The following is a 144179-nucleotide window of genomic DNA, read 5'->3' as shown; positions in this document are numbered from 1 at the left end:
TTATACACAAATAATGAATTATGGAACATTAGATCAAAAACTACGGATCTAGGGATGTACTGTATGGTGACTAACATAACAATAAAAAATTATTATAAAAAATCACTCAAAGGAATCTAAAACATAAAAGCTTCTAGGGCTAATAAGTGGATTTACAAGGTCGTAAGATAGAAGAGCAATATATGGAAATACTTTTTTTTCTATACTAACAACGAATAGTTAGAAAATAAAAATTTTTTAAAGAAAATGACTTACAATATGTGTAAAACATTTACATTGCTAACTGCAGCACATTGCTGAGAGAAATTGAAGTAGATATAAATAAATGAAGAGATATAGAACATGTTTATAGTTTGAAAGTCTAGGGGGTGCCTGGGTGGCTCAGTCGTTAGGCATCTGCTTTGGGCTCAGGGCGTGATCCCGGAGTCCTGGGATCGAGCCCCACATCAGGCTCCTCCGCTAGGAGCCTGCTTCTTCCTCTCCCGCTCCCCCTGCTTGTGTTCCCTCTCTCGCTGGCTGTCTCTCTCTCTGTCAAATAAATAAAATCTTAAAAAAAAAAAAAAGTCTAAATAATTCTAAAATGTCAATTCCCTTCAAATTGATCTACTGATGCGAGGTAATTCCAATCAAAATTCCAGATTTTTTCTTTTGCAGCAATTGTCAACCTGATTCTGTAACTTGTATAAAACCATAAAGAACCTAGAATAAGCCAAAATAATTCTGAAGAAGAAAAAGTTAGAAGACTTAATACCTGATTTTAGTACTTACTATAAAGCTATGGTAATCAAGACTGCATAAGACCAACAGAAACATAGACAAACAAATGAATGATGAAATAGAGTCCAGAAATAGACCCACATGTATATAGTTTTGACTAAGACACAAAAATACTTTATTGAGAAAAAGATAGCTTTAAGAAATAAGAATACGTATGAACAATGGAATATTACTCAGCCATCGGAAAGGATGAATACCCACCATTCGCATTGACAGGGATGGAACTGGAGGGGATTATGCTGAGCGAAATAAGTCAAACAGACAAAGACAATTATCATATGGTTTCACTCTTATGCAGAACGTAAGGAATAGTGCGGAGGCCACAGGGAAGGGAGGGAAAACTGAATGGGAAGAAATCAGAGAGGGAGACAAACCATGAGAGACTCTGGATAATATAACAGAAAGCTTGATGTTTTGCATTGTTAAGTTTTGGGGGATAACCTGTTATTTAGCAAGATGTAACTAGTACAGGTGGGCATAGAGGACCTTTCAGAGGTAAAGGAAATGTTCCATATCTTGATCGAGGTGTCAGTTATGTACATGTTAAAAAAACTCATAGTGCCGTACTCTTAACTTCTGTGAATTTATGTAAATTGTAACTCAAGACAATATATTCTGTATATAAAAACATTTAGGTGTAGGAAGTTTCTTCCAGTGAAAGAGTACATGAAGAGGTGAAATTGGCTTCCTAGAGATAAATTTGTAAAAAGTCTGGCATATTTCAGAAATCTTCCAGAATATGGTGTGAAAGTTTCTCAAAATATATAATTGAGGGACGTTTATGTAAATATCCAACAGTCGGGCACAATCCTGGGAGGATGTGGACCTGTTGGCAGACACCGGAGACTCCTGCATAGTAGATACTGTTGCTTCTCGTGGCTTCCACCAGACTCTGTGATATCTGAGCAGACTCTTCAGTTCTCCCTTTACGGCTGGAAGTTGGGTGGTGCGAATGTCTCTGAAAAGAGGTGCCCAATATGAGAGTATAATTCTCCAATTGTTAAAATCATTATTCTCCTAGGAGTAGGTAGCATCTGTCAAAATTTAATTAATGGGGGAAACAACAGAACATCAGACTAATTCCGTCAGGTTATGAGAAACTGGAATGTTGATAATATTGCTGAATTGGATACAAAAGTGCTTAAACCCTGTCTGTTGTGTTATCTTATGTGCCGGACAGGAACCAAAAACTTGTCCAGCTTATCAGTTTTCTGCAAAGTAATCTCTAACTTTACAGAGTTGCAAAATAGCTGAGCTCTAACCAATTTTGAATCAAAATTACATTTTTTTGAGAGAATATGATGATTTCCAGACTGGCTTGTTAGAAAATGTTCTAGACTGGTGATGGGTAGTAAGGAGGGCACGTATTGCATGGTGCACTGGGTGTTATACGCAACTAATGAATCATCAAACTTTACATCAGAAACCGGGGATGTACTGTATGGTGACTAACATAATATAATAAAAAAACATTAAAAAAAAAAAGAAAGAAAATGTTCTACTCTTTATTTTTTTACATTATTTTCAATATACCTTAAACACCAGTAAACCTTATGTTGATTTCAGATTGAGGATCTCCAACTCATTTTTGTCTTTTATCTTCAGTGTTCCTTGGAATGAATGTGTTGGGGAACCAGTCAGTTGAGCAGAGGGTGTGCAGGAAAAAGAAGAGGCCCTGGAGATGGTCCAGGTTATGGGCTATGAGTGCCTGAGTAGATGTTGGTGACGGAAAGTAAGAGGACACGTGAGAAAGATACTGTGTTGTTAGAATCAGTGAGATCTGGCACCTGGTTGAACATGGAGGGCAAGGGAGAGAGCTCCAACGTGTTGAGCCAGGGGACCAGGGGCCCATTAATAAACACAGAAACCTGCACTTGGGGGCCGAAGGAGAGGGAGTGAGAGCTGGAAGGAGGGGTCAGTGAGGCAGGAGAAGAGCCAGGCAAAGTAGCAACTTGACTTGGGGCGCCCTTATCTGATGGTTCGGAGCATGGCGCTAGACTCTCCTGCAGATAAGGGTTTACATTTTAGCTCACGGCCTACGCTTAGACAAGTTCGTCATCTCTCCAAGCCTGTTTCCTCTTTTATAAAATGGGGAAATACTAGCTCCTTCCCTGGCTCGTCACGAAGATTAAAGTACAAGAGAGTGTCACTGTTCAGTGCAGTGCCTGCCACGTGATAGCAGTGCAGGAATAACGCCACTGCTGGCACTGTTCTCATGGAGTCCGGCTGCCTAGCTTGGAAGGGGTGTGCCAAAGACGAATTTTGGAGCCAGGAGACTGAGAAGAGCCCACTGGATTTGGTACTTAGGGCACTGCAAACTTCAGTGAGAACAGTTTTAAGAGACAAGCAGGTGGGGGTAACCGGATTCCAGGGTTAAGCAGCGAGTGGGGTCTTGAAAAGTTGGACACAGTGAATGTAGGGGTTATTTATTTTTTTTTGGTGGAGTTGAGCACGCAAGCCTAGGGTGTAGATCAGGGAGTGGCAAGGCTGTGAGGAATGTTGTTCGTTCTAGCTCTTCTGAGATCAGGAAAGACCGGGATATGGTTGCAGACTGAGAGGAAGAGCCTTGTGGAGACCACAGGGAATAACAGCTGGCATAAGATTTTGGGGAGATGATTCTCAGAGTCCATAGTCTCTCATGCTTCATTCTCCCTTTTGAGAAATAAACTGAGGGCTTCAGAGGGGAGGGGGTGGGGGAATGGGGTAGGCTGGTGAGGGCACGTATTGCATGGTGCACTGGGTGTTATACGCAACTAATGAATCATCGAACTTTACATCAAAAAACCAGGGATGTACTGTACGGTGACTAACATAATATAATAAAAAATATTATTATAAAAAATTTTAAAAAAAAGCAAATCAAATGATGAAATCAGAAATAAAGGACCACTAGAAGTCTAAAAAAAAAAGATTTTGGGGAGATGAAAACAGAGTGGGTTGAGAGAAATTTTTTCCCTCAGCACAAGGAGGGAAGCAGGAAAAAATGGAAGAAGATAAAGGGAGCTTGAGTTGAAGAAAAGTGCGGTGAAGTATATATCCGTGTTTTCATCATAGCGGGGTGACAGGCAGGTCTGGGGAGACTGTGGAAGTAGGGTGCGCACTTGAGGGAGCTGGGAGCTGCATGGTGTGGGCACACAAGGGGGAGAATCTGATAGGGAGACCATGCACGAATTGAGAAGCTGGCGTGGGGGCTGGGTAGGAAGGAAGGAGGGGTGACATGGCCTATGTGAACAGGGATGACTGAGGACGAGCATGGCTAAGGTCAGGACAAAAAGCAGCTTTAGGAAGAGCGAGTAAGGCATGTGGCAGGCTGGAAGGAGGCAGAGAAACTTCTAAGATCAAGTTTTAAGTCCAAGGATGATTGATTACAGATTGGTTGCAAGGTATGTCTCTGCCTAAGCGTGGCTGAGGACAGTGGAGGTGAACCTTGTTCAAGTGTAGGAACTTGCAGGTGGGAAATAAAGCCAGAGAAACAGAAGCAAGAGAAGTGGGGCAGCCAGCCCAGGGGCTCAGCACTCACCGTTAGTGGGGGCGTCCAGACCGGAATCACCTTGTGAGAGTCCTGTCAAGCGGTCAAGGTGGGACCAGTTCCTGAAACCCAGTCTGTCCCCTGGCCTGTACGCAGAACAGCTTCGGAAGGCCTGTTGGGTACAGGGAACTTTTGGCTTGAGTCAGGGAAGGAGGCTCCGTTCTCTTGTGATTTAGCTTTGCTCGGTGAGAACTCTCTTGAAGGGTCTGGGATACCAAGTTATTCTGCCAGCTGATGCTCCCCAGAAATAGAAGTCTTTTGTGTCTATAGTACCCAGAAAGCCCAAACCCCGTGTAACCACCGTTGCAGTGGGGGCTGGGGGGGGGGGCAAATGACTGTGCTTTCCAATGAAACAGTGTGGGTAGGAAGGCTGGGAATTTCTGAAGAGAGGAAGTTGGTTTGGCCTCAGAGTTCCTTTCCTTTTGTTTGTTCAAATTAACATTTCAGTTTGAAAGTCTTAAACCTCCTAGCATTATGATTTCTATTTGTTTCTGACAGGACTGTTTTCACCCTGGAAACAGAAGTATGGGACAGGCTTGAGTCAAGGTTGCCAAGCAGAAGACTGCCAGGAATCTCTTTTTTACTGATAGTCCCAGGAGATTCTAGTTAATTACATATGGGAATCACAATTGAGAAATACTGCTCTAGGTGCATATTCCAGCTAAAACTCCTCTCACCTATGTGATAGGCCAGGAAAGAAATCTGTACTGATTCATACTAGAATGTGAGTGACTAATAGGAAATTATTGCATTCAGCCTCCCGTACCTCAGGATACAGTTACATCTCAGCAGGGACACACACAACTCAAAGGAATGACAGTGGTGGTGGAGTGTCTTCCCAGGTTCTGTGAAGTCACATCACATGGCAGAAGACTATAAAGAAACACGTCCTCATAAAGAATGGAATGTGTTCTATAAATGATGAATGAGTCAGTGTTCTCTTGACTGCGAAGAGTTTATGTGGGTAAAGACTTTTCTACCACACACATTCTTCCAAAAAAAAAAAAAAAAAGCACATTCTTTGTGGATTTACAAGTCTTATAATGAGTTCCGGGCCAGATAATAGATCAATGAGATGGGAGCCACACCTCACGACTGTATAACTGTCATTTTTTAAAGTGCTCTTCTTACTAAATCCCCCAACAATTCTATTAGGACCATGATTATCTTTATTTCCTAGGTTAGGTTCAGAAAGCCTGCTTTGCTCTAAGTGGTAGAGCTAGAACCCAAACCATGTCTTCTCACTTTAGCACCAAATCTTTCTGGTGCTTCCCAGTGGCCCCTGACATCATAGCTGACCCCACAGAACCTTCTTCAGACCTGTCCTCCATCAGCGTGGTGCACCTGTCCGATATCTTCTGCTCCCCAGGAGATCATCGTGTCCCCAGTGTTTGTAAATATCCAGCCAGATTTGTAGCAGATATCCGGTTTCATGTTGAGAAAGAACAATTTTTTTTTCTGTTAGGAAAATAGATCTCGATGGAGAGCAGTAACCGCAGTGTTCCTCAGTAAAGAGCATGAGGCTTGAACTTGAATAGGAGAAGCCAAGCAGCACGGCTGGCAGGTCTAGGAGTGGAGGAAAGGGGTGCTAAAATGTCGGAGAGAGGAAAAGATGCACAGAGAATGGCGTGTGGGAAGTAGGTGAAAGAGAAAGGAAGGGAGCTAGGAAAGAGGAGTGATTTCTTTCAGGAAGGGGTGAGGAAGTATAACCTGCTGGATGGCAGCTGGATGACTCCAAGGGCTTTAACTACTTCTTGGGGGACGTAGTGACCTGGGGAGCGTGATGTGGGAAATGGGAGGTGCTACACCTTTGCGGCTGGGATAGAAGCCATCAGCCGGAGGCACTTCTTGGCAAAAAAGCTTTCAGAACCCTCTTCGTAGTGCCCCTTGGAGCTATGTCACCAAAGCAGATGCTTGCAGTCTGAACATAAATAGTATCCACTCAGAAATACAGTGCGCGTGAACTTCCCCCGGAGTCAACAAGGAAAGATTCATCACTGAGACTAGTAGCAATGCTTTATTTCTATTTTTTTTAAGTTTTTATTTAAATTCCATTAGTTATCATACAGTGTGATATTAGTGTCAGGTGTACAATTTGGTGATTCAACACTTCCATACATCACAAGGGCTTCCTTAATCCCCATCCCCCGTCTCACCCTTCCCCCCACTCCCCTCCCCTCTGGCAACCACCAGTTTGTTCTCTATAGTTAAGAAGGAACCAAGGGGCACTGTTGAGCTGTCAGGACTGGTGGAGCAATCCCACCGGTAAATACTGGGTAAATACTGGTGACTTAGGTTTATCTTCGTATTCTTAGTGATAGGAAGCGCGTCCTTTACAATTTTGTCACATGAGTTTTTAAACTGCCTTCGAGGGCAATGTTTTCATGGGCAGAAAAAACGATTCAGAAGTGGTTTTTGGTTTTAAAACTAATATTCAATTTGTCAAAGCTAGAAATTTTTAAAAATTGACTTTATTATGGGTGGAGTTCACTTAAAAATCATATCATGACTGTATGGTGACTAACATAATATAATAAAAAATCATTAAAAAAAAAAATCATATCATGCCACTTGTGAGTCTAGCACATTTTAACAACCTTTAACACCAAACTTTTATTCCCTTTACAAATTTAGAAACCAAATATCTTCAAATATTTTCACACTGCATTTATAAATTTAATGTATTTGATTTTTTTGCTTTCTTTTCTTTGGCTAAAACCTTTCTAAGTATTGAATTCTTCATTACTTCTCATATGTTTAAGTTCTCTCAGGGTTTCCAAAGCTACATATAAACTTAAATTGTTATGTATAAATAAGATTAGTAAGGATTCTATTTAAAATTGCAAGTCTAGGGGCGCCTGGGTGGCACAGCGGTTAAGCGTCTGCCTTCGGCTCAGGGAGTGATCCCGGTGTTCTGGGATCGAGCCCCACATCAGGCTCCTCTGCTATGAGCCTGTTTCTTCCTCTCCCACTCCCCCTGCTTGTGTTCCCTCTCTCGCTGGCTGTCTCTATCTCTGTCAAATAAATAAATAAAATCTTTAAAAAATAATAAAATAAAATAAAATTGCAAGTCTAACTCAATTGCTCAATTACACTTCTTCTTTTTTTTTTTTTAAGTAAGCTCTATGCCCAATGTGAAACTCAGGACCCAGAGATCAAGAGGTGTGTGCTCCACCAACTGAGCCAGCCAAGTGCTTCTTAATTATATCTTCTAAAATAGATTTATAAGACTGTCATTCTAACAGGTTGATCTCTTAGCATTCAAAGTACACGATTGCAAACATGCTGATTCCTTAACACACAAAAATCATGCTATGGTCATGATTCTCATTACACTGATGTGTGCATCTTCCTCCCCAGGTCTAAATACCAATAGCCCAGCATGGGTCCTGCATTTCTAGTGTCTCAAAACTTTTAATGATTATTAAAAAGCGACCCAGTTATTTATGGATACACTTTATGAATGTACCCTGATAGGTGGTCTCAAATCCAAGGTCATTCTATTGACAAATTGTATAAAAAATATGTAAAATAAATTGCATAGACTTCTCATTTCAGGATGTATGTTCAGATTTTGTTAACGAATCCATTTGAATTGTACATAACGTCCTGACTTAGAGAAGCCAGGATGGCTACATAGTGATACTTAGTACTGCCAAAACGGTATTCACATCTTAGGGTCACCATGCTCATGCCCAGAGCAAGCAAAATGAGGCAAGCAGCCTCCCTTGCAGACTGATGTCTGGAGTGTTACAAGCCAATAAAAACATTTGAGGTTTTACAGTGAGGATTAAATGAAATGATCTATAAAACCACCGAGCCGAGATTCTGGTAAGTAACAGGTGTTCAAAAAGCTAGCTGTAAAAAGAAGGGACTGGACAGAAATTGAAATAGAAAATTAGGGATTTTAAAGTTGTTTTAGTTCCCTGTTATGATCATCTCCTTTATCTCAGTCCTTACCTTTACTCTTTGGGAAGAGATTGTAAACATTCCCAGGCAAGCTGTGTTTCAAAGCATGAGTCATGATCAACATGGCTTAGTCACTCTGCGTACATGATGCCTTTCGCAATAGTCAGGATGGAAAAAACGAGCTCAAAAATAGAGTGACTCAAACAAGACACGTATTTATTCCTCTCTCATGTAACAGCGAATGGGTAGCCAGGTGCTCTGGGGCTCACAGATGGATCCACTTCAGGAAGTCATTCAGAATCCTGAATTCCATCCCACCGGCATCCCGGTCATTCCTGGTCTAGTTCTCATCCCCGCGGAGGGAACTGATTTGCCATTCTTTCTACACTGTAGCCCATCGAGAGGAGAATGTAGACTGTTTCTGTTCGACTTGTGATATGGATACCAGATGCTTGTCATACAGAACTTAGCCAAGAATTTTGGTATTTATTTTATAGATAATACAGCACGTCTTTCTATAGAAATATTTAGTTTAAAATTTTACTCTGTTACTGTTTAAGCATCAGGGTGAAGGGTTAGTTTGTAGAAACAGGAATTATCCTATGTTTAGGCAAATCATGCCATCTGTGTGTTATAATTGGAGAGGACACCAAGAAGTGATTTCTTCCCTAAAATAGCCCCTCTATATGAATTCCCACCATTAACTGTGTGTTCAATTCTCCCCATTTTTCTTATTGCTCCAATGGAGGCAGTACATGTAATTACCAAGTTACCCTGTATAATCTGTGCTGCAAAGTGGTTAGTCTTCAGTTGTTTGGGAATAATGTTGTTAGGGTTGGGAAGGAAACTAACAGTTAAGTTTCTACTATTGCCAGACATCGTGTTAGCTTTTTTCACATTATCTTATCTATACCATCCAACAACTTGGTACTATCCCCTTTTCACAGGTGAGCATCTGTGACTTATATTAGAATTTAAGTGACTTCCTCCAGATTAGACAGTTAGAAGGTTCCTAGGGGGAGCAGTGGTCCTAGAGAGAAAAGGAAGGTCAAAGACATGTGTCAACTCCTTTGAGTAAAGAGCTCTGCTCAATGGCTTCATTGGGTCTGCCTTTGAATTGGTCACAAATTAGTTGTATATGGCCTAGGACACATCCTATCACATCATCAGGCTTCACTAGAAATGAGAGCTGGGTGTAGATATTCTTTAAATTATCTTTTGTTCAAGATTTCTGCTTCATTTTCTCAACTTTGACTTCTACTGAGTGTTTTAGGCACATGTTAAACTGATATAATCCATTTTACTAAGAAAGTTATCTGATGACACTTTAGCTGAGTTTCTAAAAGTGCAGTGTTGTCTTTTTGGCAGCCTTTTTGAAACAGTGTTCAAAATCTCCTGTTTCATTTTTACAGTTGGACTTTCAAGGTTGTTGAGAAGCTCAGAAGCTCTCTTATCTAATGTCACTCAGTCGATGGAAGATTTGGTGAAGGAGACACTAGGCTTCCTCTCTGAGCTGACCCTCTACCCAACTATGGAACCTGGAGAGTTAACCCCTTCACTCTTAAGCTGAATGTTAAAAAAATTTCTGATCTTTACCAATTCAGTAGTAAAATGTTCTGGTACTGATCAGGATTCTGCACCCAATTCCAATGGGTGTGTGGGTGGGTGGCGTAGGAGGGGGTGCGGTTCCCATACCAACAAACAATTCTCACATAGCATCAGATCCCACAGGTTAAGGGCTCAGTCCCACCCACCACCACTTCAAACACCAGTTGCAAATCCAGGTGTGTCCCATGCTTCTGACCAACTGGCTGTAGATCAGAGGTTCTAATGATCCCCTCCTTGGGTTTGATTAATTTGCTAGAGTGGCTCACAGAACTCAGAGAAGCATTTTACTTACTAGATTACAGGTTGATCACAAAAGGCTATAACACAGGGACATTGTGTGTGTGGGGGGGGTAATGGGAACAGGGCTAGGAGCTTCCATGCTCTCTGAGTGTGCCACTGTCCCTGAATCTTCGTGTTTGCCAACCTGGAAGCTCTCTAAACCACCTATTATTGGGATTTCATGGAGGCTCCATTTCCAGCCCCTCTCCCTTCTCTGAAGCCTTGGGAGAGGGTGGGACTGAAGATTCCAATTTTCTGATCCTGGCTTGATCTTTCTGGTGACCGGTCCCCATCCTGGAGCCCACCCAAAGCCACCCTCAATAGAACAAGAGATGCTCCTACTTTTCCTTTCACATAGGAAATTACAGGGGTTTTAGGAGCTCTGTGCCCGACACCAGGGGCAAAGACCAAAATATGTATTTTCTCTTATCTCACAGATAGATAAAAAATGCAGTAATTCCTCGAATTGCATTTTTCATAGGATGGCTCAAAACCTTTATATGCACTTGTCGGTCATTGGCATTTTTCCTTTGTAAATTGTGGAGTTGATTTTTAAAAAATCACTTTTCTTACTGACTGGTAAGGTCTCTTAATGAATTAAGGGTGGTAAAGACTGACATAGAAACTTAATCTTTTTTCCCCAGTTTTCATTTGCCTTTTAATTTGTTTAAAGATTTATGTATTTATTTAAATTATAGATGAGAAACAGTTAACATTTTCACCATGGAAAGCCTCAAATTTTGGGAGCCATCACTATCCATAAGGTTTTATTGACATATAAAATTTAAAAATTTTATGTGATTATAGCTATCTTTTCCTTGATGCTTTCTTGTGCATTTTATCATGGTTACCAATCTAGATATGTCTCCATGAAGATAGGATATGCCTATTATTCCAGCTTATTCTTTTAATATCTAATAGTGACCTGGAATATAGAACATGCATAATAAAGTTTCTCTAATAAATAAATAGAAGGCGTATGGGAAACAATTGTCCTAGTTGTTTCCCATACAATTCCATACAATTGAATAGTTAGGGTCTGTGTTCATCCTTGTCTTGGCCAAAGTGGGCTTGGACAACCTGGAATGGAGGTGGTTGACCACTGGTAGTCAGGTTTAAATTCCATGTGGAGACTGGAGAACAGAGGTTGTAAACTGGTTTTAAATGATTACAGAAGGTTACAGGAGGAGGAATTTCCCAGCAAGAGACAATAAACCCCTTATGCCATTACTGAGGCATGCATACGCCATGACTTCCTTTTTTTGAGTCTTTAAAATAAGGGGATTTGTTGTCTAAATTTAGGCTAGGTGTCATTTTGCCTGGACTTAGAGGGAGGATGGAAGAGCCTCTTCTGTTTATTTGGGACATGCCCTTCTGCGGACCTTCCACATCGCAGAGCCAAACTTCAGAAATTTGCCAATGCCCCGTCATTGAGAAATTGAGAACATCATAAAAGTGTGTGTGTGTGTGTGTGTGTGTAGGAAACGAACCCTCCTGATGTAAACAGGAGTATCTAGGGTTCTCTTTTGCTTTAGGGTATGTGGTCTTGCATCACCTTTTATTTCATGTGATATCCTTGGCCCACAGCTATATCCTTGACTTTTGAACAGCACAAACTTTTGGATTGGTGTATATTCTGGGGTCTGCTTTTGCAGGAATAGAGTCGTATTTTCCCAGAGTGGAGACCAAAGTTGTTCATCATTACCCTTACATAGACATAATATATAGAATGTAATTTAAAAATTCACAAGTTAAAGCTAGAAACACATTTGCTATAATACAGTCCACAAATAATACATTTCACTGTAGGAAAGTCGAAATGCAGAGGGGAGAGAGGAAAACAAAAATCATTTATATTCCTACTCACGCAGATAATCATTGCCGAGAGCTACTGTCTCATTAGAGCTTTTTTCTGTGTGTGTGTGTGTGTGTGTGTGTGTGTGTGTGCACATATGTCCTTGCTGCAAGTGTGCCTGTTATTACAAATTGAGGTCATAACTTATATTCCATTTGAAACCTTTTTTAGAGCTTTATTAAGATATAATCAACATATATGAATTACACATACTGAAATTGTACAATCTGATAAGTTTTGACGTAGGGATAAACCTTTGAAACCATCATCACAATCAGAATAATTAACATATTCTCTACCCCCAGAAGTTTCCACACGTCCTTGGAAGTCTCCGCCTGCCGCCTATCCCACCCCATCCCCAGGTATCCACCGATCTTTCCGTCCCTGTAAATTAGCTGGCATTTTCTAGAAATTTATATGAATGGAATCATATAGCATGTGCTCTTTTTCATCCAGCTTCTTCCATTCAGCACGATGATTCTGAAATTCATCCATGTTGTTGCATGTATCAATATGTCATTTCTTATTATTCATTTAAAAATTATTTTATTAAAATTATTTTATTTTCATTGTTCATAGTGGTGTCAACACTCTCAATGATCCTGCTATGAGAAATTTGTGTGTTCTTTCATTTTTTTTCCTCCCAATTGGTGTGGCTAGAAATTTTTAGAAAAATTTTTAAAAGATTTTATTTATTTATTTGAGAAGGAGAGGGAGAGTGAGCATGGGAAAAAGAGAGAGAGAACCAGTGGGAGGAGAGGCAGAGGGAGAGGGAGAAGCAGACTCCCCACTGAGCAGGGAGCTGGTGTGGACGTCGATCCCAGGACCCTGAGATCATGACCTGAGCCAAAGGCAGACGCTTAACCAACTGAGCCACCCAGGTACACCCTGGTGTGGCTAGAAATTTATCAATTTTATTCATTTTCTCAATGAACCAGCTTTTGGTTTCATTGGTTTTTCTTTCTTGTTCTTCTGTGGTCTACGTCCTTGGTTTTTGCATTGATTTATATTATTTCCTTCCTTCTGCTTACTTTGTGTTTCCTTTGCTCTTCTTTTTTCTAGTGTCTTTGGGTGATAGCCAAGACTATTGATTGGTGGACTTTATTCTTTTCTAATTTAGTGCTGTAAAATTTCCTCTAAGTACCACTGAGCTCCATCTCCCCAATTTTGATATATTGTGTTTTTGCTTCCACTCAGTCAAAATACTTTTGAGTTTTCCTTTTGATTTCTTTGACCTGTGGGTTATTTAGAAATGTATTACTTAGTTTCCAAATATTTGAGGATTTTCTAGATACCTCCGTGTTGTTGATTTCTGATTCAATTCTATTATTGTCAGATAACATACTTTTCTTGTATGCCTTGAAGCTTTTCAGATTTATTGAGTCTTGTTTTAGAGACAGAATATGGACTCTCATGGTAAAGTACCCATGTAACTTTGAGAAGAATAAATATTTTGCTATTGTTGGATGGAGAGTTCTACAGATGTCAATTTGTTGACAACATTTTTCGAGTTTCCTATATGCTCACTGATGTTCTATCTATTTATTCTGTCAGTTACTGAAATAAGGATATTGAAATCTCTGACTCTAATTCAATTTCTGTATTTCTCCTTGTAGTTTTTATCAGTTTTTCTTCCATGTATTTTGAAGCCCTATCATTAAAAGCATAAATATCTAGGGTTATTGCTCTATTTTCTTGATAAATTGACTCTTACATCCTTATGAAGTAAACTTCTTTATTCCTGGTAATATTTTTTGCTCTGAAATCTACTTTGTCTGATATTAAGATTGCCACCCCAACTTCGTTTTCATTGGCATTTTTATGGTACATTATTGTATATCTTTTTTTCTTCCTTTTACTTTTAGCCAATTTGTATTGCATTTAAAGCTAGATTTGTACAGGTAGGTTTTTTTTTTTTTTTTACCAGGCTTTCCTTTTTTTAATCCAATCTGATAGTTTAATCCAGTCTGATTCACATTTAAGGTGGACATTGAGTTGGTTAGATTTAAAACTCTCATCTGGGGATACCTGGGTGGCCAGTCGGTTGAGTGTCCGACTCTTGGTTTTGGCTCAGGTCATGATCTCGGGGTCATGAGATCGAGCCCCACATTGAGCCCCCCATTGGGCTAAGTCTGCTTGAGATTCTTTCCCCTTCTCTCTCCCCCTCTGCTCCTTCCCCTGCTCACACATGTCCTCTCTCTCTCTCTCAAATAAATAAATAAATATATAAATATCTTAAAAAATAAAGCTCTCACCTTGCTCTTTGTTTTCTATTTGAGCCAATTGTTTTTTGTTCTTTTCTCTTTTTTCTGACTTTTTTGGATGAATTGCATGCTTTTTATGACAGCAATTTTCCTCATTTTTAAGCTCTTCACTGTTACTCTGTTGTTCTTTTAGTGTTTTTTTGAGCGTTTGTAGTATACATCTTTATTTTATTTTATTTATTTTTTTGAGAGAGTGCGCGTGTGTGCACAAGCAGGTGGAGAGGGTGGGCAGATGCAGAGGGAGAAAGAGATTTTTTTTAAAAAGATTTTATTTATTTATTCGACAGAGATAGAGACAGCCAGCGAGAGAGGGAACACAAGCAGGGGGAGTGGGAGAAGAAGAAGCAGGCTCATAGCGGAGGAGCCTGATGTGGGGCTCGATCCCAGAACAGTGGGATCACGCCCTGAGCCGAAGGCAGAGGCTTAACCGCTGTGCCACCCAGGCGCCCCGAGAAAGATATTCTTAAGCAGGCTCTAACCTAGCACAGAGCCCAACGTGGGGCTCAATCTCACAACCCTCGGATCATGACCTGAGCCAAAATCAAGAGTCGGATGCTTAACTGACTGAGCCCCCAGGCTCCCCGTGTATTATATATCTTTAAATAGCTGTCTACCTTCAGGCGGTATTTTACCAGTTCGCTTACAGTATGAGGAATTACAGCAGCACACTTCCACTTCTCCTCTCCTGGTTCTTGTGCTATTGTTTTTGTATATTTCACTTCTGCATGTATTATAAACCCCACATTACATTGTAATTTCTTTTTATTTAAATGATACATACCTTTAAGTGATCCCAGTAGTAAGAAATAAAAATCTTTGTATTTACCCACGTAGTTAGATTTTCTGATCGGCATTCCTGTGTGTAGATTCAGATTTCTATCTGGTATCATTTCTTTCTGTGGGAAGGCCTTTCCACTGAAATATCTCACAGTACTGTTCTGTTATTGATGCATTTTTTTCAGTTGTTATGTGTCTGGAAAAAATCTTTATTTCACATTCATTTTTGAACGATGTTTTTATTGGGTAAAGGTTTCTAAGGTGACTTTTTCTTACAGTACTTTAAAGACTTTGTTCTAGTGTCTTCTTTCTTGCAGGAAATCTGATATAATCTTTATCTTGGTTGCTCTGCAGTAATATGTTTTTTTCCCCTCTGACTTCTAAGAGTTTCTCTTTATCACTGGTTTTGAGTGATTTGATTCTGATGTGCCCTGGGGTAGTTTCATTTGTTTTTAATGTTTGAGTTTCACTGAGATTCTTAGACTTAGGGTTTTTATAACTTTCATCAAAGTTGGAACATTTGGGGCCATTATTTCTTCAAATTGCTTTTTCCACCCCCCGTCCTCTTTCTAGCTCCTTTCCTTCAGACTCAAATTATACTTACAATATGTGAGTTGGAATTTTCCCACAACTCACGGATGCTCTATTTTTTCTGGTCTTTTTTCTTTCTGTGTTTCATTTTGTATAGTCTGTATTCCCACATGATGTATTTTTTTCTGAAATATTTCATTTTTATCTGCAGGAGTTCTTTTCGTTGTTGTTGTTGTTGTTTTGATATCTACCATGTCTCTGCTCAACACAGTCTTTCATGTGGTTTTTGAAAACATATGGAATTCAGATAGAATAGCTGTTTTCATGTCTTTTTCTACCGATTCTACCGTCTGTGTGAGTTCTGGGTCAGGTGTTGTTTTTTTTTTTTTTTTTTTAAGATTTTATTTGTTTATTTGACAGAGAGAGAGAGCACAAGTAGGCAGAGAGGCAGGCAGAGGCAGAAGGAGAAGCAGACTCCCTGCTGAGCAGGGAGCCCGATGTGGGGCTCGATCCCAGGACCCTGGGATCATGACCTGAGCCAAAGGCAGATGCTTAACCAACTGAGCCACCCAGGAGGCCCTGCTCTAGGTCAGTTTTAATGGACTCTCTTTTCTTTTCATCAGGGGGAGTATTTTCCAGCTCCTTCAGGTCTTGATACTTTTTGATTGGATGTCAGGCTGCATTAGTTTTACCTTGCCGGGTACTAGATATTTTTGTGTTCCTATAGCTGCCCTGGAGTTATGCTCCGGACCACTGTTAAATTGCACAGAAACAATCTGATCCTTTTGGGTCTTCAAGTTTTCTCCTGTGTAACCAGGGAAGTATTTAATCTAAGGTAAATTCGCATGACTGCTGCGACAAAGCCTTTCTGGTAGGCTGTCTGATGTCTCATGAATTATATCATTTTCCATTCTGGATAGTGGGAAGGGGTACTATGCCTGCTTCTGCATGAGCCATAATGATTATTTTCTGTAATCTTCTGGGTGTTTGTTTCCTCGGCTTCAGATCATTTCCCCAGAAGTGTGAGCTGTTCTGTACCCTCTCGAGTAACTGAGGGGCCTTTCTGCAGATGTCTCTATGCAGTGCTCCCTGAACTCCTTCCCTTGGCCTTCCCAGACCCACAGCTCCGACACTTCCACTCAGAGTGACAGCTGGGCCGCGTCTCTTTCCCAGTCGCATGCCACAGCCCAGAAACTGTCCAGGCGATCTGCCAGGGTGACCGTGGCCTTGCCTTGTGTGCCTCCCATCTCTCAGGGTTCATCGCCGTTCATTGCCTGAGAGCTGTTGGCTCATCATTTTGTCCAATTCTTAGTTGTTTTAGGAAAGAGGATAAGTCTAGTCCCTGTTACTCCATCTTGGCTGAAAGTAGGAATCACAAGACCTGTTCTTTACACACTTAAAATATGTCACAAACATTTCCTGTTTCTTTAAATATCATTAGTTTACATAAGTTTTTGATGACTACAAAGTACTTTATTAGTTAGAAGTAGCATAGATTCTTCAATCAATTAACATGCCTGGTTATTTCTCCAGTCTTACCCACAACATTGCCTGTGAGAAGCTTAATATTTTTGAATATCCATTTCCTCGAATGTATTAATAGAAAACAAGTTACCAAGTTAAAGAGGATTTTGATTTAAGAGTCCATACTACCCTCTGAAAGGTTGTACCCATTTGTACATCCACCATACCCCTGCACTTTTTACCAGTATCAGATATTGTTAATTTCGTACAGCTTTTTATAAATTTGGTAAGTAAAAATGGTACTTTTATTGATTTTAATTTGTATTTCTTGCTTACTTTTGAAGCATATTTATAATTAGCTAATTGAAAAGTTCTAGAACTTCTTTTTTATTGTCTATTCTTATCTTTTGTCAATGAAAAAATTTAAGTTATGCTTTGTTATGGATTTATAAAATATATTTCTATAGAAAGTATATGTGTGTGTGTAAACCATATAAGCCATATATAAATATCAAATATTTCCCCAGGCTTTTGCTTGCTATTTATACTATACTCAGATATAATGAAGTTGATTTGACCTTTGCCATTATGGTTTCTGTCTTTGTCATTTTCTTTAGAATATAGCTAATATAACTCCTACCAAATATAACTCCGACCTCATAGCCAAGTTAATATTTTACCTTATTTGTTCACAGCCTAAATTTCTTTTTTTTCTTTCTTTTTTTCTTTTTAAAACTTTAATTCATTTGAAACTTAATTTTTTTCATCGACTGAACTTTATTTTTCTACTGATTACATTTCATAATGTTTATATTAAAACATTTACATTGCTGTGTTAAATGCCTTTAACACTGTTTATTTAAAACCTGTTCTCGGGGCGCCTGGGTGGCTCATTCGTTAAGCGTCTGCCTTTGGCTCAGGTCATGATCCCAGGGTCCTGGGATCGAGCCCCACATAGGGCTCCTCCACTGGGAGCCTGCTTTTTCCTCTCCTACTCCCCCTGCTTGTGTTCCCTCTCTCGCTGGCTGTCTCTCTCTCCATCAAATTATAAAAAAAAAAAAAAGATAAAATAAATAAATAAAAGAAAACCTGTTCTTGCCCCCAGAGTTGTTATGCTGTTTCTTATCATCTTGTGATAAATTCTTCTGAATGTTTAAATTTGTTTCTAGATTTTCTATTCGTTCCATTAAACAATTTGTCTCCTCCTGTGGCTGTTCCATATTATTTCAATTATTGAAACTTTATTGGACAGTGATAGGCCCATGAGAAAATATTTGGAAGGATACATCACCCATTCCCTCAACCTCTTACTATTATTTTATTTTTTTAACATTTTATTTTATTTATTATTATTTTATTATTTATTTTCTTTTATTATTTTTAACATTTTCCTGGAAACTGCTATTCAGTTTTTTCAAGTATTCCTGGAAAGTTGAGAAGCAGTACAGTGTAGGCTTCACTTTTCTGGTAACTGCGTTCAAATCCTAGGTCCCCAGCTGACCCAGCAAATTAATTCACTTCTTCATGGCCCAGTTTCCTTATCTAGAAAGTGGGGGTACTAATAGTCGCTACTTTATTATGACAATGATTGCTTGCGTGGTGGCTGGGACCAATGCCTAGAACACATGAGAACTTAGTAATGCTAGCTTTGCTGTTTTTATGTATTCTCTAATTTAATTTTAGAATTATTTTGCCAAAGTCTAAAAATATTCGTTGTGCTTTTTATTCTGTTTTACATTGTTATGTTATTATGATTTATTATTATCTCTTCAAAAACATAACATGACTCTTGTTTTCCTTGTTTTTTGTCTCTTCTGTGTCTGTGTCTGTGTGTGTGTATATACATATCATGTTTATATGTAATTATATATATCTTACACAATTATATCCATACACACACTCTGAGAAGTAGGGCTTAGAAATATATGAACATGTTAGAAATTATCTGTGAGTACTAGAGATAACACTCAGAAATACTCAAAATGTCTTCTCTAAATATCACTTACGTAGTCAGAAACACATGATTTTAAGACGACTCTGGTGCCCTAGTGTTCTGTTGTTTTGTGCTTCAGACATAAGGGCAGTACCTATTAGACATTGTGGGCTAGGTATTACACAAATACATTGGAAAATAAATTGTTGTGTGGTTTTTTTCTAATATGTTATTGATGCAGGAAGTTGATTTTGGGAGCATTGGATAGGATCCTGCAGAGAAACAATTCTGAGTGGATGAGTAAAGTGCCTTCCTAAAAACACATGGGGATGGTCTCTGTTGAAATCCTCTTCTTTCCTTTCTTAATCGTCCTTTCTTTCTAAAAATAAATTCTCTTGGAATGCTCCAAAGTATCTGGACTTGATCTCAGAAGGTGACCTGTCATGAATATTTATAGGAGTGAAGAATTTCAGCAAATAAAGGCTACGTTTAAGCTTTTACCAACCCCAGATGGAAGCTTGCTTCGGCATTTCTAGGTTTAGGAGACGTAGGGTCATGAAGGAAAATAGTGACATTTATTTAAATAGGCGGAAAAAATGAGGAGATGACTACAGGTTGGCCTTCCTCTTACGCTCTTACAACATGAGACGGTAGGAGAAGTAACTGACACACCAGAGAACATGGGCCTCCACACAGGGGAAATATGAAGGACATGACCTACAGATTGGATTTTCCTCTTACACACTCACTGTGTTAGAAGCCATAGCATTTGCTCGAGAGTCCAGGGAGCAAAGGCCACAACAAGAGGAGGCATCACAACACAGTAGAACATTTCTGATCATGACAAAAATGGTTTGCCCAAAGTCACAGACCCCCTGCCCAAGGCTGGGCTATGGCTCCCACCCACAGCTCTCATTAAACCCCTCCCTTTCCTATTGCAACTTGTGCTGCCCCTGGCTGTGCTCCTGGTAGCCATGCATGGGTCATCTCACTGTCTTTAGAAACCTGTTCCCATGAGGCCTCTCAGATGCCATTGCTGACCAGTAAGACATGGTACAGACCCTAGATTTCGAGGAAACCACCACACAATATTGCTTTATATGATAAAACAAATTTGTTTCCTTCACAGGGCACCTGGGTGGATCAGTGGGTTGTTTGACTCTTGGTTTTGACTCAGGTCCTGATCTCAGGGTTGTAAGATCAAGCCCTGTGTCGGTCCCCATGCTCAGCATGGAATCTGCTTACGATTCTCTCTCCCTCTTCCTCTGCCCCTCCCCCACTCGTGAGCACACTCTCTCCCCAAAATAAATACATAAATTTTAAAAAATGAATTTGTTTCCTTCTGATAAGTGGGCAGAGATCTGTCTAATACATAGATTGTGCATGTAGATACTTGATCTGATGAGACTAGCAGAGGAGTGCTTTCAAGAACTGTGGAGATATCTCTCAGATAGGAAGTCCTGACAACACAGAGAGCAAAAGGCCTATTAAGTAGGAATAGAAGATGAATTTTTGATACTTTGTAAGGGAAATAATAATGCAAAAACCCATGGAGGTCAAGTGATTTTATAATAGCAAGGACCCCAACTTCTATCTCCTCGTTGATAGAACCATAAGGAAAATAGTTGTTGACATGTTATTATCAACTAGTAGTTATCTACTGCTGTATAAAAAATTACACTGAAATTTGGTAGCTTACACAATAAACCTTTCTTATCTCACGCATTTTCTGAGGGTCTGAGATCTGAGAGTGCCTTAGCTGGGTGGGTCTACTTCAGAGTCTTTCATGAAGTTGCAGTCAACCTGTTGGCCAAAAGTTGTCCTCTCACCCAAGACCTGACTGTGCCTGGAAGATTTCCCTCAAGCTCATTCATGTGACTTGTTGGCAGGAGGCTTTGTTACCGCTCCACACGTATCACTCCATGAGCTATTCACCGCATGGCTTTTCTTAGAGTGAGTGGTTCAACAGCGAGCCCTAACCTAATCTTGGAAGTGGCAAGTGCTCACTTGTTCCACATTTTACTGGCCACATAGACCTGCTTGGTACAGTGTGGGCAAGGAATGCACAAGAGAGGCAGAGATCATTGGGGGCCATCTTGGAGGCTGGCTGCCACACCTACTGAGGGTGCTTTTTCTTGGGATCTCGAAATTTCTAGCAACTCAATTGCTTATTCTTTTGTTTAAACTACTCAAGTCTGATAGGGAACACATGAACCTGGTTAAAATGTGGAGCAGTCTAAATGTATTTTATAGAAGTCATTGTAGATTATATTATGATAAGTGGGAGCCAATTATTAAGGGTAATTGCTTCAATAAAATCATGAACAGCCAATTAAAGCCCTGAAGATAGAAAAATGTTTACCTATATATTCAATCATAAAAGATCTGAAAGAACTTTCTACAGTGTGACTATGAAGTAAGGTTGAATTTTTATCTCCTTTTAAATATGATGAGGAGAATGGGTGAGATAGAGACACATAAGGCTAGTTTAACGAGGAAGTAAAGTTTCCCGTTATATATTCATTTGATCTGAGTTTTCTGAGTTAAAACACTAATCCTACAGTTTTCTGGGTTTTTTCCCCATAGGTGCTGAGATTATTTTATAAATTATTCAGATTTTGTATTTATAAGGCTTTCCTACTTTTCAAGTAATTCTCTACTCCTTGGGAGAATCAAGCAGCAAGCCTCACCAGTCAACATATTCAATGGGTTGTAGCAATAAGGTAAGAGGTGAGAAGGTGCTAGAAGGGGGAAAAGGGTGCTCATGAGCAGGGAAAGGTGAAACAAAGGTGGATGTGACAGAGAGAAGTGAATTGGCAAGCTATAGCTTCAGCTTCTTTCTAAAAGGGGGTGCGGCCTTTTAGCTGCCAAGCACCTGGGTGGATTTGGAGTGTGCTCATGTGAGGACAGGCACCGGGAAGAAGTGAAAGCCTCCGGAGCCCCTCTGGGACAGAAGGGGTGGTGAAGAGCAGACGTGAGAGGGGATGAAGGCGAGAGCGCCTGCAGATGGGAGGAGGCCATGAAATGGGCCACGACGCACAGATCTTTGCTTGGTGCCCCACAGTTTAGAACTGTTTGATGTAAACGGATTTCTTGTGTACGTGCTGGAAAAGGAACCGAATTCTAGGCTGCTGCCGAGCAGAACAGAGATGGGACTTCTGGGGACAACTGTTGGGGACGGGGGGACTCTGACATAAGGAGCTCAGGAATTAGTGGACATCATAGGGAGGATCTGGGTTGTCATTTGATTGTGAAATTGGCAGTGGGGACGAGCCAATGATTCCTAGCTCTCCAAGTGCAAGGAAGGCCAGCTAACCTCTTGGTTTGGGCAGTTTGGTGAGATTTTTGACATCTGAAAACTCATTTTGGTTTGGGTGCAGAGCTAAGATGTTCCCTCCACGTGGACAAAACCCCCATGCAAACACACAAACAAGCACCTGCACACGTGTGTGCACATGCCCACGTGCGTGCACGCACACCCCCCCCCCCCAAACACATTACTCCTCTTCCGGCAGTGCCAATCCGTTGTTCTCATTTCAGATGAATGAGTTTGGCCAATCTGGATTTTTCCTTTCATGTCACCGAATGGCGAGTTACCACAGATGTTGCTCTGCTCTCTCATAGAAAAGCCTCGCCTTCTGTGGGTTCCGGGGTGCTTTCGTTTAGGACAGTCTCCTCTCAGGAGTCCGGTCATTTTCAGTGGCTGTGGCCGGAGGGAAGGCATACTTGGAGTGCACCATCTTCAGGCCTGGGGAGAGACTCTCGAGGGGGTGGGCTCTCATCTCTCCCACGCTCTCCTAGTCTTTCCCTGCCAGTGGGGTGCATCAGCCGCCATTTCTGATTCCATAGTTTTCCAAGCCCTTGCAGATAAAGGAATGGTTCAAGAGAAATTTCCTGGGGCGCCTGGGTAGCGCAGTCGTTAAAGCGTCTGCCTTCGGCTCAGGGCGTGATCCCGGCGTACCGGGATCGAGTCCCACATCAGGCTCCTCTGCTATGAGCCTGCTTCTTCCTCTCCCACTCCCCTGCTGTGTTCCCTCTCTCGCTGGCTGTCTCTCTGTCACATAAATAATAAAATCTTTAAAAAAAAAAAAAAAAGAGAAATTTCCTGAAGCTGCCATGGCTGTGAGGCCCCTCTATCTTCCTTCAAATACCCCTGATGGACCTCGAGAGGCACTGGGCTCCCTGAACTTCAGATTGCTTAAACTGCTGAGGGAAACGTTTGAAAATGCCGTTACTCATCCTCATGACATTAGAGTATGTAAGTACCGATGCCAAGAGACTCTTTGAAAGATAAATTCCAGCAGAGTTGGCCCAAGTTTCTAAACACTGCTGTCTCAACACTCATGTAATGGTAAAGGATATCAAGAGATCTAGAGTTAGGGGAGACCAGTAGCTCCACCAAGCCAGAAAGATTTTTAGAATTCCACTCTTGAACAAAGACGACTTGATAGTCTCTCCATAACCTACCCTACTTTTTTTTTTTTTTAAGATTTTATTTACTTATTCGACAGAGATGGAGACAGCCAGTGAGAGAGGGAACACAAGCAGGGGGAGTGGGAGAGGAAGAAGCAGGCTCCTAGTGGAGGAGCCTGATGTGGGGCTCGATCCCATAACGCCGGGATCACGCCCTGAGCCGAAGGCAGACGCTTAACCGCTGTGCCACCCAGGCGCCCCAACCTACCCTACTTTTAAAATATATCCAGATTGTCGCAAATGTCTAATTTAAACTCAAATTTTTCAGATTTGTAAAATGCTATCTCCCCCCCCCCCCCACATACACATCTTATTTTTCCTTCATTAAGTTTAAGTTCCTTGAAGCCCGGAATGAGTCTCACATCTTTCACAGGGCCTGTTACCATGTTGGGTGTTTCAATAAGTATTCTTTAGTTTCGTGTTTAAGCATATTTTCCCCAGGTCTCTAGCAACGAACAAGAAATGATAGATGACCTCATGTAAAAGCATGTTCCATATAAAGATTATGTAATGTGTAATTAGATTCTGCTGTCAATTTTCATCTTTTATGTATAGTGGCTAGAGGTAAGGAGAAGAGGTAATTGGACTCTTTCATTGAGACTGGGTTCTTAAAGCAACTACGAAAAAGTATTTTTTGGAGTGTGTGTGTGTGTGTGTGCATACGTGCGCACACGCATGTGTTTACTATAATTGTGGGCGGAATAGGTGGAGTACATGAGAGGGCAGAAGGCCATCGGGTTCCATTAATATGGGCCCTTATATGATTATTCATTTAATATTGATAACAATACCCTTCGCACGAAAGATGTAGAGAGATTAAGGAATTTGTCCAAAGTCAGACGGCTGGTGAGAGGAAAACCAGGACGCATCTAAAGCTCACAGTGGAGAATTCCTTAGCAGATGGTACGTCCTGATTGTTTGAAAGTCACCAACATTTTGGAACACAAATCCTGTAAGTGATTAATGCTGGTTCATCGAGAGCCCTAGTAACGTAATAGGTGTTCCCAGATCTGTGTTACAGCCATCTGACACCGGCTCTCTGGTGGCACGTGGAAAAAACTCAGTTTGCGGGGGCTTTGGGGTCTGGCTTTTCCTTGTACTGCCTGTTGCCTTGGGTAAGGGGATCGTCAGCCTCTTGGAGCCTCCGATAAGGTTTTGAGGAGTGAGTGCCTGGGATTGCATGTGCCAAAGCCCTGCACACAGAGCCTGGCTCCCGCTTACATGCCCGACACGTGTTAGAATTCTCCAGCCATTCACAGCGAGGCTCCAGCAGTAAAACTTGCTGGAGGAACGTGCACACCTGCTTTAGGACCTGCAGCTTTCAGGAAGTCACAGCTGCCAACTCACTCTCAAGGCACTGAATGACCTGCCACCTACATGGAGTGGGGGAGGTTTTGCTGAGAAAGTCACCCACAAGGGAAGAAAATTCTACTTAAGGTGAAATGTAACCATCTGGGGAGATAAGGTGAACATCGGGACGGGAGCGTCATCAGAGATCTTTGAAATAGACAATGCGGTGACAACTGTAGTCGGCGTTTGTTAACAGCACCGTTCATGAGTTTATCTTATCAGGAACCTGGTTCCTGTGTCTTCACTGATAAAGAAAATGGGAGGTTTTTAAAGAAAAAGTTGCTATTGTATCTCGCAGAGTTCTGTTAGACAAATTGGTGTTCAGAGTTAAACTCCGTTGGTACAAAGTGGGGCAAGAAAGAGCTCAAGTATGACTCGCTGATGGTAAGTGCCCTTGGGTTGTTTTTTTAAATGCTTTTTATCTCAAAGGGAATGAAATTTTAAAGCAGAAATTTAGGTTAAAAAGAATCCTTGCTATTCATCTTTTATTTGTTGTTGTTCATGAAAAAATAGTTCCATTGATGGGAGAATCAAGTCAGAGATTGATGGAGTCCTTTGTAGTGCTGTTTGTATGCTATGGAACTTTGGCCTCATGTGTTGGAAAGTTCTGGCGGAGGATGGGGAAGCGAGGGGGCCTCGCCGTGTACACACAGAGTGCGCGTTTTCCAGCTCCTCTTTCTGGAGTCCCTGAAAATCCCTATGTGGAATCTTCTCAGATGGTGGCGGGGGAAAGAACTCAGGAAGAAAGGAGCTTCTGGGCAGTGGGGGTGAGGGAGAAGCACGTGGTGTGGGAGGGGAAGCCAGCCACGAGGGAGAAGGAAACACAGGATGGAAAGCAAGTGGAGGGTGTAGGAGGAGGGCAGGGGTGAATAACGGATTTCAGTTCACACTTGTCATGGTGCCCGCTCGGAGGCTCTGCTCGATGGCTCCATTCTCTTTCTCACTGAAGGCTGCCCAACCAAGTGTGTCCATCGAAATACGGCAGCGCTGGGCCCCCAAAGCCTTACCCACTGAGTGTCCGCCTTTCCTAATAATTTCCTCCAGGAGCAGAGACATGGGAGGTGTGTCTCCCCGTGGCTGCGACGGTTCTTTTACCAGCGCCTCGGGCCAAACTGTCCGCGGGTCATTGTCCCCCCAATATCAGCATGAACACTGCTATCCCATTCCTGCTGTTCTATGTAGAGTATATGAGTCAGAAAGCTCTGAGGTTGTGCAGAATTACAACTAATCCCCGCTCTTGCGCTTCTGTGATGCACGACTTGACGCAACTCATTGAAGTGCTTTCATTTTTGTATTCCTTACCCACAAAACCAACACGTTAGTACTAACGCCAAACTCCGAGAATGGTTTCTGAAGATGAAATGGATGCACAGTACTTAGTTCAGTACCTTGCTGACAGTAAATGCTGAGTAATGTCAGCCCTCATCGTCCTCATTATGTTTTTGCTTTCTTGCTCTGGTAGCTCTTAGGTCTGTGCTCTGCAGACCGGCTGTCGAGATGCTGATTTGGACTTTACGAGTCCCCAGCAAGTCATCAGGTTCTCTCTGTTCTCGAACGGGTTGTTTCGATGAGGCGATTGGTTCCAAAGTATCTTCCTAACTGACGCCTCTACTTTTGGAGACATGGGCCAATAGCTCAAGACATGGGCCAATAGCTCAAGACAAGGTGTCTGGCTTTCAGACATCTGCTTCTCGAAGGGAGCTCTTCATCTGCGTCCTTCAAAATACTCATCCTGTAATTGGGGGGGAGTCTGTCTTTCTCTGCTCACCCCTCCACACTTTCCAGTTTTCTCTGAATGCAGAGACGGACAAGAGTCTGCAAGGTTTTGGAAGACATTGGGATCCCAGCGTGCACGCCTTGCCATGGGTAGGCACAAGGCAGGAGGCTCCCAGCAGGGGGAGGCTGAAACGGTGTGAGTGTAGCACGCGTGTGTGCACGTGTGTGCCTGTAGTAGGGTCCTCATTTAGGGTGAAGGGAAAGGTCCCTCTGGCCTGGAACAAAACTCTGACAAGTCCAGTTTCCAGAAAGAAGAAGGGAAAAGGGCCAACCAGGCTCTTTGGATTCTAAACAGGGGCCTTTAATTTTTTTTGAAAAAATTGTATTGTGGTAAAAATCCTTTATATGAGACCTACCGTTTTAATAAATTTTTAAATGTGCAGTCCGGCGTTGTTAACTAAAAGCACAGTATTTGTACAGTAGATCTCTAGAAATTATTCATCCTGCTTAACTGAAACCTTATGCTTGTTGGTTACCAACCCCCCTTCCCCTGAGCTCCGGGAAGCCGCCATTCCACTCTTTGATTCTATGTATTTGACTTTACATCAATGGAATCACGTAATACTTGTTCTTCTGTGACTGGTTTATTTCACTCAGCATAACATCCTCAAGGTTCAGGCTGAATATTATCCTATTGTGTGTATGTACTCCACTTCTTTACCCATCCTCTCTTCATGGTCTTACATTGTTTCCATACCCTGGCGATTGTGAAGAGTGCTGTAATAAACATGGGAGGGCTGATATCTCTTTGAGATCCTGATAAATACGCAGGAGTGGGATTGCTGGATCACTCGTTCTATTTTCCATTTTTAACTTGTTCAGGGACCTTTCATGTTATCCTTAGCAACTGTCCCATTTTGCATTCCCACCAGCGGCGTGCAAGGGTTCCAGTTTCTCCACGCGCTTGCTTATCGTTTGTTTCTTTGATCATAGCCATCCTGGCAGGTGGGAGGTGCTGTCTCATTGCGGTTTGGGTTTACACTTTGCGGATGGTCAGCGATGTGGAGCATGTTTTCCGGTACCTCTTAGCCATCTGTAGGTCTTCTTGGGATAAATGTCTATTCAAGTCATTAGGCTGTGTTTTAATTGGGTTATTCTTTCTTTGCTATTGAATTGTAAAGCTCCTTATATATTTTGGAAATCAATTCCTCAGGAGACATGTAGAAGGCAAATGTTTTCCATGACCCCATAGATTGCCATTTTGCTCTGTTGATCGTTTCCTTTGCTATGCAAATATTTTTAGTTCGATGAAGTTCTCCTATTTCTTTCTTGATTTTTGTCTATTTTACTATGCTTTTGGTGTCTTATTCATAAAATCATTGCCAGGACCAATGTCATGAAGCTTTTCCCCTATGTTTTCCTTTAGGAGTTTTACTGAGAACTGGGAGGAGACTCAGGAAAGACAGCAAATGTGGGGTGATGAAGGGGAGCTGGGTCATGGCCGGGGAGGCTCCAGCCTGTGTGGGACCCAATTGTCTTTAGCGCACTTGTAATAACGTAGCAGACACAGCAACAATAATTATAGATTGAGGGTCGGCTCTGGGCCACCTACCATATCCTGTTGTCCTTATGGTAATTCTGTGAAGTAGGGGTGAACCCCAGCTCTGGCTGATTCAGATCCTGTGCATTCAAGTCCTCTGCCACCCCAGTGCTGGTGAGAGCTCGGGCTCACTGTAGCAAGACTGACTATGAGCACATGAAGGGTTGGATTGAGTCTGTGGGATTGGCTTTGGTGCCATGTGTGGCTGAGCCCCAGGTGAAAGGGGAGAGGGCCCTGATGGAGAAACAGAATAAAGATGGTGTCCACTACAGTGTAATTGAGATTTAAACGAGACCTTATAACTTATTCCCTGGGTGGATGGATAACTTTGAATTTCAATAACCACAGACACTATCCAAGACCACTTCTGACAACTTCCTTCAACGTGACTGAAGTGTGGATGTTAGGTGCCCATTTGAGCCCACTTTAAGCTGGCAATGGAGACTTCCTCCATGTTCCTCCCAGAAGCCTTGTGGTCAAGGTGCTGAAGGGACTGGGGTGAGTCACTGGTCACTAGAGCCTCCCCACTCTTGGCCCCACTTGCCCAACTGAGGATCCCAGGACGGAGGCTTATCCCTGAGGAAAGGGAATGGAATGATGTGAATGGATCTGAGGTTGCCGGTCCCTCTCCCTTCTCCTCACACTCTCGGCCCACTCCCAGGATCAACCAGCACTTTCTAAAGTCCTCTTCGCCCTGAGTCCTTAGGTAGCCAGAAAACATCAGCCGCTCTCTGCCGGAACCTTGGTTTACCATACACTGGTATCTAAAGGCTTCAATTCACCATCTGAGCAGTAACCTTACATGCTCAAAAACATCAGTCTCTTGACTCCCATGTTCAGGAGGGACAAGTTTCCTTGGGTTTCCTACTCCGTAGGAATGATAAGCAGAGAAGTAGAGACAAAGCATTCAGTTATGAATTCCCTTATCTTTTTTTTTTAAAAGATTTTATTTACCTATTTGAGAGAGAGAGTGTGAGCAAGAGAGAGCACGAGTGGGGTGAGGATTGGAGGGGAAGCAGACTTCCTACCAAGCAGGGAGTCCGACGCGGGGCTCAATCCCGGGACTCTAGGATCATGACCCAAGCCAGAAGCAGATGCCCAACCAATTGAGCCACCCAGGTGCTACTCCCTCATCTTTTTTCTCTCCTTGTGCAGGGTTCTGATAGATTCTGGTCTGGAATATTCAAAAGTGCCTTATCTTCATTTTGATTTTTGGGGTGGGGGGCATTGTTTCCGGGAAATTTAAGCATGTCACACCAACAAGTCTGTTAGATCACTGCTGACATAAATACCAACTTTTAAAAGACATCAGGGAAATTACTTTTCAAAAGATCAAACAAAAAGTTAAGGTTTTCAAAAAATGAGCAACCTTAAGCTTTATAAAATGAAGGCATTTTAAAATAAATCATGGCAACCAAGCAAATGACCTTAGAATGACTTTGCCTCCTCTGTTGTTAAGGCGTATTTTGAGCAGATCAGAGATCGAATTCAAACATGACTCCTTTTGGCTCTTCTTTTTCCTCTCTCCTTTGGTATATGTGTGTTCCCACTTTAATTCTCCCTTTCTTCAATCTGTTAGTGACGGTTTGTGCCCCTGGCCTCTGAGCCAAATGCAGAGCTAATCCACCCACCTCCTATTTCTCCTCCCACCGTTATAATGAAAACACCCTTAAATATGACATCCTTATAAACAAAAGGATTCAATTCAGTAACAATCTATTTGGAGAGGAAATCATGCTTACCTAACAATGTTTGTTCATTTGTTCATTCAAAAGCTATTTCATGGGGACCTACTCTGGGATACCTAAGGGAACAAAACAGAAAAAATATATATGTGATGCGCAAGTCAAGGATTTTGTGTGTTAGAAGGTTATAAAAGTCGCGGAAAAAATGGAGCAGCATAGAGAGACCGGGAGTACAGAGTTAGTTGAGGCTGAGGGTGGATTTCATGAAGGAGAAAGTGAGGGAATGAGCTGAACTGATGCCTGGGGGGAGGGAATCTACGACAGAGGAGCCAACTGGTGCAAATGCTCAGAGGTGGTGGCAGGTGTGGGGTGTTCAAGGACGAGGGAGGAGAAAGGTGTGCACGGCGTAGAACGAGGGTAGAGAGCACTGAAGAACCCGACCCAGAGAGGTGTGAAGGGTGGCAGACCACGGAGGGCCTTTTTGTCCATTTCAAAGACTTCGGGTTTCATTGAATAAAAGGGAACGTGTGAGAAGAGGAGTGATGGACAGGGTCATGATGGTTTCTGCTTTGAGAATAGATTATAAGAGGCAAGGAAAGGACCAAAGAGGCAAATTTGGAGGCCACTGCAATAATCCAGGCAAGAGACGGAGGTGGCCTGGGCCACCGGTGAGGGCCATGACAAGGGGTCATGTGCTTGGGCCTTGAATATACCTAGAAAGTAGACTCAGCGGGACTTGCTGATGGATTAGAGGGAAGGTATTGGAGGAAACGAATCAGGGACTCTTATCTCTGCAGCTGTAAAGGTGGAGTTACCATCAACCAGGATGTTAAAGGCTATTGGAAAAGCAGGTTTTGGGGGGAAGAGCGGGAATTCAGTCCTGCCGAATTAATTTTGAGAGACCTAAGCCGTGGTGAGGTGTCAAGTCTGCAGGTGAATACTCGAGTCTGAAGTTCAGGGGCAAAGTCTGCCCAGCAGGTTTACCCGTTGTAATCAGAGAACAGGTGATGTTTAAAACCAGGGAACTGTTGGGGGAGGTCATCGAGAAGATGTGACTGTTGGTTGCCCCTCAAGCTGGAAGTCACAGGCGCCTCCCCTCCTCCCCTATCTTGGGAATGTGGGTCCTGCTTGCTTTTTCCACGCCCAGAGGCTGCTCCAGGGACACACACTTGAGAGAGCAATGCGGTGCTGAGACCACTACTGAACCCAGTTAAGGCCTCTACACAAACTGTTAAGATTTGGTGGGCAGGTGCACGGATCTATTCGTCATGCTGTTACCTCTCACATAAGTTCCCTTGCTCATTAGGATGGCCACCTACCTATCCGGGGTGGCCTGCCTCTTTCTTCAGCCTCTCCCTGCCCCCCACATATGGGGGTCAGTTTCAGATGATGCCTGGAAAGCACCCGAGGAGGTTGGGAACCAACAGAAACTGGATGACATCACATGAGGGATGAGTGCAGATAGAGAAGAAAAGAGGCCCAAGGACTAAACCATGAAGTAGAGGGGGGAAGGGAGGGAAGGCATGAAGGGACAGCCAGTGAGGGTCCTGCAAGAAGATGGAGAAGTCGCTCACCTGTGACCGGGACACCTTCAAGGGAAGGGGAAGGCGGGGGACTGACCCTGGCTTTAGCAAGGACGTGGGGGTAATCAGTGATGATGACAGTAGCATAATGCCATTACGATCGTACCTATTTATTAACAAATTGAAATTTGAAGAAACAAGTAACACAGCGTTCCCAAAGTGGGTTCAGAGTCTATCAAGTTATTTAGAAAACAACCAAGAAAACAAACCAAACAAGAAAAAGAGGGAGAGAAAGGATTCTAAGTTACCTTATTTTAACTTATGCTGAATTCTTAACACTTCTCCAGTATTTTACACAAAGAGATCTAATTTTATCTCTTAGGGAAAGCTGAATACTTCTCTGCAGGGAAGTTTTGCAGTGGAAATAAGAAATTGTTCTTCTGCGCCCTCATGGCCTGTTTCCTTCCACTCTTGAAGATCTCATTTAGTCTCCTGGGCTTAATTTCATCTACATACACAGACATCTCCCAAGTTTGTTTCCTTAGCCTGACGCCCCTGTCGACTTGCCATCTCCAGCTGTATGTCTAATAGATACATCAAGCTGAATGTGCCCCCCCCCCCCGAGGCAATCTTACTGGCCATCTCAGGGACTTAGTAACCCCTTTGGCCAGTTGTTCGGGTCAAACCTTGGAGTCACCTTGGGCCACTCTCTTTCGCTCACATCCCAGATCCTATCCATCCAGAAATCCTGTCAGCAGTCTGTCAACGTATATCCAAACTCCTGCCTTCTCTCACCACCTACACTACCATCTCCCTCTCGCCTGGATGACCACAGAGCCTTCTGACTTGTTCTTCTCCTTCATCCTTCGTCCTAGTTAAGGCCGTTTTCAGCTCCCATGCCATTCCTTGGCTTGAAATCCTCCAACGGTTTCCTTCTCACTGAGTAGGAGTCCACGTGCTCAAGGTGACTCGTGGAGCTTTACAGGCTTGTCGCCAGACCTTTCCAACCTGCTCTTACTTTTTTGCCATTTCTAACTCCGCTCAAGCACGTGGCGCCCTGCTGTTCCTCCCACCCACCACGCCCGCTCCCCTTTGGGGCGTCCACACTGGCTGCCCCTTCTGCCCGGGCTCCGCTTGGGCTGTGTATCCAATGTCCCTTTCCTGGTTGGCCTTCCCAGGCCCCCCTACTTAAAATTCCATTTCTCCATCTCTCTTTCCCTCCCGCCTGTTTGCTTTTTCTAATTTAACACTATCTAAAATAGGTTATAAATATTTTTTACTTCTTTATATTGTGTGTTGCCTTTCTTCTCTGCCAGGAGGTAAGTTCCACGTGGGCTGGTATTTTCGTCTGTCTTTCTTTGGTGCACTGCTGCACCCCCAGGATCCGACGCAGTGATAGACATCCAAGAGAGGCCCTCACTGGGGCATCTGGGCTCAGCGTTTGGCGTTTCCAAGTCCTATGGATGCAGAACTGGTGTGCAGGACCACGCTAATTATTAAAACACTGAAATACTTCCTGACCCATGAGTCAGCATCCCTCCGCCCACCACAATACCCTCCACTGTACTCCCCTGGGACCTCCCCATAATCCAGAAAACGCAGGGTTAAGCCCGGCTCCTTTGCAGTGGCCGGTGTCCTTGTCATGGGTCAGTGCCCACACAACGTTGCTTCTGTCAGGTATTTCAAGCATCGCCTTTGCTCTCACCCGAGAAATGACCAGTAAGCCTCGCTGGTTGCTCCTAACCCAGAAAGGAAATTTACCTAAAAGGTTTTTTTGGGGAAAAGGACAGACCACAGGATTTGTTCTGGACAACTTGTTCCCGGAATCGTCCCCCCTGCCAAAAAAAATAAGTTTTCTCTACATATCATTTATTTTGGGAAGTTTGGTGACAAAACACTGGCATGACCTCCTGTGGAGACTTCTCATGGTATCCCAGAAATGAAGCCGGGTCTCTTGACTTCAGTACGGTTGCTGCTCCTATTACATACGTGGGAAAAGAGGACTTTATTTTATTTTACTGTTTTACTGGGAAATAACTAACACTCGGTTGAAACCGCAGATCTTAAATGTTGAATGAGATTTAATGATTATAGTCACTCACGTAATCACCATACACCCAAACACCATAGAAAACATTTCTCCTTCCCAGAAAGTTCCTACCCACCCTTTTCCCACTAAATCTCCACAATTTCAAACACATGCTTTCTGATTTCCAGCAAAAGTTAATTAGCCTGCCATTGAGCTTCATAGAAGTGTAATATGTAATATATTCTCTTCTGTGTTTGGAGTAATTTGGGGGCGGATGGGCAGTTCTTTGTTATTTTTATTTTGCAACAAACTGGATGTGATCTTTTCAAGACTCATCACGGTGTTATATCAGTAGTTCGTTTCTTTAAATGCCTTTTCTTTATTCATTCTTCTGCTGATAGACATTTGAATTGCTTTCTGTTTCTGGTGTATGAATATGGCATTCATAAACATTCTTTGGAGATGTTTTGTGGACATGTGCTTTTAATTCTCTTGGGGAAATAGTAAAAGTGGAATTGTGAAGTCACGGAGTAGATGTTCCTTAACTCTTGGTTTTGTTTATCGACTCACCAAGATATACATGCGATAAAATGCACTCATTTTAGGTGTAAAGTTCAGTAAGCTGCGACAAATGCATACCTTGTGAAACCATCATCTCAAATTCAGATATCATCCCATCAATGTCTCTTACTCTCCTTTACAGTTAATTGACTCCCCCAAGCCCCTTCCCATGCCCTTTGCAGTTTTAGAACATTATAGAAATGGAATCATACAGTGTGTACTCTTGCACACCTGGCTTTGTTCACGCAGCCCAATGTTTCCGAAACCCATTCATATTGTGTTCTTTCTTTGTTTACTGCTGAACAGTGTCCCATCATGAGTGTAAAATAGCTTATTCATTCGCATGTTGTCGGTCCCCAAGATTCTGTGAATGTTAGGGTACGAGTCTTTTCGAGGGCATAAGTTTTGATTTCCTTTGGGTTAATTCTTAGGAGAAGACTTCCTGGGTCACATGGTGAGCAGTTACCAGAAGCTTCCAAACTGTGTTCCAAGGTCACTTATCATTTTACACTCCCACCAGGGATGCATGGGGGTCCTAGTCACACTACAAGCCTTGTGCCAACACTTGGTATTGTCAGTCTTTGTGATGTCATCAAATAGGATCTCATCATAGTTTTAAGTATTTACATTTCTCCAATGACTAGTAATTTTGAGCCTCTTTTTTTATGTGTGTGTTGGCCATCAGTATATTTTGTGAAACTGTAGTTTGAGTCTTTTTCTCATTTTTAAAAATCAGGCTGTTTTGTTTTCTTCACATTAAATTATAGATATAGGTCTCCCATCAGATGTATAAATTGTATCTTGTCTGCCTGCAGCTTGGCCTATTCAAATGTTAGTGATGTCCTTTGAAGAACAGAAGTTCATTTTGATACAAAGTTACTTAGTTTTCTTTCATGATTACTGATGTTCATATCTAGTCTAAGAAATATTTGTCCTTGGGGCGCCTGGGTGGCACAGTGGTTAGGCGTCTGCCTTCGGCTCAGGGCGTGATCCCGGAGTTATGGGATCGAGCCCCACACCAGGCTCCTCCGCTATGAGCCTGCTTCTTCCTCTCCCACTCCCCCTGCTTGTGTTCCCTCTCTTGCTGGCTGTCTCTCTCTCTGTCGAATAAATAAATAAAATCTTAAAAAAAAAACCAAGAAATATTTGTCCTTGCCTGGCAGGAAAACTATGAAGATTTTCCACTATTTTATTTTTTTACAAATATGATCCGTTTTGATTTTTATTTCGTGTATATTGTGAGATAACGATATGTCTTCCATCCATACAAATAGCCCATTTATCCATCATCACTCGTTGAAAACTATGCTTTCCCCATAGACTTACGTTGGTGCTTTTATCAAAAATCAATTTTCTGTATGTTTGAGTCTATTTCTAGACTCTTTTTTCTGATCCTTTGATCTACATGTCCATCTTTATGCCGATACCACACTACTGCCATTATTAGAGCTTTATATTAAGTCTTAAAGTCAGGTTATGTAAGTCCTCCAACTTTGTTCTTATTTTCAAACAATCTTTTGGCTATTCTATGCACTTGAACTTCCAGGTACATTTTAGAATTCTCACAGAAATTATAGATGCTGATTCTAATGTTGGGAAAATAAAGGCCAGACGGAGCCCCAGAGAAAGGAAGAGATACATGAAGTAAATGGAGAATGACAGAGGAGGGCTGCAGGTTATAAAATCTACGTAAAGTATTAGTCCGAAGGGGATCTTGGTTATAACTTAGTCATTGCACATATGCAAACACTTAAGACTGCTGGCTGGTTTTCAAATGGCCAACACCTCTGTTTCTCCCTTTTCTCTGCCTTCAGTCCACAGAGTTTCTTCTGGCTTGCACGACACTCTCTTCTTGGCCTCAGGAGTTCCCATGGGATGTTCCAAGAGTGACTTAGGCCTCACCTTACCATAAGATAGAACATAAAGCCAGAGTTTCAAGGAAGAGCTGTAGGAGCACAGCCCCAAGTACATTGCTCCTGCTCAGATTCGTGTACAAACCAAACATTTTAACCCCGAGTTGGTTGTACCAGTTCATGCAACAAACATTTCCAAGCACCTACTTTGTCCTGGGCACCCTTCCAGGCACGTGAGCTGTATCCGTGGACAGAACTCACAAAAATGACCTCCCCTTCTGGAGCTCAGAATCTAATGGTAGAAAACAGAATACACACAAGAAACACAATTCATAAGTAGAAAATAAAAGCTGATGGGTGCCCCAGTAAAAGGCCAGAGCTAGGTAAGAAAATAGGGAATGGGGGAGGAAACATCGCCATTTAAAGTCAATTGATCAGAGACCCGAATGAATGCTTTGACCCCAATGTCCGTGACTGCACTATTCACACTAGTCGAAGGTAGAAGCGACCCAAATGTCCATGAATGAATGGGTGGATAAACAAATTGGACTATATTCATACAATGGAATATTATTCAACCGCTAAAAGGAATGAAGTACTGATACATTCTCCAACATAGACGCACTTGAATGTTCTGTGCTAAATGAAAGGAGCCAGACATGAAAGGTACTTACCAGATGAATCCATTCAGGTGGACTATTCAGAAGAGGCTAATCCATAGAGGCAGAAAGCAGACTGGTGGGGGGCTGGGGAATGACCGGAAGGGGGAGAAATTACTAATGGGAATGGGATTTTATTTGGAGTGATGAAAATGTTTGGGAACTAGATAGAGGTGATGGGTCCACAGCACTGTGAGTCTACTAAATGCTGCTGAATGGTCGCTTTCAACTGATTCATTTTATGTTATGTGAATTTAAGCTCAGTAAGAAAAAAGCTACTCAGAGGCGGAAGGAAGGAAGGAAGGAAGGAAGGAAGGAAGGAAGGAAGGAAGGAAGGAAGGAAGGAAGGGAAAGAAAATGATGTAGCCAGGGTAAGTCTTTTTGAGAAAGTGCCTCAGAAGCACTGACTTTCGGGAGGTGAGAGTTAGCCTGGTGGGTAACTGGAAGAAGCCGTCCAGACAGCAGGAAGAGCAAGCTTACAGTAGAAACTGCTTCGGTGTGTTCGGGGTTGGAAAGGAGGAATCAGGAGAGTGACGGGCAGCCTCAGATTGCATGGGCCTTCAGAGCCACTGTCAGGGGTTGGCTCTTCTAGGTGAGGTGGGAAGACATTGGAGGCCTATATGATCTGACAGGTTTTAATAGAATTTCTGGAGCCTCTTTATTGGGAAGAGTCTGAAGAGGGGGACTGGTGGAAGCAGGGATAACTATTATAAGCTCTTTTGCAGTCGAGGCGAGAGGCGATGGTGGCTAGGGAGACGAAGCTGGCAGTGGAGGTGGGGAGAAGTGGTTTCAGGTAGGATGTGTTCGAAGGTGAAACCTAGAGGATGTCCTGATGAATTGCGGGTCAGATGTGTGAGGAAAAGAAGAGGTAATCACACATGGCGAGTTTAGGCTTGAGCAACTGGAGGGATGGAGTTGCCATCACTGAGATTGAAGAAGACTATAGGAGAAGTTGCTTTTCTTAGAGGGGAGGCAGGGAAGGAGCGTTAAGAACTCCTGGAGTTTGAAGTGAGGCAAAGAAGAACCGAAAGATAAGTGCTCTGCCCAAGGTGACATAGTGGATGGTGTTGCCCCCGGAGCCTTCTCCCAAGACCACCCACCACCACACGGGATCTGCCCCCCGTCCACTGCAGGCTCTACAAACACCACATCAGGAGAAATGGGAGGAAAGTGACACCCAAAATGCTCCCTAATGAAATGGGGAAAGATTTCCCCTTCGCTTATTCTTGTGAGAATTATTGAGTGAGAACCTGACCCACTTGGATTCATGTATGTCTAACATGACAAAAATGTCCTCGCTTTTGGTGTGGCTTGCAGTAAGACCAGGCCATACATGCCAGCTCTGCAGTATGATACTTACATCTTGGTTTAGTTAGGCAAGACAAATGGAGAAGTTTTGCAGGATATCTTCTAAGTTATGAAATATTTGAGTGCCGCAGTCCAAATGCAAGTTGCTAGCTGTTACTCCAAAAATAAGGGCTTTTGGTTTTTGTTTATTTTTTGGTAGAAAGGTCAGAGAATTAGATTATAAATAGGGACATGCTAAATTTCAAAACTATAACTCCAAATCAGAAGAAAATTATGGCTGAACTCAAAAATCAGAACAAAGTTATGGCCAAATTAGGTGAGATTAATTTTTTAAATGAAGAGTAGTTCTGAGAAATCTTAAAAAGAGGTTATCTGCTAGAGAAACAAGCAGACAGTGAAAGCTCTCTGCTTAACTTGACAGAAACTCACAAGTGCTCAAAATCTCTGATGTATTTCTTAGTTAGAAGCCCTTGCCTTTCACATTTTGTCTAAGTTATTATGAACCATTATACGTTTATGTTGGATGGTGTCATAGTAGTGAGAGGCCAAAGTGGTTTAGTTATTTATAAAAAAGAAGCTTTCGGGAAATTAGGCTAGCTTATTTTGTTTAATAACCCAGCCCACAATTATAAGAAAGAAAGCTTGACTGCTCTATGGTTTTTTTCTTTTTTAGTTGATATTTAAGGAAAAAAAAAAGAAAAGAAAGCTTTGGCTTTGAGGTTCAACAAGGTTGGTTTCAACCCTAGCCGCACGTGAATGAGCTTGGTCTGATGCTTTCACCAGTCCCATCCATGGGTTTTATTTTAATCTGTAAAAGTCGAGTGGTGTTGATGATAAGTACTTCAGTACTTTGAGTGAAGGGACTTAATCGTAGAATGGATTACTGGATTATCTTACCATAATCATTAGATTTACTAAATGCTTCTGCCAGGTTTCAGGATCCTGTTAACATTCTAACTGAAACCTTATTTTTAACTGAGAAATCTTATTTGGAACTAGGAAACCCATGGAAATATAATGTGGTCTAGTCTCATGAAGAAATGCCTATATTTAACCAAATTTTTTGAAAGGTATTTTAGTATGCAAAATGAAAGTTCATATTCAAGTATAAGAACATTCAAGCTTATATTATTTTATTTAACAGAATGCTATCTAGAGTTTAACCATGCCCTGGGCACTGTGCCCAGCTCACCTGCTCCTGATTCTGTGGTCTCAGCATGAAACTCCTATGATCTTGATAGTAAGAGCTTAGACAACTAAATTGAGACTAGAGGTAAGCAGACCCAATTCCTCCACTTGACACCAAACACCTCATGGTAAATCTAGCCAAGAGAGGACTATGTATTTCTTCCTCTCAGAGCACATGACTGATGTCCAAACTATGACCGAATCCCCAAGCAGATGGACACACCTGCTAGCCACAATGGGGGGAATGAAAAACCCACTAGAAGAACCCTTTGTTAGCAGCACCTCCTCTCTCTACCTCGCTCACCCAGTGGCAGTGTGGCCTCGTGATTAGGCATCTAGCTTTTGGAGCCAGCCTGCTTGGGTTCTGTCTCTTAGCAGTATGCGACTTGGCCAAGTTGTTTAACTTCTCTGGGCCTCAGTGTCCTTATCTGTAAAATGGGCATTATAACAATAGTGCCTGTCTCTGTGGGTGTTGTGACAATGAAGGAGTTAACACATGTAAGTCACTTAGAACTGGATCTGGACATAGAGTGAGTTCTAAATAAAGCTTAACTATTATCATTATATTATTGCACTGGTCTGCAATGAGTCCCTGAATCCTTCAGAGATATGGTAAAGTGAATTGAATTTACTCGCGGTAGAGTCATTCCAGCTATGCATGGCTAAAATCTAATTTTGCAATTGACATTCATTTTACATGGGGTCCAAGAGTTGAAGGTTATGGTCTTCCTATCGGTCCCCTTGAGGAAGCCTTCTTACTCATAGTTTCCCTCTACGCTCCTGAGCTCCTTAGAAAAACTGCCCTTTTCCATCCAAACTGACCTGAGTCCCTACAGGGACTTATACCCGAGGAGCTGAGATGCTGGGGGAATCTGGTTTTGGACGAGACCATGTCACATTCCGGACCACAAGCAGCGCATTTACAAACCTCCGTAAAGTCTGGCTTACTTCTCATTGCTTGTCCCCTCATTCGTTTTTGGAACTCTCAGCACCAACACTGCCAAAACTTGAGGAGCTCGCTTAGCTAGTGTTTGCCAAATGAAGTGTCGAAGGATATCTGGAAAGGCAGACTCAAGGCTCCAGGACTTCCAGATCATTGAGAGCAGAATGAGTAATAATATCGGGGCAAATAAACAGCAAGCATCATTTAGCTTAAGAAACGGACGCTAAAATAAGGGGAGATGGTTTGATTACTTCATCTGAAGGGATGTTGTCCTTATGTTTAAACATTTATGTACCAAGGTCAAGAATTCTCGGTACATGATGCACCGATATTTTTGAACAAGTCATGAATTGTGACTAAAAATAACATTTCAGTGTGGGTGGAGTGGTGAATTGCAGGATGTCTTTGGGTGTCTCCCCTTCAAAATAAAAGACAGAGTGCGTGCACCTGCGGTGTCTTCAGGGCAGAAGCCAGAGGAGCTGAAAACGATTCTTAGCTCGGCCATGGACTTGGAGTTCATTCCCTTCGGTCTTCCAGTTTGGGTAAGCATCAATTACTTATCTCAAGTTTATAAGAAAAAGTTTTCCATACAAGTAATAAAAAAAGTACCAACAATTGATGTTTAGAGGAAATGTGTTTTCTTGAAGTGTATTAGGGTTATTGTGTCTATTGTTCTATTTGCTAGTTTCTGTATTAATTCAACTCCTTCCCTGACTTTTTAAGAAAAACCATCTAGTTAAATGATTCTCTTGGTGAAAGGAAAAAGAAAAGCATGTAATATTTTTCCCAGACCTCTGACTGTTCTTAGAAAAACTGGTGAATCTTGGGGACAAGTTGAGGTGGGGACACATTTTTGAGGGTTTGGCATTGCGTCCAGGGCAATTACTTCATTAACGGTTGACCTGTCACTTTCCTATATTTTTAATTGCTTTGTGATGACTATTGGCGCGTATGCCTGCCTGGGAGCCCCGCGTGCGTGCAGGCTGCCCCCAGCCTGTGTGCATAGCTGCTGCTTTACCCTGGCATTTGTAACATTGTATTTTCTAGGGTCTGTTGAATTTAGTGGTTTTAATTTGCTTTAAAAATAGAAACTAGTTCCTCCTAATTCAGCTTCTTCCAGTACATTCTCATGATGCTATGAAATAGTACGACTATTGTAAGGCCTGTGTGGCCCAAAGTTTCGGAGGAATAAATGCAATGTTTCATGTCTGAAACCCTGCTGTTATACATATTTATACCTAATAAATACCCATTGATTGATTACTTCTCCCAAGGGGGGTATTGAACAAGTAAAAATCATGACAGTAAATACTCTGCTTGTGATTTTGTATGATTTATGTTTCAGTACAGACACTGAAACTCTATCCTGCTGTGAATCTCAAGGGGGACCATCAAGCTCCTGGACGAGACCTTCACCATCATATGTCACGGATTCGCCTTGAATAATCTCAACAGTCAGTTACCAACACTTGCTCTGGCTTGATAAGCTGAAAATGAGACTTCAGCTCTTGGCACTTCTAACACTTCTCATACATTCCACAGCAGCTAAGTTTAGTAAGTACCCCTTTTCAACTAAAATTGTAAAATTTTAAAATGAAGTCATTCCAAAAATATTTGCCTTGTTTTTTTCCTTAAAGATTTTATTTATTTATTTGAGAGAGAGAGAGAACGATTAGAAAATTTTAAAATTAAGTAATTCCAAAAACATTAGACTTTTTAAAAAATATTTTATTTATTTATTAGAGAGAGAGAGAGAGAGAGAGAGAGAGAGAGAGACAGCACAAGCTGTGGGGAATGGCAGAGGCAGAGGGAGAAGCAGACACTCCGCTGAGCAGGGAGCCTGACGCAGGGCTCGATCCCAGGACTCCGAGATCATGACCTGAGCCAAAGGCAGAAGCTTAACCAACTGAGCCCCCCAGGCGCCCCATCATTTGCCCTGTTTTAAACTGCTCGCTTCTGGTTGTTCCTGGAAAAATCATTTATACTCTGTAGTCATTCTTTATTACAAATTTATTAGGACAAATTCTTCACGGCAAATATATCCTAATTTAAGTTTCATGTATTTAAATACATCAAAATTTAACATGGTGCCGGCACGTGGGAGGCTCTGGAAGCATTGTTGTCCCGCTGGCTGGACAGCGGTGTGGGACCGTTAGCTCCAATTAATGCATTAATCTGTGGTACCCATTAGAACATTTCATAAAAGATCTTCATTATTTACTAATCTTTCTCAGTGAAAGTGTCACAGAAAATGGTCCATTTCTATATTTAATCCTAGAAGGTTGCTTCTATGTTGTTCTGTGATCATTTCAGGATCCTATTTATGTCTTGTTTGTTTTTTGCATCTGCAGGCAAATCATCCTGGGGCCTGGAAAATGAGGCTTTAATTGTGAGATGTCCTAGGCAAGAAAAGTCTCGATACCCTGTGGATTGGTATTATTCAAAAACCAACAAAAGTATAACCACCCAGAAAAGAAATCGTGTGTTGGCCTCGGGGGAACGTCTGAAGTTTCTCCCAGCCAAAGGCAAAGATTCTGGAATTTATACTTGCATTATCAGAAGGTATTAACCAGGCAGCCACCATAATCTTTGGGCTTGCTCCCTTTTGTTTGATAATTGATGTTGTGAGCTGTCCCCCCTTTCCTTTTCTTTCTAGACTTTTGTGGGACAGCTAAATTTGTAAAGGGGTTTGAATAGAGGTGTACTTCTAGGAACACCATCAGGTTGGGGGTTGCGGGATTATGAACTATTTAGAGGTAGAATTGCAAGAATTAGTTTGTAGCCCAATTGGGAAAAGACCTAGCTTTCCTAGTGACCAAGAGAACTGAGAGCGATCACTCACTTTGGCTGGAAGTAAGAACAAACCGGCAAAAAGACCCAGTAATCTAGACGTTGGGCGTCAAGGAAGCTTACGGTGGGTGCAACAGGGCTGTTACCAGTGCCTTAAACCTGAGAGATAAGCTGAAGAGCGTTGTGTAATATTGTGTGCCTGCAAATTACTTACCTTACATATATATTGTTAGATGTTTTGATCTGGTGCCTGTATTTGGTACCTAAAATATGTCAGATGAACTACATCAACATGCAGGATGTGCATATAGTTAGGTGCCTAGGCTCTGAGGTCAGACCAGTTTTAGTTTCAAATCCGTGTTCTGTCACTAGTGGACTGTGTGATACCAACAAGTGACTTCTCTGTCCCCCCCTTTTCCTTATCTGTAAAATACATATGATAGGATAGCCTACTTCAAAGCATCCTTATGAGAATAAAATAATGTAATGTTAGCGCCATGCATGGTACATAGTAAGCTCTCAATAAATACCACTGATCTTTATAATATCCCGTGGGCATGACAGCACATCTAGGGTCTAAAGAAATTGCGAGGGAGTCATTTTCAGGGTTTATATTTTATCTCAAATGCAACACAAAAAGTATTTAAAACTCTAGATTTTTATAGATGTGTTTAAGTAAGAAAACAACCCCCGTGGGGTGCCTGGGTGGCTCAGTCGCTAAGCTTCTGCCTTTGACTCAGGACATGATCCCGGAGCCCCGTGTCGGGCTCCTCCGTGGGAGGCCCACTTCTTCCTCTCCCACTCCCCCTGCTTGTGTTCCCTCTCTCGCTGGCTGTCTCTATCTCTGTCGAATAAATAAATAAATAAAACCTTAAAAAAAAAAGAAAGAAAGAAAACAACCCAGGTTTATCAATTGTTTGAAGACAAAAAGCAGTATTAAGTAAAAGCTTAGAATTGGATAAAGTCATTTCATAGTCCTGAGTAACTTCTTAAATCATCTGACTTATTTTAATAGTCCTACCTCCAATAAGACTGGATATGTAAATGTCACCATATATAAAAAACAACCAGACTGCAATATTCCAGATCATCTGATATACTCAACAACATCTGGATCAGAAAAAAATTCCAAAATAAATTGTCCTACAATTGACCTCTACAATTGGACAGCACCTGTTGAGTGGTTTAAGGTAAAAGGACATTTGGGGGAAATGGATGCAAATTACACAAAACAGGTGCAAGTAAAGAGTCGCTAGAAATGGAATGGAATTTTTCATTTCAGAATTGTAAAGCTCTTCAAGGACCAAGGTATCACATACATAAGAACTATGTGCTGATTGACGATGCAACTAGCAAAGACACAGGTGATTATACATGCAAATTTATGCACAATGAGAATGGAGTCAATTACAGCGTGTCGGCAACCAGATCATTTGTCGTGAAAGGTAAGCTACTGAATTTAACAAAATATAATATTTGAAAAAAAATAGCGTGGGAGGAGCTGTGCTCTTCTTGTTGATTTTGCTAGACTGTAGACCCCCCTTCTCTGCAGGGGATACCTTCCAAAGCCCCCAGCGGATGCCTGAAATAGGGGATAATACTGACCTTCCATATACTATGTTTTTTCCTACCCATACATACCTATGATAAAGTTTAATCGATACATGGGGCACGGTAAGAGATTAGCAACAATAACTAATAATAAAATAGAACAATTACAACAAAATACTGTAATAAAAGTTACCATAGATCTTAGCGAACTCAGCGTACCATGTTTTTGTCTTTCCTTAAGACAAAATTAAGCCGAGAGCTTTCACCTTTTCATGTCAAGGAAGGGTTTCATGACCTTTCTCTGGCTTCTCTGCATTTCCAGAATCATTACTCTTGTGCTTTGGGGACACTAGTAAGTAAAATAAAGGTTACGTGAACCCAAGCAGCGGGATGCCATGACAGTCTGCTCATAACCAAGATAGCTCCTAAGTGACCAAGGGGCATGTGGCAGATGGAGAGCGGATCTGCCGGACGAAGGGATGATTTACTTCCTGGGTGGGACAGAGTGGGGCCTTGTGAGATTTTATCATGCTACTCAGAACAGTGAGCAATTTAAAATCTATGAGTTGTTTATTTCTGGAATTTTCAATGTAATCTTTTCGGACCGAGGCTGACCGTGGGTAGTTACCCTGAAAAACAAAACCAGGGACCAGGGGCACTGCCATACTTCATGGTCCTCCCTGAGATGTCCTCCACCTTCATCTTACCTTGCACATTCTCTACAACAGAGCAAAGAGCTTTTCTAAATGTGCTATCAAGATTTCAGGAATTTTTTTTTTAAAGATTGTATTTATTTATTTGACAGAGATAGAGACAGCCAGCGAGAGAGGGAGCACAAGCAGGGGGAGTGGGAGAGGAAGAAGCAGGCTCCCAGCGGAGGAGCCTGATGTGGGGCTCGATCCCAGAACGCCGGGATCACGCCCTGAGCTGAAGGCAGATGCTTAACCGCTGTGCCACCCAGGCGCCCCAAGATTTCAGGAGTTTTAAAGGAAATTTATGCTACTGATTGAAAGCCAGATCTGTTCTCTCCTCTGTGACTTAAACTTTTCAAAGATGGCAGGATCTGAATGCTAACTAAATAAACTTTTTTTGGATGGCAATACAAGTATTTGCAGAGCCAGATTAACTTTCCTTCTCCCAATTTGTTGTGAGAAGTTCTGTAAATAGAAAAAAAAAATCTGTTTAATCTCTAATATAACTGGATTAGAAATTTAGTGAGAAGTTCTATAAAGGGATAGAGAGATATTGTTGGGTGGTTTGTTTTTTTAAATAATTTTTATTTTGTTATATTAGTCACCATACAGTACATCCCCAGTTTTTGATTGTCAACCCCAAGTTTTCAGGAGGAAATAAGTAGGCAAGGGTGTTTATTTGGGATCAAAGAATTGCAACTTAGGTTACCCAGATTTGGGTAACAACCCAACTAATGTCCCACTAGGGAGCAAAAGTCAGGGGATTTTAAGGCTAGGAGGGAATGTGTGTAGACACTGTTTACAAAGAATTCTGATGTGTATTGGCAGTAGAGAGCTAACCTTCACTTTAGTACAATTGGTGACGGAGATTACCACAAGCAAGTCTCTTACTGCACCAAGTTGCAGATGTTTGGGCTCAATCTTGGAATATTTGTAGTCTCACTAGTTCAAAAGTTCATGGTTCCACCAGTGAGGACATGGGACCCACCTCCTTAATGGCCTCCTGGCTCCAATTCAAAGCCCCTTGACCTAAGCGACACCATTCCATTTCACTTTTCACACAATCCTGGTTTGCAATATTTTCTACATTATCAATGACCTCAAGTAGACACTTTGATTCTAAAGAGTGTTTTTCAAATGTGAAGGTCTAGAAAAGCCTATTCAGAGGAAATACCTCACCACCGACCGTATCAAATCTACAAGGAGTCAGGGTTTCCTTAACATCACACATCATGAAATAAAGGAGAATCAAAATATAATAAAAAATCATTAAAAAAAAAAAAAATAAAGGAGAATCAAGGGGTGGAGGAATGCAGCAGTGCTCCAGAAGACCCCTTTCACGGTCTCTAGGCATCAGTGCCACAGCAATGAGAATTTCCACCATGGTGGAACTCTGTGAGCGGAAGTGTGGACTTATGTGTTTATCATTGTCATAGGGTTTTTTTTTTCCCATTCAACAAGCATTTATTAAGTACCTTATACATGCTAGTATTTCATGGGACTTTTGAATTTTTCCTTCCTATAATGCTGTGCTTATGCTGTAGAATTGTGGTTTTCTAGCAAATACCAGGTTATGCAATTATTTATTGTGTTGGACTAACATTGTTCTAATGATATAAAAGAGAATAGGAAATATCAGAGTATCGTAAGTGGTAAGGGAGAGTATTACTTCAATGTTTTCTTTTTCATTTGTGTGTGTGTGTGTGTGTGTGTGTGTGTGTGTGCATGTATTTGTTGCTGTGGGTCATTGTCAGAATAATTTGAGAAACATTGCCATGAAACAGGATAGAAATATGAAAACACAAGCTATATATTGATCACCATCCAATGTTCTCCTAATATTTATATTTTCTTTGTCTTTCATTTAAGAGGAGGAAAGCGTTTCTTGGTTTCCAGTAATTATAGCCCCACCACAAAATGAAACAAAAGAAGTGGAAATTGGTAAGAAAACTTCAAGAATGCTATAAATGTTGCCTGGAGAATCCTTCCATATGACCCTTGGTCTAAATTCCCCAAGCATGGGTCAGGCAGTTAACACAATGAATCTTGAGCATTAAATGAAATGTCATGTGTAGATATACTCACCTCAGTACTTGCTAATATTAGGAATATTGTACTTGTAACTCATGGTGCTTTCACAGGTGCTGTTTTACTTCATTCTTACTTCTCTCCAGGAGGTAGACATTGTTCCCAATATATGCTTGTGGATACTTGGGCTCAGGCGGGATCAGTGACATGCCCAAGGTTGTGAATAATCAATGATAAAAGGATAAGAACCCAGACTTTCTGACTCCGCCCGTGTTTGCGTTCTCTGGTTCCCCACCAGAAATGAGATACAGCTCAATGTTCTTGGCCTATAGGATAAGTTCCTTCATGAACTGGTTCTCACCGCATCCTGGCTCATCCACAGCTGTTAACCCCACCTGCTCCTTGTCCCTACCTCGCTGACCTCCTCACAGTTGTTATGCTGATAAGACAGCATTTCCGCATTCTTTCTTGCTTTTGTCCCAGTTGTTCCTCCTTCTCATCTCTCAACAGTGAGCTCAAATACCATTCCCCAATGTCACACTCCTTACCCACCAGCAGGAACCACCAGAGCCTCCATCGAATCAGGTCCAAGGAAACCATTTCCGTGTACAGCATGGCAGTCCTGCTCCCTGGAATGACTTCTCCCTCTATATTCCCACGTCATTTGTCAGTCTTTCTATAGAAGACTAGACTATCTTGTGTTTTCATCATTTGTGTGTGCTGTTATCGCCTTCTGAGACACTCATTATTCCTCATCCCTCTGCATACTTCTTGACCCAGGAACAGAGGGCTCAGTAAGGGATGGCTGAATGCATGTCGCCAGGTGGGAGGGCACCCCTCAAGCTTTCAGCTCAGGGCGGAGGAAGCCTCAAGTAAAAGGAGTTATAATAATGGAGAGTGCTCTTGAACGATGAAATACTGGGATTGTAGCTGGGTCAAGCAAAACACAGTTTTACCAACCAAGGGGCTTCCAGAGAGATGAAGAGAATTCAGTAAAAGGAGAAAGATTGGAAGAAAGGAGTTACAAAGAAATTCCAACGTAGAGTAAAAAGAAGCCCCATCTCATAATGTGGGATTGATGAAGCCGAAGTTACTCATCTCCGTAGTTTACACTGCAGGTGAGGCGGGGTGGGAACAGAGCTTCCTCCAAACTGTGAACGAAGGGGGTGGAGGCAAGGCAAGGGCCTGGGCCACTTGCCCCGACAAGGACAAGGAGGGAAGTGCTAACGATAAGGAATGGTAAGGAAGGGGAGCGGCATCAGTTCCTTGCACACGCCAGGTGTTCAATGACTTTTTTCACATTGAATGCAATACTACTGGCAGAACTGAATTTTACTGGTGAATTCCCTCGCTTCTCATCTAGGAAAACCAGCAAACATACTCTGCTCTGCTTGCTTTGGGAAAGGCTCTCTGTTCATGTCTGGCGTCCGATGGAAGGTGAATGGAACCATAGTTCAGAACTTCAGTGAAGCAAGAATTCAAGAGGAACGGGAGCAAAATCAAAGGTATTTTTATATTGAGGTTAAAACATCTCCTTTTCCTGCCACACAATTTGCACCAGCAGAGTAAGCATTGAAAGTAACATGTGGCCTTTTTAGTTTTAGCAATGAGCTGACTTGTCAGAACACCATTTTAAGAATAGATGACGTGAGAGAGGAGGATTTGACGCTGCCGTATGAATGTGTGGCTCAGAGTTTACATGGGCAGACACAGCACACCGTAAGACTACAGAGGCGAAGTCCAAGTAAGGAGTGTTCCTGAGACTTCGGTCACCCGGTTAGCTGCATCAACTGTAAGCTGAAATCCTTTTCTTAGAGAACAATGTGTTGGAGTGTGGTTCCAGGGCCAATCACCCAAGACAACGGAAGTGGCCCATCTCTTAAAATGTGCTTCTCTTAAGAACACTGAGTATTTGTAGTGTGGTAGCCCTAGTTGCCTCTCTACAACTTTACTTCCCCTTCCTCCTCCCCTCCCCCATCTCCTTTCTCCCACCCCTTCTCCACTCCCTCCCCCTCTCTTCCCTCCCCTCCCCCTCCATCTCCTTCTCTCATCTCCCCCCTACCCCCCTACTCCTCTCCTTCCACTCCTCCCCACTCCCTGTTTCTCCTCCTCCCATCCTCCTCCTCCTTTGCCTACCCCCTCCTTCTCCTCCCCTTCCTCCTCCTTTCCCTTCTCTCCTTCCTCCCACCCCCCTCCTCCCTTCCTTCCTCCCCCCCTCCCCCCTACCTTACCTTCTTGTGTTGGTTCCTCTTTAACAGCCAACTGCTTCCTTGGCCATCCTTCTGCTTTCATTAGCTCTCTCTGTCTCACTGTATGTGAAAGACGACACACTAACAGCAAACGTGAACATGTTCTTTGTTACCTTGCATGACTTTTATGACACGTTATAAACATGTTCCCTTTTATAATTCTTTTTTATTTTTTCAGTCCTAAAGAACGCACATTTTGTTAGTGAGGCTGGCAAAGTAGATGAGAAGGTGGAGTAATTAATTACTGCCCATTCCAGTAAGAAGATCTTAAATGCTGCTTTGTAATAAGACATCATATGCTATCATTGTTAAGCTTTATAAAGTATTAAATGTATTTATTTATTTATTTTTTCTACGTGCAAAACCTAAAGTACTTACTATCTGGTCCTTTCCAAAAAAATTGTGTGACCCTTGCGTTCTGTCTCTTTAAAAAAAATTATTTGTGCACTAATGTTACACAGTCTTGTTTCCTGTAGCTGTAGAGGCAACCTTGATTTTGGGTAGAGTAAGTCTTCCAAGTTCGCTCTTCATCAAGACTGTCTTGGCTATTCTTCGACCTTTGTATTGTCACATAAATTCTCTTCAGATATATTTGAATTATAAGCATGTTTTGCTACAAGTTACATAGAAAATTTTATAGCCTGTTCTGTAATTACTTAATGTATAGTAAAAATCTTTCCATGATACTAAACGTTCTTCTACACCATGATTTTTAATGGCTCCATAGTATCCCATTATACGGAGAAACCATCATTTATTTGACCAAATACATCGTTTGGCTACATGTCTTTCTTTTTCTGTCTTTTTAAAGATTCAATGTATTTCAGCTAAAAAAAGAAAGCACAAGCAGTTCACCCATTACTCTCACCCCCACCCCTACCCCTGGTAACTACCAACCTAAGTGTAGGTGAAAGTCATGGGAAGTCTGGGAGTTCAGCTCATTTCTTTACTGTAATTGTTAGTCAACATGCAATTCGGGTACCACTTTTCTGAGGAGACTTCCTTGGCCAGCAGTTTGCAGTCTATATTCCTTCCAGGTGCTCCTGTAGGGCCCTGTCTCTATCTCTACACTCATCACACACAAGTCTGCTGAACGTGACTCTAAGCTCCATGAGGGCAGGAATGGCGTCTCATCCGTCTTCGTGTCCTCCATCTGTATTGCAGTGCCTGGTACCGAGCGTGCATTCAATAACAATTTTTTTGAATAAATAAATGAACGAATACCTTATTCATAATCTCCAAGACTTAGAAGCAACCGTGACGTTCTTCAATAGGTGAATACATAAGTCAGTTATATCATACAATGGAATATTGTTCATTGGTAGGAAGGAATGAGCTATCAAGCCATAAAAAGACATGTGGGAACTTTAAAACCTGTTGCTAAGAAGCCAATCTGAAAAGACTGCATACTGTATGATTTCAGCTATGTAACAATCTGGAAAAGGCAAAGCTATAGAGAGAGTAAAAGCTCAGTGGTTGCCAGGAGAGAGGGTGGACAACAGGATTTTTAGGACACTCAAATTGTTCTATATAATAGTCTAATGGTGAAGACATGGTATGATGCATTTATCAAACCCCATGGAACTGTACAACACAAAGTGGGAATCCTAGTATAAACTATGGACTTTAGTTGATAGTAATGTATCAGTATTGGCCTATAAATTGTAAACAATGTATTGCACTAATTCAGGATGTTCATAATACGGGAAACTGAATGCTAGGGCTGGGGGAGAGTATATGGGAACTCTCTCTACTTTCTGCTCATTTTTGTTCTTGTTGTTGTAAACCTAAATGTGGTCTGAAAGATAAATTTTATTAATTAAAAAAAATAAAGGATTGTGTGTCTACTAGGAAAACAAGGAGGGGCGATGGATACAAGCGATGACAGTATTTCCTGCTAAACTCGGAGCAAGGAGCACGTAGACATAAAAAGCCTAGGGAAGAGTCGCAGAAGAGACTGGTTCAGTGAATAGTGACTCTACAGGAGATCTGTGATGTGGATTTCAGCCCAAGTTAGGCTGTGGAGATGAATAAGACAAAGTGGAGGGAAGAGGCAGAATCTAAAATACATTGGTTCTGAAACCAAAATGAACACGCAGAACCAATGAGAATTTATATTTCTGCTTCTTTCTCTCCTATTCTGTGGATTAAAATAACAGCACACCTTAGCTTCTGGGTATTTTAAAAACCTACTCAGGAATTTGTTACAAATTGAAGTTTAAGCATTTATAAATTGTAGAGCTTATAGTAATTACACAAAGTGTTATTAGTGATTGAAGCAATTATATCCTTTTATTGGAATAATTAAAACTTAATTTAAGAATGAAAAAATACTATATCAAGGAAAATGATCTTTGGACATTTCCATTGCTCTAGCTCTAAGGCTTAATTATTCAACAAAGCAACAGCTTACATTTACGTTTGTTAGGGTTTACATTTATGTTCCCACTAACTTGGAAAGGCCAAATTGTTTATAAGTTCCCTATAGTTTTATCTGAATCTAGCATGCCTTTAATGACTTCATTATACTTTGATGCAATAAAATATAACAAAAATACGAAACTGACTACTCTTCAGTAGATCACATTCAGACACTATATATAATCTTTTAAAATTAAATGGAGAGAACGATCTGTCTTGGGTATAGGTAACAAGAGGACACATTGTCTGTAAAGAATCCGAAACAGTAATAAGACCATCTAAGAGTCATTGTGCTTCTTTTTTTAAGATTTTATTTATTTATTTATTTATTTATTTATTTATTTATTTGAGAGAGAATGAGTGAGAGAGAGAGAGCTAGAGAGAGAGCACAAGTGGGAGAAGGGGCAGAGAGAGAGAGAGGGAAAAACAGACTCCCCTGCTGAGCAGGAAGCCCGACACGGGGCTTGATGCGGGGCTGGACCCCAGGGCCTTTGGCTCAGCCCCAGGATCCTGGGATCATGACTTGAGCCAAAGGCAGAAGCTTAACTGACTGAGCCACCAGGGCACCCCAGAGTCATTGTGCTTTTAATCATGACCTTACCCAGACATCACTAAAAATGTCAGTGATGACCCACTCCTCCTCAGGGGGGCAGACTGCGTCTTCCTCCCACTCCCTTGGTATGTCGTTGCACGCAATGATGTCAGCAAAAATAGTTTTACAAACATTTCCTTCCTGAGTACCTGTCAACTTCCTCCCCTGCTTGCATTTCCAGGCAAAGACATCTTGTTTGTTAGATGAAACATTGAATGCAGTATAAATGGGTGAGGAGAAAAAATATGTTTTTTTTTTACACTTGTCACTCCATGCACAACTACGTGGAAATTACTTAACGTGTTTGTCACATAGCCAAAGGGAGAGTTAGGCCCTCAGTTTATACCTCTAAGTGGGATATAGCCCAGATTAATTTGGATAAACACAGACACACAACCTGATAAAAAAAAAAATTGGGGCTGATAGATAAGCAGACCACCGATTTGATGCGTTTGTGGTTAAGTCTCAGCCTGAAGTGGTGCTTTAATTTTTGCTTTAATTAGACTTAAACCACCAATTTGTAAGTTTTTATCAAACCAACAGAATCATGACATTAAGTGCGATCCAGTTCCATGGGCCACCAGGTTTCTACAAATAATAACGGAGTCACCCCTGGATATATGAACCACATCACAATGTAATATCAGGGCAGTCTGGTGGTGGTAGCCCGCACAGTGGACCCCCAACGAGAGGGGAAGCTGTGCCCTCCCCCTCCCCCTGGGGCTGCCATTGCCTCGCTATCCCCATGCCTTGCTTATGTTGTCACTTTATGAACGTTCTCTTATGAGCTGTGTATTGGAATTGTTTTCATGTTACATGTACTTGGTGACTTTTTTCCTTCCAGTTTATTTGTATGTGCTAGCCTTCCCCTGTTTTTCTGCAAACTAACATGGCTACACTCCGTTTCGACAACAGTGTATGTTAAACAAAAACTGTTGCTACAGAAGTTTAATTGTCACAATGAATTCCTTTATTTCTCATCACAAAATAAATTATAGCATTGTCTTGAATTTCAACAGCAAGAACTTAAAAAGCTTATGTTCCCTATTATTTGATGTGATTAAATAAATATTTGACTCTCCTAATAATAGTAGTACACATTTATTCATTGTTTCCTTTGGACCTGTCTAATTATTTTCCATTTCATTTCTTATTTATTTGATCAATATTCCATGAGGAAGAGACTGTTACTATCACCAAATTTTGCAGATAAGGAAACCGAAGCAAGAGGAGATTGAATAACTACCCGGCTGAGTATTAGAGTTTGAGCCAGGACTCAAACTTAGGCAGTGTTTTCCTGTTTATAAACGTTTTCAGAAAGTATTTAGTGTTTAGTCACCACATACGGAATTATTTACACAGGCATTAAGTCATTAACCGAAAGACATTGAACTTCAACTTTCTTTACTGTCTCAGATTAACTTCTTTCCTCCCAGCGGAGGCGACCAGCCACAGATGCAGTTACTTCACGGTCTCTCCAAGAAATGTAGGTTCCCAGAGGGTATCCAGATAGCACTTTTAGAGAGAGAGACCTGGAGGGGAATCCCATTGAAATGCTTTCCTTAAGGCGCATTTATCATTTAAAACGATGATAGTGCAGATAGTAGGCTCTCCGCCAATTTTCAGCAACACGCCTCCTCCACCGCCCCCTGGTTTTGAATCTCTTCCCCTTGGCCAGTCTTGATTTTGCAGTGCTAGATACTCAGGATGCTAATGAGCTATGGGAGGAATCTGTGAATATGGATGAATGATTTTGTATGGCAAGACCGGGAACACATGCTTTGAGACTTCAGACAAAAATGCAGGGAGAACGCTGTAAGAGACGAATCTCCTTTGAGATTCTTCTCACGGTCATCTGTAAGTGGGACTATTTGTAAATAGTTAATTCTAAAGAGAGAAGTCAACTTAAAACAGCCAAAAATACCATTAATGAGTACAGTTCTTATATTCAATTTGTACGTATCTAAGTCCTTGAAATCGGGAAACTTTTTGAGTATGCACTTTGTGCAGCAGTGAGTACAGGGCACAGTTCAGTGATGAGAAAAGTTAGGGGTGTGTTTGGAACCTAGAACCCCAGTAATTTGACTTCCCCATCAATTACACTTTAGAGACTTACATGGCCCTTGTCTCTTCACTGCTTTCCTATGCAGTAAGACCTCAAGACCTTTTGATTCATTCTCCTTAATGTCCCAACACCAAGCATATCCGTTCCTTTCTCATTATTACGTGAGGGTTCAGACCTTCCTTATCTTTCACAAGTATTGCAGAAACTTCCTGTCCATTTTCCTCTAAGTACTTATGGTCTCTTCCCACAGAAACAGATTACCTACCTTCAGATTAATCTTGCTTGTCAACCACTTTCATTGTTAACACCCCACTTAACACTTAGTGGCTCCTGTGACCTTCCCGAATAAAGGCAAAATGCCTTAATGGGAGCCCCAAGTCTGATCAGAACCTAGCCCTGACCCACATTTCTCATTGTGTCTTCCTCCGACTGGATTACTTCAGTTCCTCGGAGAACACACCACATCTCCACCCCTGGGCTCACTGCATCCCCTCTCGCCAGGAGGACATTTTCCTTGTTTTGCAGTTCTCTAAACCCTCCCTCCACCTGCAGGAAGGCTCCATTGCACAGTCCAATGTGGAGCGGGCACTCCTAAAGACCTCTGCCAGCTCAAATTACACGTTTACCTCCTATCTTAGTTACGTTTACATTTGAGAATCCCTTACAATGCCTAGCCTGCTGCCTGGCACAGAGTAGGCGCTCAATAAATGTTCATTTACTGATTCGCGGCCATGGCAATTGCAGGTAGGCATCTCTTGTATGCATCTCTTGTACTCCCAGTGGAGGTCAGCATCCACGTATTTGTTGATTTTACCTTGTTCTAGTAATAATAGCGATCACTTTTGTCCTCCCCTTATCTTTTGAACAGATGACGAGCAAAGCACCCACTACCTTCTGGCGGGATTTATCACCTTGTTAATGTTAATCAGTGTCATGGTGATAACACTGAAAGTGTTCTGGATTGAGGTTATTCTGCTCTGGAGAGACATAGTCAGACCTTACAAAACTAGGAATGGTAAGTGGCAAGTTTCACATTTTTCTTCAAAAGAAAAGGATCCATAATGGCTGATGGTTACTTGTCTGTTGATCTCTTAATAGCTATGCTACTAAACCGAGATTTTGCTTGCTAGCATATTGTCAGTAGATCTTTTTTTCAGTCCACTCAGAGGCCATTCTCTATCCTTTTTTGTTTCTCCTTATGGTTCTGAGATTCATCTCAACAGCTCAAATTTCCTCCCCGATAGGCTTACTCTTCCTACTAAATCAAGAACAGAATTGGCCCAAACCCAGAAAAGTTTAAACATTTTGGAAACTGTGTATTGGTAAATCTTTATGGAATTCAAAACATTAACAAAAGTGTTCCTGTTTTCCAGATGTGAACAACTAAGAAAGGGCCATCAGAAGGCAGATGTATTTCACCAGAAAACTCACTCCATAGAGTCCTACCTATGTGCATAAGTTACACATGAAAGGATATATTTATCCCTGCTAAATCAGAACACCATTGTTTCCTTTGGGGACAGATATACTTTACATTTTCCATATGGTCCCCTCAACTAGGGCTAATTATTTGATTTGTGGGAAATGCAGATCCCTTAAAAAAAAATCTTTCACATTTTCACTTCCTAGGATTAGGGGAAAACAACAACTAAAACTGAGATCTACTCCAAGCAACAGAAGACTCCTTATCCATGACAATAAATATTTGTCAATAAATTATTAATTACATTTGACAATATGGTGTGTGCTAAACTGGACTGGCTCTTGCCTATTCTCTATCATTCAGTCTGAGGCAGTAAAGAGGGGCACTTTGGGATTAAGATCGATTTTCTGATAATATTTTGTGGCAGTAGGTTGTTGTCACCATCTCTGAATTCTGGAATATTGGGGGGGGGGGATCCATGCACCAACAACAATAAAATTCAGTGAAGAATGTCTCGTAAGAGTCAAATGGGAATTTTCAGAGCCAAGCAATAAAGTTGTATTTCTTGTTCTCATTTTCAGATGGAAAGATCTACGATGCTTACGTTATCTATCCGCGGAACTATAAAAATAGTCCTGAGAGGGCCAATGCCGTGGAGCACTTTGTTCACCAGATTCTGCCTGATGTTCTTGAAAATAAATGTGGCTATAACTTATGCATTTATGGGAGAGATCTGCTACCTGGAGAAGGTAAAGCTATCAACATACATCAAGGACAGAAAGTCACGTTTATCAGAAGGCCAGGGGTTGGTGGTCTTCACCCTGTGTGGGATACGGAATTACAATCATTATTCCCGGCCTTAAGACCAGAGTTTTGAAATCTTTCTCCAGAAGAAGGAGATACTTATTCTTTGCTCCTCCTGGCCCCATGGCCAACCTGATCATGAGGTCTTCACAAGAGTATCAGTGATGTGAAGACACGGCTAGGCGGATTTAGCAAGGCACTGCCCCTATTTGACTTCCCAGGTCCACCACGGGGGTAACTGACATATATCTTAATTCTCTCTAGAAGAGCCGAAAGAAGACTCAAAAAACAAAGAATTTTGTTCTAATATTCAGAGGCATTGGTTAAAGTTTTTGCAAGGATTCCAGAGTCTTTACGATTTTCCTTGTATTGGAGAAACATTTGCAAATGTATATTCTCACAAGAACCACTAGAGCCGTCTCCTGTTTCTTAATCTTCCTAGTCGATTCCATATACTTTTCACAGTTTGTCACAATTCTGGCCTCTCAGTAGCTGTTCTCCTCCTCCCTCTATATTTATGTCAAGTACCCATGAGCCATCCTCATAGCTCTTCTCAAATTCCTCAGAGAGCTGGAAGTGTTTGGAATGTGAATGAGGCAGGAACACCATGAGGGTAAGTCCAATAAAGTTAATGCCTAGTAGACTCCGAATTTAAACTGGCATTTCCACTGCAAAGAGGGATTCAAGTGTCTATAGATTTAAAGGAACACACAGCAGGTGCATCCGGGGCGTCCTGGAATATTTGGGCAATGTTAATCACCTCACAATGGCGTGGGAGACTTGTAAAATGAACAATTCAAGAAAATGGAATCCAAGTTTTCTCTAGAGGCTTTCTTCCTCCTCCAGCTCTCCCGTGGGCTACTCATTCCAGCAAACAGAAACAAGTCAAGGTGTTCAAATGCTTTTTTCATGTTACACATCTGGTCAGGAAGCTGCCGGGAGCCCAGCTGTTTGTGACGTCACATCACCTGCTACATCTGGCTGCAAAGTCTTCATCTCTTTTGTCTCGGATCCATCGACCTCATTTCTAGTTCTACCTCTCTCCAGCCCAACATGAACGCCAGCTCACTGAGCCTCAAGCTCGCGTGGCCTGCATTGTGCTGTTTTTCACCTGGGAACGTTCCCAGTTCCCCTCCAGCAAGTATGTCCTCTGACCTTACTTTAACCGAAGTAAGATCAGATCTAACAAAACAACACCAAACTTCACTCATCCCTTAGGAAAAGTTCATGACTGACTGCATCAGTGCCTTTCTTCCCATGCTAGTTACCTTCTGTTTGCTCCTTCAAATCCACTCGGTGCTCCAGCCAGTGGCCTTGGGGGGCTGGTCGTTATGGACTCCATCATGCCCCTACCCTCTGCTCCCTGCTGGGTTTGGCCAATGGAAGCCCTGGCAGGAGTTCAGAGGCAGGCAACTCATGAGGTTGCCTGGGTAGCTGGGCTCTTCTCTCCTGGAACACAGGCTCTTGTTAGTTGCCTTTATACTCAGCTTCCATAACTGCTCCCTCCCCTTCACACCTGGAGGGGGGTAATGTCTCCCGGTTATTTCCCATGCTGGGGTTCTGACGCATCTCTTATTGATTTCTCTTGGCTCTGCCCACATATTTTATAAATTGTCCTTTCATTAAACTTTCTTAAGTCAGTCCTTTTGAGTGTGCCAAGTTTTCTGTTAGGACCCTGACCAACACAAGGTCTCTACCTGGCATTATTCAACATTTATTTCCGTAGTTCACACTGCATGGATTGGCAGTCTTTCGGCTGCCACACTCTGAGAATATCTGCAGTGGTTTCTTTCGTGGTTGCATTTCTTTGTTTTCTCTGTTCCCTCCTTGCCATGAGAGCTGAGTATTTTATACCCTCTTTCCAAGTCTGCCCAGAAGTTACCTGCTATCACCATGGAGCTGATGCTATAAAAACTCTAACTTGATAAGGGGATCTGGTCTTCCTTAGGAGTTTTCTAGTCTGGATCAAATCAGCTTCTCAAACAGAGATATTGGGGAGTGACGTGAATCCAGGACTCCCTTAGAGGCTTTAATCAGTTCAGAGGAGCAAAGGATCCTAAGAGTTAAAGTACTAAGCCCTCATAAACACATAAGCTAATATCCTAAGAAGATAATATGTAGCTAATGAACTTGAATTCTAATTCTCCCACTAAAGATCTCTACCTACTATTTAACTCAAGGACTCTGCTTTTTTAGATCAGTTAGGACTGATCTACCTGGGAAAGAAGAGGGGCTTGGGACTGATGTGCTCACAGTGGGAGCGATAACTCGAACACAACAGGTGTTGTCCATCCAAGCACATTCCCCCTTTTCTGAGTAAAGAACTGATCAGCGTCAGAATCTCATGCCAGATTAAAACCATAACTTTTTTTTTAAGTTCAGAACATTTATGATCAAAGCATTAGACTTAAAAACGCAGCAACAGGAAATGCGATCCGTGTCTTTTATCCCCAGATGCAGCCACTGCAGTGGAAAGCAACATACGAAAGAGCAGGCGGCAGATTTTTATCCTGACTCCTGAGATGGTGCACAGCAGGGAGTTTGCCTATGAGCAGGAGATCGCCTTGCACAGCGCCCTCCTCCAGAATGACTCCAAGGTGATCCTTGTAGAATTGGAGGCTCTGAGCAAGCCCAGTGGACTGCAGTTTGGGGACCTTCAAGATTCCCTCAAGCACCTTGTAGAAGTGCAAGGTACCATCAAGTGGAGGGAAGACCACGTGGCCAACAAACGGTCCCTGAATTCCAAATTCTGGAAGCACGTGAGGTACCACATGCCTGTGCCAAACAGACGACCAGGGAAGACACCCAGTTTGGTTTCCCTGAGTGCCCAGGGGCAGTAGTGCTGGCTTTGATGTGCTGATAATGCACTCGAATTCCATCTATCTGAGCTCCTCCTTGCTGGATGAGGCCACGGGACCAGACACCAGGGCAGAGGCGTGAGGACCGGGGATGTCAAGAGCGTGGGGGCCCCCGGTTTCATCTATCAGCTTTACTCCCATTTGCCCAATTCTAGGGGGATGCAAAACACCCGGAAATTTCTATCCTCTATCCCTCTCTCTTCAGCTCACCTTTCCTTCCTTTTCTCCTTTTGCTGGTCTTTCTCCATGTGGCCTAGGATCTTTTCATTAGGCTTTTTTCCTCTTTCTCTCTCTTTCCTGCTCTCCTGCTCCTTACTCCTTGTCAATATTCTACACCTTGAACTTCAAACTGGAAGGGTTAGAGCTAAATTTTCATGTAACCTTGAAGAACACTCGGATTCCCACAAGCAGAACATTAGCAGCGCGTCTCGCTTCCATTGTGTGTCTACACACAGTGTGTTTGACCTCTCCCTGGTGAGGGACACACGGTTGTTTCACAGGGTACCTATCGTGAATATGGACCCTGTGAACATTCTTGCGGACATGTGTTCTTCTTTGTCTTGGCTCAATACCGAGGCGTGGTCCTCTTACGAAACTGTCAAATTGGCAAACTGTACCATTTTACATTTCCTCCAGTTTTGTACAAGACTGCTCTTCTTCCACCTCCTCGCCGATGATTGGTGCTGTTAGGTCTCTTTGAACTGTGTTGTTTCTGTTCATGTTGTTGATGTGTGGAAATTTTTTTATATATTCTGGATACAAATTCCTTTTCAGACAGATGTAAGGTGACAATTTTTCCAGGCTTACCTCCCTACCTCTTCATTTTTTTAATGGCATCATTGATTAGCAGGCATTTTTAATTTTGTAATATTCAGTTGGTCAATTTTTCTTATGTGGTTAGTGTTTAATGTGTCTTATCTAAGGTTTTGTTTTGTTTTGTTGTTTTTACCTCAAGTTCAGGAGATATTTCTCCATGTATCTTTATGAAATATTCATGGTTCCAACTTTTATAGTTAGGTCTATGGTTCACTGTGAGTTGATATTTGCATATAGAATGAGGTAAGGGTCAACCTTCTTTTTTTTTTTTTCCCATAGAGATGCCCAATTGTTCCAGCAACACCTGTGAAAGACTTCTCTTTCCCTATTGAATTAACATGGTGACTTATTCAAAAATCAATAGGCTATGTATGTGTTGGCCTATTACTCTACTTTCTATTATTTTCCATTTATATGCTCATGCAAATATCACACTGTCAAGATTAGCATTTCCTTATTGTAAGCCTTCAAGTCAGCGTAAGTCCTCGAACTTTGTTCTTTATTCCCAAGAATGTTCTGACTATTCTAGATCATTTGCATTTTCATGTAAAATTTTAGAACCAGTTTCTCAATTTCTTTGAAAATTCCTTCTGGGATTTGGATTGCATGAAATATATAGGCTCTATAATCTATAGATTCTAAAAATGTATAGACTCTATAAACTCCACTGTTTGTGCAGAATAGATATCTTAACAATGAATCTTCCAATCCATAAACATGGTATATCCCTCCATTTTTATGTCTTTCATTTCTCTTGGCGTATTTTGTAGATTTCACAGCAGACATTTTGTACACATTTCAAGGGATTTATACTTTGGTATTTGATTTTTTATGGTATTGTAAATGGTATTTTTAACAAATTTCATTTTTCAAATTTCCATTACTGGCATATAGAATTACAATTGATTTTTGTATATTAACTTTTTGTTCCATGATCTTGCTAAACTCACTTACGACTTCCAGCAGCTCTTTTGTAAATTTCGAAGGGTAACCTACATAAAATTATGCCATCTGTCAGAACGAGTAGTTTTATCTCTTCCTTTACAATCTGTATGCTTTCTATTTTTATTTCTTTACTTTTTACAAAGGGATTGTCCCAGGTGAGAGACGACGTCCTTATCTTGTTCTCCTCTTTATCAGATTAGGATTGTTCCTTTTTATTTTCAGTATTCCAAGTGTTATTAATGAAGAAAGGCTGTTGAATTTTGTCAGATGCTTTGTTCTTACTGCATTTATTGAGATAATTGCATGATCCTTCTCTTTCATTATATGATGAACTATTTTGACTGAATAAAAAGGATGAAACTGTCTCATTAAACCCTCTCCCTGTCAGCCGTGGGCTTCATTCTTCACTTTTGTTGGAAAGATCCTACTACAGACCAGTCTAAAAACGTATCCTGAGTTCTACCACACTATAAAAACTTTGAAACACATGTTCTCCTTTGGCCTCCTTTTCTTCTAAACAATTTAAAATCTCAATTCAACGCCTCTACCCCCTCTCTACTACTTCCCAAGGGAAACCGCCCCCGCCCCCCCCCCCCCAGCCTAAACAGAAGGCCTCAGCACAGATCTGAAACTTGAGTGCTTCAGACAGGAGACAGTGGCCTCCTCCTCACTTTGGATGACCTCAGGGAGCCGTCCTGTGTCTTTGGGTCTCTTCCTTGGCCTCTTTTCCGTCTGCAGCCCTCCCCAGCTCCTTCCCCTTAACCGAAGATGCTGCTCCTCTAACCGGTGCAGGTGCAGGTGCAGGCTGATATCCTTCCCACCTGACTCTGATGCAAACCTCTCGGCGGCCTGTAGGGTGCGCAAGGAGCCCCACCGAGGGCCCCGGGCCCTGCCGGTTCCTCGGACGCCGCCCACCGCCCCGGAGCTCCTGAAACTCGCCGCGCGGGGCTGGGACCACAGTCGACCTCGGCGCAAGGGCGAGGCGCAGGATTTTCCAGCTGCGTGCGGTCGTGCCCGCGATCGAGCTGCTCCCGGAACTCAGAGGCGGGGCTCCCAGGTGGAGGAAGTCTATATCCCTGGCACGCTGCGAGGGGCGCCCCAGACCGGGAGCATCCCGGAGCCCAAGCGCCCGGAACCAGGCGTACCCTCCACCGAGGAACTCCGCAAACTGGGAAGATTCCCGCCCCCAGCCTATCACCGGGAGAAAACCCCGACGAGGAGCATCTCTGATCGGAGCATCCCAGACCCGGGACACTCCGCGGGACCCAGCAGCGCCCCACCTAGCACTGAGGACAGAAGCTGCGTCCCACCCGCGAGCTCCGCGGCTGCCAGACGCCTTTTCTTTCTTCTTACTCTTTGCTCCTTTTTTTTCTTTCCCCAACCTTCTCTAGCTGCCTTACATCTTTGATCACACTTGCGGCTCCTCTCGTTCCTTTCGTGTTTTCCCAGTGCTAGGGAGGCAGCTGATTGCAGTTTCTCACCTGCTTTTGGAACTCCTGCCTCCGCCGTCGCGACCGGAGTGGAGGAGGGACGGCCGCCCCCGCCCCAGCCTCGGGGGACTCCCCTCTGAAGGTAAGGAGAGGCGCCCCGCCGCCCGCCGCACTCCCTCCCACTGCCTTCTGCCGCCGGCCCCCCTGGCTATGGGCAACCCAGCCTCGGCGGCGCAGGGGTTCTGAGAACAAGATCAGTTAGGAAAGTTAGCCATTATGTGTACAGATCTTCCTTCACTTATGATGGGGGGAGTTCTGAAAATCCCAGCCTACGTTGAAAATATCGTAAGTCACTGGAACGTGCATTTAATACACCTAAAATCCTGAACATCATAGCTTAGGCCGGCCTACCTCGAAGGTGCTCAAAACACTTACAGTAACCTACAGTTGGGCAACATCCTCTAACGCGACGCCTAATTCATAATAAACTGTTGAGTATCTCGTTTAATTGATGGAATAGTGTACCGAAAGGGAGAAACAGAATGGTTGCATGCGTACAGAATGGTCGTAAGTGTATCTATTGCTCACCCTTCTGATCTTCAGGCGGACTGGGAGTTGCAGCTAGAGAGGATCATAGGGCATATCGCCAGCAGGGGAAAAGATCCAAATTCAAAATCCAAAGGATGGTTTCCCCTGAATGTGTATCTCTTTTGCATCATCAATCAAGAAATCTTAAGTGGAGTCATGATAGGTAGGGACTGTGTCTATATATGTATACTTCCAGATATAGATAGATGATAGATAGATAGATAGATAGATAGATAGATATAGTTTTAAATATTGAGCATATATATGGATGTGCATGCGTCCGCATATACACACACACATATGTACACACATACGCACGCATGAATAATTAGTGAGACAGCATCATTAACTTTCCCTGATAGTATCATTTCAGACGTTAAAACTTGCCCAATATTTCCTTTTTTTCTGAAGAATTGAGAACAGCTAAAATAATTGGTAGTCTTTACTAATTGAGCACTTGTCTGACGTGGTGTAGAAAACTTTTACATGCACTATTTTCACTTAATCCTCCTGTAGGCCAAATGAAGCAGGCACTATCATTACGCTTAATAAAGGGAGGAGAACCAAAGCACAGAGATGTTTAGGAATTTATCCAAGGGCATCCAGCTTACTAAGTAATAGATCACAGATTCACTCAAAATTTCTCTGATTCCAAAACCTTTGCTTTTAATTCAAGGTGCTTCCAGGAGTTAGAGCCCTGAGCGAGTTGCACTGCAGGCACGAGACAAACTAATGACTAGGTGATCCCAGTCAGGTCTAGACACCTGAGGTTATGGGATTAATTTCACCCTCTTCCCTTGCTCTATTCTTTGGAACCTCAGTGAACACTCATTTGGTGCCATGCAGTGCTGGGATTTGGGATGACACTTCTCAACCCGAGGTCCTTGAATGGCTTAGGAGGGTGTAAATTTGGAAGAAACTGGGTGTATGCAGGTTCTGGGACAAGGTGACTGCTCCCCCACCGCCAGCATGAAAACACATACAAAGGCTAGGAACAAGTGATCTGGGAACACGGAAAGACAGGGTCTCTACCCTCAGGGAGCTCCCAGAGAGCGCGGATGGATCCAGGAATAATGGGAATGCAGTGTGGTGCAGGTGTGGACAAAGGCTGTTTGGAGTACTAGCAGTCGGAGAGTTTCCTTGAGAAGGCAACCATCAAGCCAGGTTGTAAGGACTGTAGGGACCCCGCACTTAGAAGCGAGAAGGGTAACCTCCATACTGTTTTCCAGAGCGGCTGTACCAGCTTGCATTCCCACCAATAGTCTAAGAGGATTCCCCTTCTCCACATCCTCGCCAACATTTGTTGTTTCCTGTCTTGTTAACATGGAGAAAGGAGAACCCTCTTACACTGTTGGTGGGAATGAAGCTGGTACAGCCACTCTGGAAAAGAGTATGGAGGCTCCTCAAAAAGTTAAAAATAGAGCTACCCTATGACCCAGCAATTGCAATACTGGGTATTTACCCAAAGATACAGATGTATTGAAAAGAAGGGGCACATGCTCCCCAATGTTCATAGCAGCAATGTCCACAATAGCCAAACTGTGGAAGGAGCCAAGAAGCCCTGCAACAGATGAATGGATAAAGAAGATGTGATTCATATGTACAATGGACTATTACTCAGTCATCAGAAAGGATGAATACCCACTATTTGCATCGACATGGATGGAACTGGAGGGAATTATGCTAAGTGAAATAAGTCAAGCAGAGAAAGACAATTATCATGTGGTTTCACTCCTATGTGGAACATAAGGAATAGTGCAGAGGTCATTAGGGGAAGGAAGGGAAAACTGAAGGAGGGGAAATCAGAGGGGGAGACGAACCATGAAAGATTATGGACTCCAGGAAGCAATCTGAGGGTTTCAGAGGGGAGGGGGGTAAGGAGATGGGGTAGCCCGGTGATGGGTATTTAAGGAGGGCTCATGTTGTAATGAGTACTGGGTGTTATATGCAAATAATGAATCACTGAACACTACATTAAAAAAAAAGGAAATTTTATTCTTTATATAAAAAATAAACACAATGGCATTCTTCTCAAAGGAAGAAAAAAGAAGCGAGAAGGGTTTGGGGAGCAGGACCGGCACATGCACAGGAGGGAATGGGGGAGGCATCAGGATAGCATTCCCAGGAAGTGGGAATGATGCTCCCGGCCTTGCAGATGAAAAACCTAATTCAGCATAAATTCTGCTTTCCTTAGAGCGGAAGCGTGTGGGTGTGCACACGCACCTGTGTGTGTTTTCTGTCCAAGATCATTTTTTCCTCTTTGCATTGGTGGTTTTATCATCTCAGTTGGTGGGTGAGTGAAACACGTAGGCATCGGGCATTGTAGAGAGGGAATTATTTTAAAAATCACCGCTGTTAAGATTTTCATCAAGGCGGTTTATCTAAGGAGGTGCTCAATTATGTTTTGCTGGTAAGAGAGATTTACACTGAGGCAATCTACATGAATTCGTGTGTGTCAGTGTCATTCTCTATAATCTGGACCAGTTCGTCTAGTCCGGTCCCAGCTGCCTTAGCAGAAAGAACTTGGAAGTAGCCTCACAACTACGGGTTTCTGTGAATTCCTTTTTTTAGAGGATGGTCACTTTGCTCAGCGTGGGGTCTGTAAACAGGGCAAGTGGGCGGAACAGGGGCTCAGGAGATAAGCATTCAGACACTCTGCAGGGCCGGACTGTCCCACCTCGAGGGTCAGAGAGAACAGTTGGCTTGTATCTGACCCTCACCCTAGGTCACACAATTTTTAGAAGAGAACCTTTTTCATTTAGAGAAAACTTCATGACACCCGGTGATCGAGGGGAAGTTTATGAGTGTTCTGTGTATGTGTATGTATGTGTGTGCAGACACATACATACCCACATATATGTACATGCGTATATATGCATATACTTAATATATCTTAACCAGTAACTTATTATTAAATATATATACTTATAATATATTAAATTTTCTTTTAGGTATACAAGTAAGTCCCCTAGATTAGTGTCTTCCTACCGTCGTTGCATATTAGAATCACCTGGAGGATTTTTAGCCATCAGGATGCCCAGCTGTACCTCGGGTGTCTGGCTGGGGACCCAGGCATTATTATTATTATTATTATTATTATTATTTAAGCTCCAGGGGAGAATGAGTGCCCTAGACTTCACATCAATTGTTAAAAGATATTTTCCAAAATGTCATGATTTAAGAAGAACGTCAGAGGTAAGATTATGCAGATGTTACGGTGGATCAGATGATCGCCTAAGACACCAAACTGTACATATTTATTGAATTGAATGCATTCATCAATTCAACAAATAATAAACATAAAATAAAGTATGTCAGTTAGGGATAAGTTCTATGGATGGAAAAATAAAGCACAACGGAAGAGGAGAGAGCGCACGCACACACACACACACACACACACACACACACTTGCATACACACACACGTGCATTTGCACCCAAGCAATCATGCTGTGAGATTTCCATAAAGCGCTTACAGAGGCCCATACGTTATAACTATGCTGTCAGCACACTTTAAAGGAAAGGTAGGACTCTTTAATTCATTATAAAGAAGTAATTAGTAGCTCTGTGAGAAAAACAAGTTGAATTAGACCTATCTTCATACCAAACAAGAAAAATAATTGTTAATGGGTAAAGCAATTTTAAGGTAAAAGAAACCCTAAGCCATAAAAATGAAGAAAGTATACCTTGAGTATACATCTGACCACTGAGGGGAAAGGAATGTCCAACAATGTAAAAATAATGGAAAAATCACAAAGGAAAAGCATAGTGGGCTTGACTCCATAACTACAAAGTCTCCCATATGTTCATCAGGATCCTTTGGAGAAGAGATTCATGACCGGTTAGTAAGTTGTCCTTATGCTTTGGAGGAGAAGGTAGGACACAAAAATTGACAGCAAAAGAGGAATTTGAAGATAAACTCAACAAATTAAAAAAAAACACTAAAAGATCTAAGAACTGGACCAATGCCATAAAAAATAGTTCATACACATGGGAATAAAATAGCTACAAACTATATGCTTACTATTCTGCCTTATTTATATCAGTAGAAATGCAGGTTTAAGAAAACCGTGAGACGCCATTACCAATCTGAAGAGTGAATTACATTTAAAGAATGAGAATGCCCAATGCTTATGTGGGTGTGGAAGATGGATATTATCTTGCTCAGCTGAGGAGTATAAATTATGACATTTCTGGAATGCAGTTTGGTAGTATGTGTTTATCAGGTTTAAAATGTATTCTTTGACCTAGAGATTGTATTGCCATTGTCCGAACACCAAGAAAACAACGAGAAAGGTAGATAAATAACTAACATTGAAGTAATAGTTATTATGCACCTGATACTTTGCAATAGTAACTCATGAAACCTTCACATCACTTCCCAGAGGCAGTATTGTTATTCTCTTTCCTGGGTAAAGAAACCGAAGAGCAGGGAGGGTAAGTGACTTGTCCGCAGTTATTCAGCTGGTAAAGAGTAGGATGAGGATTCAAATCCAGCCAGTCCTGGCATCAGAGGCCCTGCTCCACAAACTGATCTCTATCCCCTAATACAAGAAGACAGTTATGCAGGTTATTTTGTAATAACATATATCTTATAAATTACAATAGATGCATATCAAGGATATATGTAGCAATTAAGATGATGTGAACAAAGAGATTTTTGGGACACAGGAAAGTGCTCATTGATTAAGTGGAAAATGCAGGATATGAACATTTTTTAACATCTTAATTATTTGAAAACCATGCAGAAAAAGTACAAGAAAACATGTTAAAGTATTGTGCATATTGAGGTAATTTTCTGCTTTTCAATCTTCATTTTATAATGCCCTATATTGGGCATTATAATACTTTAGAAATAAAAAACAATTTTTGAGAAGGAAGGAAAGAGAAAGAAAGAAAGAAAGAAAGAAAGAAAGAAAGAAAGAAAGAAAGAAAGAAAGATTTAAAAATTATGGAAAGGCAAAAAAAAATCAATATCAAATAGAACATTAAAAAAACACCCCCAAAATTCCTTCATGCAAGAAATTTAATATTTATATTCTCCTATGTATATGTTAATAATACATATCTGTGACATTTCCCGGAATAGCTTTTCTTTTGGAAATGAGTTCCATTATTTAATATTTTAATCTTTCAAATCCATGATAAGTACATTAAAATTTATATATATACACACACAGAGCAGTGCCAGTGTCAGCTAATTTGGGATGTTAACATGTTTCATACCGAAACTCAGAGGTAGAATGCTGGATTATTTCATAGAAACTTTATTTCTCAAAAGACCTTGAAAATTCACAAAAACCCAAGCCAAGAAAAAAACCGCCGTGCCCTTTACGAGGCCGTGTCAACCTTAACCAGAGGAAACAATACTTTTCATTCTATCTGAGGTAAGAGAATAGATAGTTAATAATAAATGTGTGTATGTGTGCGTGGGTGGGGGGTTGATTTCAAACCATAGAACCATAGAAATATTCTAATTTGGTTATGAATACTTGGTACTTTCCATACGTACTTAACTCTTTTGTCTTTATTGATTGTTATCTCTTGGAAATTACAGCAGATGCTTTGTGATGTTATCCATAAAGATTGATGTAAATGGTTTGACAGCTTAGCCATTAAACTTCATCCAGGATTTGGGCATTAGCAGTCCTTTTTTTTTTTTTTTTTTTTTTTTTTAGTATGGGCCCTTGTAGTGGCAGTTTTAACAGAATTATTTGGGACTGGCAGGCTACCACGCATCCAGAAAGCCTTCGTTATATTAGCTCATCTAATCACTCAATAATTTTAGTGATAGACCATGAGCAGATAGGATCTGAGACTTTTAAGTAACTTGCCTAGGGTCGCACAGCTAGTCAAAGCTCTAGCTGGAATGCCAACCCAGGTCTGTGTGCCCCAGAAAGCAAGCTCTTCCACCATACTCTGCTCCCTCCCCCAGTGGAGCTCAGCATGTGCTATGCAAGGAACATGGGATTGCTTACGAAATAGTCACACTCGGTGTCAGAGACCCACTGCCCCCTTCCCCCGTTCTACTCTCTAAGTCTGTAATTCATAGGACAAAAAGATGGATTGGAGTAGGACTGAAATTCGACACGGATTTGAGTTCTTTGAGTCCATGTAGATTAGGCATTCGGAGTGTAGGAGACTCCTGTTTCGTCTCTCCGTTTCCCTAAAACAAATGCACGTGGGCATGTGTGTATTTCACACACATACATACACCTGTTCCTCTGTAGAAAGTATTAGTGCTTACTCCGTGCTAGGCATTGTTCTGGACTCTAGTGATACAGTAATGAACAAAATAGAGTCAGTTCCTAACTTAGGAAGAACTTAGTTCTGAAGAAGGAAAATGGATATTTAAAAATTCAAGCCACAAATGAAGATCATGATGAGGATTTTGGTGTGATGAGAGAAACACACACACACACACACACACACACACACACACACACACACACCCCTACATGGGCAGACCTGTCATACCTATGTCGGTATATCACAGACTGTCTATTCATAGAACAGTAGATTTTCTGGAAATATTTTTGTCCTCAACCTTTGAGGTAAGATTTAGGAGACGAGGCTTGAAATACAGCAGACTCTCTTACATTAGAAAATTGCATTTTTAGGATTTTTTTTCTGGATGCTGAAATTCATTACCTTGAAATTTTATGAATTCTAGGTGGCTGAAAGTTCTGAGAATACTTGGTGACTATATTAAGGGATATGAAAACTTACGGCACTGGTTTTTTTAAAAGTCTGTGTGCCAGAAGATTTTAAAAAATCTCCTTCACGAGGCAGGTGTACTTTTGTTTGCAACTTCTGGCTGACCCTGTCTTATTCTGTTTTCCAGAGAAACCGTTGGAAGCAGAATCCTCAGTATGCGTCATACAGAGCTACTCTTGACAATTTTGGTGCTTATGTTTACAAGGACCTCCGGTAAGTAAGTACAATCACTCACAAGCATACTTACTGGGTAGTCAAGAGGGCATATCAAGGTTTTACTTCTTTATGTGGAGATGGCTATTGACGATGCTGAATTTATTAAAATTAGTGGTTTTAGATTTTACTTTGAAAGTTACCAACCATTTGGTGTCCCTGCATAGAGAATAAAAGGTTAATAGAAATGAAATCAAGTAGAGAATCATATGGGAAAAAGAAGAGGGAAAGGAAAAGATGTAGTCCTCTGAGTTTATGTAGAGAGAGCAGGATCGTATCTGGAAACAAATTACATTTGTCCGAGATGAACATCTGCTTTATGTTACTGAAAACTGAAGAGTTCCCAGCCGTCTTTCTTATTGATTTTTAGAAGTTTTACACATTATTTTTCTCCCAACATGAAGGCCAAGATTCATCTTATTGTTTAGGTAGTGAAGACAGTGAGTGGGAATGCCTTACCGGTCTTGAGAGAAATATTCGCGTTAGAAGGAGTACATAGGGAAGACTGCATAGATTGGGGAAAACGAGCAGGCTTCGTATCAGGTGGCGGGCACCAGTTTTACCTGATTAGCAGTGATGACTTGGAGACTTTTATGGAGAAGGATTCTGTGGGTCCATCAGGATCCTTTGGAGAAGAGATTCATGACCGATTAGTAAGTTTTCCTTGTGCTTTGGAGGAGAAGGTAGGACGCAAATATTGATTTGCCTTGATCTGTTCTCTAGGAGAGGGCAGTACATGAGCCATATCCCCTACTTTGAGAATTACTGCTGAAGAGATAGGGAATTTAAGTTATTGATACTTTCAAATAATTTCAGTCCAATATTTACTTACGTGGGCCCATATTTGTTGAGATCCAAACAACGCCATACTACCCAGATGGGTGTGATGAGAAATACAGCAGACTCTCTTGTATTAGAAAACTGCATTCTTTGCAACATCGTACTATCCAGATGAAAGGAAGGAGGGAGATCTGCTCCTCTTGCTGCCAGATGACTAATCTGTTAGAACCTGCAGAGTGAAAAAGCAAGGTGCAGGAACTTGTGCATCGTGGGTACCTTGCTCTGTAGACATACACTGATAACCTTGCTCCCAAGTTACAACGAAACATGTTTCAGGCTCAAAAATGACCACACAGCCCATTCTATAAGGTTACTAAGGTCCCAGCTCTTTGTCCTTTTAGGTATCTGAAGAGCACCTTTCATAAAGGGTTCACTCTGGGCAAACAGGACAATATTCTACGTGAGATTTATTTAACCTAGTCAAAGTTGAATGACGGTATCCTACTTACTGTTCAAACTCAAGACGTTTCCAAACATAGACATCATTCCAAAGGGGTAGGTTGTTGATCCTATTGGATCCTTACTCTCTGTTCATGTAGGAATGGGAGTTTCTGCTCTGGGCAGTCCATACACCTTGAACTCCACTCATTTTTTTTTCCAATCAAAAACCATTTCTAATCAACAAAGCCTATCGTGTGAAGTGTAAGATTAGGTGGCTGAAGCCATTAGCTGCCAGGGGAGTGTGAACTTTCAACTTCAACCATCTACCCCTGGAAAGTCTGTAAGCCAGGTTAGGTTTCTGCAAGTGGTAAGTCCTCCCACAAAGAAATGGTGAATGTGTCTATCACCACACAGGTGCAGGTGTTTATAGAAGTATTTTTGTTTTTTAAGAGTGGCCGAAACCTAGAAATAATCCATATGTTCAACACCATGGAATAGATACATTGTCAAATATGAACACAACAGCATATAGAGGACTATGAGAAAAAGAACAAGTCACTGCTCCATGCAGCAACGTGGATGCCTGTCAGAGACATGATGATGTAGGAAAGCAACCAGACAGAAAAGCACAGACTGTAGGATTTGTGTCCTTCGTTCTAAGTATATTATATCCCGGAAATGGGACAATAAATGAAATCGTTTTGGATTTCATCCAAAACGTGCCATCCTTTTGGATGTCAGTTAAAACTATCACCAACACCTACACATGGATCACACGTCCTGTGTTGAGGAGTGAAATGTAAGATGGAGTTTCTATAACAACCACCAAACACAAGGTTGGTGTTCATTAACACTTGTACTTTGAGGCAGATCTGACATCCATATTTTCAAAGAATACTATCTTTTGAGCCACTTCCTCTTTACACTGTGGTTAACAACATCGAGTTAAAACCAGACATTTGCTTTGAGAAATAGACCCTAACTATAGAGAAGGCATTTTCTTCATGCCCTCAGAGAAATGCTCTACTTAAATTAAGGATTCTCATTCTCAAAATTCAGTTGAAGGGCACTATTGGTGGGAACGTAAATTGGTGCGGCCCCTGCAGAAAACAGTACGCAGGTTCCTCAAAAAGTTACAAATAGAAAGACCCGTACGATTCAGTAATTTCACTACTGGGTATTTATCCAAAGAAAATAAACACACTAATTAGAAAGGGTACATGCACCCCTGTGTTTATCACAGCATTAATTACAGCGGCGGCGATGTGGAAGCAGCCGTGTCCATTGGTAGATAGATGAATGGATAAAGATGATGTGGTGGATATATTTACACACAGTATAATATTACTCAACCACAGAAAAGAATGAGATCTTGCCATTTGGGACAACAAGGACGGACCTAAAGAGCATTATGCTAAGTAGAATAAGTCAGAAAGAGATAGACAAATACCATAGAATTTTGCTTATATGTGGAATCTGAAAAACAAAACAAATGAATAAACAAACAAACAAATGCAGACTCTTAAAATACAGAGGACAAATTGGTGGTTGCCGGAAGGGAGGTGGGGGGAGGAGTGAAACACATAAAGGGGATTAAGAAGTACAAACTTCCAATTAGTTATAAAATAAATAAATCACGGGGATGAAAACTATAGCATATGGAGTATGGTCGATAATATTGTAATAACATGGTATGGTGACTACACTTATCATGGTGAGCACTGAGTAATGCATAGAATTGTTGAATCATTATGTTGCACACCTGAAACTAACGTAACACTGTATGTTAATTATACTTGAATAAAATAAAAGGGCACGCTGGAGCCACTGGAGAACAGGATATGGAAAGGTTCCATGAGGGCTGACTTTGAACTACCAGAAGTTCAAAAGGAGGGGAATGATGCCCCTGTTAACTGAAAGGATCAGAGAAGTTTCCAGAGTCAGAGTATGTGGGTTGATTGTGAAAGAGGGAGGAAGGGACAGAGAGAGCGAGCTTGCAAGAGCACTCAAGGAGGGAAGTAACAGATACCTAGATTTGGAGTGATATTATTAATCAATTCTTGATGATCCATGTGGTAACCCAGAGAGATAATGAAGTCCCACACACTCTAAGCCACATAGAAGCACCTTCACCATCCCCCTGCCTGCCCAGGGAACGGGCAGGGAAACTGATGGAGAGCACACTTCTGGTGAGACAGGGGAGGAACTCTGAGGCCTCTAGATCTCCGTCTTCATTTCCATGGAGACTCCCCAGCTAGGGATGCGTGGGGTAGGTGTGGCAACACTGTCACTTCTGTGGCTTTCGTTAGGAGGAAGCCTTCATGTGTAACATTTTCTTTGAAAAGATGTCACTGCATTTATCTGTCTTCTAGCTGTGGTCGGTTAAGTTTTGGTACTGTCCTGTTTGGGGAAACCTGTTGGAAATTCTGTCTTCCTTTATGCCCTGAGAGCGTCCTAGTGTTGGAAAGATTGACCCTCTGTCTCTTGGTGTTGGAAAGATTGACCCTAAATGAGAACTCACAAGACTGAGATGTTGAGTTTGTTCAGGACTTCCTTACTCACCTGGCTTATTCGCCTCATGTGGTAGGAAAGAAAACATTTACCTTTGTCATTCTGGTTTTTTTTTTTTTTCCTTTCTTTTACGTGGCTAATCTTATGAAGAAACTTGTACTTCACGTTTTAACATCACTGCAGTCAGAGGGGAACCTTTCTATCTGAGATATTGCTCATCAGGATCTGAGCGCAAGGATGAAACAGTCGCCATCAGATGGTACAAGGGCAGCGGACCACACGCGCGCACTGAGCTCCGCTCAAGTAGCTCACCCAGAATTTCTCTGCGCGATTACGTTCTGGAGTTTTGGCCAGTTGAGTTGGAGGACAGTGGCTCTTACTTTTTCCAAATGGGGTGAGTACAGCTTCTCTTTGTGTTAGTATATTTCATAGCGCCCTTGGACTTAGTTCAGCAAATCGGATATACAGCAGTCCGAAAGGATAATCCATGCATTTACTCTCCCCTACCCTTCCTACCACATGCAATAAATACTTCATTACGGAAAAATTAAATTACATATTTGTTTTTATCTGCTTGTGTTTATCTTCTTAGTGATCTTAACAAAGATTACCTTAATATTTCTTTTGGGGGATGCTTACCAAAGATAAGTGGGTGTCAAATGAAATTCATTTTAAAATTCATTAAAAAATTCCTGTTGTGTCGAGTTGCTGGTCGAATGGAATAAATGAAGACTCCATAATGAACGTGTGGTGGAGGGGGGCAATGCCAGCTTCCTCGGTGGCATCCTCGGGCTGGAGAGAGGGGTTGGAATTGGGGTAGACTCATCCTGGTCCAGTGTTCCAGGGTCTGTTGAATATCAGGTGGTAGCGTGAGGGAAGGATGTAGAGGTCTTGCAGCCAATCACAGACCTACAGCCAGGGGCAGTGAGAGAGAGGAGCACAGAAAGGGCTTTGCATGACCTTTGCGGGACAGACCCATATAGTCTATGCCTGGACAATCATAATCAAGAGTCATAAATTCTATGAAATGAGAGAAACCAGCTGAATGTTTCCGTGATTTTCACTGAACTAGGTTGTCTTTATTCTTTATTTGGTGAGCTGGGAAGGAGCAACTGGGACAAGCGATGTTCTATGTGGTGGATTATTAGTCTTGATGAAATGGTGTTTATCTGGCACATTTGTGGTGCTCTGTGTGTACTTGCATATGCATGTGAGTATGTGTGTATTTTTATAGAGATCTGAGGCTGAGCTGGGGAAGATAGTTCAGGGCCAGGTGAGGGAGCGGCGGCGGCGTGCTCTCGTATGTAGTAGATTTCTGGGGTGGGTCCTGATTATTATCAACAGTGCTATTGAGAGCAGAGTGAGACATCACGGTGAAACCCTGTTATCACTCATGTGGTTTTGCACAAAATGAGGTCATTTTGGTTTGTTTCTATACATAGGAACTCCCAGGAGTCAGAAAGAAATTCAAGAACTCTTTTCCTGTTGTTTGTTTTGACCTGTTTGAATTTTATGTGTTCCTTGAAGAGAGACAGACGATTCTAGAAGTAGGTCACAACTGGGTCTTTTCACACTAATGTAGAATGAATACTCACAAATGGGGTAAAAAAAATCTCCCCAATCCGGATTGAATAAAGGCACGATTTAAATGCAGGAAGTACCCCGGACAGGGCAGGAATTGCCCATTGAGTGGAAGAGCCAGTTGTCCACAAGCGTTGCTTGGAGACAAGGACAGAAGGCATTAACTGTCTCTCAGATACGGAGGGTGGAGAACACAGCCTGGGTTACAAAAGAAAAGTGGAAGCATCAAATAGAGACAGGCTGTCGGAGAGGTGTGGAGAACTAGGAAGAAAATCCACCAGGGCAGGAAAAACGAGGTGGCTCAGTGGCTGTGGTGATGAACTTCGAAAGGTGTTGGAGGCTGAGGAATAACGTGAGACTAAAGTGATGGAATGAGGAGTGGCCTTGACAGTGGTTTTGAAAATCACTGGGTGGGGAGGGGGTGGCACCTGGGTGGCTCAGTCAGTTGAGTTCAGTGTCTGCCTTTGGCTCAGGTCATGATCTGGGGGTCCTGGGATTGAGCCCTGCATTGGGCTTCCTGAAGCGGGGAGGCTGCTTCTCCCTCTCCCCCAGCTTGTGGTCGTGCACTCTCTCTTACTCTCTCTCTCAAATAAATACATAAAATCTTAAAAAAAGAAAAAAAAAGAAAAAAGGAGCCAATGGGAAATGACACAGGTTGTTTTGGACACCCAGGGGCATTGAAGATGGGGATTTTTTCAAATTTGGTGCGCTGGTGAAACGTATCCTGTTTGCCTCAGAGGGGTGTGTGTGTGTGTGTGTGTACGTGTGTGTGTGTGTGTGTGTGTGCAAAGATTCAGGTGAGGGAGCCTCTGTAATTTCATGTGGAATCTGTCCATTAGAACCATAATCTTTTCATTTTTCAGGAGTCCTCTGCTAGTAATCAAAGGCCTCTGGAGACTGATACTTGAATCCTGGAGTCAGATCAAATTTTAAGGAGGAAATCCACCGGAAGGGAGGGGATGCAGGAGAGAGGGGTTGTCGATGAGAGAGGGGAGGGGAGGGCACGAAGATAGAGAGAAAAGCACATACAGAAATCCCACAGTCATGTTCTAGATTGACAAGCAGCAAGATTGACCTGGGAAGGGCCTCCCAAGAATGGGCTAGAGCTTTTCAAATTCCCTCTTGTGTAGCAGCAGTGGCTCCTGCGACCCGGAATGGCTGTCCTTGTAGGAGAACAGGGATGGTGACAGCTTTGTGTCAGTTGGCCTCAGCTGCACACTGGCCTTCAGTTTCCTCAAGCAAGGATGGTGTCCCCTTGCTTCCGTATTCCCAGTGCAGTGGCTGGGACGTGGGGGCATTCTGCCAGTCAGTCCTTACTGTTAGGAATTGAGGATTGCAGAGGGAGAGAACAATATGGCCCGAGAAGATGGAAATATGCATGTACTCTCTTCCTTGTCAGTGACAGGGCAGAAAGGTCTGGAAATAAATCTCTGTCCAGCTCAGCGGGTCCAAAGTCGGGGAAACATGAGACACACTTGAGAAGAGGATGATGCCAGTGGGATTCTGAATCCTTTCCAAGGGCTGCGTAGCCCTATTATGTTCCATGGCCGTTGACCTACTGCCTTTAACCTATAGGGCAGCTTGTCGGCGCACCCACCACTTCCGCCCAGCCCGGACCCAACTTGTATGAATGCGCACCCAAAGGAGGGGCCAGACGCACCTCGACTGTGAGAGCATAGTATTGGGCAAATTTGGTGCGCTGGTGAAACGTATCCTGTTTGCCTCAGAGGGTGTGTGTGTGTGTGTGTGTGTGTACGTGTGTGTGTGTGGCCTTTAGCCCCAAACCGATGTGTGCTTGTGTCCTGACCCCGGCACGATCCGGGTGCAGGAACTTGGGCCCAGCGCTCAGCTTTATGGGACGTTTAGCTTTCTATGCTCCCGTAAGAGAAAGCGCCATCCCGTGGCGCATGCGCGGTGCCATGCCCGGAGCTCAGGGAGAGCTGGTCTCCCTTCCACGCTGCGGTAGACTTACCGGGGGGACTCCAAGAGCCTGTGGTGGCTACAAAAGGCACACAGGACAACTTAACACACATCTGTTGTGTTTAGTATGGGGATCCATATATCGCATGTGCAGTTCAAACAAACATCAGGACGCGGACATCTCCTTGTTTAGAAGCTCCTTTTCAAAAACTATGTTCAAGTTGTTTCCTCTTGCAGATTACTAGTTTCTTTTTTTTTTTTTTTTAAGATTTTATTTATTTATTTGACAGAGATAGAGACAGCCAGTGAGAGAGGGAACACAAGCAGGGGGAGTGGGAGAGGAAGAAGCAGGCTCATAGCGGAGGAGTGTGATGTGGGGCTCGATCTCATAACGCGGGAATCACGCCCTGAGCCGAAGGCAGATGCTTAACCGCTGTGCCACCCAGGCGCCCCAGATTACTAGCTTCTAATCAGAAGGAACAACAGCAGTAAAACCGATTCAAACTGTTTGCTTGGTACAGTGCAGGGATAGCTATGTAGCCACTCCAGACTTGGCTTTACTCAACAGGAAGAGAAGAGGATCGGAAGAAACTGCCCAGAAAATATAAAACACAATGCATGTATACAAACTTCCAGAAAACAAGTTCAGGAGTTTGTGGACCTCATGAACTCACTGCTACTGTCCCATTCAGGGTTAAGAATCTTAGAACTTGTCCATTTTCAAAGATCACTGAGGTTTTAAACATTTCTGTCCAGACACGCATAATATATGGTCTGTAGTAGAGTGTGTGTGTGTGTGTGTGTGTGTGTGTGTGTGTGTGATGTGTAGGACCGCTCAGGTTTTTCTCTTTCACTGCCCCTTACCCTCGTCCCATGACAATTGTTAAATTTCTTGCTGCACTGAACCAAAATAGGGCAGAGCAGGGTCTGGGCATCAGAGAACGAGTCTCTTTATACAAAAAAAAGGAAGATTTTCATTGGATGGATTGGTTACTAAAAGCTGCTATTTGCAAAGTCTCTCTACTAATTATAAAATATCTTTAAACCTTTATTTCATAGAAATGATACACATGAATGGAAATTAAATGTCATTGGAAAAAGTAAACACAGCTGTTTTGCTGAAAAACAACTAATTAGTAAAACTGTGGAAGTTCAAAAATCTTTGCATATAAACTGTAAACACCCATACTATGAAGAACTGGCCCATAGAATATCACTGTACAAGGTAACACTTTTCAAATATTTTAACTTAAGGGGCACCTGGGTGACTCAGTTGGTTAAGTGTCTGACTCTTGATTTCAGCTCAGGTCCTGCTCTCAGGGCCGGGAGATCCAGAGGCATCTGGCTCCGAGCTCAGCAGGGAGTCTGCTTGAGATTCTAACTCTCCCTCTCTCTCTGCCCCTCCCCCCATGCTCTCCCTCTCTCTCTCTTAAATAAAAAAAAATCTTTAAAAAAATATTTTAACTTAAGACTTGAGGAAAAAAAGACAAAAATCCCAAATGAGGATGTGTTGGCTGTGAAGCATGCTTGTCACATACAAGCTGCATGACCCCGCGACAGCTCCGCCAGCCCATCAGAGTAAGGGGCCCCGGCAGGGCTGCTCAGACGAGCTCCTGCCCCAAATTAAGCCTTTAATAGGTGGTAAGAGCTTCCTCTTCCTTGCCCCTCCTTCACTGTACTTCTCTTTTGACAAACTGATTTTTAGAAATGGTAGCTTAGGGATTTTCATTTTCTTCTGCCACATATATTTAAAATTTTAAATTCTAGTGTATACACTATTTTTTTCTAAACACCCGAGTTCCTTTTATAAAAATGGAAGATGGAAAAATGCACAATGAAGGTAGCAGAGCTCACTCAGAATTCTACCAGCCAGAGACTTTGGGATTTGTGTGTGTGTGTGTGTGTGTGTGTAAGTGTGTAAATATCTACTTTTAAAAAGTGATATCTCAAAAAAAATTTTAATAAAAATGGTATATTAATGGCTTGTATTTTTCCTTTATCCACTAAAAATTATATTGTGATTATTCCCCTACATCTTGAAACATCCTTCCAAACATGGCATTCCATTATGTATTATGTCTAACTAGTCCCCTGGTTTGGGGCATTTGTTAGTTTCCTACTTTCCACTATTATTTACAAGGCTAAAATAAATATCATTCTCCTAAGTGTTAGGATGTATGTACGATTTTATTCTTCAATCACATCCCTAAAAGTAAAATTATTGGATCAAAGGCTATGAGCACATTTATGACTTTGCTGCACATTATTAAACTCCTCTCCGGGGAGCTGTGCTAGTTGAAAACCCTCTTTTCAGCCACCACCACACACTGTGAAGTCATACCGTTCGAACATTTAAAAATCTGAACGCAAAATTTCTGTGATTTTTAGTAGTTTGTTCCCCATTTCTTTTCTTAATAATAAATTGAACATTTTTCTATTTGTATTGCACCTTAGTATTACTTCTTTTGTGGATTATCTATTTTCTTCAGCTGGTGTACCTTTTACTTGAATTGCAAAAGCTCTTTTAGACAAAACTATGGCGATTACATATACATTCACCTATGTATCCTATATAAACTTATAGTATACACATATATAATACACATACATACATGTAAACAGCCAACACAAATTATATTACTTCCATAGAAGAACAAACCTGAAAAACGTGACTCCGTTATGAAAATTGTAAAGAGCTGGATGAGAGAGTGAGCCAGACCGAAGCCCTTCAGAAAGCTGAAGCCACAGATGCTTTCGTAGAAACTTTCCTTTGCACATTTTTGCTTCACCACTGTTTACTTGGGATTTTTCAAGGAGAGCTCTTATCCAAATGTTTCCTAAGTCTGAGTCAGTCAGGACTGTCTGAGTCAGTCCTGAGTTGACTTGACTCTATTTCCTGTCAAATGTGCAAATATTTGACAGTACCTATAAATTTGTGAGGTTTGGTGTACTAGGTTTCAAGAAATCTCAATGTGTGGATATTTAAATTTAGAAAATAGATCTATTGAGGATGTTTCCAGCTAGATGATTAAACACAGGGTCCAGTATGCTCAGCCTATTTACAGATCATGGCCTACCTGAGGGGAGGAGAGCAAGGAAGCTAAATCAGTAAACAAATGATTGGAAATAAAAATGAAGAGTCTTTGATATAATGTGCATTAGGAAGAACAGTTTGGGGTCATAAAAGTTTGACATACACAGAAACAATTTACTGAAGTGAGGGACACATGTGAGTGCTTTACAAACCCATGCTAAGCACCCTCTGGGCCTAACCCCAGTTGCTGCCAGCTTTGCCACCTTCGAGAGAGGTCTATGGGCAGTACATTCTCCTTGTTGGTGTTTGCAGGAACTGTGTAGCATAGTCAAGGTTAGCAATTTAGTTCCCATTTTCCATATCTGAATCTTAGATCACTTCAGAACCTCTTCTATGGTTGACTGATGGCTAGATTGAGGAAGGTGGCTTTTTTGTTATTCCTTCCTGTGACCTATATGGAAATTTGTGATGGAGAGACATGTTTGTGTGTGCCTATGGATTTGAATATTCTTGATACATTTCTGATCAGTCCACTGTCTTCTGGTAGAAGGCATCAAGGGGGTGGGTGGTCTGCTAGGTACTCAGGTCTCTGAGTAATTCTGCTTCCACCTCCACTACCCACCCCCAGGATGGGTAGTCCTGAATAAATGGATTTAGACTAAAAGTGTTACAAAATAGAGTTGTGCAAAAAGTTTTCACCCAAGCAAGGATTTTTTTGTTGTAGTGCTCGCTCACTCTCTCTCTCCTCCTTTGCCTCCATCCTTCCTCCCCTCCCTCCCTTCTCCCTCTCCCTTTCTCTTTACCCTTCTCTCCCTTTGTGTGTAAAAGGGAGAGATTAAAAGAGAATGACAGGAGCAGCTACAGCACCTCCTATATTCTATTTCCCAGCACGTATTAATAACAACAATAATAACAGTAATGGGACTATGTTTCATTGTTGCCCCAGAGGCAGGGCCAAATCACTGGGACATCAACTCAGAAATTGCCAGTTTTCATTCTATATCCCTTTTTAAATAAAAGTCTTTTATAAATTTGAATCGGTGTTATATGATATTGCTTTTACTTAAAATATTTTAACTTGCTTTTTCTTCTTCTTCTTCTTCTTTTCTTCTTCTTCTTCTTCCTCTTTTTTAACAAAACAGAACTGTGAAAAGATGGAGAACAATAAAAACCCAGTTTTACAGAAGAATGCAGAGTTTGAAGATCAGGGATATTACACCTGTGTGTTTTTTGTTCCTTATAATGGAAACCTATTTAATGTCACCAAAACCTTCAATGTAACAGTAGTTGGAGGTAAGAGGAATTTTGGAATCAGGAAGAAACAAATGTATCTTTGTCAAAACAGAGTTTTCTTTGTAATGCAGCACAGGAATCCAGAGGCAACTTACTTGGAATTGTGACCACATCGCTAGCTCAAATGTTTAAGGGTCAAATCATTTGGGCATCATTCACCCCACTGGATAGATTGTTTTTAGAGGGAGTAGTAAACGACCTTTATATAGGTGAGCCTCCCAGGAGCCAGCACTCTTATTTCACACTTGAATAATTGATGGAATCTCTTGTTGTTTAGCGTATGCTTTCACTCAACAGATACTCATTCGTCGAAGTTTCTGTATTCAATAAACCATACTGAGCATCAGGAGGTAAAAGAGGCAGGGAAATAGGAAATGAAGTGAGTAATGTACTAATCTTGAGGAATTTGATTATGGGCAGGAGAGGCGATAAGCCACGTAGGAGTACCATAGTATGTGAAACTGGATTCATCTGTGAGGTGTTGAGGGTGCAGAGAGAGTCCAGGGGAAGACCAGAGTCAGGAGACTCTGAGCCGAGTTTAGAGGTTGAACATGATGGATGGGCAGGAGGGCATGCCGGGGATGGGGTGCTCAGGGTTTTCGATGATATACTTCAAGGTTTAGTAGGTGGCACAGTCGTAAAGATGTCCTTTTACACCACCTCTCCCGCTGGGCTCCCGCTGACATTCCGGAGTCTGGGGCACGTGGATCCAGAGAAATAAGCAATAGAAATGTTCCACAAAACCACCTCTTGCCCCTTTGTCCTTGAATCAACGGCTATCCCTCAGTATTCTCCAGACCTGAGAGTTCCTTCTTTCTCTGGAGGTATCCCGGGTCCTGCTGTCTGCCTGTATGGATTCCAGGCTTGCCCAGAGAGTCTCAATCCCAGAGGAACCAAAGCTGACTCTCCTGGAGTTTCCCTTTGCGAGTTTCATTCTCCGGTTCTTACCCACACACTCACCACTCCATTCTCTACCCTTCACTCTACAGCACCACACTTCCTGAGAGGGCTTACGTAGGTTGAGGCGTAGTGCAGGAGAGCTCCCCAGTCTCCCCTTCACTTCTTGTGTGCAGGCATTGTGTTTGCTGAGCACCAGTAAGTCCCAGGAGTTTGCTGAGCACCGGTCATGACTGCTCTGTACATTCCTTGTAAATGCCCCAGAAACACCGGCTGTACTAGAAGGGAGAGTCTCGGTCATGAGGAAAGTTGCTGGTGCTGATCGTACGACTAACAAGAACCTGACACATAGCAGGTGCAGTGTATGCTGTCAGTGTTCAGCAGTTACTAGCTGCCCTAGGGTGTATGACAGCATTCAGAGGGAGGCCGAGGCAGAGAGCATTAGGTGCCTCCAGTCAGGGTCAGAAGTCACTCAGGAGCAGAGGCAGAGCTGAGCCCGCAGGTGTGGACACCCCTGCAGGGCTAGGACTAAGGTGAGGCATGTGAGGCATGTGAGGTGTCCAGAGCACAGAACTGAAGGGGTGTTCCCCTCAGTGCTTGCGTGGGAAGGGTCTACACCTGAGAGCAAGTGCCTTGCCTACCGCACAAGTAGAGACCCTGAGCCCAATAAATCTATCCTTGAGGAGTTGAGGAGGGCAGACAGGTGGAATAAAGGCAGAGCAGAAAGGCAGTTCCCTGGGACTTCGCATCTAAGCCCTGCAGGGGGGCTTGTGGGCCCTGGTGAACATCTTCCTCTGGCTTTTAGCTGCAGGAGCCACAGATCGGAGCTGAGGGAAACCCGATCAGTGTGTTTTCTCCGGTTACAAGCGTTTACAGCAAATACTTGTCTTAGAGAAGCTCGATGCAATGCTGACACATTTTTCTTTTCTTCTTTCACTTTTAGATCGCAGCAAAATAATTCCTGTTCTTCTTGGACCAAAGGTTAACCACGTGAAGGTGGAATTAGGTATATTTTGACATACATATATTCTGCATTTAGGAATGGGGGTATAACTGAGTCTTCCAAGGCTAAATCTGATTCGTGATCGATCCATATTGTGTGTGCATCATACGTGCCAGGTTTAGTGAAGAAAGTTACAAAGGGAAGAAAAGCCTGTCATTGTTTGAATGTTGCCATTTTTAGGCGATGAAACCGAATAGTCTGTTGAAAACATTATAGAACCACTTATGGTTTTTAGAAAGGATTTTGGTCACCCTGCTGTGACTTTTCTCTAACGGTCTTTATGGTCCTTTTAAATATGAAAACTCTGTGAGAGATTCAGACTTAGTCTGTGGTCTGAATATTTGATTGATGAATCAATGGGCTTTGAATCAATGGACTTAATTGACGGTACATTTAAGATGTGTCTAGACAGGGCTTGAGGAAATCAATGCATCCGGTCGTGTAAGTAACTCCTTTCCAAAAGGAAAGGAAGGAAGGAAGGAAGGAAAAGAAGAAATTCACATATGCTAAACCATGTTTTATATTAGGTGATTGAAATATATTCTTTGAATTAAATCCTCCAGACAACTCCAAGGGGTATTATTCCCATCTTTTGGATTAAATGACCAAAGTCCAAAAGGGTTCAATAATTCATCTATTGTTAAACCAATAAAAAGTGGCAAAGATAGGGTTCAAGTTTCTGTTAACTGTTTCCTAAGCCCACGCTTTTGGACCGGCACCTGTCACAATCATTTGCGGGACCGCATCTGCCCAATGTATCTCGGATGCTTGGCCATTTGCAGCTGTGGTTTGCCTGCTTTTTATTGATTTTTATTGATTTCTGAACTTAGTTCTATTATTTCTTTCTTCTCATTTTGGGCTTAATTTGCACCTCATTTTTCATTTGTCAACATGGAGACATAGAGGATTAATTTCAGTTAACCTGTCTTGTAGCACATACATTTTAAAATCTCAAGTTCCTTCTAATCACGACTTGAGCTGTTTCCAACAAATACGGGTATGCCATATATTCATTACTATTTGGTTCAAATGTTTAAAAAAAAACAAAAACAAAACAAACTTCCCTTGTGTTTTCTTCTTTCTTCTATGGATTATTTGTTCTTCCTAATTTCCAAATCTTTGAAGACTATACTTTCAGGGATCATTTCTATAGTTTGTTACTAATTTCCAAATCTTTGGAGGATTTTCTAATTGTTTTTTTGTTTTTGTTATTGTTGTTGTTGTTGTTGCTGTTATTGATATCCAGTTAAATTCCATTCTGGTCCAAGATCATACACTGTATCCTTTCAGTCTTACGAAATTTGTAGTAACTTGATTCAGGACCAGGAGGAGGTGTGTCTTGATGAATGTTCCAAGCGCATTTGAAACAAATATGTCTTCTGCGGGTTTGGGTTTTATCATTCCGTAAATATCACTTCTGTGAAGTTAACTACTCGCATTATTCAGATCGTCTATATTTTAACCAAGCTTTTGTGTGTTGTCTTTATCTGTTACCAGGAGATACCAGGAGATATTAACATCTCCACTCCGATGGTCAATTTATCTCTGTAGGCTTTAGTTCTGTTAATCTTTGCTTTATATATGCCGAGGTTATCTTATGGGCACGTATAAATTGATGCCTGTTGAATTGACACTTCATCATTATAAAATTTCTCTCTTTATCCATCACACTTCTTTCCTGAGTGCTTACTTTCTCTGATAATAGATAGACATATCCGTTTTCTTTTCTTTGAGATTAGCAAGCTCTGTCTTTTTTACATCCTTTAACTTTTAACATTTCTTTGTAACTCAAATACACATAAAATGCATTTCTCGTAGATGGCAAATATTGGATCTTTTTTGAAATCCAGTCCGTATAGTGTGTGATCCATTTACATTTCATGAATTACCGATGGGGCTGGTGTGAAGCCTCGTATCTTGCTGCCTGTTTTGTAGTTGGCTTACGTGTTCTTCATTCTTGTTTTTCCTCCCTTCCTTTGGATTCATAAAGTTTTTTTCTTTCCTTTATTTAATCTGCTTTGTTCTCTTTTGAGTTATACCTTTTTGTATCCTTCATTAGTAGTTCTAGAGATTACATTATGTATCCTCGTCTGACTGCAATAAGACAAGCGCACGTCTCAGTACATTCATCACTTCGGCATGTGAGGACCTCGCAACAGTTCATTTGTCCCTCCTACTTCAGGTTGTGCTGTGATTTTACGTATTTCTCTCCTGCATATGTGCTGAAACTCATGATAGGATGGGCATTATTATTGCTTTAAGTAACCCACAGTCTTATATATTTACTCAAATATTTGTATTTTCTTGTGCTCTTCACTTGTTCCTGTCGCTCCTTGCTTTCAGCTGGGATAATTTTTCATGAGTCTGAAAACTTTCCCTTAGGATTTCTTGCAGTGTAGTTATGCGGGGCTGGGGGTGGGGGCGCTCGGGGACTTCAGTCCTGTGTGTGTCGCATATCGTTTCCTATATGGGGGACTTTCTCTCCTAACTACCATAAGACTGTAGGAGAAACCATTCAGCCTTTGCAGCCTTCTCAGCAGTAGCTCTGCAAGCCTGTGCGGCTGTCAGAATTTCCACTGGGCTCTGTGTTCTCTGTGAGATGCCCTCTAGGCCGTACAAACCGAAACAAATTTCTCCCAAGAATAAGATGGCTGGGTATCTCAGCTCTCCCCAGGAGGGCTTTTTCCTGGCTGCGTTTCCAGGTTTCCAGCTCTGCTGTTTCTCTTTGTTTTCCCTGCACTCCGGAGGTCTTTAATTTTTAGCTAATTTCGTGTTTTGTGTGATTTATCCATTTTGTTTATCCAGGAGTTGCCATGGGAGTGTTGTCTGACACTCCCTACTAAATCGTATGTTGAAAAGAAAGTCCACTGGCCACTCTACGTTTTTATAATTGATTTAAAGATAAACATTTGAAGAGAAACCAATTCATATTTTGGTGATGACTTATAATTGCTACCTAATTTCTCTGCTTTATACATTTTTTTGAATTTAAAAGCAAGGCATATCTTTTGTTTCTGGAATGTAGCACCGTATTTGCTTTACATATTAGGTTAACATATATTGATTATATTCATTTTAAACTTTTGGGAAATCTGAGCTTCTAAGACCAGAACATTGGTTGTCAACTTTTATGTAGGGAAAGATGTAGAACTCAACTGCTCTGCTTTGGCGAATGAAAAGGATGCAGTTTATTGGAATGTGTGGGAAGAAAATGGAAAGGAACCCAATGTACATGAAGAGAACATAACAAGAACTAGGTATGTGCATGTGACGTATCATTTATCACGATATATACAAATCACATTCTGTTGTAGATACACGATATGAAAAAACACCAGAGTCCTGGACATCTGGCTCTTTCCATAGTTTGGCTACTGTGGACATTGCTGCTGAAAACATTGGGGTGCATGTGCCCTCTTTGAATCCATATGTTTGTATCCTTTGGATAAATATCTAGTAGTGCCATTGCAAAAACAAAAAACTAAAAAAAACAAACAAAAAACCCAGAGTCCTGAAGCAGTGATTGAATGTTTAAGTTTAAATTTTAACGAAATTTACATATAATTACTGTGCTCTATGTTGACGAGTTCTGCAGAAATCTCTTGCCAAGATCTAAGCTAGAAAAAGAGGGTCAGTGAGGCTTTTTCTCTTCACCTCACAAAAGTAGCTTTTGGGGGCGCCTGGGTGGCACAGTGGTTGAGCGTCTGCCTTCAGCTCAGGGCGTGATCCTAGCATTATGGGATCGAGCCCCACATCAGGCTCCTCCGCTGGGAGCCTGCTTCTTCCTCTCCCACTCCCCCTGCTTGTGTTCCCTCTCTCGTTGGCTGTCTCTCTGTCACATAAATAAATAAAATCTTTAAAAATAAATAAATAAATAAATAAATAAATAAATAAATAAAATGTATCTGAGACAATTGGAGGCTACCGTGGGCACCGTGCCCAAGTACTAGAAACACCTGCTGCGAGGGGTGCGGCAGGTGAGTGACCCCACCTGGGGAAGGCTTTCACGGGTTGTCACTGGCAGGGAAGCAGATACCACGCGCAGTTGCCTTGCTTCAACGACAGCATAACTTGGATCTTGTAAGAAGAGAAAGACAGCTTGCTGCTGGCAGTTGTCTAAGTCATTTTCCGACACTCCCTGAGCAGCTTAATTGGTATTTCTCACGTGCCTGTGGGTGTGTCTGAGAATAGTGCCTTTTTTTTTAAGATTTATTTATTTATTTTAGAGAGAGGGGGAGGAGCCGAGGGAGAGGGAGAGAATCTCCACACTGAGCCCAGAGCCCGACACAAGGCTGTATCCCAGGACCCTGAGATCATGACCTGAGCTGAAATCAAGAGTTGACTTCAACAGACTGAGCCACCAGGTGCCCTGGATAGTGTCATTCTTCAGTTTATTTTCAATGCTGAACAAAATACAAGCGATCTTTAGGATCCCGTGGAGAAGCCTGATAGGAATCTATATTTATGCCAAACCATTGGCAGCCTTGTCACGATCAGTGGAGACCTCCCCGTGGGAGGAGCGCTAACTAGTTAGGAGAAGAGAAATAGGGGGAGATAATTGAGAGAACATTTTCTCGTGTTTTCAACTCAACATCATTTCCTTCCAGCATTTTCATTCTGGGCAGTGCACAGCATGGTTCCCCAGGTGGTCTCAGGACGCCGTTTCTGTCTGCCCTGAGGCTCCCTGGAAGAGCTGAGGTTCATGGTGGCCCGGACTCTGAGTACCCATCAGAAAGGGAGGGCTCCCCGGAGCCAACAGATCCAGTGCTTTTGTGTATTTGCATATATGAATTCCTCTTTTGTGGGTCATGTTGCTGGCAATGACCAAAGCCTATCACTGGATTAGTTCCTCTTTTACAGGACTCCAGATGGCAAATTGTATGCATCAAGAATATTGAGAATTGAGAATATTAATGAAAAAAATCTGAACTTTTCATACAATTGCGCTGTGGCCAGCGAGGGAGGCACAGACACCATAAGCTTTGTCTTGGTGAAAAAAGGTATGAGAAACTTTTATTTTGGAAGTTTGTGGAAGCTTAGAACGTTGCTGCTGAGAGACCCCCTCCCCCAAAGATCACCACTCCTTCATTTTACAGCCCAGGAAGCAAGCTTCCGAGAGGTGAAATGGTTTACCTTGTGTCACAAGTATTTGGGCTAAACTGGGGCTCGGTCCCCTGCTGGAGTCTCCTGTGCATTGATTTCATGCAGAGAAGGAAAACACGAACTCTAGTCTTTCATTCTCAATCATATTGCAGACCCAGGTAGAAACCAGGGGCCCTGGACAGGGAAGCAGATGCAGCCTGGAGCAGAGATATGTGGCTGGGTGTTGTGGGGCAGGCAGGCAGCTCCAGCACACCCACAACAATGGGAGATAAGCTTGCAGCTCGGTGTAGGATGAGGCCATGATACTGGGTGTACTGCCGTCTCCAGCCTACCTGAGCTGGGCACTGGGCACGGGGGGCCCGTGGCTGTGGTCATTCATTCAACAGAGATTAACCAAGGCCTCCCTTCCTTGAACCCATCCCTGCACCTAGCAGGTGGGCACTTGCTGGCTCACATCAGTGGACTCCTAAAGTTTTTCATTGCCTACCTGATGGAGCATTCCAGAGCCATCCCCCTCCATCCACCGCCAATACAGTACAACCCAGGGCCATTGGCCCAGTAGCTGCTCAGAAGTGGCTTCATATTATGGATGAAGACACTAAGAGTTAAGGAGATCAGTGATGGACACAGAATAAGTGATGGAGCCAGGCAGAGAGCCCAGACGATCTCAGGTCAGCACTCGCTCTCTCAAGACAATGCAGTTCCATTTATGTTCACAACATACTATCTGAGACGTAGGCTTGGGTCCCTCTGCATTTCACCCTGGTATCGTATCACCCTAGAGACTTGCCTTCCCCAAGCAGGGATAGGCTATATCACAATGTTTTCAGTTCTTGTCTCTGAATATCCTTGTACACATTTTTATTCTTTAAAAATTGGAGTAGAAAGATCAGTCCTCTGGACTAAAGGCAGGAGGGTGGACTAAGTCGATGGGATGTGTTGGGTAGACAGCTGGATTGGTGTTCATTGTAAGCACTGACAGCCATGGTGTGATGGTGGATGGCACTGGTAAACTGACTTTCACTTATTATTCCCATTTTCTTTTTCTTTCTAGAAGATATGGTCGATATCCCAGGCTACGTCTTCACCAGAGGAATGATCGTAGCTGTTCTGATCTCAGTGGTAGTTGTGTGCCTCGTGGTTATAGGTGTCATTTATAGAGTTGACTTGGCCCTATTTTATAGACATTTCATGAGAAAAGATGAAACATTAACAGGTAACGAATATCGTAATACTGGGATTTCTTATCTAATGGTTTCATTAAGAGAACAAATAAAGAAACATTAATCTTCATTTCATTTTTGATTCTATTGTTGTCTTCAAGTGTGATAGAGGTTTTCCATAGGAAAAATTGATTTGAACGTATCATCCATCACGAACGTTGTCTAGTATCATCTTTTTTCGTGCTTACTTGTATGTTGCCAGAAATTGTTTGCCAAGCAATTGTTAATTGTTTTTTACATGTATGTCGTGTCCTCCTAAATGCATTGTGAGATGCTTGTGCCCAGGGGCTGTCATTATTCACACACAATCTGGGGACCTCATACAAAGTGCACATTCAATAAACTTCATTTAAATAGAATTGAATTGTATTATGGTTCATTATTTTGACCTGACAAAGGAGACTGCCTGTTGTATCTGCAAGAACCCTGAACTAGAAGCCAAATGATCTGGGTTCTAGCTTCCTAGATCCGTGTTTTTCTCTACAGCTGTTTCTGTCTGGTGACTCTGTGTCTCAGTTTCTCTATTTTTAAAGGTAACTTGAAGAAGTCCTCAGGTTTCCAGACAATTGCTGAATTGTGTCAACTATATTTTAATAAAAAAGATAATTCTTGAAGTAAAAAAATCAGTCTAATCCATTGCACTTGCTGTGTGTGTGTGTGTATGTGTCTCTGTGTGTGTGTGTGTGTCTGTGTGTATAGTTTAAAATGGCGAAAGTCTAATAAATGATACAGTACAAAATCGCCCTGTCAGCCTGTCCCTTGTCTGTGTTCCCCACTTCATCTGCCACTGATAGTATATCCAAACACATATGAACATAGGGTCAAATTCCACTCCTGTGTTAAAAACAAATCTTGGCGAATTATGTACGCCGAACTTGGCTTTGCTATGCCTCGGATGCACTTCCGTATCCGTTCATAAAGCCTCCTATTTGTTAGAGTTGTACAGTGTTTTATGTCTGCAGATGTATCCCTGTTTGTTTGGTCATCTTTTGGGTTATGCACGACCTTTCGTTATTACAGAAATGATGTGACAGAGAGTTTTGTAGAGTCATTGTTTCATCGGTGCAGTGCAACTGAAGGAAAGATCCCCCGAAGTGGAATTGCTGGCAATATTAAAGGGTAGATACAGTTGTTAATTGGATAGACATTGCCAGTTTGCCCTCCCTACTACTACACTCCTACCACCTTCAAAGAATGGGGGTAACTCTTTTCCCATGGCCTTACCCACAACCTTTTGGCTATGTGCCAATCTGATAGGTAAAAAGTTACATCTCAGTGTAGTTTTCATTTGCATTTCGCTTACTATGCAAGAGCATAGTAATTTTTCATTTGTTTAAGGCTCATTTGTATTTACTTTCTCAGAGTACCCATTCATATCCTTTGCTATTTTTCTATTGGATTGTTGGCCCTTTTTTTTTCTTGTTTATTTCTAGGAGCTATTTATATTTTAAGGAGGTTAGTCTATTGTCTATAATATGAAATGAAAATATTGTTCCCAGATCGTAATTTGTCTTCTGACTTTGCTTAGAGAAGTGTGATATGTGGAAGATTTTTTAAATTATTCTTAAAGTATAATTGACGCAGCGTTATATTAGTTTCAGGTGTACATTTTTATCATTGTGGAAGATTTATTTTTAATGCACTCAAGTTTATCCTTTTATGGTTTCTAGATTTGTGGTCACAAATAGAAAGACCCTCCTGACCTCAAGTTATGAAAGAAGTCTCATGTTCTTCCTGTGAGATTGTTCTAGACTCATGATTCACATTTTTACAGCTTTTAGTTAATAATATCAAATTAACAAAGCTAATTCATTCAGCTTTGAGCCTGCGTGTGTATGCAGTTTGGGGGATGGAGAGAAATGCTACAACCAAGAGGTCTATTTTTGGTACTTTTTGAACAGGTCTCTACTTGCACGGACCAGAACATATCTCAAAATGGGCATTCACTAATATCTTTCTATCTTGAAAGAAGGTTTTTTTCTCCTCTCTGCTGTATTTGACCCAAGTCACAGATAATTTTTTCAGTTCGCACTTCCTGCCTCCCAGTGTGGCAATGCATTAGCAAGCGTGCCCCGTGACAGGGATCAGTGATGAAAAAAGCAGAAAGAGAGACATAAGTACAAAAACGAAAACTTTCATAGCAATTCGATATTGCTGCAATATCCAGGAATGTTTTTAGTATTGGTTTTTGAAGGATTGGAAATGAAAGAAACCAATCAACCCAAACCAGTCAAATTAAATGAAAACACGGGCATTCGCCAAACACAGTTTGAGAAGCGCTAGCCTGACTCCTTAAAGTCCTAAATCCCCACTCACGTGAGGGTTTCGCTCATACAGAATCCAAAATAATTATTGTTAGCCTCCAAATACCTTATCTTAAACCCTTCACTTTGTCAGATATCAAAGCCCCAAGCCATTCAATGACCTGGGTGTAAAGTAAATTGTAATATAAATTACAAGATTTGCTAAACCAAGAAGAGAATTGCTTGAAATTAGGCATTTGAAAATTAATCAGTAGTTTAAAAAACCATTTTTCATTTCTCGTGGGTAAGAGTAAAGCTATATTATTTGTCCATCACCATATAAATTTGACTGAATGGTCTGCCTGGTTTATTGCAATTAGTAACATTGTGATTCCCCCCAAAAAAGTACCCTTTAAAAAATGTACTTATTATTTCTTACATCTTTCTTGGTGCCTGTTTTAATCACTGACATAATGACTGCGAGTGTAAGCACCATGTCTTACACTATTAAGTAGCTGTATTTCACAGCCATCTAACAGAATTACTCGGGAGACCCACTTACTGATTAAATTAGGAACTGGCTCTGTTTTTACCAACTTTTTCGACCTTCGACATGAATGTGAATTCTGCAGATTTTACCAAAATGTCCTTGCTTTTGTATGCATGAAATTCTGCAAAGCAATTGCTTTCCATCAACAATAGGTTCGCACTTGAACTGCTGGAGCTGAATGCTCTAGGTAGAATTGAAGGAGCTTTGCCAGAAACAGAAAGTGTTGTTTTGTGAGCCTGGGTGCCGCTGAAGATTAGGGGCTGAATTGTTGAGCATACGTGATATGGCACCACAAAGAACATGGACCTAGAATGGTTTTGTCCTATTAGATTTTAATAAAGGATCCAATAATATTTCGCTTTCAGCTCAGTAGCAAATTCATAATCCCAATAGTACACACAAGGATAAATCCAACCCCTGTACCATCTAACCAGTTATCACGGGATAGGGATAGACCATCCCCCCCCCCACTTCCCCTTCTACCTCTACCAATCCCAGTTAGCATCAATTGTATCATTTAGGACCTAACTCAAAATTTCCTTTTTTCAGCAAGCGTGTTCCCTAGAGATCACTCTTTGGTTTCTGATCACGTTGATTCTGTTTGTTTTGCTGTTTTGTAACAGTCTCGCTTCTGTAAATGTGCTATTTATAAACGTTTTCAAGTTGTTGCATTTGGCTGCTTTGTCTTCTCAGATAGGTTGGGTGAAGGTAGAAGAGAGGTGATATAGTTTTGTAGTTACCCAGTTAGTACAATGGTCTTTGTTATTTAGGTAACTCTTTCGACTTGACTTTGTCCCGTTAGCCTCCTAAACACTGCTTCATTATCAGGAATTAAATAGGAGCAGATGTTATTATCAATGAAAACCTTTCAACAGACCGGAAGTTTTTATATTGGCATCGAGGAGCATATAATATTTTTAAATATTGTGATAGCATGGTGTTTAAATCACCTCTATTGTTTCTTCCCTCTCACCAGTGTAAACTCAGCTTTGTTTCTGTCTTCGCTTTCCAGTGGGTCATTTTGAGCGTAGGCATATTAAGATGTTGGTAGAAGTAGCTGATACGAGAAAGTCAAGGTGAGATTTGCTTTCCACTCCGGCAACAAGGAGATAGCTGGGCTCCTTGACCTTTTATTGCCTTTAGATTCCTTTAGTTCCTGGATCTTCATGCTTGTGGTTCTCCCCATCCCTCTATGGAGTCAAACAGTGAGAGTCTTAATGTACGTGCTTAAAAAACAATTTGCTAATTGGGTGCTTGATTAGCGTTTAGGTTTGTGGAGGCTATTTTTTTGTCTTTAATAATAGGTGAATTTATTTCTTGTCTTTGACAACTTAAAAAATCAGAGATAAAGAATAATGCCTAAAAAGAATCATAGAACCAAAAAATATTTGATGGACCTCACAAGTTACCTGTTTAAACATTCTTGTTCTATTTTTAAATTGGTTTTCTAGCAGAAATACTTTCTGTATTCTTTTTTTGAAGGGCTTCATTGAGTCCTAACGATATACAAGGGACTGCACATATTTAATGGGTATGATTCGAGGAGTCTAGACAGGAGGGTGTTTTATTTAATGTTTTCCTTTACAATGGTTCTGCTCCCATTTGTCACGACTTTCACCCAAATTTGTACTTAAACTTTTATTTGCACTGTAATTAAAAGAGTAAACCTTATTTCCTAGATGGGAAAACATACGATGCTTTCGTGTCTTACCTAAAAGAATGTGGACCCGAGAATGGAGAAGAGCACACCTTTGCTGTGGAGATTTTGCCCAGGGTGTTGGAGAAACACTTTGGGTATAAATTATGCATATTTGAAAGGGATGTAGTCCCTGGAGGAGGTAAGAAAGGGAATACCAGATAGAAAACTAGGGGAAAGATTTTCTTTTTAAAAGCCGAATAGTGCAGCCTTACAAAAGGTAATCCTGTTTCGCTTAAAAACAAACGAATGAACATGACCCTTTAAACCAGAAATAATCAGCTAAATCAGTATACTCGATAGTGAGAAAACAAGCCAACTAGACTGCTTCTTAGAGTGGCCTCTCTGGGGTCCGGGCTCTTCGTCGTGCTTCCTAGTTCTCCGAACCTTTGGGGAAAGGACATTCCACTTTCAGAACCAGACCCAGAATTGGCATTGTCCTGAGGCATTTATCTAGAAACGCCCCACAGTAGGAATACCCCTCTTGGTAATATTTTGTACAACAGGACCTGTTCCTAATTTAATGCGTGATCCTCTGGACTATGAACATGATTCATTCTTACCAGAAAATACTTGTTCTTTAGTGGGTTGACACTGGTATGAAAATTACAGTAGAGGACAGGAGAGTCGGAAAAGGATAAATTAAGGGAGACTGGTGATACATGTTGGATTTTAGTTACGCAATTCAGTATCTGAATACAAATGACCATAAAAGATATATTGAAGTGGGGCGCCTGGGTGGCACAGCGGTTGGGCGTCTGCCTTCGGCTCAGGGCGTGATCCCGGCGTTATGGGATCGAGCCCCACATCAGGCTCCTCCGCTGTGGGCCTGCTTCTTCCTCTCCCACTCCCCCTGCTTGTGTTCCCTCTCTCGCTGGCTGTCTCTATCTCTGTCAAATAAATAAATAAAATCTTTAAAACAAACAAACAAACAAAAAAAGATATATTGAAGCAAATTCCAGTTCGAAGCCAAGAAATTTAGTAACACGTGCATATTTTCTCTGAAGTCTTCCAGAGCAAATATTTGAAATCTGGTATCAGAATACTTTGGGTGCTGATGCATTACCAAAGATACAATATACGTGTTTCTACCGCCACCATCATTCACTCAGCCAGCATACTGAGTGCCAGCCTCGGGCCGAATTCTGAGCTGGGCATGGAAGACATAGCAGTAAATAAGGAATAGCTGTGGTTTTTTTTTCCCTCCTAGATTACAAATGAGAAAGGGAAAATACTACCAGTTAGAAGGAGATAATATACTACTTTTTAATAAATAAATAAATAAATAAATAAATAAATAAATAAATAAAATAGATTTCTTCTTTGTTCTCAAATGAAAATAAAGACTGTATATTTAATTGTAAATAGTTGGGATCAAAACCTCTATTGGAGAAGGGGTAGTTGACAGAAGTTGACAGTCAATCACCCATGGGTCAAATCCAGGCTATCAGCCTTGTAGAAACACAGCAACGCACTGTTTGTTTGTGTGTTGTCTGTGGCTGCCTTTGAGCTAAATAGCAGAGATGGGTAACACAACGTCTGACATAGTCACTCTCTGGCCCTTTACAGAAAGTTTGACAACTTCCGGTCTGGAATCATGGTGGGATATATATATATATATATATATATATATAATCTTTAAATTCGAATTTCAGTGTGGTCCTCCCTGCCTGCGGAGAGGCAAGATAGCATCACGGGACTCCAGAAGCAGACTGCCTAGGTCCTGATTCTGATTCTGCCATTTACTGGCCGTGTGACTCTGGGCGAGTTACTTAACCACCCTTACTTCGGCTTCCTCATCTGTAAAACGGTGGTGATAACGATACTTTCTTCATAGGGTCCTTGTGATGCTTTAATGAGTTGATATACATAAAACATCTAGAAGAGGGTTTGGCGCAGAGTAAGCGCCAAGTGTTCATTATTGCTGTTACCTAGATGATTGTTTTTAACAGGTGTATAAAGTTGAGAATAGTGGTTTGTCTTGAAAAACTTACTAGTGAAGTAGAGTTAACTAATACAAAATTGGACCGTGCAAAATGAATTTCGTTTCCTGTCTGCCCTTTTAGTTCTCTTTAATGACTATGCCACATCTTGCATTTTCAGCTATTGTTGATGAAATCCACTCACTGATAGAAAAAAGTCGAAGACTGATCATTGTTCTAAGTAAAAGCTACATGTCTAATGAAGTCAGGTATGAACTTGAAAGTGGACTCCATGAAGCACTGGTAGAAAGGAAAATTAAAATCATCTTAATTGAATTTACACCTGTCAGTGACTTCACATTCTTTCCCCAATCACTACAGCTTTTGAAATCTCACAGAGTTCTGAAGTGGAATGCTGATAAACCTCCATCGTATAACTCAAGGTTCTGGAAAAATCTTCTTTATCTGATGCCTGCAAAAATGGTCAAGCCATGCGGGGCTGAATCTGAGGTCTTGCCTGTTCTTTCACGGTCCTGATCTTTAGGAAAGCTGAACGTAGGCAAGAACTCTGACCCTCTGGACCCGAAGTGGACAAGCCTGTTTTTTACAAAGAGAACTTACTAAAACTATTTACCTCTCTGAAAATCCTACTTACGGTTTAAAGATGACAGTCGTCATTAGGTTGCCAGAGATAAGACTGAACATTGAGCTGTGGTCATGTGCTCCCAGAGGAACCTGGGATTCCAAAGCGATGGATCTCCTGTTTCTCCCTCCTCCACAACCGGCTACAGGGGCTCATTCTCAATCCATGTTCAGCCACTGTGAAGCTGGGCACAATACCTTAGGCCTTATAAAAAGGGCACATCTTTACGTTTTTCATGCTAATGATTGAATTAAAGGATTTTAAGTTCGTGAAGCGGCATTTTCTATGATCCAGTAGGTGATGTAAGAGCGGGAATGGTGCCTTCGCTCTCCCACAGTGCGGCCTGCCTCTAAGCACCATGGACAGTGCCTGGGACGGGGCAGAGAGCTGGTGTGCATAGGGGACCGAGGTGTGACAGGGCCTCGGCCTCAGGACACATTTAATGTGTCCCGGCCACAGCTGCAGGCCTAGTTATTGGAAGCCCCCTAAAGCACTGCACAGGGCTTGCTTAATCGGGCCTGTTTGGAGGGAACTTCCTCCAACTGTTTTATCTTTCATATGAGGCACACATTTGAATTCTCTGGGTTCTTTTAAAATGGTCCAAAAGTTTTGTTGCTTTAACAAGAATGTTTATAGACAGGATGGGTGCCAGATCATATCATCCTTGTTACCCATTAGTCACTATTATCCATTAGGCACAGCAAAATAACGATAGTTACTTGCTTCATTTGTAAAAAATGACATATTTAAAATGCCTTTAAGCTGGAGGCAGCATGGCGCGGTGGTGGAGCACAAGCCATGCGGTCAAGACACTTGAGCTCGAACCCTGGGCTTGTGACCCCTGGAAACTTTGAACCACTCTGCGCCTCCATTTCCTCATCTGTAAAGTTAGAATTTATAGTAATTGTACCTACCTCACAGGGGAACTAAATGAGTAAGTACAACTAGAGTACTTAGAACTGTTCTTGGCACAGTCTTAAGAATATATGTGTGGCTGTTACTACTATTATTCTGAATTATTACTATTAACTGTTCATTATTAATTGTTAGATGAGTTATTTAGCAGTGAACTAAAATGGAAGGCTGAGAGCAGGAAAGAGAAAGAGATCTGGAAGGAAGGTAGTTTTGACTTGAGGACATTTGTATATAGAGAGAAGCATATCAGGGGCGAAAGATATTTCTCCATTAGATGCGTGAAACTTTGACAAGGTGAGCCCAGCACTTTGGGTCTTCTCGCCGACCTTGGCAGTCATGGCTGTCCATGGAAATCACTGAGCAAGTGACAAATATCTGCCTTACACAGAAAGGAAAGAGTTGGGTAAACCTGGAAGCCTGGTTAGAATATATGGGTGCAATGTGAATGTTCCAGAAAGGTTTAAAGCAGAGACTGTTTACAACAGCTGTAGTAGATATTGCTGAAAATCAAAAAATTGAGATTTTATTAGATTTTCGGTGTGAGAAAGTGATATGCTTTTGTAGAGCTTAAAATTTTGTGTGCTACTTGGGTGGCTAAAAAAGTATTAGAATTTAATTACCAACTTAATGTTTTATGTGTGAAAACATACGGTCTAGAGAAACTTTATTGCTCTCATCAGAGTCTCTAACACAGACTGACTTTACTTTTCTCTTTTATTGTGTGTGCTATAAAATACATTAAGTGTATTTTGTATTAAGTGTGTTAAATACATATATTAAACATATGCTTTAAAAGACATTAATAAGCCATTGGTCTAGTGCTCTTAATTTTGGAATGCCTCTTGATGCCTTTTTCACTTACTTGAGGATTCCACTTCCTCATTCTCAACATAGATTCCCACTTGTTTTAATAAGCAATGGTCACTCAAAATGGACTCCTCCATCTATCTTCTTCAGCTTTTTCTAATGTCACATGACTTTGTGCCTACCTTCTTTGTTGTACCCTCCATCCAGAGCAACAGAATTCCCTTCTACAAATCCACGAAGCCACTCAACACACAGCAGGAGTGTTAGCTCCTCACATGCCAGTTAATTCATGTGTATATTTTGAAGCTTAAGTGCAAACAGTTCCAACTAGGACCAATAAATAACTATTATTGATAGAATAACAGCGTTCTCTTCTGTGGATTCAAGTGTCTTTAAACTGTGGGGGCCATTTCAGAGAATCCGTAACCAGCCAGCTCTCTAAGATGTATAATTATTCCATGTATGTCTATTGTGTACCGGAAAGATTTATAAAAAAAAAGTTATGATCTCTTAAAACAAAGAGAGAGCTTATTTGCCACATAGTCCAAACCCAGGAACCTGAAATGTGTTAAGTCTGGGGATTTGGCCCAGGTCACATAACTAGCAGGCGTGACAGCTGGGCCAGAGAGGCACGACGTCTCTTCTCTTTGGGGTTACCTGTCGGACAGTGAGTCTTGAGACAAGTTTTTGGAGAGTTCAGGCACTTTCCTGGGTGGGGTCACCATACACTACGGGGGTCTAGGGCAGAGTCTACAGAGAGGAAGCACGGCTACTTAGGACGAGCTCAGAGGAGAATGAAAGAGTATAAAGGATCTTCAGCCTTTCTTCTAGGCTTAAGGGTAAGGATAGAGGGGGGAAATAGCCCTCAAGTCCTGCACAGGATGAAAATGTATACTTGACCAGAGCATGTCCGCTGTGGCACCCGCCATGATACAGGGAGTTAGACCTCTGATGGGTACTAGGAGCTCATGTTATGTTGATGCCAATGGTTGGCCAGAATGCTCAGCGAGGCGCAGAGAAGAGGAGCTTCCCTGAAGCTATCTTGTCTAAAGCAAGGACACTGGCAAACCAGTGCCCAAGGCCAAGTTGAATCATAGCCTTAAATTCTACGAGGAAATACCTGAAGTGCCCCTAAGGGAGGAGACACAGCGTTTGGGGGAAGCCATCTTTCTGAGCAGAAGCTACTCTGAGAGGTGGGCTCAGGAGTAATGGAGGGCTCTTCAAAGAGTGAGCAAGCCACAGATCTAACAGGAAACCTTGTGTGTGTGCTGTGGGCGGGGCACACGATCTTTCCTGAATGCTACACCAGTAATAACCGCAGTCCGGGCTGGGGGCTCAGAGATCAACATCTCAGTGTGAGGCTTGTGACAGCAAGATTTTATCTCTTTACTATCTTTACCTATTTTATGGTTGCTCATACACACCCAGGGAATGTGATTTGTGTTATACTCATTTATACATCAAGATATACAAATTGATATGAACAGACACTTTTCCAATGAAGACATACAAATGGCTAACAGACACATGAAAAATGTTCAAAATCATTAGCCATCAGGGAAATTCAAATCAAAACCACATTGAGATACCACCTTACGTCAGTTAGAATGGCAAAAATTGACAAGGCAGGAAACAACAAATGTTGGAGAGGATGTGGAGAAAGCGGATCCCTCCTACATTGTTGGTGGGAATGCAAATTGGTACAGCCACTCTGGAAAACAGTGTGGAGGTCCCTTAAAAAGTTAAAAATTGAGCTACCCTATGATCCAGCAATTGCACTCCTGGGTATTTATCTCAGAGATACAGATGTAGTGAAGAGAAGGGTAATATGCACCCAATGTTCATAGCAGCAGTGTCCACAATAGCTAAATCGTGGAAGGAACAGAGATGCCCTTCAACAGATGACTGGATTAAGAAGATGTGGTCCATTTATACAATGGAATATTACTCAGCCATCAGAAAGAACGATTACACAACATTTGCAGCAGCATGGGTGGGACTGGAGGAGATTATGCTAAGTGAAATAAGTCAAGCAGAGAAAGACAATTATCATATGGTTTCACTCATTTATGGAACATAAGAAATAGGAAGATTGGTAGAAGGAAGGGAAGAATGAAGGGGGGGTAAACAGAAGGGGGAATGAACCATGAGAGACTGTGGACTCTGGGAAACAAACTGAGGGCTTCAGAGGGGAGGGGTGGGGGATTGGGATAGGCCAGGGATGGGTATTAAGGAGGGCACATATTACATGGTGCACTGGGTGTTATATGCAAACAATGAATCATGGAACGTTACATCAAAAACTAGGGATGTACTGTATGGTGACTAACATAACATAACAAAAAATTATTATAAAAAAAGAAATTGAATAAATAAATGTCTATCTTTAAAAAAAGATATACAAATTGATGTGTGTGCTTAATAACTAACGATGAACATGTTAAGAATAGTCTTATGTGTACATCTTCTCACATTTTTGCTAGAATATTTTGCGAATAGATTCCTAGAAGTAGGATCTCTGCATCAGAGGGCAATGCATATGTACTTCGTCTTAATATTGCCTTTTCATAGGGATTGTCCTTTTGAACTCCCATTAGCAATGTAAAGGAGTACGTACCTTAGCTTTTGCCAATTTCTCTGTAAAGAAAATGATCTTTTTCATCTCAGTTTTTGAAAGATCTTTACATATAAGCTATTAAGACACTGCAATGAAGTTGCAAATATTTTGTGTTCCCAATCTATCACTTGTATTTCTACTTTGCTATTGATATTTACCCATTTCCTGGTTATAGAGGAATTTACCCATATTCCAATATCTGTATATATTCACTTTTTAAAATTTAGATTTTCAATTCATTTGAAATTTATTCTGGTGTCCAGTGCAAGGAATGGATCCATAGCAATGTTTTCAACATGGCGGTCTAGCTAGCACAACACTACTTTTAAAAAATATCATCTTTCACCCACTGATACAACTTCCATTAAATTTTCATATCCCATAAGATCTATTCCTAGACCATCTAGTCTTTTCTGTTGGTCAACTTTCTATTCATGTGATAATACCAAACTGTTTAAATTATAGAGATTTTTAATATCTTGTAGTGACTACGTCCCTTGCTGCATGCATACCAAAACTCCTATTTTTCACTGATTTTCTGTAATTTCTCACTTGTTTTTTTCTTCCTAATGAACTTTATAATTAGCATGCTTAACTCCAAAGAAAAACCTGATGGCATTTTATTGCGTTCACATTAAAATTTTTAAGTTAACATAGGGAGGATTGATTTTTTTTTTTTTTGAGGTTGTGTCTACCTAACCAAGAACATAGAATATCTTTCTCCTTGTTTAAATCTGTATTTGATTCTTTCAGGAGCATTTGATAGTTTTTCTTTTAAAGATTTTAGATATTTCATGTTAAGTTCGTGCTATTTTGCTATTAAAATGGTATCTTTCTTACATCTTCTAAACTTTTTGTTTTCATCATCTACACTTTATTGAATTCTTTGTGCATGTAGTGATTATTTAATTGATTCTTTGTTTTTTTCTCTACATATAATCATATCATCTGAAAAAAGAGATGGGCAATTAGGCACAATTAATTAGAGATAAGCAATTAGAGACACCGGAATTGGAAGGGAATTCCAATGCCTCTAATTGCTTTTTCTTGTTTAATTACATTGGCAATTTACCCCATGTGAAATAGAATTCAGTCATCCAATGACAATATACGTTTCAGTTACTTATTGCTGTCTAACAAACTACCATAAAACTTAGTTGCTTAAACATAACATTTTATTATTATTTCTCACAATTCTGCAATCTGATTGGGCTCAGCTGGACCATTTTCCTGCTCCATGTGGTGTCTGCCGGGCTGGAACATTCAGGATGTTCTTCACTCACATGTCTGAAGCTGAGATGGTTGGAGCAACTGGAGTCTGACCAGACTTCTCTCCCTCTCTCTCTCTCCCTCTCTTTCCCTCTCCCTCCTTCCCTCCCTCCTTCCCTCCCTCCCTCCCTCCTTATGTTTTTACAACCTGGCTAGCTTGGGCTTCCTTACAGAAAACAATTTTAAGATATTTGGAATTCTTGTATTGTGCCTGGCTTCCAACAGAGAGGAAGGAGAAGCTGAAGCACTTTTAAAGACTGGGTTCCAAGCTGGCACATTGTCACTTCCGCTGCATTCTATTGGTCAAAACAAGTCACAACGTCAACCCAGATTCAAGGACAGGGAAAATATACTCTACTTCTGGACATGTAAAGCAGAATGCATGTGACGGGGCAGAGGAATTGATGGCAGCTATTTGGGGAGACTATCCCCACAATGCCTATACTAGGATAGCCCATCTCCTGCAAATAGATCCAAATCCTATTAAAGCGATCAAATTCATTATCAAGGTCTGCATTAGGATCTCCAAAACTTCAGAAGGACGGCTTTCACACCCCAATTCACCCGAATCCAGTTCAACTCAACAGTTATTGAATACCTATCATAAACAACACCTTATGTTTAAACTTCTCCTTCCATCCTATCCATGTCTCTCCCCAGCCACCAGGTCTGCTGCCTTTCTTCTTGTCACTGTACTGCTTTCACAGGACACTGTGAGCCTGGAGCTTCACATGCCTGGAATATCCTTTTAGCTGCTTCCTATGACCTCTCTTGGAATACGTCTGAAAAAAGCAGTCGCATCTTTTCGAATCCCAGACAGATTTTTATGATCAGTGGCAGATAACTTTGGGGGGCAATTTCTGGCTGTAATTGCTAATTCCTTCTTCTACCGTTCTGCCCTCACCCCAGGTAAGCACTTACTTTGTCTTCATCTCAAAGTAAACTTAGTCTTCACCGGTGTTTTTTTCTCTCCTCTAGTTGTATGTAAAGATAGTCGTGGAGCTCCGATGTGCTCAGATGAATCAGCCTTATCTTTGCCAGAATATAAGACTCTTGAGGGAAGGTGATATCAAGGCTTAAGCAGTATGCTTTCTGGACAGCACTCTTTTGGACTAGTGTGGTCTCAGGGTCCTTACTAAGCAATTTCAGTTGTTCCTATCGGTTGGAGAAGGAAGGGAGGAATGAAGGGGGGGATGTAAACCGAAGGGGGGATGAACTGTGAGACACTATGGACTCTGGGAAACAGACTGAGGGCTTCAGAGGGGAGGGGGTGGGGGACTGGAATAGGCCGGTGATGGGTAGTAAGGAGGGCACGTATTGCATGGAGCATTGGGTGTTATACGCAAGTAATGAATCATGGAACGTTACATCAAAAACTAAGGATATACTGTATGGTGACTAACATAACATAATTAAAAATTATTATACAAAGATAAAAAAATAAAACTGCAAAAAAAAAAAAAAGCCTCTCATGGGGCTCCCTGCTCAGTGGGGAACCTGCTTCTCCCTCTGCCACTCCCCCTGCTCATGCTCTCTCGTTGGCTCTCTCTCTGTCTCTCTCTCTCTCAAACGAATAAGTAAAAATCTTTTTAAAAAATCAGAATTTAAAAAAAAGCAAAAACAAAGGAACAATGGTGCTCTTCATTATATGTTATATTTTGAAGCTTTCTTTATTAATAAACAGGTGCCAAAAAACTTCCGTGATTTTAGACTTCAAATTTATTTCCCTCTCTGTCAATAAATTATTGCTTTATATAAACAGTGTGGGAGAGAGATTTTTTTCCTTCTCCAGAATTGAAGTTGGTCATCAGAAAGGCTTAAGCTTATATCTGAAGGGTTACACTTTCAGAGGTTAGTTTTACAAGACAAAAAAGAAGACAAAAAACAAACAAACAAAAAAAAACCAAAGTTGAGAAATGGAGTGCTAATATTCTTTACAGGAAATTCCTGTAAAGGAAACAGACTTACTCATTCTTTCAACTCAACCTAACCACAAACCTTGTGTAGTCGAGGTGGTTGGTCAGAGAAGAGTTTTAGATGCTTCATCTTCAGGACGTTTCCTTCTATCGGTACAGGTAGTTAATTTGATTTTTCTCCATATGACCAAAGATTTGGCAAAGACAACGGTTATTTGCAAAATAACAAATGTTTTCTTTTTTTCTCCGGGTAGAACTCAATATTTCCGAACATGTGTGAGTTAAATGGCTGTTGTGTCTTCCCCAGGTATTTTTCTGGCTAGGAAAAGATATATAGTAGAACTCTGAAAGTGGATATTCTCACATGTTCTTCAGCTGCAAAAGCTGGCAGTTGCTGAAATAAGGACTCAAAGTTCCTTCCCCTTTTTTAATGTCTTAAGAACAGGAAATAAAAGTAAGAATTGTTTTCACTAGATTTCCTAACCAGAAAATATAAGTTGAGAAAAGAGCTTAAATAATTTTCAAAGTGGATTTCTAACACGATTCCTTTTCATGAAATTTTTTAAAGCTTTTTTTAAAGATTTTTTTTAAAGATTTTATTTATTTACTTGACAGAGAGAGAGAGAGCACAAGCAGGAGGAGTGGCAGGCAGAGGGAGAGGGAGAAGCAGACTCCCCACTAAGCAGGGATCCTGATGTGGGGCTCCACCCCAGGACCCTGGGATCATGACCTAAGCCAAAGGCAGATGCTTAACTGAGCCACCCAGGCACCCCTCATGAAATTTTTTATAACGGATGTGCTCTCTGAGAAAATTTATATCTCCCTATCTATAGAGTCTTCACTTTATAAAAACATGATAGTTATCAAAAAACCGACATGTAGTGATTTGAACATTTTGTGGGTATTGGTTAAGAGTAGAGGGACTCTAGATGTTTGCCAAATTCTAATGTTCATCGTGACGTGACCATAAGATCAAGTGAGTGAGAGCAGGCGCTACACACTGGATTTTCCGTAATTCCCAGACAATGGGGTATAAAGCTAACATGGACCACGTGAAAATCATAACAATATTAGTTGAATTAAACAGTTGCTATTACACTAGACCAAATCTATGTATGTACCTGTGTTCTCTGTGTGTAGTCACTGCTGATCCTGCAGGCAATTACAAGATAGCTTTTTTTTTTAAAGATTTTATTTATTTATTTGAGAGAGAGAGAAAACATGAGCAGTGGGGGAGGGGTAGAGGGAGAGCAGACTCCCCGCTGAGCTGGAAGCCTGACTCAGGGCTCGATCCCAGGACCTGGGATCATGACCTGAGCTGAAGGTAGATGCTTAACCAACTGAGTCACCCAGGTGCCCCTAAAGTAGTTTGCTCTAACAGTAGGATTTCCATTCCTAAAGCTCTGTTGACAACTGCCTTCTCCAGCATTTTCTTCTCTTTTGCCTTATCCCATCAAAAACTTTGGTCAACAAAAATTTTAGTTTGGTGTTAACCGAAGATAGTTGAAGGTGTAGCTTTGGCCAATGGAGGTGGGGAATCATCAACCTCTGACAAAAGAATTGTGGCTCTCAAAGAGCAGATATGAAAATGTTTTGGAGAGATCCTTCGGGTACTTGAAGTTGCCTTGTTGGGCTCTCGTCTCCTTCTGTGAGGGGGTAGCATGTGGTGATGGAAAAATCATAGTCTTTGAGACCCTCTAAATCTGGACATGAATTCTTCTTTTTATACTTACCAGATGTGTGATTATCATTAATAGTGGGGTCCACTATTTCAAGCAACATGAGCTTTGGTTGTCCATTAGTAAAATAGAAAGACAATCATCTTCCCATATGTGACCAGAAAATAAATGAGAGCAGTGAACTATGTTCAGTGACACCTGCCCATGGTTTTAACTACCATCAGCAGAGACTCTACATACTGTTTTGTATTAAGATGCCCTAACTCAATAAACCATATACTCTGTACCTTTTGTGATTCCTTATGATTCTGAAGGCATTTTGGTAATGGTGGAATGAGAGTCATCACCTAGACGTTAAACAGTCTTAAAAAGGTAGATGTTGACAAGTCACACAGTGTGTTATCCCACACAAATGGGGTTTCCAGAATAGGCTTGTCCTTGTGTTGTTCAGTTGCCAACAGTGCTGACAACAGCTTTTATAACTCAGCACAGACCCATCTCTCCAGGCTCTATTCTTGTCCCTGAGTGGACTTCCCAAGAATGCTTCCTGGATCATAGTGATTGCCCTGACCCTTGTTTATAATGTAGATTCCAATGTTCTCCTCAAGATTCTGATTTAATATGATTTGGAAGAAATCTGCATTTTTAATCAGTGTTCCAGGTGATTCTTGTCATCAAGAAAATTTGAGAAACGATGTCCCAGAGACAGAGCTATATAGTCTGGAAACAGCTCCAGGCAGCCTGGGGTCCTCGGTCAGCAGGTGAGTGCATCATGGGGAGAGATTCTGTTGACTCAAGGTTGGGATCAAAATTCCTGGGGTCTGGAGGCTGCGGGGTATGGTAACCAATTGGCTATAGGCTCAGACATTCAAGCATGGAATCACGGAATGTTAGAGCTGAGATGATCTTAGTAATCATGTTCTCACGGTCCCCAAGCCAAGGAGATTTTAAAAAATACACATTTCCTAGATTCAACCCCAGAAGTTCAGATTCCCTAGCTCTAAGGTGAGGAACTACTGACACAGTCCAAATCATCCATTTTGCAGATAAGAAAACTGAAGTACAGAGGTGGGTTAGGTGTCTTAATTGGAGTCAAGTGAATGGTCAAAACTAGATTGATATGCGTTCGCTCCGATTCCTCCTGAAGAGTTTTGCATTTATCGGGACAACAGATTTGATTGTGACTTATACATAAAGCTTTGTCCTAGGATTTGAAGCTAAGATTTCTGAAACAAGATCCCTGCTCTTAAGGAGCTCCCAGTCTAGTGTGAGAACACAGCATACACGATAACAATGCTACTGTGTGTGGGTTAACTATGAACAAGGAGTTACTGAGGCCCTGTTCTTAGCCAGGCACTATTCCTGGAGAGAGCAGACCCAGCTCCTCCTGGCATGGAGTTTCGATTCTAGTTGGGGCAGAAGTTTTTAAAACAACATATTTTGAGACCGTACTGTGAGCGAAGACAAAGTCCTATAAAATGTGTAACAAGAAAGTTGCTGGCTGGTACAGTGGCGAGGAGGGAGGGATGGGTTTCGTTATGCCAATGGCCAGACAAGGTTTCTCTGGAGAAAAAATGCAATATAAGACACGAGAGAGCCGAATCAAGTCCCTCGGTGTTTTGCAAATGGTGGGTGGAATGGATTTTTTTTAAAGATTTATTTATTTATTTTAGAGAGAGGGAGAGAGAGAGAGAGAAGGAGTGAGAGAGCATGTGTGAGTGAGCAGGGGGAGGGGCAGAGGAAGAGGAAGAGACAGAATCCTCAAACAGACTCCCCACTGATCTCGGAGGCTGACATGGGGCTCGATCCCAGGACCCTGAGATCAGGACCTGAGCTGAAGTCAGACGCTTAACCGACTGAAGCATCCAGGCGCCCCTGGAATGGATCCTTTATCTCATGTGCGATCCTACTGATAAAGTCTGCAGCATGGAAACGGCATGCTCAGGTTTGTTTTTTAGGAAGATGCTTCTAGAGGCTGGAGATGGGGAGATTATTCTTTGAGGTAAAGGAAAGAAAGGTGAAGGGGAGACCACATCTCAAAAGACAGTTGCTGAGCCTGCCTTGTTCCTTGACCATGGTCCTTGTAAGAAGAGCCACCAGTTGTCACCAACAGAAATAAACAATTCAATGACTCTAGTCCCCGGGCCCGGCTCTCTTCAAAGTGTTCCGCCATCTCATGAGGCCTCTCCTCTCCTGAGTGTGCTCTCGTCTCCACAGGTCAGGCACCAGTACTCTGGTCCCCTGCTGGGTAAACTGGTCTGGAGAGATCTTCCTCCGCCCTGTATGGCTCTGCAGCCTCCTGTCCAAGCCTGATCTCTCCGTGGTTTTAGGGATTCTACCTCTTCCTACTTCCCACTCTCACTTGTACGCGACCTGCTAACCTGCACTCATTCCCCTCACTGCTGAACGGCGTCTAAGCTTTGCCCGTGTCAACAAATGCTCAACGCCGCCTCCGGCTTCCCTGCACAGTGTTGCCCGTAGACTACACGGCTTGTCCCCACCCTTCACGTTCCTTCCGCTGCTTCTTTCTCTTGCACTGCTATCACCTCACCCCCGGCCCTCGCACAAGCTGATCTGATCTATCAGAGCCAAACCTAGAGGACACTTCTCAGTCCTCTTCATGCCAACTCTATAGCTTCTGACACTGACGTCCCATTTTGCCTCCAGACTTTCTCTGTGCTTAGTATCAGGATGGTCTCCATGTTCTGCTTCTTTTCTTCCTTTTGGGTTTATTCTTTTTCATTTCAGCCTTGGCCTTGACCCACCCTCTCCCGGCTGGTGTTCTTCAAGAAAATCTGTCTGCCCTCTCCTTGCAGCTTACAAACGCTCATGGCTTGCATTCCTCCCCATGCCGTTGACCCCCAGAAGCATTTCTGAGTCACCCGCTGCCTTTGCAGTGTTCCAACTGGGTCCCCAAAGACTCCTCAAGCTCAATGTTTCTGTTGGAGAAACATTGCTTATTAATAAAAAAAATTATAGATATTAAAATTTCTCCTTCCTGCATCTGAAGATGTTGGAGACATGGTGTGTGTGTGTGTGTGTGTGTGTGTGTGTTGGAAAATGGTCAGAAATGAAGAATTTCATAAGATGTGGAAAGCCCAGTATGTATTTATGAGAAAAAAGTGGAGAAACCTGGAAAGAAATGTTCTGGGAAGGTTGGGGGTGGAGGCAGTGGTCACAGGAAGGGCCAGTGAAGGCAGGGAGGGGTGAGGAGAGGAATTTGCCTGGCTGGTTAGATGTGGAAAGAGAGGGAGAATGATTTTGTCAGCTTCCTAAAGCACAGTGGTATTGTGGGGAGGTTTTTAAAGGGCCAAGTGACATTTCATGTAACTTTTCTTCCTTTTCTTTCCTTCCTTTCTTCTTTCTTTCTTTCTTTCTTTCTTTCTTTCTTTCTTTCTTTCTTTCTTTCTTTCTTTCTTTCTTTCCTTTCCCTCTTTATTTTTTCTTCTCTGTGATCACTGTATTTGGTTCTATCTTTCATCCTCCTGTAATCGCTTATTTGCATGTTTGTGTTGACAAAGACTCTTTCCCTGACCAAACTTCAGTCAGGCTTCTCTGAGACCTCTTCTCCATTAGGCCCTGAACCCCGCCCCAGTCGTATGTCTGGTCTTACCAGCTCATTCTTAGCAAAGCGTCCTGCTAAGTCATCCTCCTACCCTTGATATCTAAACCCTCGACTCACCTCGAATGAAGAACTCCGTTAGGTCGGTTTAGTAAGAATCCCTCTACCTTTGGTGTCTCCTTAGTAACGTTCCAGCCCCTGACCCCCTCACCTTGCTCCTTGACTATATCCTCCCCTGTTGTCGTTGTATTCTGAGCAGAGCTTGATTTCTCTCCCTTACTGCAATGGTCTTGAATAAAAGTCTTTCTCACTATCCCAATGTGTCAGAATAATTTTTTATTTACCATTGTTCTTCACATTGTGACAGATCCTTAAGGACAGGGACCGTACAGTTTATTTTGTCCCACCCTACCCCCACTTTAAAGAACCTGAGACAGCATGGGAGTATTTTAGGGGGAATTTTTAGGCAAAGCTCAGGGGTAAGTCTTCTTATTCCTATAACGCCAAGAGTAACACACAGAGTAATACAGAGTACTTTTTATATTAGTGATAATAGTTCAGGACTCTAAAAGGAGAGATGAAGCAGTCCTATAGCAAAATTACTTTTATTTTCTGTTCAAGACAACATTAAACAATAACCAAATATTACACACTATTCTGGACTTTCCAAATTCATATGTTGAATTCTCACTAAGGATGGTATTAAGAGGTGGGGTCTTTGGAAGTTGCTTCCGAAGGTCATAAGGGCAAGAGCCTTCATGAGTAGGATTAGTGTTTTTATAAAAGAGACTCCAGAGAGACTTTTACCACGTGAGGACACAGTGGAAAGCACTATGTGCTAGATAGAAGGCCATCAGCAGAATACGACCATGCTGGTGACTTGATCTTGGACTTCCCAGCCTCCAGAACTGTGAGCAATACATTCCCGTTGTATATAAACCACCCACCATGTGGTATTCTGGTACAGCAAAAAGCAGCCCAAATGGACTAAGACACCTACCCAGTATCCTTATCTCTCATCTCTTACAAATGGTTTGAAAATTCCAATGGCTACCCTATCAATAAGGGACACAAAATTGCCATGAACACAGGCCAGGTTCTCATTCTCTCTCTTCCGATGATTTTACTCCCTCAATTTTCTATTTCAGAGGATTGTTTTGCTCCCCACCCCCACCCCACCTTCACTTTAAAGAGCCTAAGACAGTATCGGAGTGTTTTAGGGCAAATTTTTAGATAAAGTTCCTTATTCTTACAACCAACCCCAAGAGTGATACACAGAGTAAAACAGTCGTATTGTCATCCAGTGGCACCTTTTCCTTTCTTATTTGGGGAACAGAGAGTCTATCCTCTAGCAGTTAATACAAATAATAAAGTAAATAAAACAGACATGTGGACATTCTGAAATTTTATACATATGAGCTATAGCACAGGCTTCCGGAACTGTGGCGATCCCGACAGTTTTAATCAACTTGGGTCACCTTTGCAGGAAAAGTTTCATTTAACTTTTTCCAAATCTCTCATGGAAATATACATACTAGGTGATAACGTTAAGAGAAAAAAAAGACAAAGAAGAAAAAGAAGAATTCCTTGAAGAAATGTCACCAAAAGAACACACGGTATAGTGCAGGGGTCCAAGTGGTTACCGTGAGCTCGAGACACTTCCTCCTTTAGATGATAAGAAATGACACATGCAGAGACTGCCACACACCACTGTGGGCATGGGAAGGCGCATTTGGGTAGGACCCGCCCCTTTCAAGGTTTCCTGTGTGACTTGCATTTTGATCACTGGTTCTAATTTCTTCATTTCTCATTTCTTGACTTACAGAAATGAAGAGGATTCTCAGGGAGGAGCTCTGAAACACAATGTACCACAGCCTGGCAACAGAACAAATTCACTGAAGGGATGACAGGACCCAGGGAGAATGATGCTTTATTTGGGCTGGATATTTCTTTGGCTTGTCACAGGAGAGAGAATTAAAGAAATGACTCTTTCAGGTAGGGTTTTCACTTTTCATGTTAACACTGTGAGTCTGTGGTCAAAGTTTGAAGTGACAGATAATCTGATATATCAGCAGCTTGACCTACTAATACAGAGCATTTCCTTCCTACTGTTGAGATGGGTGCAGGAAGAGAGAAATTACTGGGGTGAACAGCTTTCAGCTGATACCAAGCATCAATGGGGAGCCCAGTTACAGTAGCCGGGTGTTCAGTGGGAGCAGCTGAAGGGGAATGAGGGATGATGGTTTGGTCATCTTTAACAGGAAAGTGCTATGGCTGCTGGCAAGTCCCCTGGGAGGGAGTTAGAGCATGACCTTCTAAATGGAAGCAGTGAAGAAGACAGACAAGGGAGCTTAATTCCTCATTAAGTCATGTACTCTTTGTAAACGTAAGCTAGAGTTTGATATTTTTTTTCCCTCCAGTTTTGTTGAGATATAAGTGACAGCAGGACACAAATTTAAGATATACAGCAAAGTGACTTGACCTACGTGAATAGTGAAATGATTACTGCAATAAGTGTAGTTAATATCCATTATCTCATATAGCTACCAAGAAAAAAAAAAAAGAAGAAGAAGAAGCTTCTTTTTTTTTTCGTTGTGATGAGAACTCTTAGGACCTATTCTCTTGACATCTTTTAGATCCATCATACAGTAGCGTTAACTAGAGCCATTGTGTTCTCCAGTACATTCCCAGTACTTATGTATCTTATAACGGGAAGTTTGTGCATTTTGACCACCTCACCCAGTGTCCCCACTCCCCACCCAGCCTCAGGTAACCACAAATCTGATCTCTTTTTTTTCCCATTATTTGTTTTATTTTTCATGGTTGGACACTGGAAATAATATTAAATAATTTTATTTGTTCAGTTTGTTCCGTTTTTTCTTTTTTTAAAAATGTTACTAAATTTCACTTTATTTTTATTTATTTAATTATGTTTATAATTTGGTTTTTGTTTTGCTTTGTTTTTTGTTTTGAGACTCCATGTATAAGTGCCATCATATGGTATTTGTCTCTCTGTCTGACTTATTTCGCTTAGCATAATACCTTCAAGGTCCATCCATGTTGTTGCAAATGGCAGGATTTCCTCCTTTTTTATAGCCTAATAATATTCTTGCGTGTGTGTGTGTGTGTGTGTGTGTGTGTGTGTGTACAACTTCTTTATCCATTCATCTGTTGAGGAACACTTAGGTTAATTTCCATATCTTGATTATTGTCAACAACACTGCTATGAACATAAGAGTGCAGACTATCTTTTCAACATAGTGTTTTCATTTCCTTTAGATATAGCCCAGAGATGAAATTTCTGAATCATACGGTAGTTCTATTTTTAATTCTTTTGAGAAGCCATAGTGGATGTACCAATTTATAATTGCAACAGTGCACAAGGGTTCCCTTTTCCCCTCTCCCCTGCCAGCATCTCTTATGTCTCGTCCTTTGTTGATAAGCCATCTTACCGGGTGTGAGGTGATATTTCACTGGGGTTTTGATTTGCAGTCCCCTAATGATTAGTGATGTTGAGCGCCTTTTCATGCACCTGTTGGTCAATTATATATTTTTTTGGAAAATGTTTATTCAGGTTCATTGCCCATTTTTTAAGTGGTTTATTTAGGGGTTTTTGTTTGTTGTTTGTTTGTTCTTGTGTATTTGTTGGTTTTCCTTCTGAGTTGTATGTGTTCTTTATGTCTTTTGGATGTTAATCAGATATATTTTATTAGAGAAATGGTTTGAAAATGTTTTTGCCATTCTTTGGGTCTTTTCATTTCATTGATCATTTCTTTTGCTGTGCAGAAGCTTTTTAGTTTAATGTAGTTCTACTTGTTTATTTTTTTTAAAGATTTTGTTTATTTATTTGAGAGAGATAGAGAGATCATGAACGGGGGGAGGGGCAGAGGGACAAGCAGACTCCCTGCTGAGCAAGGAGCCCGAGGTGGGGCTTGATCCCAGAACCCTGAGATCACCACTTGAATCGAAGGCAGAAGCTTAACTGACTGAGCCACCCAGGTGCCCAATACTTTAGTTTTTATTTGCCTTTTTGTGCTTTAGATGTTATGTCCAAAAACGCATTGCCAAGGGAGAGTTTCATCTTCTAATGCATCTCTCTGTTGCTTTGTTCCTTGTGGTTTTCAGATTGCATCACCAAGAAACTGCTTTGGGAATATTCTTCAATGAGGGAGCAGTTTGTCTTATTTTGTAACTTAACACAGTCACAGCAATCCCACGGAAGTCCAGGCTCTGAAAACTTGCACTGCAGTGGTCATAAGGACCTATCTGATGTCCAGTGGTACCTACAACCTCAAAATGGAGATCCGTTACGGGAAATAACTAACAGCTCTGCTCACGTCATCCAGAAGAGCACCCTGCACTTTTTGATGACAGGAATACATGATGCTGGGTCATATATCTGTAGACCCAGGATTAGGTATGTCCCGAATGCATTCTTATATGAAAACATTCCCGAATCCTCTATTACCCGGATATAACGTCTATGTTCACAAGACCTTGTTAACTCTCCTAGGAGCCCTCTGGATGAGGCCTGTTGTGTCAAGACCATCTTAGAAGTGAAGCCTAAGACAAATCTATCCTGTATGCCAAATAACTCTGTACCACACGAGCAATACCTTCTTCTTGGTAGCACTGACTATATTCATTGCCCTACTTTCAACTGCCAAAGTGATGCACAAAGTCGACAGGTGACCTGGTACCAGGTAAGAATGACTTCTCCAAAACTGATGCAGGAGTATAGTTTTTACAGTAACATCCCCATGGGTGCTTTATGGAAATGTGGGTTTGAGAAACTGGGGTCTAGAGCTTTGCAAATCCTGACCTTGTGCCTACAGAGAAGACCAGACCTTCTAAAGGGTCTTTCTCCTAGGGAGTCACAGAGCATCATATTGCGAGTAGGAGAACCATCTTTTTGATCAGTGCCAACGAAGTTTCTAAAAGTTAAGTGCATTATGCATGAGGTAAGACATAAACTTATGAACATCTGCTAATGCAGAAGACCAGGCGAGTTCATTTCTATTGCCTTTGGAAAGCAATGGGCACTACTGGGGGAAGGGAGACACCAACAAGTGAGGCCCAGAGGGTTTCTGAACAAAATAGGAGACTGGAATGCTTTCCAAAGAGAACACATCTGGGAGGACAGTTATGGCAAACATAGGTGGCCCAGGTGACAGGTGTCTTGCACAGGTGGGGAGGTGGGAGACGGGAAGGCAGTATAAAGAGGAAAGGGGGTGGGGGTAAGGAAGAAGCAGGCTTCCTAATGATTTTGCGCTATGAACCACATGTGAATAAGCTTCATAACAAAAACACTTCACATTGCCTTGGCATCTTACAGTTTTTCCAACTACTAACGGATATATAAATGTCACATAAGCATCTCCTTCAACATAGCACCATGGTAGTTGACCCCTGGGTGGTGGAAACAAAGAATAGAATTTAAATTGCCTCCTACACTTGCAATAATAGTTCGAAGTCCAATACTTTGCTGTAAAAAGTCATGTAAAATGTGAAATTCGACTTCAAAACATGTTTGCTAATATAAAAATTTCATTTTAAATTGCCACTGATCGGCCACATAAGTGGCCCATGTTTAGCTCATGGTTCTACGCACTCAGACTCAGCAATCAGAGAGTCACGGTTGTACAAGCACTGTGGTGTGAGGACCCATTTCCTCACTTGATTCCCCTGACACCTGGCGACAATGGGGAGACAGGCGCTATCATGTCCCCTATAGAAATAAGTATACAGAGAGAACAAGTGATGTGATGTGCTGTAGGTCTCACATTTGTATTTTAAAGTGACACTGAAAAAATGCTGGCCTCAATAAAATCCTACTTAAGAAACACATTAATTTCATAAAAATTTCTAGAAGTTTTAAATTTCTAAAATTTAATTTCTAAAAACCAGAAGAGTCCATTATTCTGTTCATTATTTTCAGTTCTCTTTTTTTTTTATTAAATATTTTATTTATTTATTTGACCCAGAGAGAGCGTGCACAAGCAGGGGGAGCAGTAGAGGGAGAGGGAGAAGCAGGCTCTCCGCTGAGCAGGGAACCCTACTCGGGGCTCGATCCTAAGACCCTGGGATCATGACCTGAGCTGAAGGCAGACACTTAACCAACTGAGCCACCCAGGTGCCCCTATTTTCAGTTCTCTTAAGAACAAAACTTCCCTTGGTTCAAAAGTCTTTGTGGTCTGGGATGACAGATATCTTGCTATGTCAAGGTAGGCTGTTCCTAGGTCAGTAAAAGCAGGCTTGCCCCCCTCCCCCCCCATCATTTCAGATCAAAATGCATTTACATTTTCAACGATTGTATCTCTGAAAGGAAGGCTATTTTCACTCTCAGGTAAACAGAAGCCACACAATGGTTGCCAGTTTTCTGCATATATTGCTCTTGTCAACTAAACCCTAACAGTGTATGACATTCACAGAAGGAGGCTTTATTTCACGTCTCTGCAGTCTTGACTGCAAATGTCAGTGTGTTTAGTGGTGAATAAGCATCTGTCCTAAAAGTGGACAACAATGTCTCTTGTCAAAATTGTACTTTCTAGGGGCTCCTGGATGGCTCAGTCAGTGAAGCGTCTGCCTTTGGCTCAAGTCATGATCCCACGGTCCTGGGATCGAGCCTGGCTCGGGCTCCTTGCTCAGCGGGGGGTCTGCCTCTCCCTCTCCCCCATCTCCTGCTCTGTCTTGCTCACACTCTCTCTCAAATAAATAAATATTCAATAAATTAAATTAAATTATACTTTCTGATGCAGATTTGGATAGGTAATCATTCAAGGTATGTTTCCCAATTGCGTGTGTGTGTGCACATGCATACACACACACACACACACACACACACACACACACACACACACAGTCATGCACTAACCTGAAAAGTCACAGTCCTCACGGAAGGAGGGTATCACGAGAAGTCATGACATTAGGCAGCAAATAATACGCAATGCTCCTTTCCTTCGTGCTAAACCCCCAGTACTCGGGTGGTGGGTGGGTCACACCTAAGCCAGCTCAGAACAGAGAGCAGGTGCTAACACGGGCTGTGCAGAGGAAAACATGGTGTTATTGAATTCAAATGACACTGCTGACCAGGGATGCCTCTGCCAGATGTATAGAATATCCTACTGAAATAAATCCATGGGCTCGAGGCTCTGGGGGCTTTCAAAAGATGTTTAATAACATGTCAAAAGATTTAGGCTTGGAGATTCTTACTTGAAAGAGTAAATGACCAAGAAGTCAGAATTCGAGTGAATTATCTGTTATTTACTCAAAGAACATTTTCTCCATATTTTGCTAATTTCTAGAAATCTAATAAGAAATAGCCTAAACAGACTTCATCTTAAATAAATGAGAATTACATTTAATGAAATTCATTTTACATTCTCTCGCTAAGCAAATCTTTGACACGGGCAAAATTACTACAGGACAGCAGGAGAAGTCCTTCCACAATGGCATTGAGACTCGGGTGTCGGAGACACTGCTGTGGCCTCTTGTGACTTAGACTTGTGCCCCAAGTAACCTTTCCATGTGGTTTCAGACAACCTCCCTCATGTGCCACACTCACTGGCCACAGTGCTGACGTCACCACGGCCTCACCTCGGAGCCCTGCGTTCCATGGAACGTACACACTCAGACCTGCCACTTCTCCTTCTCATTTCTTTTTGGCCTACTTTTCTCATAGTCACTAGTACTGCCTGGCATTCTGCGAGCCGAGTGACAGAGAACTGGTGAGTTGGTGAGACGGGCTAGACCAAAGATCAGTGTTCTTCCAAGTGGGGAAGAAGTAGAGATCATTTCAATTTGATATCTGAAAAGTATTTTCAAGGTTGGTATATTGGCCATTCAGTTGTTCTCACCGAGCAATTTCAGAGTGTTCATGATCCTGCATTTTTTCTGACATCTGTTCAATGCTATAACCCACGTGTTGCCTGACCAACAGTGAAAACAGAGAAACTCTTTTCTTCTTGTTCTGAGCAGCATATCAATGTGGTCTATGATTATGTTAGCTTTGGGACAGCTCCATTATGTGGTTGATTCATTCTTAGTTGGCAGGTTGGGTTTTTTGTTTGTTTTTTTGTTTTTTTTTTTTTCACAAGAACTGTGATCAAGCCAGTTCACTTTTGTATCAACAGAGTAGAATTTGTAACCCACGTTCAAGATTTTCCATTTATTCTAATTAAATCCCTATTTGTTGGCTTTAGCTCATCATTCTACATATCAAGAACTTGGAATTGATTTTAAAATCCACCATATTAAGCCATCACTCCCAGACTTGTGTGACTTGAGGATGAGAGGCAGGCATGATAGGTCTCAGCAAAAATACTGAACAGCCTGGGCTATTTACTCTAGCATGATCCCATGGTCTACAACAAATCTACAACTTGGGAAGTATTACTGCTCAATTAACTTAAAAAGGGCACCCAAATGTTGACTCATTCAGCCCATATGTACCTATTTTACTTAAGAAAGACCTCATGAACATGTTTTCCAAATGACTCACTACATTGAAGAGAGAACATCTATCATATTCCTGTATTCCTCTGAGCCTCTGGTCTCTTCCTTTTATCATACAAGAAAATGACAAGACTGGCATGAATGTTGGTAGTGAGTGCAAGCTGGCTGATATTAGCCAACTTCTCTTTTTTAAGAGCTCATAAGCCATCTGCCCAATAATTCATTTAAGACTTTGGCTAGAGATGAACACCTAGCTCATGGGTCTATACTTTTCATAATGTACGCTTTTCCACTTAGAAGATAAATATGAGTACGAAATTCATGTATAAGTAGAATGTGGTCAGTTGATGATTAGGGCAAGAGACTGAAGCTGCAGGAAAAGGCAGATGGGAGCAGAAAGCAGAAGCACGAGAGGCACATTCCGTGAATGGTGAGTGGCTCAGCCTGGTGGTAGCAGGGCATTTCTGAGAGGTGTACTTAGGGTTAGGGCTGAAAACAAAGGCTGTAGGTTGGTTATGTGGTATGGTTATTGGGGGTCGCTGTTGGTGTGACCGAACTTTACAAGTGTGAATCCTGGTCCAGGGAACTAGCTGTGGGGACAGAAAGAAATTGGTGGATGCCAGTGATATCTTCAAGGAATAAAATACAAGATGAAATATTTTGGGGGACATAGAAGAGACGACTCATGTTTTGGGTCTTTCTGGCTCAAATATGTTCACAACCCTTAGCAAGTTGAGAAGGTAGAAGTGAATTCAATGAGGGAAGAGAAGAGCTCATATACACAGATCTGGACATAATGAGTCCTTAAAACAGGCATGGAAATGTGAAGTCCATCAGGGAGGGTAGGGCTCGAGATGTCCATGCTGGGAGTCCTCCCAAACTAGGTAGCAAAAGCCCTGGTAGGATCTTCACTGTGTCGTCCAATGGTGGGGAGCACCACTCCCATAGAATAACACCGGGTGTATTGTACTCCCTGGGGTGGCTGCACTGGCTGGTAGGATTAGAGCTTGATGACATTAGACGGTAATATTTCAATAACTTCATTTCCTATAATACATTTTCTTTGTTCTTCTTGCTTCACACATTCCTTTAAAAGTCCTAAGTGCCTTCCTCTTTTCTGAATGCCTCTGTTCTGTCTAGGACTTACTGACACTATTCATACAGGTTCACATTGAGACGTTCCTCCTTCCGTATTTTCTTCAAGACTGTTTCACAGCTGAGCAAACAGCCCCGTTAGCACCTCCCTTTCCTACTTGATTTATTTGCAATTGTCTTACCAGAATGGATTTCCCATTATTCTTGACATAAATGGCCTCTACTTTACCTGTTTTCTTTGATGTTTCCTTTTAGTTCCATCTCATTAAGTCTTAAGAATACATATGAAGTCATACCTTCTTTTATTTTTTTAAGATTTTATTATTTATTTGAGAGAGGGAGAGTGAGCACATGAACAGGGGCAGGGAGGGGCAGAGGGAGAGGGAGAAGCAGATTCCCTGCTGAGCAGGGGGCCGGACTCGGAACTCGATCCCGGGACCCTGAGATCATGACCTGAGCCAAAGGCAGATGCTTAATCAACTGAGCCACCCAGGTGCCCCCATACTTATGTTTTTATGAAAAAAAAAATTAGGTCCACTTTGTTTTGACCCATCCCCACTGTGGCGTAGCTGAGGTCTCAGTCATCACTCTGCGTCCTCTCCCCATTACTTTCTTGGCTGATTCACGACACATCTCTGCTCCAATCTCTGCTCTTTGTGTGTGATTATTGTATTCTCCAGAGTTTTATCTCTGAACTTTGAACCCATGCTCTGACCCTTCTTTCGAAGGGGTCCTTGACCCTTGAGATCAGCTGATTGATATTTAACATTGTCTGCCCCACTTGTTTGCTTTCTTTTACTTCCTGCCTGCAGCTGCCCCCTCTGACCAGTCTGACCCTCCCCTCAGGCTCCTTAGCAACCTACCGGAAGTCCCATCTTGGGCCACAGGAACCACACCAGAGACTTGGAGTAGGGGAATCCCTGCTCCTATGAGTTAGCATGGGAAGTAGAAGGGAAATTCCTCAATGAGAACATGAAACTCAAGAGTCAGAAAAATTCACATTGACCCTCAGTCCTCTCAGTTGCTAGCTCTGTGATACAGGGCAACACAGGAACTCCAGAATCTTGGTTTTCTCAGAGAGTCTGTGCAATCCAATTCAGAGAATCCTTTGAGTGAATCATATGAGATAAAACCTGAGAAAGAATTTTTTAATCTGTATACGAGGTACTTACTATTTTGTTATTTTTGTTGCTTATCTTTTTGCTTTTCACTGCTGTGGTGAGAGATACTCTCCAGGGGCTATTTGTTAGAGATTGAAAGGCCATGTGCTACGTGGAAGTTAGGGGCTACAGAATTATTGGTACAGTGATACCGAACCATTCAACAGATATTTTTGAGACCTTTCTATGTCTTAGCCCCTAGTGATATGAAGGTGATTACATGACTCTTATGCTTCAAAACCTTTCAATTATACATACTTTATTCACTCATCCTTTACAAAGAGCTTACGATGCTGGCCTGCTTGCCAAATACTAGAGATGCAAAAACCAAATCCATCTACATGCATCAGCCTCCTCACCGTGGCCTTATTACCTATAACCATGCTCCATTTCAAATATTTCCAGGATGGCACTTCCCTTCAATGGCGTGATTCCTGCATATTCTTTAGGCTCTGATTAGACTGGAGGGAGCATCCCTGCTTCCTGTGAATTGAGACAAGGCTGCCCAAGTGCATCCTACTCTGGCTTATGCCCGGGGCCTGCCTTCTGAGACTGAGCGCTCTCTCAGTCTCAGAAGGAAGTCATGACTCTGCATTCTCTGGTGGGAGGGATCTACGTTTATTCCTGCCAGTGTGTCCAGGAGCAGCTGTGTCTTGGCACAAAGGCTGTCTCAACAACGACACAGAAAGAGGTAACTGTACACAGAAATTATGATCAGAGGGCTATGTGCGATCGTGGAGGTCTGGAAGCGTGCAGGGCCTGGTTCTGCCAGGAGAGTGCCTGATCACTCTCTCTGCCAGAGTTTCCTCTTGAGTTGGAGTCAAAGGTGGAGCCACAGCCTACCCAGTGTTGGGGAAAGTGGTGGGAGAGATGTACCGAGACATGGATGGGGAAAGAATATGGTTATTTAGGGAATGGCAAGTGGGTGGAGAGGCAGCAGCAGGAAATGAGAGCAGGAAGGAATGGTAAGTTCAGCTGGGGGAGAACTTTAGACCTTAGAAGAGTAGAAGAGTATCCCTGATGGATATGCTAAGTAAGGGAGAGAAATGTTCATAATTGCATTTTAGTTTCCACTTGGGTGTGGGTCCACCATGAGCTCATTGTTTTTCACTCATCAGTCAATCTTTGTCGTATCTATGTACACCTATTTAGTTATTTACTTAATATTTTTAATTCAAATTTCACCTTTTTTGAGTTAAATTTATTTACAGAAGAAACTTTGTATTAGCCCCATACACACAAAAAAACTATGTCAATTTCCGTAAATATAAATATACATGGTTTAAAAAAAAATTCATGGAGGTATCAGCCCCTTAAAACACTATGAGATCTCTAGAATATTTTCAGAGGCCTGAGTCATGCTTTGGAAAATACTAGGCTAAATAACATTTGCGGATCAGTCAGATTTGGTGCCTCGATCTTAACAGATAATGTGACTGTATTTTTAAATACCTGTCATGAACAAATGAGAGTCTTGCAAATACAGTTTCTGCACAGAAGCTCTTCACAGCTTCGGTGATGCTCTCGTTTGTAAAGTTCTTCTATTGTTGTGATTAATATTAATAACGATTCTCCAGTTAAAGAAAGTTATTTATTTTTCTTGTCCCTTGGATTAGAATGGAAATCCACTCCTTAAAGAAAGGAGCAACTCAATCCTAGTGGATGAAGTTTACGAAGAACAGGACGGCACGTACGTGTGTGATTACACTGAATCGGATAGCCCAAGTTCATGGACAGTCAGAGCTGTTGTCCAAGTGACAACCATTGGTAAGTGAGATTTTCGTTTCAAGATCTGGGATTTGAAGCCCCGTGACCCAATTAAAGTTACCTTCTTTTGGCTTAGTAATGGTTTCCTTTTTGGAAAAAAAGAAAAGATAACCATATACTCGTAGTCATGTGAAGCCTTGAATGTGGGAAAACATTAATTTTCCCTTAACCTAGATTCCATCCCCCAGGGAAAGCCTAGTCCTGGATCACATGCACATTGTCACAAGTTGGGTTTTCCCTGTATTGATCAATCCCTGGTTTGTTTTCCAATAAGTTAAAAATTATATTAAATATTTCACATGCAGCAGTGCCACCATGAACCTATCGCCAGCTTTAATACATGTTAATGTTTTTCCACGTGCTTAAAATCTTGCTTTTCCTTTAAAGAAACAAAACATTGCAGGGACAGCTTGAGGCCTATGTTCTTATCTCTTCCTGCTCCTTCCCTTCTCAGCTGTAGTCCAATCTTGTAGCTTATCTTCTTCCATTTATGTCCTTATGTTTTTCTGCAAATATATGTAGGCATTAATAAAAAGAACATTGTTTTATATTATAATATGTGTTTTGTGTTAAAAACACGTGGTATTATTCTAAGGTATCGTTTTGCCAATTTATACCCCCTTCAGCAGGGAACAGAGTCCCATAATTCCCAAATAATGTTTGGTGTTATCAGACTTTTTGATTGGTGTCAAGTGAGATCTCTCTCTCTCTCTCTCTCTCTCTCTCTAAGTCCCAATTTCCATTTCCATGAGTAAAATGAAATTTAATACCTTGTTATATTTTTATTGGTCTGTTGGGTTTATTCTTCTGTGATCTGTCTATATTTGGCCCAGTCTTTCCGTTGGGTCATTCTTACTAGATTTACAAGTGCCCACATGAATAAATTGTATGCTGCAATTAATTTAAGCATGGCTTTTGTCAAAACACAACAGGATCAGTCATTCAACCTTTGTATTAAAGAGCTACAGAATGGTTGAGTTAGCTCTTAGTAAATACATTGATTATTTTTACCTCCTCTTCTTTTAGTGTGAGATACAAATTACATTAAACACCCTGAGGCCAAGATAACCACTTCCGCCTCCTTCCTGGATCTCAGCAATTTACGTTTATATTAGATTGCTCCTTGGAGAAGAAGTTAGAATGTAAGCATCCCACTTGTACCCCTTGCCCCCTCCACGGGATGTGTGATTGTTCCTCTCTTAGGCATGATAACTCAGCCTATCAAATTTTCAGGGGCAGAATCTGCTTTTCTCTTTCTTCCAAGGGATGTCTTACACAATCTGTTGCCTCTATTTCAACCAAGCATTCCTGTTTTCCTCACTCACTCATTCATTCTTTCACATATTCATTTTTACACGGATATTTGTTGCACATTTAATACATATCGGGCCCTGGGCTTGGTGCTACGGCTGTAAGAATGAGCTTCTGGACACTTTCTGTGACCACCCAGAACTTCCCACTTTGTGGGGCACACAGGCCATCACAATACATTTCAATGAGTGGTGAGGAAGGGAAGCAATGGGGCATATGGGAGGCCCACAAAACCCAAACCTGGACACACCATGGCCAAGCGCTAACTGAGGGGTGAGCCCAAACCAGAGCAGTGAGGGGGGTCAAGATGCTGTTCCAGGCAGAGGGAGCAGCATAGTCAATGTCTGGGAGATGAGAGAGTGCATGCACAGTCCAGGAAGGAAAAGAAGGTCTATTGAGAGTGAGGGTCTGGAAGCAGGACTGACATCCTGCTGTTTTAGCAGGTTTGAACTTTATTTAAGGAACAATGGGGAGCTAGTGAGGGTTCTAAGCAGGAGAGTGTCAGGAATAGATTCGTATTTGAGATAGATTACTCCATCTGCTGTGTAGAAAGTGGATTTGGGGGGAGTAAGGATAGAGAGAGCAATTGCTGATGGTGGCCTCAACTAGGAGCTGCAGTGAGGCTGGACAGAAATGGACAGACTCGGGAAAGATGGAGGAGGTACGTCTGAAGGGTTTGGGAATTGGCGGTGAGGAAGAGGGAAAAGGAGGGATCCAGGCTGAGAGAGTTGGGTTTTAGGCTGGGCAACTGTGTGGACTTCCTGTTAGATACTGATGGAGGATAGCATTGTATGGCATAGATAAAAGCTGACATAGGGGACAAATGGGGGAGCAGTAGATTTGATGCATTTTCTTAAAAGATGCCCCTGGTCGCCTACTGCACAGACTTAGCAAAGGTGATGAGAAATGGCTTTATTTGTGCGTCAACAGAACGTGATGATGGATTTAATGTGTAAAGAGGGACATGAAGGATGTTTTTGTTTCCTGGCCTGGATAAGTTGGTCAATGGTGACACCATTTCATGAAACAAGAAAAGGCTGAAAAAGAAATGGGTCTAAGGAAGAAATGAAGAATTAGGTTTGAAAGGACTTTTAGTGATCCAAATCACGACGACAAGGAGGAATTCGGATAAACCAGTCTGCAGATGTTAGGGTTGGAGATGAAATGTGAGGGTGGTCAACATGATATCTAAAGCAAAGGGACTACATGAGGTCACCTAAAGAGTGAATATAGAAAGAAGAGGACCTGGAACTGAGGCCTGGAGCATTGCAATACTTGGAAAGTTTGGGAGGAAGGGGAAGATCCCCAGCGGGGATAGAGAAGGGGTGTGAGAACAGATGGAAACTGTCCCGGGACAAGTGACTAAGGTATCTCTGGGCAGAAGGAGTGACACTCTGCCTCAGTGGTGACGTTTGAGAACTCATCATTGGGTTTGGGAAGACAGCAGTCATTATTTACATAAACGTTTGAGAACTCATCATTGGGTTTGGGAAGATGGCAGTCATTATTTACATAAATGTTTGAGAACTCAACATTGGGTTTGGGAAGATGGCACTCATTATTTACATAAGCGAGTGGGTACTGGTGGAAGGGTGGGGAGGAGAGCTGTAAAGGAAGTGAAATTGATGACGTGGGAGAGAGATCATTTCAAGGTTCAAGACCTTTTGTAGGGAAGAGCACCACAGCAGAGAACAAGGAAGAAAACTGATATTTACAAGAAGCACAGAGAAAGTGGGGCCCCCAAACACACTGGGAAGCAAGCAGAGAGGCGGTAGGTGAACAGGAGAGCAGGGAAGCAGGGAACCAAAAGACGAGAGGGTTCTAAGAGACGGTGCCCAGGAGTGTCCAAGGCTGCTGGGAAATAAAACTGAAGGAAAACTCAGTTGTGCCCAGTGGATTTAGGTGCCAGGAGATCATTGGGGTCTTTAGCCAAAGCAGTGTCTGTGGAGTGATGGGGGCAGGAATAGAACTCCACAGGAAGCGAGAGAATGGAGATGAGCATATAGCACTGTTTCAAGAATTCGGCTGCGAAGGAAGGAGAATGAGGGCAGCAGGGAAATGAGGTGCAGGGGTTTTTCTCTGTTTTAAGATGGAGAGACTGAGCATTAATAAATGCCAATGGGAAGACGTGGGGCGGGGGGAGCGGAGAGGAGAGAGAGAGGCAAATATACAGGGGAGAGATGGAATCTTTGAGGGAAGGAGTGTTCCCAGGAAGTAAGAGGACAATGTCCAGAGCAGAGGTGATGAATTTTCCTTTATCAGGAGATGGGACATAGTCAGGAGGAAGTTGGAGCCCTACTTAACAGTTTGGGGCAGGAAGTTGAGGGATAAATGAGCAATGGAGGGCGGGACTCACCTTTATTTTGAAATAAACCACAAACTTGGTGATGGAGTAGGTGGACCTCAGTCTGGCTGATGTGGGGATTTTCTCAGGTGTGTTCTTTTTCTGGATTACTCAGCCAGATGCTGCCAAAAAGCAATCTTGTAGGAGAAGATGGGAATGGGGGCTCAGGTATGCGATGGTTGAGCAGGGCTGGTACGGAAGAAAATGCACCCAAGTGGATAAGGATTTGTCAGGGACTAATTTGCTAGCACGTGTGGCCTGATGTCATGGTCATTTTTGGAGGCTGGTTTTTCACATGGAAACCTTAGTTCCTAGCCTTATAGACTATGAATCAGAATTGAAGAGGGAGCTCCGAAGCATTGAGATCAAAGTGCCCCTTTGTACACACATCTTCAGGAAGCGGGCTTTCGGATTTCCCAATGCACATAATCATTTCTATTCTCATCTTTCAGTGAAAGACACTAATCACAAACCAGATATCCTGGATCCCATCAAGGACACGCTGGAAGTAGAACTTGGTAAGGTGGGTTGTGTTATCACCATTGAATGACATTGTGCTTCTGGGAGCAGGTCTAAGTGTGATATAAGGAAAAGAGCCTTGGGATTTTTTTTTAAGATTTTATTTGTCAGAGAGAGAGAGCAGGCACAAGCAGGGGGAGCAACAGGCAGAGCAGGCAGAGGGAGAAGCAGGCTCCCACTGAGCAGGGAGCCTGATGAGGGGTTCGATCTTAGGACCCTGGGATCGTGACCTGAGCTGAAGGCAGACGCTTAACTGACTGAGCCACCCAGGCATCCCGAGGCTAGGGATTTTATGTCAAACAGAATTGAGTGTGCATCTTGGCTCAGCCACTGGCTACTTTTGTGACCTTACAGAATTAGTTATTCTTTCTAAGCTTCAGGGTTTAAATCTGTAAACAGACAGAAGAAAACTGACCTCATCTGGATACATCGAGAAACGTAGGATAATGTATGTTAGATGGCTGGTGCATTGGACATGATCAGTAGATTCTGGATTCTTCCTTACTCATCCCGGAAACAGGTGGTTACTTACATGAGGTCCATTGGTGAAGTCTGTAAATTTAACCAATTTACCAACTTGAATAGCATGAATCTTTGTAAACTTGGTGTTTGGTGTGGCCTTTAAGGTAATTGTAGAGGAACACTACATCCCTGCTCAAGTAACTCATATTCCCAAGTAGTGTCGTCTTTTGGGTAGAGGGGCAGAGTGACTTTCCTCTTGATCTCCTTGTATTTTATCAACTTCAATAACATCTACATCATCCCGTACAGTAAAATAAGAACTGCGCTATTTAAACCAAGTGCTGGTTGTTCCAATAAAATAAGCACTCTTTGAAATGCTAAAATAGTTCTAATTACAGAAATGTCAAAATACATACTATGGTAAAAGACCGCTAGATGGCGGTATCAGTGTGTCCTGACTATGGAAACAGACTGCAAAATCAGCAGCATCGCAAGAATGCAAGGAAAGAGGAAAGAAAAAAATTAATAATTCAAAAATAGCCAAGCTACGTATGGTTTCAGTGAATTTCAAAGAATTACAGGGCAGGGGGACATTATTAAGGTGCAAAGACGATTTTTTAAAGGTGAAAATTTGAGTTTGAGGCAGAGTGGATCTGGGAAAATGGGTAGAAAGAGGAGAGTGTAATACTATGCATCCCCACCATAGTAAATTGTTCAAGAAACTGCTGAATATCTAAATAATGTCTTCTTTAAACTATATTAAAGGAACTTCACAATTTTAATTTAATATGCAACTATTGGTCAGCAGTAAGGTGTTCTTCGTTGACACATCTTGTACTCAACAACAGCGCTGGAAAAGCAGACTGGTCACTGAGGGGACTCCTCATTTGCCTGGTGTCTTTCCTCAAACCACATCAGAATTCTTAGTGCTATGAGCACACAGTTGCAGGTTCGAGATAGAAGTATTGCCCATCAGAGACAAACAGACCTGGTCTTATTTGTTTCCAAATGAGAGACAGCTAGATGTTTGGTTATTTCTGGCACACCTGTTCTTTACCTGGAAACGTGATTGCAGTCATGAACGGTCTTCGGGTGGAGCCTTGCTCCTGCATGGGACAAAGTGTTCTCACGGACTTCCTATTTTTCTGTGTCGCCTTCATTTTCAGGAAAGCCTTTAACTCTTAACTGCACGGCACGATTTGGCTACCAAAAGAACTTTACGCCTGTCATAAAATGGTACATTAAAGATTCTGACTGGGAGTGGGAATTCCCAACGTCTCAGGAGATTGGGTAAGAAGGAAATTAGCAGACGATATTCTCTGCAACCCACACGAAATGCTTTCACCTTTGGAACCCTTAACAATATACACCTAGAGGTGAGGAAACAGGCGCCATTGACAGTGTGGCCACTAGCGCCAACTAGTGGTGGATAGAAAGCACGGAAAGGCAAAGTGCAGGTTCGTTCTAAAGAGCAGTTTCGGACAGGCCATAAACTATTTAAGTTGTCCTGAAGCTCAGCTTGTAGCCACAGTTCGAGGTGGCTGCTTTACACATCAAGCTGACAAGCAGACAGGCATACCGACCCAGGCTGCCTGAATAGAAGTAGCGCGTCCAACCAATGAGAAAGAATGCTGCCCCCCCCCCCCCCCGCCCCCGGCCATTTTCCCAGCGCCATCCATTTAGAGCAGTGGTGAGTCCGGGGATCCAAATGTGCTCTCATTAACAATCTGGAATGTATCCAGAGGAAAACACACAATAATGAGTCTGACCAAAAGTATGTGAAGCGAGGAATAGTTGAAGCAATCCAAATGGAAAAGGAGAGGCAGAGATGGGATATCTGTCTTGAAGTCCTTGGAAGCCATTACATTTTTATGGAAACAGACTTAGCTTGTCGCTCTCTGGAGCACAGAACCCCGATGAGTGGACGGAATTTGCCGGGAAGACAGTTTGGCTCAATAGAAAGGAAAACTCCAGCTATTCAGAGCTATCCAATGCTTCGTGAAGCTGGACTCCGGTACCTGGAAGGATTAAGAGTTTGGATCTAATCTGTCAGGGCCGTCACTAAAAAATGGAGTCCCTTGTTTTTCCAAAATCTGTTCCAGATTAATAGTCTATGTATTAAGCACTTTCTTCTGAGTCTTAAAACATTTCAATGAACAAATGTAATATTTTGAAAAGTGCACATTACTACAAAAAGTAAAGAACAAATTTTGATAACAGTAATAGAATTTAGCAAGAACTGCTAGGACAAGGGAAGTCACACAAGCCCTTGGGCTCGAATCTCTGTTTTCCACCTATTGACAATGCGACCCTTGACCCCTGCAAGACTCCATCCCACCATCTGTAATCTGTGGACACTTATGTCCACTTTCCAAGGTCCTTCCCTGTAGGGAGCTGATACAGTAGAGGTGACATTCTCCTCACGGTCCCTGACCAGTAGGGAGCATTCAGTGAATGTGAGTTGGTTTCGTAGGCTTCAAGCAACACAACCTAAAACACCATCCATACAAACAACATTCCTTCATGTAAAGACAGACTGTAGATCGCCAACTTTAGAGAATTGTGAAAGAATACTGAGACTTACAACTTGCTGGATGGGGCAGAGTGGCCTAGGCCCAGGACTCAGGCTGCCACTTCCAAGCAGAGTGACCTTGGACTGTCACCCACCTTCTGTGCCTGGTCTGCGTTGCTGGCCAAGTGGGGATGATCATACTCTTACCTCATGGGGGCTCCTGTGAGGTGAGGCGTGAAGGAGACTCGATAGTCCAAATGGAGTGTTCAACAGGATAAACCCTGGGTGGAAGTGAGTCAATAGTCAATATTATTCTTAAATTATTGTTACCGTCTATTTTCAAGGGGAATGCTTAGAGTGATGAAGGTCAAATGAGACCCACCGTAAATTAAATTCTGCTGTAAATGCATAAAATGGTGCCTAGCAGATTCAACCATCAAAAATGAGCCCGCATCCTAAGATGGCCGATCCCATGTTCTCCTGGCATCTCCTTCTACTATGCGATCTCTTAGCTCTGCTGAAAGCCAAACTGTTGGCTGCTCATATGAGTTCCGAATACTGCAAAGGTGGTCAGTGGATGCTACTGAATGAGTACGGTATTCATCCTTCTTTCCTAGTGTTAAATCCACTAAAAAGGATAAAGTCATTTCACGTGTTATCCACTTGAAAAAAGTTACTCAGAGGGAGCTTCACAGGAAGTTTATTTGCTTTGCCCAGAACGCCATCGGAAACACTACCCAGTCCATCCAACTGAAAGAAAAGAAAGGAGGTAAGCCTGGAAGGTTGTCTCACCATGCGCACAACTGCTTTTATCTGGGAGGAGAGGAATTTTCCTAAAGAACTGTAATGATGCTGACAGCAAATGACACTTGCTAGATGCTGGACACCATGCACTTGGCTTGTATTAAACCATTTGATACTTTGGCCAAGGACACATCACTAGTAGGTTTCATATCAGTGATCCAGAACTGGTCCTTTTAACTAATACCTTATGTATGGGGGCTGTGTTAGAAAAGCCTGACATTCATTCATTCATTCATTCATTCATTCATTCACTTACTCATTTATTCTATCTCCAAATACCTAAAGGGCATGTCCTGTGTAACAGGTATGGTGCTAGGATCTAGCTCCCTTTTAGGGCTTTCTTGTCCTGGCTTCTCAGTCCAGAGAACGTGATGGTCGGGTATTGGAATATGGAAGAAGACTCATCTTGCTCACTGTTCAGGGTGGTATGTGTAATATCACAGACCACAGCCTTTTAAAGGTGGAGTGGAAATTGCTGGTAAAGAATCGTTTCTGAAATTTCTTTAAGAAGACACTCAGTGGTAAGCTTGATATCATTCATTCAGTTAATAAATGAGTACAAGAACAAGCAAGTTTTGAGTGCTAGTGAGGCTTACATGAGACAAAATTTGTGCTTGGCCATAGTGGCTGCTTGGTAATGGGGCTCCTGTCAGGAGAGGTGTGTGGAAGGTCTCACGTGTTAGGTACCGTGGAGGGTATGAAACCAAGCCACGCATAGCTCCTGGCCTCAGGAAGTTTAGACCTTGGTAGCGATGATAGTGCGTGCACATAATTTATATTATGCAATGGGAGCGCTGCAAACGGGTTGTGTGGAGGTTTATGGGGGAAAAATAACTAGAAGTGGCCATGATCAGTTTCCCTGGCCACCCCAGCCAGGAATGGCCCGTTCCCATGAATTGTCTCCAATTCATTGTACGACAGTTCTCTCAAGATGTAACTGTACGTTTTTCCAAATTCAGAGGAACGCTTCCAACAGCGGTGATTTTGATAAAATAACTGGGTCAGAAAAGGTGTTGGACGGGCCCACAGCATTGGTTGGAATGTGGTGGTCTTGTCCCAGGAAAGCTGTCTCTGCATTTGCTCATGGCTGCCATGTTTCCTCCAGCGGTGTTCATTTACATCCTACTTGGCACCGTCATGACCCTGGCAGGCGTGCTGACGGCAGCTGCTCTGCTCTACATGTACTGGATTGAAATAGTCCTGCTGTACCGAACCTACCAGAGCAAGGATGAGACACTCGGGGGTAAGGTGACCCCAACTTGCCTCTGAATTTTCCTCTCAGAACTGACTTAGAGGGAGTCACTCAACAAATGGATGTTGCCTGATGGAGAAAGTCATACTCTTCAGGCTTTGAGACCTTCTTCCAGGTCTGGTGGCTTCACACCTGGGAGAGCCAGGAGCAGGTGGAGAAATCACTTCTTTTCAGTCCGTTTACCAGGAATCTTGCTGACTGGTGATGCTATTGTAGATAGAGCAACCGGGCTGGAAAATAATGTCCCTGCTCATCAACCTAACACAATGTGACAAATGAAACATCTCAGTGCCTTAGTTTCCACTCCTGTAAAATGGGACTGTAATCACAATCACAATGAGTGCTCTGGGGCCTCGTCGCCATAACACATATTTATCATTTAGAACAGCGTCTACACTTAGTAAACACTCAGTAGATACCAGTTGTTATCATCTCTTGAGTACTGAGGGCATTCCAGTCAGATGTATCAGCCGCTTGAACTGTCACGGCAATTCTGCAAGCCCGGCAGAAGGACATGAAGTCACGGGCCCAAAACTGAACTGCAAGATGGCGCTAGAATTGAGGATTTGGCCCTACAAGGTTTGGCTCAGAGCCCCCATTAGCTATTACCTCGGTTAGCCTCATCTATAAAATAAGGGGCTTTGATGATGCTGGCCGTGTTCAGAAAGTGTGAAACTATAAAATCCAGGTACTATTACAATGAATGAAGCTATCTGCCCACTTCCCAGGAGACAGGATCTTAGCGCTTATTAGTGTTTGCTTCTTTAGACTAGAAGAGCTTGTTTGAGCATTTTTCTAGCCCTGGAGGTCTCTAAGATTCAATTTGCAGTTTTAGTGAATGATTCTCTTGCTGGGAAAGGGCAGGATCCCTTCTGCTGGATTCTGGGGGTGATGACTTCCCATGCCAGGGCTTGCCCCACACTGGGAACGCAGCGAAGAGTTCTCAGATCTACAGGCAAAGGGCAAGAAAAGCAATGCATCAGTCGTACCTTTATTTGGACTAATTATTGAGAATTCATGCAAGAAATCCTGTAGCCAAGAGTGTTTTTTGAGATTTATTTCTTCAAATTAGCTTTTCAGCTTTTATGAGTTGAGCAAGTTATTTAACCAATGTCTTAATCATTCCCCTAGATGAATTATGCTTTTTTTAAATAAAATATTTATCTTAAGATTGTAGAGCTTGTACAGAAGAGCCAATCAACTGTGAAACTTTTAAATCTGTCCCTTCTCTTTTTACTTTGCACAGACAGGAACCTGATGAGGAGGCCGAATCCGGTTTTAAAGCACCGTGATTCTGCGCCCTTCTGTGGCCAATCTAATGTTTTATAGCAAAATAGCTGTTTCCTTTGAAGTTAATGCCGAATATCCAAAATTTCAGAGAGATGTAGACTGGTTGGAGTTGCAAAGGACCTAGCAGAGGTCTGATACTCCCATTCACTAATTTAGTACCGAAGTATTAGTACCGAAGTAATTTACTATTTCCAGATTATAGAAAAATCCAAGCTCTCTGGAGTTTCGCAGCGATGTGGAAGGAATGGCGGCGACTAGGGCATGTCACACATTTAAACGACACAGCCCTTCTCTGTGAGCCCTGCCCCACGAGCCTCCGCTTTCCCCCCGGGGCAGCGAGGAGCTTCGCAGATGAGCCTCCTGGGTTACTGTTCTTCGGCATCCCCCTTTCTTGTCTCCTGGACCTCCCGCGCTCCCTCTTCTTTATCTATTGCTGGCATTTCCATCTACGGTGGCCTCTCTTATGTCCATGTGCAGCAGGTGTCGGGCCCATTACGTCAGTAACACTACTATTTGCCAGCCATTGTGCAAAGGGCTGGAATACAAACCTGGTATGTCCAGATGCCGATGCCCATGAGTGGACTTCTGAGATTTCCACCTCTCTTGGTTAGTTGTATGGCACATCCCAGTACTCAATGTGCGTTGGTAATAATCTGCTCAAAAGAGGCTCATGAGACTTTACAAATATCCCGAAACGAGTTTCATAAATATGATTTCCCATCTAGAAAGCAGGGGAAAAGGATATTTACCTGGCACGTGCTGTGAGCCAAACACCATGCACTTTGCAGACGTTATGTCACATGACCCTGAAAGCCATCCACCAGAGAGTTCTATACCCCATTTTACACTTGAGGATTCTGGTAGAGGTCCATGTGCTGTCGGCTCTGTCCTCTGCAAGGTGCTGGGTCTTGGCAGGGCTTTGCTCGCGGGACGTTACTAGGCTCTGACGGAACAGACTCTTCTTTGATGTATAACTCATGAGACGGCAACAGCGCCGTGCAAAGAAAATTCAGAGGAACCCCCGAGTACGTGTGATTTAATCACAGAAGCCACAGCTGTTTGATCTGACCTCAGTGAAAAGGCAGGAGTGCATCAAAAATGAGAATTCGAATCCGATTGGACAGCCGACACCACTCAGCAGTGTGATTCTGAAATGGACACAGCTGCTGCTTTTTGAGCGTTCAATCAATTCTGCAAGGAGCCCAACACTTGCCCATATATCATAGGATAGAGAGCTCACTTAGCTCTACCACGATAGTGAGACATAGGTAAATGGTTAACTTTTTTTTTTTTTTATCGTTTCTCTTCCTCAGATAGAAAGGTATTTGATGCTTTCGTATCCTATGCGAAATGGAGCTCTTCTGAGAGCGAGGCCAGTTCATCTCTGAGTGAGGAATACCTGGCTCTGAATCTGTTCCCTGAAGTTTTGGAAAACAAATACGGATACAACTTGTGTTTGCTCGAAAGAGATGTGGCCCCGGGCGGAGGTAGGTCTTGCGCGCCAAGAGGTGAGCTAGGACAAAAAGGACAGTTGAATACAAGCGCTCTGTGGGCTTTCCCGTCATTCCTTCTGTTGGGCTATACGTCTTCTGGAAAGTTTCACGAGCTGAGAATACGTTGGGCCACAGCACAGGAGAACATGTGTTGCAGAGCCATGTTCTGTCATCCAAACAAACCCGTCTTCAGAAAAAAATTATTGGGCCCTAGGGAGGCCTTCCTGAACAAAGCTCGAGTTCCTGGCTCCTCTGTAGGAAATCATCGCTGTCATCCCACGCAGGGGGTCCCCTCCGCTTTGTAGGACTGCTGGCCACACCCCTCAGCATTGGGCAAGGTGAGGCCCAGCCCTGGCCACTCATCCGATGTGCAGATCTCATTCCGTCCCCCCCTTCCTCTGCCCCAGGCACCCTACCCGGGAGCCTGGGGCATCCCATGCCCTCTGTTAGCCCAGCCTGCCTTGTGCCTGCTGTTAGAGGAATTGAGAGTTTGAGGAACGCAAAGAGGAGAAAGGAATGTAAAGTTGGGAGTCACTGGACACCAGAGGATATCTTCAACTGTCAGTAGGGTTGATACAGCAAAGCGACATGGCAAACCAGGCTTCCGTTCCCTCCTTCTCTAAGAGTGCCTTTGCAAGGAACCCTCTGGGTAGATCTGGGAGATTCGGAGATTCGGGGTTATTGAGACGCCAGGTCTAGCAATAACAGTTCCTTAAATTCTTTATTTCCAGTGTATGCCGAAGACATTGTAAACATGATTAAGAAAAGTCGAAGAGGAATATTTATCTTGAGCCCCAACTATGTCAATGGACCCAGTATCTTTGAACTACAAGCCGCGGTGAATCTGGCCTTGGATGACCAAAGACTGAAGCTAATTTTAATTAAGTTCTGCTCCTTCCAAGAGCCAGAGTCTCTACCTCATATTGTGAAAAGAGCTCTCCGGGTTTTGCCCACGGTCACTTGGAGAAACTCAAAATCAGTCCCTCCCAATTCCAGGTTCTGGAAGCAGATCCGCTACCATATGCCAGTGAAAAACTCGAAAGGATTCAGGCAGAGCCAGCTCAGACGTATCCCCGAAGTTTTTCACTTGAAATGACTCAGTAAAGCAGAAACCACTGGGAGGAGCTCCCAGCCTAGGGAATGGTGAAGCGGACCCTGAGCCGCCTCCTCCCCGTCCCTGGTGAGTGGAGATGTGGATGGACAGAACACACAGACCGGTCGAGCTGATACAAGACGGGGAAGTGTTTTGTCGATTCTGAGCTAGGCTGGAAGGCCCTGGAATGACCCCGAAGCTCTGGGTAGAGCCTCTGCACAGAGGGAGAGTGAGTTCTCCAGATTCTTGCTCGCATTCAGGGCACGATGCCCCTCAGACTTTTCAAGCGGTCTGAGCAGAATCGGCAGAAACAGTCACTTTTGCTTTGTGGCTATCGGCTACCACGTCTGCTATTTATTATACATATAAATGTATATATATTTGCAATCAAATAAATATTTTTTTCGAAGTGACTGATTTAAACTTTGCTTAAAGCTTCTCTGTAAGAAAACAGCAACAACAAACCATTCTCCGTGTTCACCCATTAACTCTGGAGTATAGAAAGTAAGTGGGAAAGGCAGAAACGGCGGGGGGGGGGGACAAGGGGCAGACAGGGCCACCGTCAGTCTCTACTCTGTCCTTGCAGGAAGTGCCCCCTCTGAGCAGATGAAATAGAAGAGAGCCCTTCCTGTGGCGGGCAGGGAGGGTAGTTTTGTGGCAGACACAAGGCTAGGGGAGCAGAGGAGGGCTAACTTCAGCTCCTTCTTGTCCCCTTGGCCTTTGGGCAGGGCATGAAGCACACAGCCTTGCTCTGGGCCACTGCAAGGAGGGACAAAGTAGGTCATAGTGATCAGGCCAATGAGGAGACAAGGAATGGCCTAGCACTTACTTACAAAGTAGAAAGACAGTGGTAAGAGTTAGCAGCGAGGGACGAGTCTGGGAAGTAAACCTTTACATGGGTTAAAAGACAACAAGAATGGAGCTTGAACAGAGCTTTGGTCTGAGCCAGTTGGCCATCGAGGCTGGCACTCCTTGTACGTGCTGCCCGGCCTACTGATCTCAGCCGAGTCCTAAGTAACAGGGTGCTATGCAAGCGTATCCTGTGGTTGGTCCTGATAGACAAGCGGATCTCATCCTTGTAAGCGTGTTCTCCTTCGGAGCGTTCAATCTGCAGTTACAGCAGTGCTCTGGTCCTAGAGGACTTTGTAAAAGCTTCACACTCTGCCATCCCTGTCTGAATGGAAAGATTCGTCTGAGCAAGAAAGACAAGCAACTTCTGGACTCATTCAAATGTAATGTGTCACATTCACTGGTATGAACGCCATCCAGGCTCAGAATGGCAAAAGGCCTCGTCATCGGGCTACCACGTGGAGCCTGTATGAAATGCTCCTGAGTGGTTTTTTCCACAGAGGCTCCCACATCAGAAAAACCACCGCGGCTTTGGCACCAAGCGACGTCCTTGTTGGGAATTTCAGTGATGAAGTTAAAGATGACTTAAAAGGTATAAATTATTCCTGGAGGAAGTTTCTTGTGGGAAGGCTCATTGTAGGGTCTCAGTGGGGAGGCATCCACACTGCCATCGTGCCCTTGTGCTATGGTGGTGGCCGGAACCCCTGCTTTTCCTGCCAGCTGCTCTCTGAGCTCGAAGACTCAGAAACCTCTCGGGGCCGGTTGACCCAGGTTTATTTTGTTCTAAAATAACTTTTGCTAAAACTCATCTATCCAGCGGTCCAGAGTTTTGTTCTTAGCTTAACAGAAACTCACACTGAGGCTCAGGTTTGTACGTACTCAGAAAAGGGGGCTTGGGGAGGGACTAGCTAAGCCAACACGTACAGATACACTCTCTCCAGGTCGGCGGATACACTGAAGATGACAAATGAGCGTCAGGGACAAAGGCTGATTTACGCTTCTTACATGCAAATCTACTAAACAAAGCAGGCAACTGGAAAAAAATATTCTAGATCGAGGAAGTCTCCGATATATGATGGTTGAACAGTTGAGCTCAGTGGAGTACAATGGGAAAAGAGTATAATTTTCCCACTCCACTTTCTAGATAAGGTGACCATATGTTCTGGTTTTCTGGTCTACACCTGTTGTCCAGCTATAATGTCTCTCTCTGAAAACATGCCCTAGTGTGGCTAATGGTCCCTCTGCCTCTAACACACGCTGGAAAGTACTCCTTACTAACCCTGGATGATACCTCAGGCAAATCTCACAGCCATCCTGGGGTCTTCTGGTGTTTAATACCTACATTTTCTATCTCTATTATTTCCAGATTGCAGTTCCAGGTAAGACGGAGTAAGTATATACCACCCTATCTCTCCCACTCATTGCAGCTATAAAATCTAAATAAAATACTTAGAGAATCAGTTTGAGGATTTTGGAAGGTAAATCAAAGCAGAATGATTGGAGAGGACAGGAATTCAAAGTTTCATGATTTTATTTTCCTCCAATATCCCTTGGCTTGGACTTAACGCAGTCTATATGGGTTTCAAGTGGACGTTAGTAATGACAGAGGGTTCCAGAGGAAGCCCTCCTGTTTCACCTTGAAGACTGGGAAAGGAGTTTCCTAACACTCTTATATATATATTTCCTTTCTATGTTCTTTTACTTCCTGGCCACTATGCAATTCTGCAAAAGCAGAGGCAAGAGGGCCCTCAAGAGCCTACATCTCTGTGAAAGGGGAATTGTCCGCTTTGATACAAGAACCTGTGGTCTCTAGAGAGCATGGAAAACCTCTTTGGATTGGTTTTGTTTTCGGTTTGTTTGGGTTTTTTTTTTTTTTTTTTGGTTTTTTTTTTTTTTTTTTTTTTTTTTTTTTGGTCTTTCTGTCCTCTTACCATTTAGGTGTGGGGATAGAAGCAACTGGGGAAGTGCACTCTAGCCAGAGAACCGCAAAAAAGAGCTTAAGAGGCCTTTAGAACCAGAAAGTACCACGGGGATTGCAGACAGAAAGGGGCCCAGGAAAGCAAACTCATGAAGTTGCTTGCAGACTCCTGGGCTCATCCCTAAGCTGCCTAGGCATGAATCTGGCCCAAAATTGAATACTATAAATTTTGAGAATGGGACTATAGGATAGACCACTTCCAGAGCTCCAGACTGACCACTGAAAGGTGTATATATGGAATAAGTCTAAACAGGACCGAAAGACAGTGAAACAGAACTGACATTGAAACCACAAGGCTGGTTAGAATTTGGGGCTTGAATCCAACTGGGTCAAGTGCTTGCTAAACAAAAATAGCATTCTACATAGGATTTCAACAAGATCCAAAGTTGCATAACATAATATTTAAAATGTTCAGGGCACAATCCACTGAAAGCAAAAAAAATCCTATTTTCTGATGGGGTTTTCAATGTAGGTAGATGTAATATATAAGTTAACTACAACATAAAGGAGAGACGGTAGGGGAACTTACATGGTGGTAAAGTATCTACAAATCACTTGAAGTGGTAAAGTACTGATTCTAAATAGAAAGTGAAAACATAAGTATGTTATATTTTAATGCCTTGGGCAACCACTAAAACAAACAAAGAGAAAACAAGTTTAAACAAAAATAGAATAATGAAATTGTTTAAATAACCCAAAAGAGGGAAAGAAAAGGAAAACAAAGGGATAAAAAACTGAGAAAATGAACAGAAGTCAAGTAAAAAAAGGTAGACATAAATCTAAATATATCAATAATTATATGAAATGTGAAATGTATGAATGTAGTGATTAAACAGCCAAGGTTATTAGAACACATTTAAAAAAAATGACCCAACTATATTCCCTCTACAATGAACACATCTCAAATATAATGATATAGGCAGGCTGAAAGTCAATGTTAGATATAAACATGTTATATGATCATTAGTTACAGAAAAGTTGGAGTGCCTATATTAACATCAGCTTAGACTTCAGAGCAAAGAAAATTACTGGGATAAAGACAATAACATATGAGGATTAAAAGGATAAGTTTGCTAAAAAGAGGTAACAATCTTAAATGTGTATGCACCTAACAACAGAGATTCAAAATACACAAAGTAACAACTGACAACCAAAAGAAGAAATAGATAAATCCGCACTTGGACTTGGAGACTTTATTTAATATTCTCCTCTCAGGTAATGATAAAACTAGTAGGGGCGCCTGGGTGGCGCAGTCGTTAAGCGTCTGCCTTCGGCTCAGGGCATGATCCCGGAGGTCTGGGATCGAGCCCCACATCAGGCTCCTCCGCTGGGAGCCTGCTTCTTCCTCTCCCACTCCCCCTGCTGTGTTCCCTCTCTCACTGGCTGTCTCTCTGTCACATAAATAAATAAAAAATCTTAAAAAAAAAAAACCTAGTAAACAGACTTAAGCAAGGACAGAGAACAGAACGACACCATTTCATTGGTATTTTCTGGATCTATTTGACAATTATAACAGAACACCCAACAACAGCAGAATACGTATTATTTTTGATGTACACATAGGACATTTTCCATGATAGACCATATCCTAAGTGATAAAGCAAAAATTACCAAAAATCAAAGAATTCTACAAAATATATTCTCTATAACGGATTTAAACTAGAAATTAACAACAGAAAGTGACAGGAAAAAAAATCTCAAAAGGCTTGGATATTAAACAACACATTTCTAAATAATTCTTGGCTAAAACAGGAAGTCTCAAGGGAAATTAAATAGTATTTTGAACTGAAGGAAAATGAAATATATCAAAATTTGCAGGATGAGGCCAAAGTTGTGCTTAGGGGAAAATTTAAAGTGTTAAGTGCTCATATTAGGAAAGGAAAACATCTCAAATTAATAATCCAAATCTCCACTTTGGCAAGAAGAGGAAGGAAATAATAAAGATAAGAGGACAAAATGATTGTATTTATTATACTGAATATAGGAAAATGATAGATAAAATTAACATCACCAAAGCTGGATCTTTGAAAAGATCAATAAAATTTATAAATCCCTAGCAATACTGATCACGATAAAAAGAGAGAAGATACAAACCAATATCAGGAAAGAAATAACAGACCCTGCACATCTTAAGAGGTTACAAAGAGAATACTATATGGACACGTATTGGGCAACCTGAATGAACTGAACAAATTCTTAAAAAAACCATAAGCTGTCAAACATATCCAAGATGAAATAAATAAACTAAATTGCACATAACTTTTTTTTTTAATTTTGTTTATTTATTTGACAGAGTGAGAGAGCACAAGCAGGGGGAGCAGTAGAAGGAGAGGGAGAAGCAGGCTCCCCGCTGAGCAGGGAGCCCGATGCGATTCGGGGCTCCATCCCAGGACACTCCGATAATGACTTGAGCTGAAGGCAGACGCTTAACCGTCTGAGCCACCCAGGCATCCCTGCACATAACTATTAAATAAATTGAATTTATAGTTTAGAATTTTCAAGAGCAAAATCTCCAGAACCGGATGTTTGCACTGCCAAATTCTATCAAACATTTAAAGAGGAAAAAAACCCTCCACCAATTTTACACAATTTCTTTCAGAAAACAGAAGATGAGGGAACATTTCCAAAGTTATTTTATGTGGTCAGAATCTTTCTAATACCAAAACCAAACAAAGCGTTAGAAAATTACCAATCAAAATTCTTTATGAACACTGACACAAAAATACTCAAGAAATATTAGCACATTGAAGCCAGCAATACATAACTACAACAATAAACCATAGCCAAGGTATCCTAGGTATATCCTAGGTATGCAAAACTGGTTCAAAACTCTTTCAATATGGCCGTCCATATTAACAGTCTGAAGAAGAAAATCCACACACTCATACCAACCAATTCCAAAAGAGCATCTGACAAAATTTACCACCCATTCATCATAATAACTCGCAACAAACTTTCTTACTATAGTTAAAAACAAAAAAACAAAAAAACCCCCAAAACTATAGTTAAAATCATCCTTGATCATGACACGGTTTGCTTTCTCCATAACACCGAGAAAAAAGCAAGGATGTTTGCTCTCACAACCTATTCAAGCTTGTACTGAAAGTCCTCACCAGTGCAATAATGCAAGAAAAAGGAATAAAATGTATGCATGCAGTTTGGAGGAAGAGACAAAACTGTCCTTATTCCTGACACAGGAATTTCTGTGTAGAAAGAAAGCTACCAAAAAAAAAAAAAAGTCCTAGGACTAATAGATGAGTTTAAGGAGATCCCAGGATACAAAATTAACATGCAAAAATCAAATATATTTCTATCTCTAGTAATAAACAATTCAAAACCAAAATTAAAAAGCATTATCATTTACAATAATTCCCTCCAAAAAAGAATCACTTAGGGATAAATTAAGAGAGCATGCAGATGGTCCATACACTGAAAACTACAAACTACTTTTGAAATAAATCGAAGAATAATTAAGTAAATGGAGAGGCATAGCATGTTCATTGACATAAAAATTCAACATATTCTCAAATCAGCAGTTCTCCCCGAATTGATTTAGAAATTTAACACCATTTCAATCAATAGCCAAGAAAGATTCTTTATAGACACAGGCAAACTGATTATAAAATTATATGGAAGGGCAAATTATCTAGAAAAACCAAAGCAACTTGAAAAAGAAAGTTGGAAGAGTTTTACTACTCAATTTTATAAGTCTATATAAAGTTACAGCAATGAAGACAGCGTGATATTGGCACAGTGATAAATCAATGGAACAGAGTCAAAGTGCAAAAATACACCCATGCAAATATGGCCTGTTGATTCTTGATCAAGTTTCATAGATAATTCAGTGATGAAAGATAGCGTTTTAAACAAATGGTGTTGGATAATTGGACATACATTTGCAACAAGATGAACTTTATATCTCATGCAACATTAACTCAAAACGGATCGTCATCTAAATGTAAAACCTAAATCTCTAAAATGTTTAGAAGAAAACATGACCTGAGATTAGACAAAGAGTTCTTAGATAATGCACCAAAAGATGATCTATAAGAGAAAGATTGATAAATTGGACTTTGACAAAATTAAGAACGTTTGTTGTGAGAAAAATGCTATTAAAAGAATAAGAACACGAGCTTTAAACTGTAGAAAATATTTGAAAATCACATATTTACCAAAGGACTTGGATCTAGAATATATAAATCTCTCTCTAAATTCGATACTAAAAATGCAAACTACTCAAAAAAGAAGCAAAAAACTTAGATAATTCACTGAAAAGGAAGCACAGATGGCAAATAAGCACACGAAAAGAGTGTGACATCATCTATTAGGCAAACGCAAACTAAAATGACAAACTAAAATGACTAAAAAAACAAGAAAAAGAGAAAGAAATAAGGAAGGAAGGAAGGAAGGAAGGAAGGAGAAGAAAAGAAAGAAAGAAAGAAAGAAAGAAAGAAAGAAAGAAAGAAAGAAAGAAAAAAGAAAGAAAGAAAAGAAAGAAGAAAGAGAAAGAAAGAAAGAAAGAAAGAAAGAAAGAAAGAAAGAAAAAGAAGAAAGAGAAAGAAAGAAAGAAAGAAGAAAGAAAGAAAGAAAGAAAGAAAGAAAGAAAAGAAAGAAAGAAAGAAAGAAAGAAAGAAAAAGAAAGACAAAGAAATCAAGCAAGCACAATAAATCTGACCATACCAAATTCAGGTGCTGATGTGGAGCAATGGGAACTCCTATGCACTCCTGGTGAGAATGAAAAATGGTGCAGTCACTCAGCAAAAAGTCTTGACAATTCCTTATAAAGTGAAATATCCACTTAACTATATACCCCAGAAATGCCATTCCTAGAAAATCTACGCCAGAGATATAAACAGGTATGTTCACACGCACAAAATCCTGTTTATGGCAGTTCTATTCACATCATCAGTATCTGGAAAAAACTCAATGACCTTCAACTAGTCTATCAGTTTGGGTCCAATTGGAAGGCAGAAACCACACAGTAATTTTAAAAGGGAAATTTTAATATGAAGAATTATTTGGCTATAAGAGAGTATCTTTTAAAACGTGAATAGAACTCCAGAGTACCATAGGGCCGAAACAGGGTGGGAAGACAAAGTTGGAAGGGAGCCCTCCTCCGCCTGGGGCTCCGATGTTGCTAGAGAAGGCGTGCTAGTGAGCGGGGAACGGCGAGGTTCTCTTGGTTGCCTGTGTCAGAGCTGGCCCACGGTTGCTGGTAGCAGCAAGCAGACCTCTGGGATCAGGACTCGGCTGGGGAAATGAGGTCTGGGACACAGAGTGTCCGCACTGAGGGAGCTTCAGGGAACAAAGCCTGGGTGTGCAGGAGAGTTGCCGCTGATGGGGGGGTGCACAGCGGCAGGTGGAGTGCCACCGTGGGCATGAGGCTTGGAGCGCCGTGTCCATGGCAGGAGGCTGTGGCAAGGTGGCCACGGGACTCGGGCCAGGACGGCAAGGTCACTGAGAGATTGCTTACTCTGGGTGCATGGCTTGCATCGGGCCCCGCAGATGTCTCAAACACCCACATGGCTGAACGATGTTGCCGCAGGAGCAAGAAAAACACAACAGGCAGCGGCTGGAACCAGGAAGACCCTCTGCAGTGCCCCTCTAGCTCCCTCTACTGACGGAGCTTAACATTGCACTCACTGGAAAGGACACATGCTCCGAAATCCTTACCCAGTCCGGTAAGCAGAGCACGTACGGAATGGTAAACTCGGGACTGACGGGTAATACAGTGATAACTGGCACAGGCCAAATCGATAAGTAAATAGTTGTACATGCAAAAAACTAAATATTTCTCAGCCATAAAAAAGGGTTCACTAGTGAGACACAATACCTTGGACGAAGCTCAAAACATCACGCCGAGCAAAAAAAACTGATCTCAAAAGATAACATTTTTTCATTGATATGACATGTTTAAAAAAGACAAAACTGTGGCCAAGGAGCGATCTGTAGTTTCCAGGGGTTAGAAGGGACGGAGGGTGTGACAAAGGGACACACCAAGAGAGAGAGCCTGATTGTCTTGGTGATGACGTGAACCTACATGTTGTTACCCTTACGTGGCTGTCTTTTATTATACTTGATTTTAATTTCATCTTATTCTGTTATTTTAATTTTATTAGATTTAATTTTAAAATAAACAGTTTTAGTCTAGTCCCATCTCATATCAAAACTTGAATTTCAAATCCATCTTAAACTT

The 144179-nt window shown here is 41.9% G+C and overlaps 3 protein-coding genes and 1 pseudogene across 4 annotated transcripts; all 4 read left to right on the top strand.

The window, feature by feature from the left end:
* Positions 1-24828: 24828 nt before the first annotated feature.
* IL1RL1 (interleukin 1 receptor like 1) lies at positions 24829-61421 on the top strand. The gene is made up of 12 exons (XM_026488455.4): positions 24829-25133; positions 38828-40356; positions 41160-41368; positions 42166-42376; positions 43620-43794; positions 43887-44049; positions 46717-46788; positions 48239-48380; positions 48474-48619; positions 55071-55217; positions 56207-56374; positions 58884-61421. The coding sequence occupies exons 3-12, from the start codon at positions 41308-41310 to the stop codon at positions 59267-59269; spliced, it is 1671 nt and encodes a 556-aa protein (XP_026344240.2). The 5' UTR covers positions 24829-25133; positions 38828-40356; positions 41160-41307; the 3' UTR covers positions 59270-61421.
* A 585-nt stretch (positions 61422-62006) lies between these two features.
* Positions 62007-98549, top strand: IL18R1 (interleukin 18 receptor 1). Of its 2 annotated transcripts, XM_057309292.1 has the most exons (12): positions 62007-62620; positions 68347-68452; positions 69910-69995; positions 73878-74121; positions 78288-78453; positions 81405-81555; positions 83396-83458; positions 86592-86712; positions 88316-88455; positions 89613-89774; positions 94254-94412; positions 96374-98549. In XM_057309292.1, the coding sequence occupies exons 3-12, from the start codon at positions 69938-69940 to the stop codon at positions 96727-96729; spliced, it is 1620 nt and encodes a 539-aa protein (XP_057165275.1). In that variant the 5' UTR covers positions 62007-62620; positions 68347-68452; positions 69910-69937; the 3' UTR covers positions 96730-98549. The 2 variants fall into 2 exon arrangements, with proteins under 2 accessions (XP_057165275.1, XP_026344278.1); XM_026488493.3 differs by lacking the exon at positions 68347-68452.
* On the top strand, positions 84578-84647 carry LOC113247603 (small nucleolar RNA U3; annotated as a pseudogene).
* Positions 98550-111422: 12873 nt separating the features above from the next.
* Positions 111423-135562, top strand: IL18RAP (interleukin 18 receptor accessory protein). The gene is made up of 10 exons (XM_026488530.4): positions 111423-111595; positions 113726-114017; positions 114114-114303; positions 121926-122076; positions 126184-126249; positions 127879-128002; positions 129842-129993; positions 131134-131271; positions 133884-134057; positions 134795-135562. The coding sequence occupies exons 1-10, from the start codon at positions 111523-111525 to the stop codon at positions 135157-135159; spliced, it is 1725 nt and encodes a 574-aa protein (XP_026344315.4). The 5' UTR covers positions 111423-111522; the 3' UTR covers positions 135160-135562.
* Positions 135563-144179: the final 8617 nt, after the last annotated feature.

The sequence above is a fragment of the Ursus arctos genome, unplaced genomic scaffold, assembly GCF_023065955.2.
Source record: "Ursus arctos isolate Adak ecotype North America unplaced genomic scaffold, UrsArc2.0 scaffold_8, whole genome shotgun sequence".
In the NCBI taxonomy this organism is placed as follows: domain Eukaryota; kingdom Metazoa; phylum Chordata; class Mammalia; order Carnivora; family Ursidae; genus Ursus; species Ursus arctos.
The sequence above is the reverse complement of the archived record's forward strand: the minus strand, read 5'-3'. Positions and strand labels throughout refer to the sequence as shown.

What these genes read in the sequence shown, in the direction of transcription:
- IL1RL1 (XM_026488455.4), top strand. Translation starts at nt 41,308, where the DNA reads ATGAGACTTCAGCTCTTGGCACTTCTAACACTTCTCATACATTCCACA. An exon ending in AACAAAAGAAGTGGAAATTG is followed by an intron (nt 46,789 to 48,238) that starts GTAAGAAAACTT and finishes CTTCTCATCTAG; the next exon opens with GAAAACCAGCAAACATACTC. An exon ending in GAACGGGAGCAAAATCAAAG is followed by an intron (nt 48,381 to 48,473) that starts GTATTTTTATAT and finishes TGGCCTTTTTAG; the next exon opens with TTTTAGCAATGAGCTGACTT.
- IL18R1 (XM_026488493.3), top strand. Translation starts at nt 69,938, where the DNA reads ATGCGTCATACAGAGCTACTCTTGACAATTTTGGTGCTTATGTTTACA. An exon ending in CCACGTGAAGGTGGAATTAG is followed by an intron (nt 83,459 to 86,591) that starts GTATATTTTGAC and finishes ACTTTTATGTAG; the next exon opens with GGAAAGATGTAGAACTCAAC. An exon ending in GGATGTAGTCCCTGGAGGAG is followed by an intron (nt 94,413 to 96,373) that starts GTAAGAAAGGGA and finishes TTGCATTTTCAG; the next exon opens with CTATTGTTGATGAAATCCAC.
- IL18RAP (XM_026488530.4), top strand. Translation starts at nt 111,523, where the DNA reads ATGATGCTTTATTTGGGCTGGATATTTCTTTGGCTTGTCACAGGAGAG. An exon ending in GACAGGTGACCTGGTACCAG is followed by an intron (nt 114,304 to 121,925) that starts GTAAGAATGACT and finishes CCCTTGGATTAG; the next exon opens with AATGGAAATCCACTCCTTAA. An exon ending in CAAGGATGAGACACTCGGGG is followed by an intron (nt 131,272 to 133,883) that starts GTAAGGTGACCC and finishes TCTCTTCCTCAG; the next exon opens with ATAGAAAGGTATTTGATGCT.